Consider the following 144,179-nt stretch of genomic DNA (forward strand, 5'->3'; position numbering starts at 1 on the left):
CATTAACTTTTGGTAGAAAACGGATCAGGGTGGAGAACCACCTTATCTAGATGAAAGATGCAACACTCCTGCCAGAGAGAGAAAGCACCCAGTTCTCCATTGTGAAGCTGGAGCCAATCCAGGTCCAGGTGGAGAATGGGACCTTCTGAGCATGTGGGTCCCAGCCTTGAGCCATGAATTGGTCCAGTTGGGTGTTTGTCAATGACGCAAACAGGTCCATGTATGGGAAACCCCACTTCTGAGTGAGTACCAGGAACACTGTGACGGGCCCACTCTCTCTTATGTACTTGTTCCTGGCTCAGCTAGTCAGCTTGTGTGTTTAGGATCCTCTACTCATGGCTGGCCAGGTGTCTCTTTGCCCACTAGAACAGCAGATTGGTCACCTCTTGAAGGGACCCTGATTTCGTGCCCCCTTCTTCCTGCAGATATGTCTTTGGCTGTTGACATTGTCAGTGCACATCAGAACGTGTCTGGGACAGGACAGGGAGGAATTCCTGGAGCACCAGCTGGATTGCTCTGAGTTCCAGCCAGTTGATTGACTGGCACTGCTCCTGAGCTGTCCACTTCCCCTACATGAAGCTAAAATGACATCTCATTCCTCAGCCATACAAACACACATCCATGGTGACCACTAAAACTGCTGGGGCTCTAAGATGAGGCAGGTGACCCCACCACCTGGGGATGGTGATGGGCCAGTTCTGGCATAGTGCAATCTGATTCTGGTGTGGAAGCATGCCTACAGCACTCAGTCTCTGGCTACTATCATGGACCCCTGTAGCTGTGCAAGTTCCATCAGGGGAACATGACTGCCCGCCAGGCACATGCATAGCTGACATAGAAGCTTGTCCACATGTTCAAAAGATGTGAACAGCTTGCTTTGAGCTGTGTCAATCACCACTCCCAGATGCTGGAGGCGCTGGCTGGGAATCAGTTGGTTTTTGTCCCTGTTGATTATAAAGCCATGACTGTCCAGGCACTGGATGGCTGTGTGCGATGGCCGCCAAGGAAACCCTTACCAACAAGTCATCCAGATAAAGGTATATGTGAACTCCCTGAGTGCAGAGATGTGCCACAAACACAAAAGAAGATGTCTTTAAGACTGATTTGATTTCCTGTGTCTGTGTCTCTTTTTTGTTTCAGTGGGAAATGTTCCCAATAGGAGTCACTCTCACATTAACACATAAGAAACCAGCTTCTACTTCTATTCTTCCCTCTAAATTTTGTAGGTCAGGTGGTGCACACAAACTATTTATTTATTATTTAATTTATATCCCGCTCTTCCAGCAGGAGCCCAGGGTGGCAAACAAAAGCAGTAAAAACACTTTAAAACATCATATAAACAGACCTTAAAATACATTAAAACTAAACTTTAAAAATGTTCTTTAAAAAAATCTTAAATAAAAAGGGTTAAAAACATATTGTTTAGGAAAAAAATGTTTTAAAAAAACATTAAAAGCAATTCCAACCAGTGTGCCTCCAGATGTTGTTGGACCACAATTCCCATCTTTCCTGATCATTGGCAATGGTCTTAAAAGGCTTGTTGAAAGTCACAAACTAATGTGACTTGAACCTACAGTGGAAACTAAACTGCCTTTGGTCAAATAATACGTAGTTTTAACATGTCACAAAAATTGTCTCAGGCAGTCAGTGGTGGGCAGAATGCATATTACATGTTTGCTCACCAGGGGTATATGATTTACAGTCAAAATCCTTGTACTTTAGGCAGGGACCACATTTTTAATGTTTGGAACTAAGGAGTAGGTAAAAAAAAACAGGCATATCGATGATAGGTTTGTATGTCATAATTACATCCAGTGATGATTACAAATTCCCTCATTTGTTCCCCAACAGGTTGCGCTGCTATAATGCTGAAACCACAACAGCCAACTCATATAACTGCTTTTTGCCCTATTCCCTTCTGGGACCCTTTCTAGCTAGGTGGATTTTATCCAGCTATGAAAAAGGATGCAAGAGCAGTCAGGGCGTTTCTCTAGAGGCCATGACTATAGTGAGCCTTCAAGACCACAAACTAATTCTTCATTTTAAGCAAGAATATATTTATCAGAAGAAAATACAATAATTGCAATTGCGGGCTTCCCCCAGGCACCTGGTTGGCCACTGTGAGAACAGGATGCTGGACTAGATGGGTCACTGGCCTGATCCAGCAGGCTCTTCTTATGTTCTTATGCATTAGAAAATATAGATAGTTCCAATGTTAAATGCTATAGAATTTGATCTTTGTGAAACCAGATAAGGTGTTTCAGGTAGGAGTGAAACTCAAAACAATGTCTAGCTGCAAATTAATATGCTTTGCTAACAATGGTATTCCTATTTAATTAGACATTAGTTTCAAGGGTTAGATTGGATAGAAATATACTTCACACATTTCTGGCAACAGATTTCTTTAAAAAAGAAATGTGAGAGGAGTATAAAAACTCAATGCCCTATATTGCTCAAAGACAGCCCAATTGCCGTCTCATAAGGAACATAGGAAGTTTCATTATAGTGAGTCAGACCATTGGTCCATTAGCTCAGTGGTGTCTACACTGACTGGCATGGGCTCTCAAGAGTTTCAGTGCTCCTGGCATTGCGAAGGCCTGAACCTGGGACCTCCTGCATGCAAAGCACCTGCTCTACCACTAAGCTACATCCCTTAATCATTCAGTATCTGTCAACACAAAATCCAGACTCAGACTGTAATCCTATACACCAGTGGAGGCTGGTCCACTAGGCCAAGTGGGTCATTGCCCCACCAGCCTCAGTCTGTTCTTGCCTCCACCTGTCTGCCTTCTACCTTACAACCAGTGCACAGGGGTGGTGTCACTACCTGCCATCTTCCTCCTCCTTAGTCTCAGGGTTGCCCTTGTAAAACTAAACAAGAACGATGACAGGGACAAAAGTAGAATTAGTTGGCACTGTCATTGGCTCTGGCTCCACCTACCGTTTGGGCTACCTGCATCCCCACCACCACCAGTCTAGAGGGGCACCAGCCACCACTGCTGTACACACTTACCTGGGGGGTAAGTCCCCCAGTGAACTCAGTAAGAACTCAGCATAGCTCTGTCTGGGTGATCCTATCTTAGTTTGGCTAAGTTAGTAACACTTAAAGAAAGGTAAAGGTGTCCCTGCACTTATAGTGCGAGTCGTTTCCGACTCTTAGGGTGACATCTTGTGATGTTTACAAGGCAGACCGTATATATGGGGTGGGATTGCCAGTTCCTTCCCCGGCCTTTCTTTACCCCCCAGTATGTGCCAGGTACTCATTTTACCGACCACGGATGGATGGAAGGCTGAGTGGACCTCGACCCCTTTTACCGGAGATTCGACTTCCATTGGAATCGAACTCCGGCCGTGAGCAGAGCTTCGGCTGCGTTACCACCGCTTACCACTCTGCGCCATGGAGGATAATTTAGTAACACTTAGTTCCTATTAAAATCTATAGAACTTAAATAACAATTAGCTTTGCACATTTGATTCATATTTGGTATCTTGGTCTGGATCCACCCCTATGTTTCTAATAAGGGAGTACCAAAAGAAGTCAATGGCCAGATTTGAATGTGCTGTAATAACCAACATGCCATCATGAATAGGCAAAGTAACCTTAAGTGTTCTTCTCTTTAGAAAATGTCTCAGAGAGTTTCCATTGCTGCTCATAATAAGAGCCCTGTTGGATCAGACTAAAGAGCTATCTAGTATGTGGAACCCCCCTTTAGGATGCACACCTTAACGGGGGGTGAGAGTGTTGAAGAAGCTGAGAGCAATGCCGTCAGCAGTCTAGACCAAGAGGCTAGACTTCTAGCAGGGTGACCCAAGGCAGAATGGTCACAGCTGAGACACCAGATGCAGAGGAAGGCAATGGTAAACCACCTCTGAAATACCTCTTACCACAAAAACCCTATGAACAGAGTATAAGAGCCCTATTCCAAAAGATTAGAGAAATGAAAGGGAAATTTAAACCAAGAGTAGGGATGTTGAATAATCAACAGGGGAACACACTGACTGACCGAGATGAAACAAAAAGGAAAATGGAAGCAATACACTGAAGAACTCTATAAAAGAGATGCAAAGATGACAGATTCATTCACGGAGGAACCATATGATGAAGAACCAGAAATTTTAGAATGTGAGGTGAAAGCTGCTCTTAAAATACTTGGAAGGAACAAATCACCAGGAACAGCTGGCATACCAACAGAGTTGCTACAGGCTACTGAGACTGAACCTGTCCAAATTTTGACAAAAATTTGTCAAGAAATATGGAAAACTAAACAATGGCTCACAGACTGGAAGCGTTCAATATACATCCCAATTCCAAAGACAGGGGATCCCAGGGAATGTAGTAATTATCGAACTATTGCCTTAATATCCCATGCAAGTAAAGTAATACTCAAGATTCTACAACAAAGGCTCTTACCATATATGGAGCGAGAAATGCCAGACGTCCCAGATGGATTTAGAAGGGGAAGAGGCACCAGAGATCATATCACACACATACATTGGATAATGGAACGGAGCAAGGAATTTCAGAAGAAAATCACCCTGTGCTTTATAGATTACAGCAAAGCCTTTGACTGTGTAGATCATGAAAAACTATGGAATGCTTTAAAAGAAATGGGGGTGCCACAGCATCTGATTGTCCTGATGTGCAACCTATACTCTGCACAAGAGACTACTGTAATGACAGAACATGGAGAAACCATTGGTTCCCAGTCGGAAAGGGTGTGAGACAGGGGTGTATTTTATCACCCTATTTGTTTAATCTGTATGCAGAACATATTATACGGAAAGCGGGATTGGACCAAGATGAAGGAGGTGTGAAAAGTGGAGGGAGAAATATCAATAATTTAAGATATGCAGACGATACCATACTACTAGCAGAAACCTGTAATGATTTGAAACGAATGCTGATGAAAGTTAAAGAGGAAAGCACAAAAGCAGGACTACAGATCAATGTCAAAAAGACTAAAGTAATGACAACAGAGGATTTATGTAACTTTAAAGTTGACAATGAGGACATTGAACTTGTCAAGGATTATCAGTACCTCGGCACAGTCATTAACCAAAATGGAGACAATAGTCAAAAAATCAGAAGAAGGCTAGGACTGGGGAGGGCAGCTATGAGACAACTAGAAAAAGTCCTCAAATGCAAAGACGTATCACTGAACACCAAAGTCAGGATCATTCAGACCATGGTATTCCCGATCTCTATGTATGGATGTGAAAGTTGGACAGTGAAAAAAGGGGATAAGAGAAAAATCAGCTCATTTGAAATGTGGTGCTGAAGGAGAGCTGATGGACTGCGAAAAAGACAAATAATTGGGTTACAACAAATTAAACTAGAACTGTCACTAAAAGCTAAAATGATGAAAGTGAGGTTATCATACTTTGAATACACAATGAAAAGACAGGATTCACTAGAAAAGACAATAATGCCGGGAAAAACATAAGAGAGTAGAAAAAGAGGAAGACCAAACAAAAGTTCTGACCAGGGTGGTTCATGACAGATGCTATTGGAGGTCGCTGATTCATAGGGTCGCCATAAGTCGTCATCGACTTGAAGGCACATAATAACCAAGTATGTGGAACATTTGGCTCCAAGGCACACCTGAAGGTTTTTAAAAATAAAATTGTTGAACCAATAGTAGATAAGCTTTTCCAGACACATAGATGCTGATGTGTTTTAATCTTTTTAGTTAGTTTTGTTTCAAAAATGTTTTAATTGTTTTATTGATAATGGGTTTTTTTGTAAACAGTGTAGAGGTTTTTTACAATCAAGAAGTATATAAATTTTGTTAAATAAAATAAAGAAGCATCTAGTCCAGCATCCTGTTCCCCACTGCCTCAAGGAGGACTTGCCAGTAATGGCCCTCTCCTGTGTGCGCTCTCTCCCTCTCTCTCTCTGTCACACACTCACACACACTATATATATATATCTTCATCATGACTTGTGACCATTAATAGCCTCATCCTAGATTAATTTGTCCAATCCCCTTTTAAAACCGTCATGACTTTCCAACTATCTCTAGTTCTTGTAGTGAATTCCACAGTTAAGCATGGAGTGTGTGAAAAAGTGATTCCTTCTATCTATCCTAAATCTCCCACCCTTTGCTTTCACTGGATGACTCTAGGTCTGGTATTATGAGAGAGGGAGAAAAACTTCTCTCTATCCACTTTCTCCACACCATATGTAATTGTATACTCCTCTATCACACCCCTCCTTACAGTACTCAATAGAACACAAAAACCAATGGCTGGGATCCAAAGCACACAGGTGCTTTTGACTTTAAAAGCCGTCTGCAAGCAATCAATTCATATATCCGACAAGAGCAATCTGTCCCTCCACCGGCGTATGTTGGGCAAGGACAGACAGAAAAGGCCCCACACACTGCTGGCCCTGCCCACAGCAAGCATGTGGCCCCAACAGATTGTCCACAAGGGAATGCAGCCCTCAAGAGAAAAAGTTGCCTGTCTCTGGCTTCACTCTTCCAGCGGGAAGGGCTGTAGCTCAGTGGGAAAAGTACATGCCTTGCATGCAAAAGCCCCAGATTCAGACCTTGGTGTCTCCAGCTAGGGCTGGGAAAGACTCCTGTCTGAAACACTGGAGAGTGTAGCAGACCACGAATAAGGAATCTGTGGCCTTGTTCTTGGACTACAACTCCCATCAGTCACAGCCAGCATGTGCGCTGGTGAACTCCTACATTCACCAAGATACAACTAAGTCTAGCAACACCTAGTGATGACATTATGCTATGACACTATCCATGCAACTATATATGTCTACTCGGTTCAGTGAGGCTTACTCCCAGGTAAGCGTGAATAGGAATTCACATTTTGACCTATGAGCATTACCTAACTTCTCAATGGAAGGTTGCTTTTTCTTCCTGGAAGGTGGATTCAAAGACATCAAAAAAGCATGTCAGCTCTTTCCCGTTTGTCGTTATTTGAGCTAGTTTGGAAGGAGCATTTCAAGCACAATCTCAGTCAACATCTGAGCAGCCAGCCAGCAACTAAATACCTCTGAAGAAAAACTGGGAGGGGAGGGAGACATGTTCAAGTGTGCCAGGATGAAAATGAGAGCAAAGCATTTCTGAACCAAACATTGTATCCCCCAAACAGGCTCTAACTTCAACTGTGCTTGGTTGAACAAAAAGATGTGCAGGTGTTTGCTCTTCACAAACTGAGAACTGCATTGGATTCTGTTGTATTACTAAAAATTTGGCAGGCATTGCCCATAGGAATAGGGCAACTGTGTATTCTTCTTTATTGAGGATAGCCTTCTGTTCAAAGGGCTGTCAGAGGAAAATACTCTGTTTGAAGGTGTCTTCTGTTTCAGAGATGGGGAACCTTTGGTCCTCCAGATGTTGCTAAACTACAACTCCCATCAGCCCCAGCAAGCATGGCCAATGGCCTGGGATGATGGGAGCTGTAGTTCAGCAACATCTGGAAGAACCAAATGTTCCCGACCCCTGTTCTATTTGAAGGGGTGTCCAGTTCAAGTCTGGTTTGAAGATAAGAACTCTAAGAAGGGAGAGCAGGAGAGGCCTTGAAGTTGTCATGGTTGACACACTCCAAGTCTAGGCAGCAGACTGAGCAAGTACACAGGTCTCCTGGTCACAGGCTTCCTCGGTGTGGTGAGATGTATTATGTTTCCATTTAAGTTATTGTAATTATTTCTAAACAAGCAACTCTACATTAGATTTATATAAAAAGCACATATGTGATGCCCTCCTTCTCCCTCTTTGTTATGACCACCCAACATAGGAATAGCAGCAATCAATTGTATTTAATCCCCACCTTCCCCTAGTGGTGTGCCTTAAAACAGATACCAACGGTTAATTCAGTTTAAAATGCTTGAAAATCCCACTATTCCAAGAAAGCTGCCCCCTCAAAAAAAAAACAACCCTTAATTTACATATTTATTTACTTCATTTAATTTGTTTCCCACTTTATGCTTACGTATCAGACCCCAAGGCTGCTCTCAATAACATACTGAAAATAGCTATTAAAGAATGTGCGAGTCCCAACATTGAGTTTATTTTTCATTTATTTATATTTTAGGCTTTTTTTTTAAAGTGCATGCCTTTATACCTCGCCCTTCAGTGCGTTCCCAGGGCAACAAACAAATAACCAGCATTTCAAGGGTAGAGCAATGCTAAGGTGAATGAATATCTTTATTGCAGAATTAGCCATAGGCCATATGCAAGATACAAACAAGTAAAAATTAAAAAGTATAAAATTAACACATCATGTCAAAGCATTTCGTGTGGGGCTTGGAAGGGCATTTGTCTCTACAACAAAGGACTCTCTCAGTTTTTGAGCTGCAACCGCAAAATTGGCAGTTGCAAAGGTCACTAATCTAAAAACATCGGATAAAAGCGCGTAAACTCTTTCTCTGTCAGAGCAAGGCCCTAAGAGGTTTAAAAAGGGAGAAAGAAATTTTTGTCTGGGGTCCTCAAAAAGTGGGCAGTGGAGTAAATAGTGCACGATGTCCTCGATGGCCTTGCAGCCATAAATGCATTGGCGCTGGTTCACAGGAATACCCCGAAACCGTCCTTCAAGATAGGCCGTAGGCATGACTTGAAAACGGAGAGCCGTAAAGGCTCTTCTAATGGGGGGTCTATCTATGGCTTCTAAGTAGTTTGAGATTTGGTGATTGAGTTTAATGCAGGGGTACCATCTTGAGAAGGGGGCCATCTCTATGGATGCACGGTCCTGTGCAGCGTCATGGTCAAGGATCCAATTGCGAAGGGCGATGTTACTGGGATCCATAATTTTAGCTGGGGAGAGGTCATATTTGGAAAGAATTGTCAGCCATTCTGAGGCTCCCTCGATCAACTGCATTTGTTCTTGCCAACACTGCTTGGCCAAAGATGCATCGTCCATGTTATTGAGTCGAAGCCAGTATCTTAGGAGAGCTAAGTCTATGCGTGCCGTTATTGAAGGCAGTCCGAGTTCGGCTCTGAGATGGGCTGCTGGGGTCCCCTGTGGGAGACCTAACAATTGCCTCATGAATATGTTCTGGATGGACTCAAGTTTAGTTCTGGCTGTATTTCCCCAGAGTTCTACTCCATATAAGATTTTGGGGAGTATTTTTGCTTTAAATATTTTTATCAGCAGGGGAATAAGCTGACCCCCCCGTGTGAAAAAGAACTTTTTGGTTGATCCTAGTGCACGGGAACCGGCTAGGGCCGCTGCCTTGATTTGCGGGGTCCAAGATAAACTATTGGACAGATGTACACCCAGATATTTAAAAGTGGGAACTTGTTCAAGAGTGGCCCCATTTAAAAGCCAGCTGTTTTTGGCTTTCCTAAATTTCCCACAGATCATGACTTTTGATTTGGACTGATTAATTTTGAGATTTTGGGAATCGCAGTACTCTTTCAATTTGTGTATCATACGTCTAAGCCCAATTTTTGTTAGGGAGCATAATACCACGTCGTCAGCATATAAGAGGGTACTGATCTTTTTGTCTCCAATGGGGGGGGGAAAGGCAGGTGATGTAAGTGCTTCAACAAGGTCATTAATAAAGAAAGTGAATAAAAAAGGAGCCAATAGGCAACCTTGTTTAACCCCCCTGAGGACTGGAATTTTGGTTGACAAGGAGCCTGTGTTGCTTTGGCGTACCTGGGCTACATTGGATTGGTAAAGAGCCCTAATCAGCCAGTACAATCTTTTATCTATGTTTGAATTGGCCAGTTTTTGCCATAAAAGCCCCCTATCCACTGAGTCGAAGGCCGTGCTAAAGTCAACAAAGGCTAGATATAAGGAAGGGTGAGCTTTTGATCTTGTTTCCTTCATGAGATGATATAGTGTGAAAACCTGATCGATTGTGCTTTTTTTTGGTCTAAAGCCAGCCTGTTCCTCGTATATTATGTGATTAGACTGGTCCCAGTCTTTTATCTTATTTAAGAGCAGTTGGCTATACAGCTTTGATGGTATATCAAGTAGACTTATGGGGCGGTAGTTTGCTGGTATGGTGGGATCTCCTTTTTTGAAAATGGGGACCACAATGCTGGTTAGCCAGCCATGTGGGATTTTACCTGTACTGTTAATGTGAGTGAAAAGGGCGGCAAGTAAGGGAGCCCACCATGATGAATCTAGTTTTAGGAAATCTGGAGGTAGCATGTCCTCCCCGGGGGCTTTTCCTAATTTCAGGGAGGATATAAGTTCTCCGACTTCTTCAGAAGTAATTGGTGGCCAAGACGGAAGGCCAACCAGCTCTTTTGCTATCTCCACAGGACTCAAGGGGAGTGGGCTGCCAAAGATTGAACTGAAATGGGCAACCCAGTCCTCTTGAATAATTGGAGGAATATATGTATAAGGCGCTGGATCAAGATTTCCCTGCAAAAGTCTCCAAAATTCAGACTCATTAATAGCACAGGCCGCTTTTGCTAGGGCCTTCCAATTTGCCTGCTGAAAGGATTTTTTTTATTTTTGAGTAGAGTTTTATAGGCCCTTCTCTGTGTTAATAATTGATGGAAAGTATCGGAATTGTTATTGACTCAGAATGATTTGATTAATTGGATAAGATGTTTCTTGGAAGCCCTGCATTCTTTGTCAAACCAAGTGCTAGGGTGTGAGGAGGCTGGAAAGACCGTAAGGGCTGTTATCCGTGGACTGAGCTCAGTTATGATGGATTCATATACACTGATGCTGTTCTGAGGGACTGTTATTGCCATGCGGCGTAATGAAGGGAGAGGACTTATTTGCAGCATACTGTGGGCCCTTTTCCCTATGTCTTGTGACCATTTACGACGTATGCAGCCATCCAGAGAATCGGGACGGGAAGTCTTTATAAGGAGCGAGTTGCCAATACAAGGAACCCTAAGAGATAACTTTAGGGGCAGGTGATCGCTTTCTGGTCTCGGTAATACATCCAGTTGCTTAACCCTGTTTATCAAAGTTTGAGAGCCTATAAAGTAGTCCACTACGCTGGCCCCTGTTCTTGCTAAGGAGGTAAAATTGCCTTTGGAAAGATCTAAAGGGGAGCTGTTTAGGCAAACCAGGTGAAATTTTTGTAATAAATGGCTAAGGGCTACTCCATATTTGTTTACTGTGTGATCCTTTGCTGATCTATATGAGAGAGGAAAACCCTCCAGTGAATCACAAAGATTTACATGGCCCGTTGGAAATCTTGGTCCCAACCTTGCATTGAAATCGCCACCAAGGAGAAGCTCATAGGACGGATAACTATCTTGGAGTGTTTCCAAGAAGGATTCCAGCGACTTCCAGGGAGAGACTGGCTGAGAAGAGTTGGACGGAGGAATATAAATATTGATGCAAATAATAGGCGGGAGGCCAGGAAACCTCAAGCCCACAGCTAGGGAGCAAGCCGGGGCCTCTTCTTTAAGCTCTATGACATGACCAGTGAGGTGAGTGGCGACCAATATTGCCAGGCCACCTCTCCCTCGTCCTTTGGGTGCAGATTTAGTGGCAAGTTTCTGCCAAGATTTATAGCCCCGGAGTCCAATTGGCTCATCAGATATGAGCCAGGTTTTCTGGATAAAAATTATATCGAAGGTTTGTAGGAACTGTTTAAAAGCCAGGTCCATCAACTTGTTCTTCCATCCGGCTATGTTCCACGATAGAATAGACAATGGGGGGTCCAAGGCCTGAATGCTCAGTGTATTGGGTCCGTTGTGAGTTTTGGAAATAGAAACAGAGTCATTTAAATTAGTTAGTATATTTTGCTGTTGTCATGGACATGGGGTGATGATGTTCACTAATGGGGTTAGAATGTTAACATTTGAAGTTACTCTGGCTGTGAGTACTGGGTTCCTCGGGATCTCTAATTTAGTCTTCTGAATTTTTTCCGGGTTACCCAATTCTTCCGGTTGTAATAAACGCCTTTCAAGCCAGGTTAAGTTTGGCGCTGGTAAAGGGGAGTCCAGGGCCATTTTATTGTGTTGGATATCTGGAAAACCCGTCTTACTGACAGAAGTTGAAACGCCATTGTTGTTATTTGGTGCTAAGGGTTGCCAAGGAGAATGAGTTTCTAGATTTTTGAATGAGGAGTCGATGAAGTCTTCCAAAGCAGAGGGAGGGCAGTTTGAGAGGTCGACCCCATTTGCCTCAGGGTGTTCCTTTGTTAGTCTTTGAATGAGATGAGATAGTCTACTAACAATTTTTGCCTGTTCAATTTTAGGCAATCGGTCATATGATTCTAGGAGAGAATGTTCTTCAGGTAGGAAATTCTCATTGTTTGTAATCCACTCCTCAGAAGTAGTGTTGGCCTCCAATATTCGATCATGGGCGCATGGGGGAGGAGAAGATGTGTGTCCATGGCGTCTATTGTTGCTGGAAAGTACTTGTAGATGGTTCTCTTTGTGGGCCGGCTGTAGCTGTGAGTGATTGAAAAGCGGGTTTGGTGGAGCCTTGTTGACAAAATAACGATGCACCAGGATGCCCTGGGAACCTAGGTCATCTCTGAGTTTGTAAATCTGGTCTGCAAGGTGAGGTGAATGAAAGGTCAGAATTACGCGTCTTTCTAAGTCGTATGAAAACAAATGGGTCACGTGTTTAATGCAGTTCTTCTGTAAGTCTGGCAAGAAAGGCCGCAGGCAGGTGTCAAAGAGCTGTCTTATTGAAGAAATTGGCCAAAAGTCAGGTGTCTTAAATAAGAAAGTACCCGCTAACTTGTTTCTCATTAATTTTAATTTCCAGTCCGCTGAATTACAAGAAGAAGTATGAGGGGAGAAGTCGTAGTGTACTTTGATGAGGTTTTGAGCAGGGTTGACATTGTCTGACGATTCCATGGCGGATTCAGCTGTAGTATCCTCGCTACCAATAGGGGGGCCCAATTTGCTTGGAGTCGAGAGATTTACTTCAGCCGTTGTTTTTTCCTTTTTCGGTAGAGCATCCAGTATTTTAAATAGAGGTTTGAAATTCATTTTTCTTATCAAAGCAGGCTTAGGATTTTTGATATTCTTCGATTTTTTCAGTTTGTTGTCCCGTTTTTGTGTCAGGCCTGCTTTCTTAGAGCCTCTTTCAGTCGAGCCGGAGACCTGGGAAGACTGGGTCCGAGAATTTTGGGCACCCTCAGTTTTATCTGGAGTGTTAGTTCTCTCTGAACAGAGTTGTGCTATGAACTTAGTTAGAGTGGTTAGTAGGCTGTTCGTTTCCGAGATAAACACCTTGATAAGTGCCAGTTCTGTTATTACCCTTGACCAGCCCAAGGACGGTAGGCTGAGACTTGTGGCGATTGAATGTCTTGGAGATATAAATGTCGGACCTGATCCTGGTGATAGGGCAATGCGAAGGTGGTGAAATTCTGTGGCAGACAAACCAACCCTTTCTAAGCCCTGCCAGCTCTAACAAGTGAGGACAGAAACAGCAGGGACTGATTTTCCAATTTTTATTTTCCCCGTTCAGTTGTTTAAAATCCCCTCCCCCTCATTGATACCATAATGGGAGAGAAAATAAGAAGGCTCTGGATTGGACTGATCCAAGGCCTCCCCTGACACCCCACTGGAACATCCAGTTTTCAGGCCCACCACCTGCGAAATACTACTGGCACTATAGTGACAGCAGCAGACCATTCCACTTGCACAGCAAGGAGGCTTCCACCCATAGATCTCCTCCTCTGCTGGTGTATAGAGAGGCCTGCAGCATCCATTGACCCCTCAGCTATCCTCCACAGGAGCTTAGGATTGCTCCCTAAAAGTTGGCTCAGTCCAAGAGAATTTGCTGTCTCAGGTGAATGACATGTCTCAGGTGAATGACAACGCCTTCCCCACTGCAGAAGCTAAGCAGACTGGAAGTGGAATCTCACTGTCATATTGGTGATGAGACATTATCCTCCACCACACATGAGGGCACCAGGCTGGTTTAGGAGAATGCAGGGCAGGCCATCAGCACATATAGCTCTGTCTTCCAGGACCTTGTCACCTGTCTCTGATCCTGGCATTCGTTGCTTGAGGCTGCCACTTCACTTTGCCCAGTGGTAGGGCTGATGGGCTGGCCCCATCTAAAAGCAAATTAAAACAGCAAAAAGTTAACATCAAATAATGTAAAAGAACAATATAAAAGCAATGAGCAGAGTTAAGACAGATCAGATTAAACAGCCTGGAAGTAATAAAAGGTATTTGGTGCTGAAATGATATCAAAGTAGTCAGCAAGTTGGGGAGAGCATTATACACTCAGGGAACCACCAGTGAGAAGGCCTTTTCCCTGGTCACAACTCACCACACGTTAGGTAGCCAGAGCACCCAAAGAAGTGCTTCTGTTGAAGATCTTAGTGACAGGCAGTTACATGGTGGAATTAGTGGATTATATCCAGTTGTATCCCTCTGCAGACAGATGGTTTAAGGAGTACCTGGACATCAGTTGCTGCCCAGCAGGAGCCATGCCTAAGCCTCTTTGCAAAGTTTTCACATTTTGCATTTGCCATTTGGGAGGGAATTCTTTAGCATCCACCCATGCTTATTCTGTAGTAGTATTTGCAGACAGAAGCAGGACAAGTGCAGAAAAGGGGAGAGGAAAACAGCTGCTCTTTAGGACCCCAGAGATTCCTATTGCCTGGTGTTCAAACAACTCACTAATCAATCACAGCACTGACTTCATTCCTTGGCTATAAACAGTGACAGGGGGAGCAGCCAGGCCGGGTCATTTCATAGAAATCACTTAGAAGGGTATGTATACATTTTGCTTTATATGTTTCTTTCTAGGAGGGCTAGAAACTTACTTTAAAAAAAAAGAGATCAAAGACCGGGGCCAGGTGTTTGCAGGCACTATAGCCCCTGCGAGAGTCAGGTAGACATCCCCCGGACTAGATTAATAATAATAAAAAGGTCCAAAACAATTATGCAGAACAATGTTTAGTATATGACTGCAAACAAGAGTCAGCCAATTACCATTTGGCCTGACCAGACTGTAATGAATTCTATACATCTCTGGTTTCTGTGCAAGTGTGTGGTAAGGGGAAGGAGCAGCAGGAGAAATCACACTGGGGAACCACAAGCTTTCTGTGTGTCACCCAGTGGTTACTACTGGAGCAGAGGGAGCCTGCTTTTAAAACTCTTTGAAATCCACTCCACCTTTCTTGAACTCCATTTGGTTTCATAATGCAAAACCTAACATAGGAAATGGTCCTGTATTTAAGTGTAGCAGCCAGAATTACAACTTCTGTGACTGCAAGATGACATACTAATAGATCATTGGAATTGGAAAGACAATCATATAAAATGTATGAAACACCTGCCCACTCAATGGCATCAACTTTTTGGAATGAAGCATATCTTCTCTTTATGGCAAGAGGGGTCTGTTTGGAGATAAGGTACTTAAAAGAGTGTGAAATTAAAACAGACAAGCTTCTAAAGAAAAATGATAAGAAAAAGGAATTTCTTAAATCAGGGATGAGGAAACTGTGGCTGGACTACAATTCCTATCATCCATGAACATTGTGGTCAGCAAAACACTATTGAGGTTTTTCAGGGCTATTATCCCTTTAGTTAATAGCTTCCTCCTTGACCATTGCTTTCTTCCTTCTTTATACTTAAATGCCACCTGCTTATTTACATAGCTGCATCATCCCTGATTTGGCTCTCAGTTCCTGTTCTTTGCTGGGTGTGGTTTTAATCACTGCTTTCCCCTTTGTAGTCAGAAGAATAGCTCATCATGTTATCCTTTCTGGCTGCATTTGCAAGGGCAAAGCCACTAACTGAGCAGTGGCAGGGAGAAGTGGAACCTCTACTCTAGTGGGATTTAGAGTAGGCTCTTGATCTTTTCGATGGACATTGCCAGATTATTTATGGAGACTACAGAGCTATATTCAGTGCTGTGTGGAAGTACTATTTTAATTACAGCTCAGTAGCGAAAAGCAATGCCACAGCAGCATTAGACCCAAGTGTGGAAGCAACCCTGCTGCCAGTGGGATGTTAGCTTGAGCAGCAATTCTTTGTCCACCTCTGGTGTATTATTCTTCATACTCTGTCCACTGGGGCCATCATTTCTTTGTTTTAGTTTCATTCTGGTATTTCCTGAGCTGCCACTCTTCTACCTTTCTGCAGGAGGCTCCAGAGATATAACCCAACCCCATGGAATGTTCTAGTCTTTGCTAACTCTGATCCAAGTACAAATATATTCAGGTCAGCTTATAGGTAGGTCTTGCCTCAGGAACATGGACTCTGAGTTGTGTTTCTGCATACTTCCTTTCCTGCACATCTAGTTCTAATTCCCTGGCTCTTGTTTTGCACCTGGATCCTGCTTTTATGCTCCCCATTAGCAGCACCTTAATGCATTTGGACTGATTCTACCTCTCTCCCCACCCCACCCCACCCAGTAATGATGCTGTATGTCAGCCTTCACCAATCTGGTGCCCTCAAGATGTTCTGGCCCACAACACCCATCAGCTCCAGCCAGCACTCTTTTGGACTCCCATCAGCTGCAGACACCTTTTTGTTCTGGCCCTCTTCCTGTGTTTTCAACAGCTGCCCAGCACTCTGAAATGTAGCAGCTAAAGCAGAGGTGGTGAACCTGTGGCCCTCAAGATGTAGCTGGACTTCAGCTCTCATGGGACCCTCCCAGCATGGTGAATGGTCAGGGGTGATAATAGGAGTTGGGGTCCAAAACATTTAGAGGGGACCAGGTTGATGAATGCTGCCTTATATCTTTAACTATGCACCAGTCCTTCTGGGTAAACTTTGTAGCCCAGGGGTGAAGAAACTGTTGCCCTTCAGATGTTGCTGGACTCTGACTCTCAACAGCTCCTCCAGTTAGCATGACCAACAGAATGGATGGGACTTGTAATCCAGCAACATGCAGATGGCCATAGGTTCCCTACCCCTGCTGTAACCAGTTTCACTATAGGCCAGGATTATGGTGGTGAAACTTAGGTGTGAGAACTTCCATTATGGCAGTGCTGCTCTTTTCCCCATCCATGACCTTTAATGTGTCCATCTCTTGTAATGCAAGAGAACATTGACCTATAAAGCCTTACACGGCGTGGGACCGCAGTATCTTGTGGAACGCCTCTCCCGCTATGAACCGACCCGGTCACTTCGCTCAGCGTCTAAGGCCCTCCTCCGGGTACCAACCCATCGGGAAGCCCGGAGGACAGTTACTCGATCTAGGGCCTTTTCTGTAGTGGCCCCCGAATTGTGGAATAGCCTCCCTGAAGAAATACGCCTGGCGCCGACGCTTCTATCTTTTCGGCGCCAGGTTAAGACCTGGCTATGCTCCCAGGCATTTTAAAGCGTTTAATGTTACAATTTTAAATCTCTTTGTTTCAGTTTATTTATTGTGATATTTTGTATTTCTGTACTTTTAATCTTTTGTACACCGCCCAGAGAGCTATTCGCTATGGGCGGTTTAAAAATGAAATAAAATAAATAAATAATAAATAAACAAGCATGGGTTTTTTTAAACCTAATTCAATTACTTCTGTGAGTGAAGGTGACAGGAACAAACCCCTGAGGGCCATGAGGCTAACACAGCTACAACAGAAGCATCCTCATCAAGCTGTCCATCCTCCCCCCCCTCTCATAGATTAGATAGATGCTTGAATGACAAAAGGTGTGATTTCGGGGGGGGGGGGAATCATTGTTGCAGGAGATATGCCAGCTTCAGCATTTAATAAGCGGGGGGGGGGGGAATTTACTTCCATGAAATAGGTACCTCTAGAAACCAGAGGGATTTTCTGTTCCTTTGACAGTTTCTTTGTGGGAAGTTACTCGTACCCTGATTTGTGGAGCCCCTGTGGGGGATGAAGAATAGACAGGCATTGTTGATTGAATCTTCCTCTGTCAAGCTACACTCCTGGATGTATATTTTGAATTCCCACAATGCCTGCAAGGCATTCATTTTTAATAAGGGCAAAGAAACCAGTGTTAGAAGAGCTATCTTTCTTATTTGTGTTTATTAGCATTGAGACTTTCATGACAGATGCTGAAATTGCATTCTATTTAATATCAAAAGGAGGAATGTTCTGTAACTTACAGCACCTTGCTTAGAGGTGATCCACAGCAGAGAGAGTTCATTCTTCTACGAAATATGAGCTTCAGTGAGGGCAGCAAGCTTCCATTCTTTTCCTCATGCCTACAAAAGTCATGCCAGCATTTGGTTGCCAACTTTCCAGGTGCCCCTGTGCTTTTAAGAGTGGCTCGTTCTGCAGCAATTAGCAGAAGATAAGGCTTACCTTCACACTCTGCAATGCTTCATTTGCTAATTTCTGCAGATCAAGGAATTGGCAGAGACACAGCTGTGAGGGGAAGGGGCAGTGGTGGCTTCAGCAGCTTGGGCAGCTCTCTGAAAGTTCAGACTAAAACCTGGAGCAGATTTCACTGCCCCATTGATATGGAAGGGGACTGGCTCCACCCACTTGTCAAAGTGCCCCATGTGGTGTGGGAGAGGTCAGGATGTGCACCACCAGCTAGATCCATTTTCCCAACCTGGTTTTAAAAATATATCCTCCCCCTTTACATAGTAGAGCCAGTAGGTCAGTAACTTCATATGTGAGTTCCTTAGAACTATTGGGTGATCTGCTAGACCTGGCACTGTAGCTTTAAGATTACATCACATTGTGAACCAACCTGTTTGCACTTTCTGAAACAATATGCAGATCGAAATGGAGCTATACCCTTTGGATTTTACACTTCTCTAAATTTTGTGATGCAGTCCAATAAGATATACATTAGAGGCAAGTATGCATAAGAATAACATACAAAAATGTATTATATTACAAAATGCAAAAATGTGTAGATTATGTGTATATTAGGCAACACTGCATACAAAAATATGTATATTAGGAGAAATGTGCACTCAAATAGTAATGTACTTTTGTGATAGCTTTAAAAAAAATCACAAACTGATGTGGAAATGTGGCAAACTGAAGATTGGGAAAAAAAGAGAATGTGAAAGAAAACAAAATCGATAGATTTGGATTTGTCGATCCCTAGGCCAGATTAAGGAAGGACAGAAACTCAGTCTTACAGCTGTTTTAGAACTGGCAGATCACCTTTGGGAATCACTGCTCTGTACTCACACAGATAATATGACATGAACCCATACCTTCATCCTTGCACTCTGTTAGATCATATGTACAACCTATGATAATTGCAAAGAGCTAAAATGTTCTTCCTTCTGCTGCTGCTGCACTGCAGTTTACAGTAGGGTTGCCAGGTTTTTACAGCAACTGGTACCTATTCATCTATGGCTTTCATAGAAGTTTGATTAGCAAACATGAGCAGGTGCCAACACTTGAATGGCTTCATCTTATTATTTCTGCAGGACAAATGCTTGTTAGAGGGTGAGGAGCAGACCAAGCTGCTTTCATTCTGGTCACTTGGCAATCCTGGTGGACAATTGATTCTTAATATATCTGAGTACACAGTATATTTCCAAGGAACCATAACTCCCATATGCTTTACTTGCAGAAGGTCAGAGGATTAATGCCTGGCATCTGAAGCTGAAAATGGATTCAGTAGCAGGTGATGGAAAAGACTCTAACTGATACCCTGAAGAGGGCTGCTGGCCAGAGTAGACAATACTGAGCTAGAAGGGGAAATGGTCTGGCTTAATATATGGCAGCTACCTATGTTCCCCTTCAGCAGGGGTGGAGAATCTTTTCTGGGTGGTGGGCCAAATTTGACAGGTGGGTGGTGCCTCCCACTTGTCAATTACCTGCCATCACTATTTATTTATTTATTATTTAATTTATATCCCGCCCTTCCTCCCAGCAGGAGCCCAGGGTGGCAAACAAAAGCAGTAAAAACACTTTAAAACATCATAAAAACAGACCTTAAAATACATTAAAACAAGACAACCTTAAAAACATTCTTTAAAAAAAGCTTTAAAAAATCTTAAATAAAAAGGGTTAAAAAAACATTGTTTAGAAAAAAATGTTTTAAAAAACATATTAAAAGCAATTCCAACACAAACGCAGACTGGGATAGGTCTTAACTTAAAAGGCTTGTTGAAAGAGGAAAGTCTTCAATGAGTGCCGAAAAGATAACAGAGATGACACTATGACTTCAGGTGTTTGAACCTCTGAAGACCAATGGGTTTTTGGAAGTTCAAAGAGCAGTGCAGGAATATTTGCAAAAGAGCTTTCAAACAGCCCCATTCTGCTCTTCAAAGCTTGCTCCAGGAGGAGGAAGCGTTTTCCACTGAAACTGCTGTTAAAATACAGAGGACAAAATTCTCAATTTTAGCAACAGTTTCAGTGGAAATACTTCCCCATCCCAGAGCAAAGTGAGAGTGCCTCTTGCTCCAGCAAAGTAACAACCAGGAACTTACTTTAAGCTCCTGATTGTTCCTTTGAAGCCATGTAAGTACCTGCCCAACAACTGGTTTCAGATGTGGGACAGGTGGATGTGGTTTGGAAAAAACAGCCTTGCAAGCCATACTGGGACCCCCTGGTGGGCCATGTTTGCCCCGTGGGCTGGAGATTCTCCATCTCTGCTCTCCAGTATTAATTCATATGTGGTCAAATGATTGATGAAATACTTAAGACAGAAATACTGATTAGGCATATGAATTAAAACTATTTTTAGTAAAAATAAATGTGAACAGATTATTTAACTGGCTAAAATTGCTGTACAGCCAGCTGTTCCAATATTTTGTTTTTAAATTTAGCTCTTCTAATTTTAGGTCAGGCTAGCTGGTTCCCACAGGCTAGAACTAAATGTAATTGGTTGACTTACTTCTTAAATAGAATGGCACTGAGAATCACAAACTGTTGGATGAGTCCTTCCCTTTTCCACACCAACAGTTCAAAGCAGTACCACCGTTTTAAAGGATGGTCAGTACAATGGCGGAAAAGGCTCCTGCACCTTTAATAGTTGTGTAGAAGAGGGAATTTCAACAGGTGTAGCTTTGCTGTGCATGCTGAAATTCCCTGTTCTACATAACCATTAAAGGTGCAGGAGCCTTGTTCTATTTTGCGTCTGGAAAATACAATCTAACACTACAAATCCTAGAACACATGCTCACTTTTAAACATAAAAAGAGGTTGAGGGGATGCTGTCCTCTTTTGAGTTCATGGAAATTGCTTAATAGGGAAAAAGAATCAGAATCCAAAGAGGTTTATTTATTTTATGCATAGAAAAAAAGAATCCTTAAGTTTGGCTCTCAATTTGTGCAGTCATGGCAGAGCCACCCAATGCATCCTCTGCAACACTGCAAACCATTTGGGGACATACCTCTCAAGTTACTTGTGGTATCTACCTACCCAAAATTGGCAATAATCCAGACAAAACTGCAATCTTTCATCCCCCTTTGATTTTAGTGGAAAGGGCTTAAGCATGATAAAAGGTAAGAGAAACACTTCTGCCTTGAATTTCCTGGTGAACACTAGAGAGTGACTATTTTCTTTTCCCCCTAACTTATGCGCAAAAGCATAACACTGCTCAAACAAATATTTGTATTTCAGCTGTATCCTACCAGGGAAAACACAGAGATTTGCACTTCCAGGCTGTTTTTTTTATTATTTAAAGGAACCTACTGCAGCTGGGAGAACAGACTGAGCATGCTTGGTGACCTAGGATTGCAAGGGGTGTTGTTGTTGTTGTTTAACCAGATCTGGATCATCTCCAGGTCTGTCATAGGAACACAGTAAGCTGCCTTATACTGAGTCAGACTATTGGTCCATCTAGCTCAATGTTGTCTACACAAACATACAGTGGCTCTCCAGGGTTTCAGGCAGGATCCCCTCCTCTCCTTTACTCAACATTCAATCCTAATGGAGAGTTCTGAAGAACTCAAAAGCTTGCCCATAATTTTGTGACACTTTGGCGATCCTAATAGAATATTTTCCCAAGTAGATTTTGAACATTTTCTCACGCATGCGTTCCTATGCTTTTCCAGTGCAAGTGCAAAGACCAACAAGAAAATCATATTCATTGGTCACTAAGATCTTTAATAAAATATACCATATGCATCTCATGCATAAATATAAAATTACTATTGTACATGCTTTTTGATGATCTAGTTGCATAACAGTTTTCTTTAGCATATTTAACTAGCATCTAATATCAAGTACATTTTGCTACCAGAATATATTGAGGAGCAAACAGGTACCCCTATATTCAAGTATCTGTAGCATCCTTCTTCAGCAGTAACTTCTCACAACAATGAGCGAGGTCTGAACCATGAATGGCCCCATCTGTTTCTTAAGAATGGAAGACGATGACCTTAATGTTCATGCTTAAAAATGTCATGTCCATATTTGAGTTTCACTTGGAGCCGGCATGAGGTGTGATCTTATGTATTGCGCTTTAGTCTCTGAGCTTCAAAGGACTGATATGTAACAGATGATTTCAGGACTGTTTCTTCAAAGCCAAGCTGCCAAAAAGGTGGCTAACCACCTACACGCAGACTTTTTCTTTTAAGTGCCCAGTTTCCTGTTTAAATGAGTATCGTGTCTGTGCACACAGGAATAGTAATTTACACATACATTAAGCTAAACATGAATTCAGAAACTTTACACACCATATTATGCACATTTAATAAGACCTGGGGACTAAGTTGACACCTCTATGCTCTGAAAGCTTTCATGGCTGCTTTGGACTATCTGAGCCTTCAGGATCAAAGTAGACGTGGTGTCAGAAGTGTTTTTGCATTTGAGAGCAGGTTTTTTTTTAAAAAAAATCCAAACCGGCTGTAGGGAAGGGGGGTAGAAGTCTAATTCTTTCCTGTGGTCCTGATGAAAATCACTCCTCTGCTTTGGAAGGAAAGCTCCCATTGGTGCCAATGGGAGATTTCTTCCCAGTACCAACTGGGGGAGGGTTAACCAGCATGTTCAATGCAAATATGCATTGACACTGTATCTAGTTTGGCCCCAAGTCACCCTTTGGGGTGAGTACACACACAAACACACACACTGACCTATGTATGGCCATAATATCAAGTAAGGGCTTGCTTGTTTAGAACAGTCATCAAAGATCAAACGCCACACGCACAGCCTTTGTAGCACTGTGCAACCACATCAAGCTCACGGAAAGCTAAAAAGCAGAGGACACAAACAACTGTTTTATTTTCTTTTTTACTGTGTCTTTCATTTCCTCCACGAAGCTCCGAGCACAATGCTTTTCAAAGGAGACAGTTCACATGTTCACCTTCACTTTCTTGGTAAAACACACAAAGAAAAAAAAAGTGAGGCTACGATCCTAACCCTACTTATCTGGGAACAAACCCCACTGAATTGAATGGGGCTTACTTCTCGTAGTCCTGTGGTTAGGACTGTGTTGTTAGCATGTTGTCATAAAGTGAAAGAAACAAGCAACAGAAGCACAATGGAGGGAAGAGGCAATCCCCAAGCAGGTGCTGTGCGAAGGAGGCCGACACATTTTGACTCTGAAAATGCTTCCTCAGGGAGTATTTAATTTTTTTGAGATCTTTCCTCAGCCAGTAAATCAAAAATGCAAATGGCTTCTTGTGATCTTGATGCTATCCAAAATAATGCTTCTCTTTCAGTAATAGCAGATTGAGGCTTGTCTCCTTTTTTTGTCAAACTAACTGAATGCAGCAGTTTTATAAGCGCTAGAATGAGGGATCCAGCCCTCATCCACCGCAGGAGTGGGGAACATCTTGCAGTCAGAGGGCTGCATTCCCTTCTGGGCAACCTTCAGAGGGCCACGTGCGAGTGGTGGGCGAGGCCAGAGGCAAAAGCGAGCAGACTTAATGTGAATTTTACCTTTGTGCAGTAGACTAGTTTCTACACACACCCCTATTCTCCATCTCTCCAGTGAAGCAAGGGTCATTATCAGAATGCAAGGACACATGCCAGCCAGGCAAAAACACTCAATGAGGGTGTAAAGTAAGGCCAGTGAGAGGTGTGGCTGAGGAGTGTGTAAGTGGCCTGAATAGAGTCTCAAGGGCCAAACAGAGAAGCCTGCATTTGACCCCTCAGTCAACAGGAATAATCAGAGCCCCGACACCCAGCTCGCTATCACAAAGGATTGCAGTTATTTCTGATATTAGGGGGTCATGCCCAACAAAAATGATTGGCAGAAAAATGGCTAAAAACCACACAGGAAAACTTCCATTTATTGTTTACTTGCATTGATATCTTGACTCACTTTCTTCCAAGCTCAAAGCAGAGTTTTTAGCTTCACAAACTCTCTTTGAGGCAGGTTGCCATGAGAGACAGTGACTTTCCCAAGGTCACCCACCAAGCTTCATACCTGAACGGGATTTCAACCTGGGTCCACCTTCCCTGCCACTCTAGCTACTACAGCACCATACTAGTCAAAAGAGCTAAAATGGATTCAATAAGGTTGCAGTCTTATGCACTTAATGGGGTATAAGACCCTTAAAATTCATTGAGGCTTACTTCCAAGCCAACATGTGTACAGGCTGGGTTACAAGCCATTTCTGGTTTGGAAAAGCATGCAGATAAGCATTTTAAACAAAAGGGCTTTTGATTTATTCCAGTGCTAAGGCTTCATTTGCTTCTGGGTTTGTTACAGAAGCGCTCTTGATTGTGTGCAGAAAGCAGAGAGATTGAATTCCAGGGACATTCCCAACACATCTCAAGCCCAAATTACCATTCATGCTAAATGCCCCTTTGCACATAGTGTGCAGCTTTCCCCCCAATACAAATAGCACCAACTGTGTGTTGAAAAGATATAATTATCAGTGCCAATAGAGGACCCTCCCCCAAAGAAAGCAAATGCCAGCTCCAGAGGAAGGATTCTCAAGACCACAGCAAGAGGATGAACAGGTTATATTTTCCCCTCCCCACCTGCAGCAATCCATAATTACCAGCCCCCCTCACCCAGTTGATGGTATTTGCATTTTTAAAATCCTGCATGTTAAAATGCATGGTAACTTCACATCTAGGTTGGCCCTCTATTTAGATATTAAGCCCTGTACCGATTCCAGGCTCAAGTATCACAAGGCGAGGCTGCCTTTGAAGATGATTCAAGAAACTGCAGGTAGTCCAGGACAGACACAGCAGTCTTCTAACGGGGGCTGGGCATCTGGAGTGCATCTTGCCAGTGGCTTCTAGTTCACTTCCAGGTCCACATTAAACGACTGGTAATTGCCTTTAAAGCCCTACATGTCTTAGGATGTTTGAGATGCCATCTCCTCCCATATCAAACTGTGCATGCAGCAAGATAGTCCCCAGTGTCCAAGATGAGGTGGGTGGTGACTGCAGAGAGGACCTTCTTGGATATGCTGCCCACCTGTTGCTGATCTTAACATATGACTTGTACCAGAAGGCCAGCATATACGTTCTGAAACTAAATAAAATAAAGTAGGAACACGGGGCATAATCATCTGAATGGCACAGGATACACAATGGCCAGACTGGTAGCTACCTTCAAATGAGACCAGACAAATTAAGAATACAGTTTCTTTCAGGTCCCTAATGATTGTGCTCAAACCAATGAATGTTTGTCGGAATCACTCCAATTCAGTCAATGCTCTCCAGGTGGCCTTTTAGGTTGCATTTCCCATTTTAGCATTAAGAATATTTATAAACATTCCATAGCATCATATAAGCTTAGTTAAAGGCCAGAGATTTGGCATCTTTGATGTTTTAAGCACCCGTACCATCACAGCAACCCAACCAATGATTAGGGAGGGCTCACTCTCCCAATGGACTTAAGCATGCCTAATGTGTGTTCAAATTAGGCCTTAATCATAATAATGTGATTAGAAGTGAATAGCTATTCTACAAACTGAACTTTTACATTCTCTCTATCTCCACTTCTGTTCACCCAACAAACTCCAATAAAGGACATCTGTGGTCATTTTTGTCCAATGATGTCTGCATCACCCTAGGTGTGGCGCGCAGAAGGGCAAGCTGCTTGCATTGGTTCATGAGAAATTCAGTCTTGGAAATCAAAGCTCTCATGCTGAAGGAGAGGAACCAAAATATTGTTCAGCTTTATAAAGAAGAATGGCTACAGCATTCTGAAGTCCAGTGCTTGCCCTGATCACTTCTAATCTTGGACGGGGATGGCTCTGAGATCATTAGATCAGTCCTCAGTTATCAATATTGCAGCTTAATGCAATTTTTGGCAACTCTGGCCAAGGAAGCTTAAATTCCTTTTGACTTTTCTCACCTCTTCCCTCTTCTTAGCACTCACAGTTCCTGGAAACAGATGCATTAGATGCCTGGTTATGATGCCTTCTGGAGTAGGGAGGATGCTGACTGAAACCCCCTGGGTTTTTTCCCCTTGTTTTGTTAAAGCATAGTGGTGTCCTCCAGATGTTTCAGACTAGAACGTCCATTGGTCCCAGCCAGCACAGCTATGCTCGTTGCTGGCTGAGGCGGATGGTAATTCTAGTCCAAAACATCTGGAGGGCACCAGGTTGGGGAAGGATGGGATAGTTGGAAAGTCATGTTCTTGAATACATGCATTTTACTGTCTCACAGTCCCTATGACAGGTGCCACCAATCACACAATATTGTCAATGAATAAGACACTGAGCCTAAGAAGAGCTTTGCTGGGTTAGACCAAATGGTCCAGTTAGTCTAGGGTCCTGTTTGCCACTGCAGCCAACCAAATGCTTTGGGAAGCTTTCTAGTTTGCTAGTTGCCTTTCTGGGCAAAATGGTCCTAAACAAGAACACAGGAAGCTGTTTTATAGCAAGTTCAGATCATTGGTCCATCTAGTTCAGTACTGTCTACACTGACTGGCAGCAGCCCTCCAGGATTTCAGACAAGGTTGTTTCCCAGCCCTACCTGGAGATGCTGGGAATTGAACCTGGCACCTTGGGTATACAAAGCAGATGCCCTACCACTGAGCTATGGCCCTTCCTTCACTGTTGCTGGGCACCAACTGGTATCCAAAGGCATACTTGTTACCATAAGGAAAACTTTTTGTGGTAATACGTGCAGGTCTGAGAAGGGACCCAGAGCTCAAGGCAATCATTTGCTTAGGGAATGAAAGCTTCTTTTGCCCATTTCCAGGATTGACTACAGGTGCAGAGCAATGACACAGCACACGTCACCTTTACTGTTTGCAGACAATCTAGACAACAAATTCACCCCAACACATTTGCTCCTGACTTACAAGAACTAGAAGAAAAAGCAAGAGGTGGGGTACTCTATGCTTGGAGAAAGCAACCTTCTTCTCCCTAAGAGTTGATCAATAACTGTCAGTGATCCAGGCGTCATCTTTCCACATCCAACCCATTACTTGCTTTGCAACTAAGTTCCCAACAGTTACTACCCTGCAAAAAAGTGTTGCTGTCTGTTACCTCCCTGTGTTACTTTCGTTTGTAGCACATCATCAACAGCCACAAAAGGTAAAAGAAAAAGACCAACTCTTTTCCATTTACAAAAGAATCTCTTGTCTGGTTGCCGAGAGACAATTTTTAATTGCTATAGGCAACAAGGCAAGTGGCTGTTTCAAAGATATTTTTGTGCTGGAAAAGGAGGGGACTGATAAGCAGAAGTACTTTTCCTACTACTTCCTCTTTCAACAAGCCTTTTAAGTAGAGACCTTGTCCCAGTCTGCATCTGTGCTGGAATTGCTTCTTAAGACGTTTTTAAAGTTTTTTTTAAAAAAAGTGCTTTTAAGATGGTTTATTTTAATGTTTTTCAAGATATTTTGTTATGTTTCAAAGTCTTTTTAAAAGATGTTTTAATGTGCTTTTTGTGTTTTGTTTATCTCCCTGGGCTCCTTCTGAGAGGAAGGGCAGGATATATATATATATATAAATACATACATACATACATACATACATACATAAATGTGACCTCTGTTGCTGAATCAGGACAATGGCACAACATTCCAGTTAAAACTACCTTAGTTATTCCAAGTCACTGCCATTTACTTTTTGATGTTGAAAGGCAATTGATTGTGGCATACTTGCAAGAACTTGGCTTACATGATTTCAAAAAGTAATCACCAACAGGGAGAGTTCTGGTTGTTCTTAATAGGTTATTGTTATATATATGGTTAAATTGAGGACAGGCAATGTAAAAGCTCTAAACCATTGCACTGATGCAATGAGCGTACAACTAGACATGATGTGGGAGATCTATGATGATGTCCTTCCATTTTTAAATTTAATAGCAGCTCCAGGGCCTCTAAATTGAACCAGGGTTTGATATAAAATCAGCCTTTCCCCAAAGTTATTTTGTGTCCCATGAGGGAAGATACACAAGTATCATGTGGTACCCAAGTTAATAGAGAGAACTGATAGGGGAGGAGATTTGTTATCAGATTCATCAGGGCTGTGTAAATTGGGCAATTACAAAAGGCTTCCACTAGATTGCCTTTTTCAGTATCACTGAAGCACTCTAAAAGACTTTATAGCCATCCTTTGCCTAGTTGCTTTCAGTTGCTTCATGTCAGAAGTGCACTGGGGGGAAAAGCATATCACTGTGACAGCAACTGCTTCTCTGAAACCTTGGAGAATGTCTGAATTGGCCCCAACAGAGGAAGGGGTTTCTGAAAAGAGTGTGCCATTACAAATAGAGACTGAAACTGTGCAGCAATTCCTGCACCTTTCTGAACAAAAACAGCCCAAGGCTTTGACGAGCCCTGATAATATGGATGTAATTCAGCCAGGCTCAGGCAGGTGATTGAGCCAGATGTAATAAAAGGAAAAACCTTTTATCTCTCGGGCTAAGGTGCTTTAAGAAGTTGGCTGCTTTCCTTCCAAGCCTGAGCAAATCAAAGTCAGAAAGAAGCCCAAGGCAAACAAATGCTATGGACTTCTCTGGAGAAAAATGAAGAGGTGTTTCCCCTCCCCTCTCTCTCGCTCACTCCACCTCCTGCCAATGAGTTGGGTTAATTTATAGATCCTTTCCCTAGAAGATTTTGCAGCATTTGTCACAGAGAAAGAGGTTGGCAATAGCAGCACTGTTAAGTGAAAGTACAAGAACAAGACTGTACAGTACAAGAACATTACAGAATGCTGACCCAATGCCTGCTTTGTTTAGTAACAGTGGGGCATGTCTATAGAATAGCCATGAAAGATTTACTCATCCCATAATATAAAGTGGGACTTTTATAGATTATATCAATCTTGCAAATAAGTCTCAAGAGGACAGCTATTTATTTGCCCCATACTCCTGTTGCCTCCCTTGCTTCTCCATCTAATATGTTTCTGGTCTCAATTCAAAGTGTTAGTTTTGACCTTTTAAGGTCTTAATGGCTTGAGACTGGACCATTAAGAATCAGCTTCCCTATCACCGTCATATTAGAAGTACTCTACTTCTAAAGCCCTTCTTTGAGATCCTCCATCATCAGATGTAGGCAACCTGGTGTCCATCATCCCTGACCATTGCATATGCTGGCTGAAGCTGATGAGAACTGTAGTCCATAATATCTGGAGGAGACCACATTGCCTACCTCTGGTGTAAGAGGCAGGGCCTTTTTGGTGGTGGTGCTCATAATTTGAAACAGCCGTCCAAGACTCTTGGCTTTGCTAATTTAACAGGGTGCTTCTCTGGATACTGTTTTTAGTGCTTTCATGTTAGATTTGTCCAATGCTGAGTCTGATGCTGCATTGCTGTTTTCATTGTTTTATGTTGTTTTTGTTATTATATTATTTTATATATATTGCTGTTGTGAGATGCCTTGATTTTTTTTTTCTTCAAAGACAGGATATAAATTTCAGCAATAATAAAGAAATGATTATTACTGTCCATCCTGCATTGGCAAGGCATGGGGGAAACGGATCCCTGTAAACTGACACTTGCCATGGAGGCCTAACGGACAGGATGATTTGGGGATAGGCTGGAGATGTTTTGGGTCCAGCCAAGCAATGTGCCAGAACAGTGTTTTACTTTGTTGGGCAATTTGCTTAGGCAAAAACAAACAAAGAATAAAACAAAAAAACAAAAAACCCCAACAAACAGCAGGGAGGGAGGCATAGAAATCAAATGGTAAGGAAACAAGGAGAAACTCTTAATGTTTTTTATATGTAGCTCAATGTGTTTTGGATCTGAAGTTTCTTCTCCAGGAGCAATCCTAGATTTGCTGAAGTTGCTTACACAAATGTTACTACCTAGCTGGCACAATAAGAACGATCATAGCCAGTACCATTTGTGTAACATTGTTCAGAAAAATCTATGATTGCTCCTAAAGGAGTTGTATTCAGTGCTGCAGTTCTGTGTGTGCAACAGACTTCTGCATATGCGATGGAACTTCCTCTGCCTCTCCTGTTGCCTGCAATCTCCCGTGAACCCTCAAAATCTGTTCCAGAGGATTGGGGACATCCCTGAGTAGATTTTGGGGGCACCTGGGGAGAGGAGAGGAAGCGGCAGTCCTGTTGCATGAGAGGAAATCTGCTTGTCCAGATTTTTAATGCGTTGAGCTATAATAAATATTAAGAGTTGTCACTTTTGAAAACTAGTTTTTCCACTTTTCATTCTTTTTGCAATTTTCTTATGGCCTCTCTCTCTCTCTCTCTCTCTCTCTCTCTCTCACACACACACACACACACACACACACACACGTGTGTCATCACATATACAGTCAACCAGAATCAGCATCCAGTTACAGCACTCTGACATATGTATTTGTATAATGCATGTTTTCAAACACCTTACAACACTTCCATTTTTAGTGTACGTGAATATATAACATGTAAATGCCAGTAAGAATAAAAATAATACATACCACTTCAGAAAGATGTAATGCTCAATAAGAGGGTTTTGGTTGGGGTTTTTTTTGCATATCTAGTGGTGATGTTACAACCCAAGGTTACTTGGGCGTAGAGATATTATAAATAATAGAAGATATTACAGCAGACATTCTTTGTTTTATGCTACATGAAGTGCATCTTAGATGACCTGAGAGCCTGTGTCAGGAAAGTAAATGGAAATTTGCTTGTAATCTTGTAGTGGGTGCTAAAATGATGTTAGCAAATAACTGAAACAGCAATCATGCATACCCCCTCTCTGGAAGAACACTGTAGCGAAATGTGCAAATTAACTGTTTTCATTAAAGTATAATTTGGTAGTATTAACACTAAGGCATTTTTTTTGTGAGACTGGAAAAAACAGCTTTATTCAAATAAGAAACATCCAAGAATGAATGTACTTATACAAGTTTTATGAAATGCTGTCGACCTAATGTGTAGGCATATATAGGTCTTGTGGGTGTAAGAGTTATATGTTTAGGTCCTGTAGGACATTTTGTTACTTGCATTCATTGGAAACACATTCCTGGTTGGACCATTGTTCCATCTAGCTCAGTGTGGGCTCAGTGACGGGCAGTAGCTCTTGAGGGTTTCATGCAGGAGTCTTTCCACGTCCTACTTGGAGATGCCAGGGCTATTTGCATACAAAAAACATGGGCTCTTCTACTGAGCCATGGGACTTTCCCAAAAGTCAGTTCTGGGTTCTCCAAATAGCAGGTTTCAAGATTCTCTTATATACACGACATATTACACGTACATTCCCCTTGAGATTTATACAGAGAAGCCCACAAGGGAGCATTTGGCTTGTCAGCACAATGGCAGTGGCATGTAATAATGGGCCCCCTTCATATTTCATCAGGGTATATTTTGGCAAATGCTTTTTCTGGGGCACAAGCATCTTTACTGGCTGGCCAGTAGTCAAATCCCTTTAGAGAAGGGCCATAGCTTAGGAGCAGAGCATCTGGTTTGTGGTATCCAATGCCCTTGTTCTGTTAGCACAAAGATTTACACTTGCACAGTGCAATGGCCCCCCTCTCCAAATCTGCTCTGGTGGGTTGGGGGAACTCCCAGAACCCTAGATTTAGGGGGTGCACGGGGGGGAGTTCTATTGCACAAGCATAAATCCTTGCACTAATGGAACAAGAGACTAATTTTGATACAAGCCTCAGTCGCTGGCATCTCCACATAAGGCTGGTTAAGCTGTCTGAAACTCTGGAGAGCTGCTGCCAGTCAGTGCGGGTAATACTGAGCTAGATGGACCAATGCTCTAACTCTGCATAAGGCAGCTTCCTATGTTGCCTTTGCCTGCTAGGTCAGAGACTAAGACAGCAGCTTGCTGGTAGAAAGGAACACTGAAAGAAAGCTTCTTTGGCTGCTTTGCATACAGGGAGCCACACTATTTGTCATGCACAGGCTGCTTGGTTGTGTTGAATCAGCATTCCCAGGGATGCTTGTGGAATGTTGTGCTTTTTGTTACCTAGAGTAGGCCCTGAGCCATGCAGTCTGTTCATCCTTGCATATTTCCTCCCCCTCATTACTGTCACATGTTCATTCCACCAGAAGGATTCCCATGTGCTTGGCACAAAGCTCATTGCTGAAGGGAAAATCCACTGAACTGATTTGAATTTATTCAGCAAAATTCACAATTCAGAGCCTGTTGAAGTGAGAAGAAAGGATCCTGGTGCATTTAAATAGGGTTCCACATGAGAAGAAGAACTAGGCATTGACATCCCTACAGCTAGGTTTTGTCACTACTCTTGGTCAGGGATGGAGAACCTGTAGCCCTCCAGATGTTGCTGGACTCCATCATCCCTGACCATGCTTGCTGGGGCTGAGTCCAGCAACATTTGGAGGGCCTCAGGTTCCCCATCCCTGCTCTGAGTGATCAGTGGTGTCTTCCCCACTTCTTAAGCTTAATTGTCAAAGGGAGATGGCTAAAGAGATATTAAAGGCAGGGTGGAAAGATACTGAATAAATAAATAAATACCTTTCAATGTTTTTTTTTAAAATTCTCCATTAAGAAAAAAAGGGGAGGGGGAGCACAGAGACCTGTGGTAGAATCAAGACGTGGCCTCTTGAACAGATAACAAATACAGGCTCATTTATTTGGGCATTACTAGGAACATAAAAGAGATTCACAATAGAGGGTTATGAGACAGATTTTTACTCTTAACTGAAACTCCAGGGGTGCACCCTGATAGCCATTTCCTGGCCTTGTATATGCATTAAACCAGAAGCGAAGGCTCTCTCTGAAAAGTGGGTATCTTTTTAAGGGACTGAAGAATAATCCCTCTCACAGGCTGCAAATCCAATAATAACCCCACAACTGCTTTCACCTGCAACATCAATGGGTCTGGACAAGCAGAAGACCAACGCATGCAGCTGGCATAGCTTGGATCACAGCAAATGTGGACATTCTCCTCTGTCCCTTTTCAAAGGAGGATATATCCCTGTAATTATCCAAATGCGCTGTCTCCCCCCCCCCCATATTGCCCCAATGTTATACTGCATACAGGAAATAAATAATGGGAAAAGTTTTATAACATGCACTTCACCGCATCCAACCACTGGTTCCATTGCCAGTTAATACCATCATGCCACTTACCAATCTTAACACACAAACAGCAAACACACAAGGAAATGCATTGAAATGTGATTAAAGTTGGATGGAAAGCTCACATGGGAAAGGATTCCTCCCACAGGTGTGTGTGTGTATGTGCACTGCACGCATGTGTACATATTAAAGTTAACAGTCTTCTTTGTCTTTCTTTTTTAACAAAAATAATAACCATCATAACCATAACCCGTTTGGGTTGTCCCCTTACACCAGGAATGGATGGCCCTCCAGATGCTGGAGTACACTTCCCATCATCCTTGACCATTGGCCACAATGGCTGGACTGATGGGAGTTGGGAGCCCAACAGCATTTGGAGGGCCACAGTTTCCCCCATCCTGCCTTAGACCACTGAGCAGTTAAGCATACAGAAACAGGGAGGCACAGAGCAAGCTTGAGACATACCAAAGTTTGATGCAACTGGATTAAAATAGAACTTACGTGCCAATGGACTGACTTGCTGAACTACCTTCCCTAGGGCTTAGGCTGCTCAGAGCAGCATCTCTGGTTAAACAGTTTAGCCCAAACATTCGTGCTTGCATAACTATCTTTGGCCTGGTAGCATCTGGTGGAAAATGACATTAGCTGTTGTAATGCAGCCTTGGTGCAGCAAACATAAAGGGTTGGGCTATCAGACTGCAATCCTTGCACCACCCACTCTGAAGTAACCCCCACTGTGAAGCAACAGGATCACTTCAGTGGCTCAAGGATTGGAGCATTAGTTTGTTTTCTGTAGGGTCGCTCACTGGACTCCATCCTGAAATGTGTCTCCTTCTTCCTTAAGATCTCTGAATCTAGAAGAGATTCCCTGACAGAACTTTGCCTGGCATACTGTAATACTAGTTGCACTTGTTTAACTGCTCTCAGCCATGCAACCACTAAAGAGAAAAACAAAACAAAGGGCCATGTCCACAATGAAATCCTGAAACAATCTGTGGACTGCCATGCTAGACAACCCAACCCAATACAGTCTCATGTTAAATCAAGGATCCAATGCCAGCCTAAATAATATTGCCAGATAGAATGGTGACAAATAAGAAAAAAAGGTGCCTGGGTATTACCAAGGTCCATTTCAGAAATCTGAATCTCATGCTGCCCTGGGCTCCTGCCAGGAGGAAAGGCGGGATATAAATTTAAGAAGAAGAAGACGAAGACGAAGACGAAGAAGAAGACGAAGAAGAAGAAGAAGAAGAAGAAGAAGAAAAGGCAAACTTGTATTAAGGCTTCAAAACCCAACTGTTTCTCTAGTGAAAATGTCACACTTCTATAATGTTACACCAAGCCATATGAACTCTCCTCTGGGGAGTGTATGCATAAGCATAGCCAAACACATCAGTAGTGATGCTAACTACTTTTGCACATGTTACAGCACTGGTGTAAAGGGACTGCCTTGTACCATAGCATCAGGATCAAACATAAAGGCAACTATATTTCTTTGTAGTTCTACACTCCTGGAGGTCTGTGCCCCCAGTTATCATTGGCAATACACTATCAGTCTTATGTCTGCCTTACAAGGGATTCCTGTGTTCTGATTAGCTTTAGTAACAGATCTGTTTAACTGCTTATTTATATTTTCAAAAGGAAAAATAAATCACTGCTTCTTCCTTTTGGTAGCCTTTGAATCTGCAACTAGCCCAGTCTAGGCTAATTAAATATCCACAACACCTCTTCCAATCCATTTTAAGATTGTTGTAAATGTGGGGTGTTCTTGCTTTACTTCCACCTTGAAGGAGAGTTCTGTGAACTTGAACACTGGCTCGCTCGCTTGTGACATTTTCGTTGGTCCCAATAAAGGTATTGTGTTACTGCTGCTGTTTGGAGTCTTACTATCATGTGTCAAGTCAGGTGGAGTTATGACATGTCATGACCCATGAGGATAAAATCCACAGCTATTCCCGTGCTACATGCTATATTTGCATGGGGGTATGGAGCCTTAGCTAGAAGTTTTGTTCCTTCTCCTCCTCTGCAACTACACAGTGAGGTAAGGGATTCCCAATATGAGCACACTGGAAGAGAAACTTCAGTAATGAGACCAATGCATCTGCTAAAGCAAAACCACCTTTAAGGTTTATTACTATGACTATGACTATTAGATTTATATCCCACCCTTCCTCCCAGTAGGAGCCCAGGGTGGTTATCTGCTGCTGATTCCAGCTGAGTCTACACAGCAGTATCAGTGTAGAATAGTCATCTCCTTTGCAGCTCGGAGGTGGGGAACTGCAGACCAGGGGCCAAATATGGCCCTCCAGAGCTATTTGGTCCTCAGGACTGCCCCCCCCGGCTAGATTTCCTTTTCAGCCACAAATCCTCTCCCCAGGACACAACCCTCACCAGCTCTACCCCTTGAACACTTCTGCCTGGCTGGATTGTGTCCTTGAACACTGGTGATGCCTCTTGCTTGCCTTGAAGGAGAACAGAGACGGGTGTGAGGGTCTGTGTAGAAAACGCCTACTGTGTAAATCTGCATGCTGTTCTGCTCACTTTTGTCTCTGGCCCCAACCACCACTGGCATGCCGACCTCAGAAGGTTTCAAGAAGAGACGGTGGCCCTTAGCCTTGAAAAGGTTCCCCAGCCCTGTTGTAGCTGGAGTACATGTTGCTATGGCAATGCCATAGAAAACCTAAAGAGATTTTGTGGGAAGGATAGTCACCTTCACCTGGAGACTCTCCAGACTATCAACAGAATCTGACAAGAACATAAAAATATCAAGACACACTCTCTTCACCTGATGGTAACTGTGGAAGAGCCCTGCTGGATCAAGCCAAAAAAGGTTCAACTGGCCCAGCATCCTTTCCCACAGAGGCTAGGCAGATGCTTTCAGGGAGCCCACCAGGAGAGATATAAAGGCAATAACCCTTCCCCACGGTTGCCCCATAGCAACCCATACAGCCATCATGGCTAATGGCCATTGACAGACCTATCCTCCATGAATGTGTCTAATCCTCTTTTAATGCCATTTACTCCAGTGGCTACCACTAGCAGAGAATCCCATGAGTTATTTGTTTTACTACATTTCATCCCATCTTTCAACTTCATTGGGCGGCTTTGACTACTAATGCTGAGAGAGGGTAAGAAAGGACGGGGGTTCTGTATCCAATTTCTCTATGGTATACCATGCATAGTTTTATAAAAGGCATTCATTTCATTCTAATCATTAAGGCGACCCCACCCCACCTCAGAGATCAAAACATGCGCTCCAACCCTTATTCAGCACACTGAGGCATCACAATTCCCCCCATTTTCCTTCATCAGCTTCAGGTCCATTTAATCTTTCTTAGCTACAACAACCAGGTAGCTGGTAACCTCCACTGCCTCTGTCTGACAGACATTTATAAGGTGAGTCAGGAGATTCCTTCTTCTGTAAAGCTCATTATTTATGGAAGCCATTAAACTTTTTATCATAGCAACTCAGGATAGACTTTGCAACCAATATCAAAACTTTTGGGCAACGAAGCTAAATCATAATCCAGACTTCAGAGCATAGAAATGGGCTAGGAGGGAAATAATGTTGCATTATCAAGTGGATGGATGGTGAAGAGTAGTTGTACAGAGGACATGTGGGCCAGAGCGTGGCAGCTAAATGCAAAAAGAGCCATCTTAAAAAAAAAAAAAAGTTGTGCAATTTGCCTATTTGCTTGTCTCCAGTCTTGCATTTCTAGTCCAACTGGGATGCCTTGTTACCTGCCGTAAGTCATACCTGAGGGTTTCTAATAACATTATCCCCACCCCCAGTAAGGACCCAACATCATTAAAAAGTGCTTATAATGGTGAAGCTATCCTCTTCTGCTGCTGTAGAAGAATGAGTTATGGACTGCATCAAGAAGCATAATAATTTGGCAATTTGGCTCCAAGTGTCCCTTGATGGGTAGAAGATTGAGTTAGTCACAGTGTATAGCATCCTGGTGGAATACTTGAAATCCAGATACATAAGGTCAATGGATATTCTGCATTAGCTCAGCAGGAGGTTAGGAACTATGCAAGTGTTGCTGTAGCAGGTCACTGATCACAAATGCGTACACAATGGCAGAGATATTGCCCTTCCTACCATCACACTAGCTCCTTGCCTGGTGTCTGTTGCCAGAATCAAATGGAAGACCCTGATTCCCTATCCATTTAATGGACTGGAAGGATGTTTCTGGTAAGATCATCGTCTCTCTGGTAGGCTTCACTTAAAACCTCTGACTCTTGGCTCGGATAATTCTCAGATTCCTCCAGTTCCTTCTTGTCACTGTTCCGCACAGCAGCCTCGAGGGCCTTCTGCCTGCGGTAGAAGTGGGAGAATTTGTTGAAGATGATTGTGATGGGCAGCGCCACAACCAAAATCCCACCCAGGATGCAGCCGGAGGCAGCCAGCTTGCCAGCGACAGTCACGGGCACAACATCTCCATAGCCCACGGTTGTCATGCTAACTGTCCCCCACCACCAGCAGGCAGGGATAGTGTCAAAGCCAACATCTTCTTCCTTTTCAGCAGTGTAGGCCACTCCAGAGAAAACAGATACCCCAACAGCCAAGTACAGGAGAAGAATTCCCACTTCTCTGTAGCTGTGCTGAAAAAGGAAAACAGAGAAAAGATCATGGACACGGGCATGACAGGGTGCAGGACAAGTAATCATGGGTTTCTTGGTGTGAAGGAAAGTCGTGGCCCCATCCTGGCTGTCCTACTCCATGAGAATCTGGTTGGCTCCCTTCCCCCTCTTACAACAGGGATATTTCTCTTTGTCTCATGTGAAAAGTTACATAGCAAGTGTCATGAATCCATTTAGGGTAGAACTACATGTTGCCTCAATAAACAGACTTCTAATCCTGCATTTGCTAAGGCAGGGGTGGGAATCTGCAGTGTCCCAGAGGTTGTTGGACTCTGCCCACCATTAGCTCCAGTCAGCATGGCCAGGGTTCAGGGATAATGGAAGCTGTAGTTCTACAATATCTGGAGAGCCACAGGTTGACCTTTCCTGCACTATGTTAATAGGGACATAGGAAAATGTTATACCAAATTGGTTATATGGCCACCAACTTGGATGGCTTTAAAAGAGGATTAGATAAATTTCATGGAGGATAAGGCTATCAACAGTTACTAGCCTCAATGGCTATATTTTACTTGTACTGTCAGAGACAGTATGCCCTTGAATACTGACAGGTGGGACTCCCAAGTGGATAGAGTGCTGTTGCACTCAGGTCCTGCTATTGGGCTTCTCATAAGCATCCGGCTAGATGGGCCACTGGCCTGGCCCTACAGCCTTTTTTTATGTTCTTATACTGAGTCAGAGAATTGGTCCATCTATCTCAGTACTGTCTACACTGACTGGCAGCAGCTCTCCAGTATTCCAGACAGGAGCCTTTCCCAGTCCTACCCGGAGATGCCAAAGATTGAACCAGGGACCTTTAGCATGCAACACAGGCGTTGTTGCACTAAGCTGTGGCCTTTCCACCAATGTGGAAACAGAAAGGGGATGCTTCTCAATCCTTTCCTATGTGCTCTAATTTTCTCCAGCAAATTTCCATTCCTGCAGCAGTCTCTCCTCAGCTGCGATTATACACAGTCTCAGAGCCCAGCTGGGAAGAAAAACAAACAGGCTAAAAATGGCTGGGAGGGTATCTAAAGGGGAGAATTAGCAGACTGGAAGGTTTAAGTACCCCTCCCACCAATTCATCCCTGCACTCATCCCCTGCCCTGCATTACAGATGAGGAAAACACAGGCCCAGTTCTTAGGCAGTGTCTCCATTACTACATGAAAAAAAGAATGCTTTCTTTGATGATTTTCAGAGAAAACACAATGTGTAATAAAGCCCCAGCATATCAACATGACCTCCTGTGCCACAGCTCTTCCTTCTGCTTTGAGCCTCAGAGAGCTTGCAATGCAGACACTGAATCCAGTTTAATCTTATTATACAGTTGCAACATTTGCAACAGCTTGTTACAGATTATTTCCCCTTCTTGTCAAATTGTACAGCTCAAAATCATTATAGCAAAATAATAAATTCTCATTTCTCTCCTCTCCCCTCGTTTTTGTAATGGTGGGGGAAAGCCATTATTGTATTGCAGAGAAGCCAACTAAACTGCAAGTGGGTGAACTTTTGCCATCATTCATACTGTTTGTAGAATGCCTCCTGAGGCCAAGGATGACAATCCTATGCCCACTTACTTGGGAACTCAATGTGACTTAGGCCATATCTGCACCATACATTTCAAGCACTATTATGCCACTTTAAACAGTCATGGCTTCCCCAAATAATCCCGCAACCTGTAGTTCATTACATGTGTAATGATACAAAATTGGGAGGGATAGCTAATACCTTGGAAGACAGAAACATAATCCAAAGGGATCTTGATAGGCTGGAGCATTGGGCTGAAAACAACAGAATGAAATTTAACAGTGATACGTGCAAAGTTCTACACCGATGAAAAAGAAACCAAATGCACAGTTATAAGATGGGAGATACTTGGCTCACGAATACTACATGCAAGAAAGATCTTGGGATTGTTGTTGATCACAAGCTGAACATGAGCCAATAGTGTGATGCAGCTGCAAAAAAGGCCAATACTATTTTAGGCTGCATTAACAGAAGTATAGTTTCCAAATCACATGAACCATTGGTTCCCCCCTATTTGGCACTAGTTAGGCCTCATCTTGAGTACTGTGTCCAGTTCTAGACACCACACTTTAAGAAGGATGCAGACAAACTGGAACGGGTTCAGAGAAGGGTAATGAGGATGATCAGGGGACTGGAAACAAAGCCCTATGAGGAGAAACTGAAAGAACTGGGCATGTTTAGCCTTGACAAGAGAAGACTGAGGGGAGATATGATAGCATTGTTCAAGTACTTGCAGTGTTGCTACACAGGGGAGGGCCAGGATCTCTTCTCGATCATCCCAGAGTGCAGGACATGGAATAATGGGCTCAAATTACAGGAAGCCAGATTTCAACTGAACATCAAGAAAAACTTCTTAACTCTTAGAGTGGTACAACAAGAACCAATGACCTAGGGAGGTGGTGGGCTCTCCAACACTGAAGGCGTTCAAGAAGCAGCTGGACGGCCACCTGTTGAGTATGCTGTAACTTGAATTCCTGCATTAAGCAAGGAGTTGGACTTGATGGCCTTATAGGCCCCTTCCAACTCTATGATTCTATGTTGAGAGGAGGCCCCTATTCCCTTCACAGAGCTACAATTCCCAGAGTTCCCTGGGAAGAGGGACTTATTGTTAAAACCCTATGGGAATTATAACAACTCTTAGCACCCTTCACAACCTACACTTCCCAGGATTCTTTGGAGGAACCCATGACTGTTACAGTAATAAAATAGTGCTTTACAAGTATGGTGTGCATGTGGCCTTACTTTTGAATAGTCACACTTATAGGATTGTGCTGCAGCTCTCAATGACTTCAGTGGGAGTCATGACACTAGCTGCATGCAGGATTGCAGCCTTGGAAGAGGTGCTACGAAAACACCCCAGTGCCACCAGCTTGGTATCTGCTCGTCTAGGGTCCAGCCCTTTTGCAGATCAATATGTTTCTTAGAATCTCTCAGAACACAAATCAAGATACTTTGCTGACCTTCACCCTTGTGACTAATGCAAAGACAGCCTCAGGGATCAGGCAGCCTCCTCTGCTCTTGGTGCCTCTCCGACTCCCAACGTAGCTTCTGTGAAGGGCAATACACAGGACCAGCAGTAATCTGCCTGGTGCTGCTGGCCCCTGCCTCTCAGTAGAAAGCCACACGGGACTCCAGATAGGTACCACCACTAGCTACGTCGGGCAAGGCTTTGGTTTGCATTCAGCCAAAACAAACACCCGTCTGGTGTCTGGAATGTTTGGCAAGGAGAAGATTGATTTTCTGATGGCAAATAAATATCTGTCACTCTCCTTCCCTTTCATGGGTTGTAGAACAGGGGTTGACAAGAGATGGGGGAGGCCCACACAATGCCGAGAGCCATATGAAGCGTGGGGGATGCCAACTCAGCCACAGGGAAGATCAAGAAGGTTGCTGACGCAAGGGACTTGCCATTTTACAGAAGGGCAAATGGACCAGGGGCTAAACTTTCCCCCATCCCTGAAGGGCTGTGAAAGGGGAAGCTGGGTCTACCAAAACTTCTGTTCTTAGATTGAATCTGGCAATCCTAGCGGAGAGGCAAATGTCCAGTGCCAGTTCTCAAAAGAAGGGGTCAAAAAGGAGCATTTCCAGTTCCTAAGCCAAGCCAGCGCTGCCAAGTCTCTCTCCCTCTCTCTCTCTCTCTCTCTCTCTCTCTCTCTCTCTCTCACACACACACACACACACACACACACACACACACACACGCTCTTAAATTATGTGTGTTTATATTTTTTGTAGTTGGTTTTTGTACTTGTAAACCACTTGGAAGCCACTCTGGCAATTAAGTGGTATATAAATCATCATCATTAACAATAAGCACTGTCTCTAACCTACAGAAATGTATCAGATGACGTTTTCTATGTAATAGACATGGTCATTGTAGATGAGATTGAAGCCTACCCTTGAGGATAGCAAAAACCATTCAAGGATATACATTCTGTATTTTCCTGATATACACGCGGTCCATCTCCCATCACAAGCAGGCTCACTGCCCCACTGACATCGGAGCCAGCAGTCTCCACTGATAGTCTCACCTATGAGACCTTAAGTAGTAGAATATTAGGGATGTATTCAGCATAATCTGTAGGGCGCTTTAAGTGATCAATGCAATACCTCACTCATCTTTACAAGAGACCTGGAAGGGAAACTGGGGGGGGGGGGAGAATGAGAGTGAAAAGAGGAGTTTGTGACTGAGGTGAGATTTAAATCAGGAACATTCCCCAGTTCACAGCACACACACTGAGCTTCAATGCTACACTGCTTCTCAGTCAAGGAATACAGCTGAGTAATGCATGCAACATGTACAGCCAAGTCCTACTGCAAGTTTGCTCAGAGGCAAGTCCCACCAAGTTCAGGGAAGCTTACTGTCAAGTAAGGGGAAAGGCCATTGCTCAGTGCATGCTGAGCATACAGAAAAGTCCAGGCTCGATCCCCAGCATCAAAGCGTTTGGAAAATACTCCTGCCTGAAACTCTGCAAAACCACTGCCAGTCAGCTGAGGGATGGGATCCATTAGCCGGTGCCATTTCAAAAGCATTCTGTTGATCTAACAGCCGGTATCAGTTCGAGTTCATTCTTTGTCCACTATCCGCTGCTTTTCCCAGTCCATTTTCCCCTCCCCCCAAATATAGATACTAATATCAATATTTTCTTTCCAAATATCAATATTTCCTTTCCAAATATTGATATATTGAAAGGAAATACTGATATTTGGAAAGCAAATATTGATAATTTGAAAGAAAATATTGATAAAGGAAGGAAAAGCCACCGCTTCCTCCTCCTCTGCTGTGACTGAGGCTGGTCAGTTTTCACGTTAGCAGAGACTGGATGTTTCCCTTTCGGAAAGGAAAGGAGAGAAGCAGCTGTCAGTGCCCCCACCTCCTCCTCCTCCTCCTCAGCAAGCCTTGAGTCCTTTACATGAGACTTAGCTTGCTTTCTTCCACTTGGAGCTTGGATTATTTGAGTGGAGGGGGGTGGCAGAGACAGACAGACAGACAGACAGAGAACCTGTACTGCTGTGCTATGAGCAAAATTTTAAAAAGAACAATGTATTCAAGGGAATATTAGAGGAGAAAAAATCCAGTGTTGGGGAAAAGTCACTGAAGTTTGAAGCAAACAGGATCATTCTAAAAAGATGGAGAATATGCAGACCATTGAAAAATCCGGTGTTAAATCTGAATTCAGTGGAATTTTTACCCATCCCTAATCAGTGTAGACAATACAGAGGTAAATGGCCCAATTATTTGACTAGGCAGAAAGCAGCTTCCTACGGTGCTGTAGGTGCATACAATGGCAGCCTTAAAAAGCTTCATGAGGCCTCTGTTCTGGGAAGGATAAAATTCCTCTCATGTCCCCTCTCAGTCCTCAGGCGGAACCTTTGAGAATTCAAAGCCGCTTGTCACAGGCGTTTGCTTGGCAATCCTCCTTTGACACAGCCCTGTTGTGTTTTCAAAAAGGAGCCCAAGAAATGGATGATTTGACTCGCCATTTGCTCGATGGCACAGCAAAGGGTCAAAACTGACTGGCTTCCCACTGCTGGAACTGAATCTCACACAGAATGACCCATGTGCATTGTCAAGAGAGGACAAGTCCATCCATCAGCATCAGGGGGTCACATGTTTTTGCTCAGGCATATCAGGTGGGGGAATGGAAGCCCCTCTTTTCCTCATGCCCAAAGCAGTGGGGAGGACTAATCCAGAGTCACATGACCTGAGTAGAACAAGCTCTGTTGGAGCTGGTTATTTATAGGCAGGGACAGAATTGACAGGCAGGATGGGGCAACAGCCTAATGACAGCCAGGCATAAAATGAAGCTGTCAAAATAGAGATGTAGCTTATCCAAATGCAACCCAACCAGAAATGTAGAACCACCAGAGATGTATCAAAAAAGCAAAGGGGGGGGGAGCAGAAGGCATGATCATGCTGGGTGAGAAAACTAAGTTAGGGAGTAAAAATTCCAGTCCTACCAGCAAGGAGGGTGGTAGTGCATACAAAGGAACAATTAGACAAATCTCAGTGTGCCGTTTACACTTGGAGATAATGGGTCCCAGGCTTCTAGATCAATAACACATTTTCATCTTTTTATAGCAGCCATTACTTTTACTTTCAGCCTCTCACTCCGCTGGCTGCCTGAGCGAGGGGGAAGCAATAAAACAAAACATGCTTACAGCACAAGGCAGTGATGAGAAGTAGACTTCCAAACAGAAGCTTGACTCAGGCTGTGTATTGTGCTTGTCACCCCCACCCCTGCCGCAGCTCCTTAGCCCTCATATGCCAATATAAATTGTTCCCCACTTCCAGTGCTACTACATGAGTTGCAGGAAGGTCTCCCATTTTCTTGAAGAACTAGGGTTGTATGCTGGTTAATTGACTGGGCAAATATTTTACAATTAACCACCTATTCACTGGCCACGAGTCAAATATTCCAGGAATGCCACTACATCAGTGGCAGATTGTTTTTGAAAAATGTCACCATGATGTCATTGTTAGGAAGTGAAAGGGTGAGAGATGCTTTGTCAGGGGCAAACCTCACAGCATAGGGAAGGGCTGGGAATCTGCTAGAATTGTCAGCATCTCCTTAGTGAAACAGGAAGACAAGCAGGGGCAAAGGTCACTGCCTTGGACCGCTCAGGACTCCCATCTTGCTTGCTGCGGGAAGCAGGAGTCCCTCCCCTCTGTCTGATCTATCTGCTTGGGCATCCACAGATGAATCATAACCCCCAAGCGCTCAGCTTTCTTAAAAAAAGAGAGAGTAAGTTTCTAGCATTTCTAGAACCTGAGATATGAGGCAAAATGTACAGGCACTGTTCTTCTCATTTTTGGATGTGAAACTATTCTGCCTCCCCCCAAAAAAAATTCCTGTGGGCACCCATGTTTGCTTGTCTGCTCTGCAAAGGCTCCTGGGAAGGAATGGACTCAGGCCTAGCGGCATTTGGCTAACGCATCCAGTCAGTACAGGGATTACCACTAGCACAAAAGGACTTCCTGCCCTCTTCTTCCCCCCCATACACCCCATACCCTCCCCAAATCTGTTGTGGAAGGGAAACCCCTAGAACATATTTGGGAGTGCTCTGGGGGAAGAGGGGGGAAGTCTTGTTGTTCTAGTGGGCTGCTACACTCTTGTTTTGGATGTTCAGGGGGAGGTCATATGCCCCACACTAATGGAGAGAAATGCAACAGTTTGAGATAAACATTTTCTGGATCCTTTGGAAGGAACGAGAAAGCAAAGGGTTCCCATATAGGACAAATGGCTGATCTGGAATTACCCACTGCAGGCAGTCCCTCTCTGCATGATCATTAGAAAGAGGCTGACTATTCTCATTTCCATTTTAGGATTCAGACACAGCTGAACTGGAGCCCAACCTGCATTAGGTCAATAGGTAGGCTTTGAACAATTTGAGTAGGCTTCTATGGATTAGAGCAGGGTGGAGAACCTGTGGTCTGCCAGATGTTGTTGAACTGCAGCTCTCATCCATTGACCATGCTGGAGTTGGAGTCCAACAACACCTGGAGGACCACAGGTTCCCCACCTCTTGATTAGACAATATCCACAGCATCTCTTGGCGAGAAAGGGTGCACATGTATGAAAGAGAGACCCAAACCTAATCTGTTCCAGGAATCGTTATAACTTGTTTTTCTGAAAATGTGTGTGTTCTCTCTGGTGGGAGGCAAACTATGATGAGCATTACTCTGCAATTGCATGCATGGAATATTACAAGGCCAGATCTGAAGCAGCAGCTGATGTTCTGAAGCCAGATTCTTCCTTCATTGAGATCTCCCAGCTCTGCTGGAAGGATCTAAGATGGGTGGCAGAGAGTCGGCTGGCAGGTGAAGCCACAGGCTGAGAAACTCATGGCTCAGTAAGCTTTTGACCTGTTAGGTCTAACAAAGAAGAGGCCTGTACCAGTTGTTGATCCACCAAGCTGAATGCAACTCACCAGTCAGCCACATGTTATGGCCTATCCAGATGCTTGAAAATTTGATGGGTTTTGCGCAATGGTAGGTAAGAAAAAACAAACAAAGCACAAAACACTTGATGTTCATTGAGCACCTTCCTGGTCACAATACATGACTGGTGTAGTGATTAGAGTGTTAGAGTGTTGGACTACAACCTGGAAGACCAGGGTTTGAATCCCCGCACAGCCATGACGCTCACTGGGTGACCTTAGCCAATCACTGCCTCTCAGCCTCAGAGGATGGCAATGGCAAACCACCTCTGAATACTGCTTACCATGAAAACCCTATTCATAGAGTCGCCATAAGTCAGAATTGACTTGAAGGCAGTCCATTTCCATTTTTTCCCCAAGTTGCGTAGTGGTTAGGGATGGAAGGTTCTGTCCATTTCAGTTCTTCCCATTTTTCATTTTTTTTTCATTCTTAAATTCAGTTCTCTACAGTTCTTCAACTTGCATTTTTTTAAAAAAATCCGCATGCAAATTATTCAGCATTTTAGTGCAAAATTTCTCCTAGTGAAAACATTTTGTATGCAGTTTTCACTAATGTACACATATAGTACATTTTTGTATATTATTTTTACAAATATATTCATTTTTATGCACACTTTCACCCTAATATGTGCATTTTTGTAATCACTGGTTGGAGAACTACATCACAAAATGATGATACATGCGGAATTTGAAGGATGGCTGTGTTTGGATTCTCTCATATTGTTTCAAAAAGTGTGAATTTGAAAAAAATTGGCTTTAAATGTCAATCGAGTCAAATTTCTCCCCCATCCCTAGTAGTGGGTCAGAAAGCCAAATAGAATATCTAATCAGACCATCCTTTGCAAGACAGGACCATCCTTCCTCTAGCACCCTTGCTAATCAACCAACACAGGCTGAACTTTATCCATCTGATAAAACAAATGCCTGCTTCAGCAGGAGGCTTTTGCCACATAGTGATGAAACAATTTAAGAGAGGGGCCAGCTGAGCCTCACAGGCTAAAGAGTTTCACAATTTAGGTTCAACCACAGAAAAGACCCTTAGTTTTCAAGTTCCTGTTCTTGCAAAACCCGTCATTTTCAACTATTCTGTCCAAATGCTGGATACTTACAAATAGATCCTGGCAAACCCGTGGGCAAGAAATCCCTCAGGACCCTTCAGCTCACTATATAAAGCCTTTAACAGCTTGAGACCAGTTTGCCTGAAGAATCATCTTCGACTGCTTCAATCTGCATAACTGGCACAAGTGCCACATAATGTTCACTCTGGACTTGCAAGGGAATTGATCCTTCAGTGTGGCAGCACCCACACTGTGGAATTCCCTGCCCACTGACATTAGGCAGGCATCTTCACTGTATTGCTTTCAGTACCTGCTAAAAACTTTTTTGTTTAAGCAAGCCTGCCCAGACGTGGAGATTTGTTATGTTTTTTAATATGTAATTTTATTTTATGATGCATATTTTTAAAACTTCTGATTTTATTTATATTTTGGAAAAGAGTTATTTTAACTAGTTTTTAACACCTGATTTTATCAGTAATTTTAAGGAAAATTTGTGTAAACAGTTTAGAGGCTTTGATGATTAAGTGGTAAAAACAATCCTGTTAAATACATACATATATATCCCTTGGCCATATGCTTGGTGAAGTCCCTTTTGGGCCATACCCTGCAAGGCTGAACCTGAACAATTCAGTTCAGCTTCTTGAAAATGGAGAGTCTTTCCTGGCTTCATTTCTCATCACAAAATGGGGAGTGGGGGTGGGGTGGGACCCTTTGAGAACAAGAACAAAAAACAAAACTCCTAGCAAAACAGATCTCAGTCCCCCAGAAACCCGCTGGGCTCTAGGAGATCCCTTCACAGCTACTTGCTCAGACAGCTAGTCATGCAGACACATCCAGCTAGTCCTAAAATTCCTTCTGGTGTCAGACAGATGCCAGCGCTCGCAGGTCAGCCTTAGACAAGCAGGGTGGCTGGCAAGAGACTCACTGCTAAAAAGAACTATGCTGAACCAATCTGGGAAAAGACCCTGAGTTCTAGGGACTAGCTTTGATGTTTCAAGGTGCTCATGATTGGGTAGGATAGAGTACACAGTCTTTTCCTCCCTCCTCCCCTCCAAAATCCAAATTTTACACTACGGAAACAAAGTCTGAACATAAGGAATAGATTGTGAAAAAAAGGTACTTGGACATGGATTACATAGGTCACATCCACACCATACATTTAAAGCTAATTTGAAGCACAGTGCTCCCCCCCCAAAAAATCATGGGAACTGTAGTTTACCCCTCCTGGGAACTGTAGTTTACCCCTCACAGAGCTACAATTCCCAGCACACTTAAATTACAGTTCCCAGCATTCTTTGGGGGAAGCCATGTGCTTTAAATATATGGTGTGGATGTGAGCTTAGACAATTCATAGACTCTGGAATCACCTGGCATTCACTTCAGAGATAATTATAGAGATGTAGGCGTCGGTGAAGGGCAAAATTTGTGAAACTTCAGAAGGCTTTGCAGGAAACTGAATTCCAACTTATTTATTTATGTAACAGACTTATTAGCCACATTTTGAAATATATTTTGCCAAGACAGCATATGGTATCTGAGAAAATCAGTTATAAAAACTCATGTATGACATTAAAATAGTAAAAACAACACAACAACAAGCAGAAACAATACAATCTATTCCTAGTTAAAAGATGAGGAAGCTAATTATATTTCTTGAGGGAGGGAGTTCCATAAGTATTGGGTCACCACTGAGAAGGCCCTGCCTCTCTTGTGCCCTCTAATCTAGTCTCTCTTCCTGACAGGCATATAAGCAAAGCTGCTGTGGCTGCTCTTAATGCTCTGGCAGCCATATAAGTGTGGGCAATCTTTTAAGCAACTGGACCCTAAACTGTTACGGTCTTTAAAGACTCTGAATTGGACTCAAAAGCAAACAGATACTCTGTATGGCTCAGGATCCCAATATCTTCTGCTATGAATCTACCCAGACCCTTAGATCTTCATTTGAGACCCTTCTCCAGGTCCCCCCTCTGAGGGGGGCTTGGAGGGTGGTGACAAGGGAGAAGGTCTTTTCAGTTGTGGTTCTCCATCTGTGGAATAAGCTCTCTAGTGAGGTCTGCCTGGCACCTTCATTGACATCTTTTTCAGTGCCAGGTAAAGACGTACCTTTTTTTGAAGGCATTTGACAGACTGAGATGATGTTGTCTGTTATTAATATGCTGCCAAAGCTTCCTGAGGCTGCACAAGAGTGTTGCTGTGTTGTTTTATTGCTTTGATTTTATAGTATGATATATTTGTTTCTGTTTTAATATGAGGGTGATAATTTGTACACTAGGGATGGAGTGATCTGAAAATTTAAGTTCTCTAGTTTCTCATTTTTCTAATCTTAAATTTGGTTATCCACATTTCTGCAGCAATTTGCATTTTTTTAAAAAAAAATCATCATGAGAATTCTTCAGCATTTTAGTTTGAATTTCTCCTAATAGATACAGTTTTGTACGCAGTTCTGACAAAAGTACGCCTTTTCGCAAGCAATTTATCCTAATATAATGTATTTTTGTATGTTCATTTCACAAATATATTCATTTTTATACGCATTGTCCCCTAATATATGCATTTTTGTAAACATTGTTTAATTGGAGAACTGCATCGAAAAATTTGGATAAGTGCAAATTTTGAAGAACAATTGTGTTTCAGTTCTCCTATTTCAGAAAGTGCAAATTTGATAAATTTGGCTTTAAATGTGAACTGAAACCAATTTCTTTCCCGTCCCTAGTGTGTGCATGCACATGTACACACACGTGACTGGGAGGAATTAAATTGTACTACAGAAATATCAGATGGTTGTATTTTCTTAATGCAGGATGATAGATCAACTCAGTTGAGGTTTTAACTGCTCAGCTATCATAATCTAGCTTCAAAAAGGTACAAGAGCTAGAATAAACTTCAGTAGATCCAAATCAGATTAAATATTTCTCACCAGACTGAATCGGTGAAAAGCGTTCCTGGCTGCTGCTCTGACCTGATTTTCTAGCCATCATGAAGAATCCATGAGCACAGCAAGACCGAGGGCCAAACGAGATGTTTGCTTAATACATAGTGTGCACGTACATATCTTGTTTTCATTAAATAATTGGAATGGAGATCACCCCATGCCCATGCAGCTAGGAGCCTTAGAGGGAAAAAAGGTCCCCACTGGCATCAGGAGGCTCCAGCTGTATACAGAGGGATCTCTATTCCAATCATGACGGGGGTGGGGAGAGAGAAGATAAGTCTCTCCCCATGCTACTTGCCCAGTAAAACTGCATATACATTCACTTAAAACACACTGTTTCTCCCAAAGAATACTGGAAACATAGTTTAATCCTCAAAGAGCTACAATTCCCAGCACCCTTAAACTACAGTTCCCAGGATTCTTAGTGGAAGTGATGTGCTTTAAATGTTTGGTGGGTACCTAACAATCCCCCCTCCACTCCCTGCAATTATTCAAGGAAAATGCAAAACAAGACACAAAGCTACGTGCTACGGATTAAAATGCATGTCCAGAGCCAAACTGGACCTATTACACCCTTACCTTCAAGGTGGCTCCTAAAGACCTCAGGCCTGTTGAATGCCTCGCCAGCTTCAGCACCCGGAATATCCTCATGAGTCGAAACACCTGCACCACCTTGCTCAAGTTCTCCAGCTCCGGGTCACTCCCCATGGTCACATCCACCAAAAGGTTGAAGTAGAAAGGCAGCACGGAGATAATGTCAATCAGGTTCAAGGGATGCTTGAAAAACTTCCGCAGGTGTGGAGCCAACAGCAAACGGGCGGTCACTTCAAAAGTGAACCAGGAGATGCAGAAGTACTCCAGGTTTTGCAGCACAGAGTCATCCTTCGAAATGCCATCCTCATCATTCTCTTGGTACTCTGGCATGCTGTGGATGCACATGCTGGCTATAGAGACCAGCACAACGCTGATAGAGACAAAGCTGAAGAGCTTGCTCGGGATGGAGTAGCCTGGGTTCTCCATGGTGAGCCAAAGGCGCTTGCGCAAGTTGCCACAGCGCATTGTGCCGTAGCGAAGCAGGTCGTGGTTGAAATCCGAGATCTCATCCGGAGACGTGTCCACGCTGCTGACCTCACTTTCTTCGTCCCAGTTGTGATGCCGGCTCTCCAGTTTCCGCTCATGGTAGCGGTAGCTGCAGCAGGAGTCCAGGAAGAACTCGTTGATGCCCCAGTACTCTATCTCTTGACAAAAGGAGAAGACACACAGCTCCTCCATGACATGCAGCTTGCCAGTCTGATAGAAATGGAGCACATAAAGGAAGAAGCCGGGGTTCCGGTCAAAGTAGAATTCCTTGGCACTCACATCATAGTCATCGCACAGCTGCAGGATAGACTCCTCAGAGTCACAGGAGAGCAAGCGCCCGAGGCGAGTGTCAGGGAACTTGGAGAGGGCACTCGAGCTAAGCCTCCTTCTCAGGCCCCCAACATTGATGTTGATGACCTCATCCTCAAAATTGGGATCCCAATAGTTTAAGGTCTTGTTGACCATGATCAGCAGAGCTGGGGCTAATTTGGCCTGCAGACAATACACAGAGAGAGAGAGAGAGATTTTTTTATTGAAGATACAAATTTTCCGATGGAACAAATCAGTAATCCAACATGGAAATGGAAATGGACTGCCTTCAAGTCAATCCCAACTTATGGCTACCCTATGAATAGGGTGTTCATGGTAAGCGGTATTCAGAGGGGGGTTACCATTGCCTCCCTCTGGGGCTAGTCCTCCCCAGATGGCTAGGGCCTGCTCAGCTTGCCACAGCTACACAAGGCAGCTCCTTCCTTGTCCGCAACTGCCAGCTGGGGGGCAACTGGGCTCCTTGGGACTATGCAGCTTGCCCATGGCTGCACAGGTGGCAGGGCACGTAACCCCTGAGCCACTCACTGTGTGGGTGATCTTTAGCTGGCCCTTTACACCCAGGAGACTCGAGCGGGGATTTGAACTCACAGACTCTGGACTCCCAGCCAGGCTGTCCTCCCCACTGTGCTATACCAACATACCTAAACATAATATTGGGCTCAAGAGTCACATAGCTACATAGAATACCCTAAGCTTTGTTTGTTAGTGATTTGTCTACGTCAGGAGTGGGGAACATTTTTCAGCCCGGGGGCCACCTTCCCATCCAGGCACCACATGCCAGTGGTGGGCAAGGCTAGAGGCAAAAGTGGTTAGGGCAACTGATGTAAATAATGCCACTGTACAGTAGGGTAGTTTCTATACACATTCACACACCCCTCCCTATCTTCCATCTAAGCAAGCAAAAGGCATTATCAAAGTTCATGCCAGCCTGGCAAAAACTGCCCTGGGAAGGGCAGGATATAAACAAACAAACAAACAAATAAATACTTTGGGCGCAAAGAAGGACCAGTGAGGGGTGTGGCCAGGGGAGAGGGTGTGAGACCTGGGGAAAGTCCCAAGAGCCAGAAAGGGAGGGGATGGGGCCATGTCTCAGTGACAGAGCATCTATTTTGCATGCAGAAGGTCCCAGATTTGATCCCTGGCATCTCTAGTAGGGCTGGGAGAGACCCCTGCCTAAAACTCTCATGAGTCACTGCCAGTCAGTGAAGGCAATACTGAATTAGATGGACCAGTGGTCTGACTCAATATACAGCAGCTTTCTGTTTCCTATGAGAAGCATGCAGCCCCCAGACCTGAAGTTCCCTCCCTTGGTGTAGGTAATCAGTCCTCCAGCTAATGGACATGTGCCACCAGAACAGAGAAAGAACCCCTGGCATGCTTTCTAATTAGTGGTGTTTTAATCAGGGCTGTGGAGTCGGAGTCGTGGAATCAGAGTCGGGAGCAATTTTGGGTGGAGTCGGAGTTGGTAGAAATGTACCGACTCCAACTCCGAAACCTTCATAAATGGCAAATGTATATTAACTAGTAATAACAAATTTACTGCAGTAAAATGGTAGCACAAGGCATTTCATCACCACCACGTGAATCCAGATCTTGGAAAAGTTACTTTTTTGAACTACAACTCCCACGAGCCCAATCCCTGGGGCTGATGGGAGTTGTAGTTTAAAAAAATAACTTTTCCAAGCTCTGGATTCACGTGGTGGTGATGAAATGCCTTGTGCTATCATTTTTACTACAGTAAATTTGTTATTGCTAGTTAATATACATTTGCCATTTATGAAGGAGTCGGAGTCGGACAGTAGAAAAATAGAGGAGTTGGAGTCGGAGTCGAAAGTCTGGCGTACCGACTCCACAGCCCTGGTTTTAATACAGGGCCAAAACGACACCTTAAAAATAACCCAGTTTTCATGCAAGCCACCATAGCTGCTTTTTTTAGGTTTGGGAGGGGGTATTTTCAATGGAGAATTGTGGGAGGGGGCATTTCTTGCCCATTCTGCCTGCCTGCTCATTTTCTGTTACAAGTCCCACATGTTTGTGAGAAAGAGAGCAAACGTGTCTGGAACCCTAGGAGAGGAAGAAGAAAAAAAGGCAGCAGAAATGTGGAATTGCAGCAGAAAAATTGCTGGCTGGGCGAAGGATTATACACACCCTCCCCCTTCTACTGAACAAGTGACTGGCTGGGATCTGAAGAGGTGCTCAGGCGATCAATTGAGGGCTTTGTGCTAAACCAGCACTATTCAATTCATTTTCTTTTCCCAGCTGAAACAACACCCCAGAACAAATCAAACGATTTAATAAAACTTTTCAAAGACAGTTTTCAATTCTCTCTGTGTGTGTCTGTGTTTCTGATGTTGATAATGGCAAACCTAAAATCGTGTTTGGAATCATGGAAAGAAAGACCTTGGCTGGTGTCTGGTCAGAGATGCAAAAAACAGCCACCTTAACCAAAATCCAAATCGTAGAGCATGGGTGGACATACTTGTTGGAACTACTTTGGTTTTTACTATAACCCCAAGATCTACAAACCAAGCTAGGTACAAACATCATATAGCTAGAATTAAAGGACAGGGTGGCCTCTAAGCACAGCCTGCTCCTAAGAATTTGTTTTCAGGACCAGAAATGAATTGACTTCACAATCCTTTCACACAAATGTCCACTTATCGGCTGTAAACACACTACTCATCAGAGCAAAGTGTTTCCATTAGTCACATCTGGAGGGAGAATGGGTTGATCTGCTAATCAAGTGCTAAATGTCTTTGAAGCTGACTTAAAAAAACCCCACTCAAGCTGCTCCCACCAGGTTTTACAGAAAAAGGGGTGGGATTTGATTAGCATCATGTGTCCCCATTTTCAGAAGAGAGAGGTGGAGATGCACTGGTACTGGCAGAACATTGAGTGTGTTTCTACCCCCAGTTAGCTTTCTTCATTTCAGCACCACAATTTAGGTGGTAAAGTTGTTTTGTTGTTGCTATTGTTAAACAACTAGGGGTCAGAAATCCTTGCTGATCTACTGCAAACTGAGCACAAATCCACCAGTAGATCCTAATCTACCTTCTGCTCGCCCCTGACCTAGAGAACATTTGACAACTTTACCCAGAAATGGAAGGCTGCTCAGCTTGCCACAGCTGCACAAGCCAACCCCTTCTTGTCCGCAACTGCCAGCTGGGAGCAACTTGGCTCCTTGGGACTATGCAGCTTGCCTACGTCTGCATAGGTGGCAGGGCATGTAACCCCTGAGCCACTCACTGTGGGAGTGATTTTTAGCTGGCTCTTGATACCCAGGAGACACGAGCGGGGATTTGAACTCACAGACTCTGGACTCCCAGCCAGGCTCTCCTCCCCACTGTGCTATAATGCACTGTTATTGTGCTAAGATCCTTAAGAGATCTGCACAAAAATGTGACAGTCTGGAAGAGTCTCAGGTGCCTCAAGATAAATAATAAGTTGCTATGATATACTTAATTCCTCTGTATGTCCAAAACAGATGACTTTGCCTGAAAAAGGGAAGGCTGAGGAAGCTGGCAACAACTGTGGTCTTGGACAAGGCTGAATTACTGATGGATGGAAACAGGTTCTCACTCATATCATCAAACACATTGTCTTCATCGTCAGGCAGTACTAACTCAAATGGGTTCCAATAAGCAGGTCAAAACTGAGCCTTCACATCACTCAAACTCCAGCTCTGTATTCAAAATAGCAACTCCTAAACTCAGCAAAGTACAAGCAATTTTGTCTGCAAAGTAGGTGGCAAAACCCTCCACAGCAGGAAAAGATGACTCACCCACTAAGTAAGCAGCCAATGGTCACGCAAACAGCTGCAGGATGACATTCTTAGGCAAATAAGCTGGTAAGACAGCTGTGGCCATTTCTGGACTGGAACAGCCTGACCCCTGTTATCCCCGCACTGGTAACCTCCAGCCTGGATTATTGTAATGCGCTCTATGTGGGGCTGCCCTTGAGGTTGGTCTGGAAGTTGCAGCTGGTGCAAAATGCGGTGGCGAGACTGTTAACTGGGGCAGGGTATTGCCAACATGTCACCCCACTGCTGAAAGAATTGCACTGGCTGTCCATTAACTACCGGGCCAAGTTCAAGGTTCTAGTTTTGGTGTACAAAGCCCTATACAGCTTGGGACCAGGATACCTGAAAGACCATCTTTCCCCTTATACACCCAGTCAATCACTGCACTCTGCAGGTGAGGGCCTCCTGCAGATACCATCTTATCAGGAGGTCCGTTCTGCACAACACAGGAAATGGACTTTTAGTGTGGCGGCACCTACCCTGTGGAATTCCCTCCCCTTAAAAATTAGGCAGGCACCATCTCTGTTATCTCTTTGGCGCCTATTGAAGACTTTCCTCTTTCAACAAGCCTACAAGTTGAGACCTACTCCAGTCTGTGTCTGTGTTGGAATTGCTTTTTAATTTTTTTTAAAAAAAACAATGTTTTTAACCCTTTTTTAAAGATTTCTTTAAAGCTTTTTAAAAAATGTTTTTAAAGTTGTTTTGCTTTAATGTATTTTAAGGTCTGTTTTTATGATGTTTTAAAATGTTTTTAGTGCTTTTGTTTGCCGCCCTGGGTTCCTGCTGGGAGGAAGGGCAGGATATAAATAAGAAAGAAAGAAAGAAAGAAAGAAAGAAAGAAAGAAAGAAAGAAAGAAAGAAAGAATAGGAGATATATATCCGATGCCAAATGGACAGTGTAAAGAGATCCTTCTTTGGCATACAAGGAAAGCTCTACAACAAAGGTTGTCCCCTCTGTGGGGAGAGAATTTCACAGCTAAGGGGCTGCCACAGAGAAATCCCTCTCCCAAGCCACCCCCTTCACATTTTTGAGGGTGGCAGATCTTAACACCCAAGAAGGTCTGTAGGGAAGGAGGCGGTCTTTCAGCGATTCTTAAATTCTGGACTGCCAAATGGTATATAAAGTTACTGTATTAGATTCTGTCATGTCTTGGTAAGCTCACCAGTCATATATGTGTCACCAAGCACAATTCCCCAACTCTTGTACCAGAAAAGGAAATTTGGTCTCTATAGAAGCTATTACAAACTCTTCTTCCAACTCCGGAACAAAAGAGTGCCCATGAAAGAACTAAAGGTAAAGCCAAAATACAACAGGGGGAAAAAAATAATATTTACTGTTAATGCCTGAATTAATTACATGAAAGAACTGGCACTAGAATTTTGAGGTTGTCCCAGTTTTATAAAACCCTCTGCTTCTTCCAGGGTTCTGCTTGTTTCAAAATGAAGCATGGAGAATGGAACCACACTCTAAAGATCCAACGTTTACAGGAGGCTTATTATGTTGCCCGGATCATAGTTCAGTGGTAGAACACAAACTTTGCATGTAGAAAGTCCCAAGCTCAGTCTTTGGAACCTCCAGTTAAAAGAGCAGGTGATGTGAAAAACATCCTTCTGAGACCCTACATAGGAAGCCACCTTACACCAAGTCAGGCCATTGTTCCATCTAGCGGAGTGTCTCCCAGACCTACCTGGAGATGCTGGGGATTGAACCTGGGACCTTCTACATACAAAGCAAATGCTCTACCACTGAGCTACAGCCCTTTGTAAAATGAGATCCTGCCACTGAGAGCAGAAAATGCTGGGCTAGATGAAGAGAAGGTCGACTTGGTATAAGGTAGCTTTCTATGTTGTGTTCCTATTATCTCAGAGAACCAACAGCGCTACTTCCAAGAGAGGTGGCCCATGTCCCTTTAATGAAGGAACGGCAGCTGGAATAGCTCAATAGTTCTTCTAGCCTGATAAAAGAAGCTGATCTTTCTGTAGCCACGCAAATGCACTGCATATATACTCCAGATGCCTCTTCAAGGAAGGGCTAGAAAATCCAGCTGGGCCAATGGTGCAGCATTCTTTTGGGCCAAAGGTCTGTTTATTCACACACAGACAGAGGACGTGGAACAAAATGTTGCAGTGTATCTTCCTCCTCACCCTCTAACAGGACTGCTCCCATTCAAAGTGACAGCCAGCCATGCCCTCCTTCACAGAGCTTGGAAGTAACTCATTATTTTTAATGAGTTACTTGTAATTAGTTACAATTTTAAATAACGAGTGGGTAATTCCATTACATTTGGCAAGTAAAGGAACGACTAGTAATTTCCCTACTTTTCAGCTGCAACTTTAACGTTTCCACATTAGGTTGGACGTTACTTGGGGGCGGGAACAAGGGGAAGTCAGCTCCTGGCTGTGATTGGTTAACACAAGACATGTGCCTCACACTGATTGGACCTCTGCGCAGACTCTTCCCTCGTGATTAGGGTTGCCAGGTCGGAACCATTCAAAAACCTGAGAAAATGGGGGCGGGCCCTAGTGACATCATGGGGCGGGCCCTAGTGATGTCATGGGGCGGGTCCTAGTGACATCATGGGGCGGGCCCTAGTGACATCACGGGGCGGGCCCTAGTGACATCATTAAACATGATACATTGTATCAACCACAGTTGCTTGGAGCATACCATTCAAAAAAAATTCTCTGGAGATTAAAATAGAAATCTTACCTAAAATAGGGTGTTCCTAGGTCCATCTGAAGTGACAAAGTCATTCTTTCTCACAAGCTTAGGGTGATGCAAAATGGAAATGGACTGCCTTCAAGTTGATCCCAGATAGGGTCTTCATGGTAAGCAGTATTCAGACGGAGGTGGTTTACTATTGCCTTCCTCTGAGTCTAAGAGGCAGTGACTGGCCCAAGGTCACCCGGTGAGCTTCATGGCTGTGTGGGGATTCCAACCCTGGTCTGCCAGGTCACAGTTCAACGCCTTTAGGGAACATTTAATCTAGCTTACTTGCTTCTGGCAAGAAGGGTTTACGTGCCCTCAGGCCAGGCCATTATTGGAAGAAAGAAGCTCAGTGTTGCAGAGATGTTAGATGGGAGCACAGATGGATGCCCCTGAAGGCAACAACTGTAAACATGCTTATTAAGGAACTAAGCCCCATAGAACTCAATAGGACTTACTTCTGAGTAGATATGGTTGCAGCCATGTTAAGGACAAGGGAGGGCATTCTAGGCAAACAGATGGCAACTGCCTGTCAGCATTGTGCTGTTGCTAAGACTTGACTGGGGATCATCCACAAAGTTATCCATAAGGCACTGCAACTTTATGTGTTGGCTGGCTACTGCAGTGGGTGTCCCCTAATATTTATGGCCATACAAGCAGGGTGAGTGTAGGCAGCAATTGCCTTTCCACTTTACAAGGCCTTATATAGGACCGACAGGCAGCAGGAGAGAGGGGAGGACCAGAAAAAGAACAAAAATAAAAATCAAGGAAGAGAGCGCCTCCTCCTAAGCAATAAGCACGTGCACTGTGCAGAGCGCCTGCCTCCGTTTCCCCCCGAAGCCGCCCCACCCAGCCTCGACGCCAGCGCCTTCTGGGCCAGGCAACCTTGGTGATCTCTGGGCCGCTTCAGCCCCGGCACCTCTCTGCCCCACCCCCCGAGAAAAATCAACTCATTTGAAATGTGGTGTTGGAGGAGAGCTTTGCGGATACCATGGTCTGCAAAACAGACAAATAATTGGGTGTCAGAACAAATTAAACCAGAACTATCACTAGAAGCTAAAATGATGAAACTGAGGTTATCATACTTTGGACACATAATGAGAAGACAGGATTCACTAGAAAAGACAATAATGCTTGGAAAAACAGAAGGGAGTAGAAAAAGAGGAAGGCCAAACAAGAGATGGATTGATTCCATAAAGGAAGCCACAGACCTGAACTTACAGGATCTGGACAGGGTGGTTCATGACAGATGCTCTTGGAGGTCACTGATTCATAGGGTCACCATAAGTTATAATCGACTTGAAGGCACATAACAACAACAACAAACCTCCCTGATAGACTGTGGGAATGCTGTGGACACAATATATTTCAACTTTAGCAAAGCTTTTGACAAAATGCCACATGATATTCTGATTAGCAAGCTAGCTGAATGTGGACTGGATGGAACAGCTATTGGGTGGATCCACAGTTGGCTACACAATCATATTCAGAGTGCTAATCAATGGTTTCTTCTCAACCTGGGGGGGTAACTAGCTGGCTACTATAGGGCTTGGTCTTGGACCCAGTGCTCTTCAACATTTTTATTAATGACTTGGATGAGGAGGGGCAGGGAATGCTTATCAAACATGTAGATGATGCAAAATTGGGAGGAATACCTAATTCCCTGGAAGACAGAAACAACATTCAAAGGGATCTTAATAGGCTGGAGCATTGGGCTAAAAACAGCAGAATGAAATTTAACAGGGATGAGTGCAAAGTTCTACACCTAGGAAAAAGAAACCAAATGCAGTTATTAAGATGGGGGATACTTGGCTCAGCAATACTACATGCAAGAAGGATCTTGGGATTGTTGTTGATCACAAACTGAATATGAGCCAACAGTGTGATGTGGCTGCAAAAAAAGCAAATGCTATTTTAGGCTGCATTAACAAAGTGAGTGAAGTACTAGTTCTCCTTTATTCAGCACCGGTTAGGCTTCATCTTGAGTACTGCATCCAGTTCTTGACACCACACTTTAAGAAAGATACAGCAAACTAGAATGGGTTCAGAGGAGGGTAACGAGGATAGTCAGGAGACAGGAAACAAAGTCCTATGAGGAGAGACTGAAAGAACTGGGCATGTTTAGCCTGGAGAAGAGCAGACTAAGGGAAGATATGATAGCACTCTTCAAATACATGAAAGGTTGTCACACAGAGTAGGGCCGGGGTCTCTTCTTGATCGTCTCAGAGTGCAGGACATGGTATAATGGGCTCAATAATGCTGGAAGCCAGATTTCAACTAAACATCAGTGCATTAAATTGAGAGAGAGACAGTGACTGGCACAAGATCACTAAGAAACTTTTATAGCAGTGTGAAGCTTTGAACAAAAATCATCCTGGTTACTGTCCAAATACTTTCTAGCTGATACAAGTACAGTGGCTATTTATTGTCCTGGTTCTACCCTACAGATCCTCCACCTGCCTTTCATTTCCTCTAACCTCCATAGTCTCTCCAGTCAATCCCCCTTTTTAAAAGGTCTTGTTCCTTCCCACTCTATTGTCTATATTTTGGTACATGCATTTTCTTTACTGCTTGCCTTTTTAAAAAAAACCAGTATCGCTGGTTTGGACTGAGGAAAAGGTGTGTGGCTTTGCTCTAACTCCCGTCTCAATAATAATAAACGGGCAGGCAACCTGTCAATTAGTACAGGCTCCATCTACGCAAAACAGGAACGTGTAATGATTATTTTCTTCCGCCGGCTTTTCTTGCTAGGTTACTCACTGCTCCCCCAAATCGCCCCCGTTCCCATTTCTCCCAGGTAGGGAGGAAAGAGCGCGCTGAGTCTCCTACCCGCCTGCTGGGAAGCCTCAGCTGAGGCGTGGCGTGATCCGAAAGAGCACCGGAAGTGCCCTCTCACTGACGGGAAAAATCGCCAAAATAAAATAACGTTTGATATTGTTTTTAAAATAAATAACTTCGTTTACGCTAGGCAGGATTTCATTTCTTTTTTTAAAAAAAGCAAAACATTAAACATGTAAAAGTGAGCTATTTTACTTTTAAACCATTTAGGATGGCAGGCGAGGGGAGAGAATGGGGGTGGGGGCAGGGAGAGTGAGTGATCTGATCTCTTACTTTTAAACCATTTAGGAGAGCAGGCGGGGGGAGAGAATGGGGGTGGGGGCAGGGAGAGTGAGCGATCTTACTTTTAAACCATTTAGGAGGGCAGGCGGGGGGAGAGAATGGGGGTGGGGGCAGGGAGAGTGAGCGATCTGATCTCTTACTTTTAAACCATTTAGGATGGCAGGCGGGGGGAGAGAATGGGGGTGGGGGCAGGGAGAGTGAGCGATCTGATCTCTTACTTTTAAACCATTTAGGAGGGCAGGCGGGGGGAGAGAATGGGGGTGGGGGCAGGGAGAGTGAGCGATCTGATCTCTTACTTTTAAACCATTTAGGATGGCAGGCAGGGGGAGAGAATGGGGTGGGGGTAGGGAGAGTGAGCGATCTGATCTCTTACTTTTAAACCATTTAGGAGGGCAGGCGGGGGGGAGAGAATGGGGGTGGGGGCAGGGAGAGTGAGCAATCTGATCTCTTACTTTTAAACCATTTAGGAGGGCAGGCAGGGGGAGAGAATGGGGGTGGGGTCAGGGAGAGTGAGCGATCTTACTTTTAAACCATTTAGGATGGCAGGCGGGGGTAGGGAATGGGGGTGGGGGTAGGGAGAGTGAGCGATTTTACTTTTTACTGCTGGGGGGGGTCCCTGCAGGGGTGGCGGCTGCTCAAGTCCTCCTGTCTGTCTGCACTGCAGTCCCTGCTGCCTGACTGAGAAAGAGCGGGAAGGCGGCCAGCTACAGCCCAACAGTATGCGTGTGTCAATCACGCATGCGTGGCTGAGGGGGCCAATGAAAAGCCGGAGATCCTCCAGTTTAAACAAAATATTGCCGGAGGCCGGAGATGGCCCCCTTTTGCTGGAGACTCCGGCAGAAAAACGGAGACCTGGCAACCCTACTCGTGATCTGTGTTAGGAGGCATGAGGGAAGAGGTGAATAGGCAGGGCCTGCTACTGTCTGACTCTGAGAGGAAAAAATGGACGCCGGAGAAAAAAGCCAGAGCAAGGAAGGCAGCAGCAGAAATTGCCGAAGAGCTGTGGAGGTGAGTGACGATGATTTGTGTGTGTGTGTGTGCCCCGGTGTGTGTGTTTCCGGCTGGAGTCTCTGGTTTTGGGGGGGGGGCTCCAGCTCTCTGGCTACCACCCCTTACTCTCCGGACTCTCAGCTTCAATTTTTTTAAAAAAGTAAGTTTCTAGGTGGTCTAATTCCCGAGATATACACCAAAACGTCACCCCCCGCACAACTTTTTTTTAAACAGATCCATGCTCTAACTACAACTCCCATCAGCCCAATCCAGTGGCCATGCTGGCTGGGGCTGATGGGAGTTGTAGTTTTAAAAAGTAACTTTTCAAAGCTCTGGCTGTAACCCCGACCTTTCATGATTATAGCCAGTGACACCAGAGTTGTGACTTGTTGATCCAGGCATGCCTAGGCTGAACGTCAGAATATGGTGGCTTTGAGTTTTTTGCAGTTTGCGTAAGTAATATGGCTTAATGTTTTTTTTCCTCTTCTGTCCAAGAGTCAGACCCTGGGCTATGAAATATGAAAGTATTTAATCCAATATCTGCTTTTCTGGGAGTAAAGCCATTTCTGGGAGTAAAGCATGTACCTGGAGTAAACCCCATTGAACTCCATTAGGACTTGCTTTTGAGTAGACATGGTTAGGATTGTGCTGTAAATTAATGAGACTTGTGAGTAAACATAGTGCAGACTTGTGTTTGTGTTGTAAATCTCTCTCCCTCCAACCCTATTTTTAAAGAAATTAGGCAGGGTTTATCACAGTTTTTATTATGTAGGAAGCTAATACTCATTTTTTTAAAAAATGAATGAAGTTTATTTATTTATTTATTTTTATTATTTGATTTATATCCCACCCTTCCTCCCAGTAGGAGCCCAGGGCAGCAAACAAAAGCACTAAAAACACTTTAAAAATCATAAAAACAGACTTTAAAATATATTAAAACAAAACATCTTTAAAAACATTTTTTTTTCAATAATTTTTATTCAGATTTTCATAAAACATACAAGACAAAATCATAAAACATTCAAAGACAAAAAACAAAATCAAAAATAGTTAAACAAAAAGAAAAAAAGAAAAAAAAAACAAAAATAAAAAATAAAGAGTAAAATATTGACTTCCCATTTGTCAAAGATCAAATCAGTTATAAGTCTATAATATATAACAATCCTGTCTCTTAAGTCATATTATAAAATCACTTTCCTCCAGTAGTTATCTTACTTAATCATCAAATCTCATAAACATTACTTTATTCTTTCCACAAAAAGTCAAAGAGAGGTTTCAATTCTTTAAGAAATATATCTATCAATTTTTTTTTCCAGATAAACATATCGATTAATCCATCTCATTACTAATTATGATAATCTTATTGTCATAACCATAGTCAAAATAAACATTTCAATTAATCCATCACATCAGAATCTGTTAGGTTCAGTAATTTCAGTAGCCATTGTTCTATTATCTCTATTAGTTCCATTTTCCATCTTCCATCTTCAGTAGTCTTGTTAAGTCCAGTAATTTCAATGTCCAATCTTCCATTATCAGTATTCCATAATAATCTTGCTGTCAAAGCCATAGTCATATAGTAAGAGTCTGATGGGAATTACCTCTATCCCAAATATTTTCTTGCCATCCATTCTGAATAGGTTGCTGAAATACTGCTGTAAAATCATATCTCTGTTCTTTTTTTCAAAATACACTGGGTCATCTCTTAAAAGTTTTTCCATTGTCACATGGCTGCAGTTAATTCCATAGATTTTCTCTATATTGGGCTCCATCACATCATTCCAGTCCAGAAGATAATCCATGCCATTGATAACTTTATCTCTAGAATCTTCATTAATTTCTTCAGAGATAACATTGAGTTCCAAACAATAGATTTTATTTCTAAAGTCCATAGACTCCAAACCTTGTTCCTGTTCCACGTTTGTTCCAATCTCCGGGATCTCCTCTCTCACAGGGACCCCTATTCCAGTCTCCAGGGTCTCCTCTCTCACAGGGACCCCTGTTCCAATCTCCGGGGTCTCCTCTCTCACAGGGACCCCTTCCAGGGTCACCTCTCTCACAGGGACCCTTATATCTTTAATCTCCTGCTTCATTTTACTCAATTCAATTTTCGTTATCTCAATCTCATCCATTATTTTCTGAAACATAGTTATTTCCAGATTCTCAGCCACTTTCTTAATTGCCATTTTAAAAGAAAAATATAGGAAAACCACTTCTTATTTCAGCAACAATTGGGTTAATACTCCAAACTTGGTGACATCACAGTATAAACAGAGCAGACAGCCTTATCTCTCCAATAGTTAAGTAAACAAAATGCAGTTCCCAGGATCGAAACAATTAATGGCAATCGTCAAGAAACAGATTCGTCAAAATAAAATAGACCAAAAAGAGAGTAGTCTCAAAACAGTATAATATTTTTCAAAATAAAAATCTGGAATAGAAATCCCTCTTCTGTGTATATCTTTAGAATGCAAATCCAGGACAGCTTTTTGCAACAAAAACAGAGATAAGCTATTAATTAGTGCGTAGCAGAGAGAAGTTACGGCTCCCCAGTGAGATGTCAAAAACCGATCAATCTGGCAAATCTCTTTTAAACAGCAACAATTTAAGTCAAGTAAAAGAAAAATATAGAAAGAAGGGTGCTTGCCTGTTAGTGCGTTCTCTCTTAGAAGATAAGATGAACGTTCGCTTTAACAGATAGAGCTTGCTGTTGAAAATCCGTCCCACCTTCGTCGGCTGGACCTCGTCCCATAAATTAATGAGATCTGGTCGTCCCAACAAAAATAGGCTTTGAGGTTAATCTCTTCGTTTCTCCCTACCCGGGAGAAGTTTAATCAGTCAAAAAAAAAAAGAAAAAACTGACTGATATATCTGAATAAGCTTCTTTTGAGGCAGGAGCCCGTCTCAAAAGCAGGCACAGGCTAAGTCACCCTTCCCGGAAGTCCCTTTAAAAACATTTTTAAAAGCTTTAAAAACATTTTTTTTAAGAAAAAGTTTAAAAACATATTAAAAAGCAATTTCAACACAGACGCAGACTGGGATAAGGTCTCAACTTAAAGGACTTGTTAAAAGAACAAGTTCCTTATCACTTGAGGCTGCAGTTTTCCCTGGTTGAGTAAGCCCCATTGAATACATTGGGACTTGCTTCTGAGTAAACAAACATAGGATTGCACTATAAATATCTTTACAGGTTATATAAATAAACATATTTGATAGTCATGCTTATATAAATATTTTCATAGAATCATAGAATAGTAGAGTTGGAAGGGGCCTATAAGGCCATCAAGTCCAACCCCCTGCTCAATGCAGGAATCCAAATCAAAGCATTCCCGACAGATGGCTGTTCAGCTGCCTCTTGAATGCCTCCAGTGTCGGAGATCCCACTACCTCTCTAGTAATTAGTTCCATTGTTGTATGGCTCTAACAGTTAGGAAGCTTTTCCTGATGTCCAGTCGAAATCTGGCTTCTTGCAACTTGAGCCCATTATTCTGTGTCCTGCACTCTGGGATCATTGAGAAGAGATCCCGGCCCTCCTCTGTGTGGCAACCTTTCAAGTACTTGAAGAGTGCTATTATTTATTTTATTTATTTATTTGTTTCATTTATAGACCGCCCATAGCGAGTGGCTCTCTGGGCGGTGTACAAAAAGGTTAAAATACAAAATATCAACAATAAAATCAGACAACAAACAATAAATACAAGCAGCAACTAAAGAAAAAAAGAAAAAATAAAAAATTTAAATTATAACATAAACGCTTAAAATGCCTGGGAGCATAGCCAGGTCTTAACCTGGCGCCGAAAAGATAGAAGCGTAGGCGCCAGGCGTACTTCTTCAGGGAGGCTGTTCCACAGTTCGGAGGCCACTACAGAAAAGGCCCTAGATCGAGTAACTGTCCTCCGGGCTTCTTGATGGGTTGGTACCCGGAGGAGGGCCTTAGATGCTGAGCGAAGTGACCGGGTAGGTTCATAGCGGGAGAGGCGTTCCACAAGATATTGCGGTCCCACGCCATGTAAGGCTTTATAGGTCAAAACCAGCACCTTGAATCTGTCTCGGAAACAAATAGGTAGCCAGTGCAAACGGGCCAGAACAGGTGTTATATGTGCTGACCGGCTGGTCCTCGTCAGCAGTCTGGCTGCTGCGTTTTGCACTAGCTGAAGCTTCCGAACTGTCTTCAAGGGCAGCCCTACGTAGAGCGCATTACAGTAATCCAGCCTAGAAGTTACCAGAGCATGAACAACTGAGGCGAGGTCATCCCTGTCCAGTTAGGAGCGTAGCTGGGCTACCAACCGAAGGTATCATATCTCCCCTCAGTCTTCTCTTCTCCAGGTTAAATATGCCCAGTTCCTTCAGTCTCTCCTCATAGGGCGTTGTTTCCAGTCCCCTGATCATCCTTGTTGCCCTCTTTTGAACCCATCCTTCTTGAAGTGCAGAGACCAGAACTGGACACAGCACTCAAGATGAGGCCTAACCAGTGCTGAATAGAGGGGAACTAATACTTCACATGATTTGGAAACTATACTTCTGTTAATGCAGTCTGATATAGCATTTGCCTTTTTTGCAGCCACATCACACTGTTGGCTCATATTCAGCTTGTGATCAACAACAATTCCAAGATCCTTCTTGCATGTCGTACTGCTGAGCCAAGTATCCCCCATCTTATAACTGTGCATTTGGTTTCTTTTTCCTAAGTGTAGAACTTTGCATTTATCCCTGTTGAATTTCATTCTGTTGTTTTCAGCCCAATGCTCCAGCCTATCAAGGTCCCTTTGAATTTTCTTTCTGTCTTCCACGGTATTAGCTATGCCCCCCAATTTTGTATCATCTGCAAATTTGATAAGCATGCTCTGTACCTCCTCATCCAAGTAGTTAATAAAAATGTTGAAGAGCACTGGGCCCAGGACTGAGCCCTGTGGTACCCCACTCATTACTTCCACCCAGTTTTGTCATGCTGTGTCCCTATAAGTATCCAATTGCATATTATGGTTGTACAATACTTCCTTTACATTTTAAGTATGCCTTGGGGTAGTCATGGTTCTCCATTGTTTTCATCCTGAGGGGCAGATAGGCTGAGAAATGGTGAGTAGCCCATGGTCACCCACTACACTTTATACCTTATTTCCATTTTGAAAAATTAATTAAAACAATTTACATGCAGGCAAAATTTATTAAGCGGATTCACACAATATGTGTAAAGCACATCCAACTCGCATTTAAAGCGCATGACTTCCCCTAAAGAATTCTGGGAAGTGTCATTTCCCCCTCACAGTTATAGTTCTCACCACTCTTAACAAACTGCAGTTCCCATGATTCTGTGGTGGGATTCATGTGCTTCAAATGGGTGTTGAATGTGCTTTAGGAATGGTGTGGATCTGCCCTAGGTATGATGTTCATTCAAGAGTGAATTGAAAAGAACAATTTTAAAAGATACTTCTTACTCTTACTCATTTCTCAGACCTCTTTCTGAAGTAAAGGGTCAAATCTGTAAAAACATTTGGAGCAGCCACATTAAAAGATAAGGGCAGGGCATTCCAGGCAGGGGGTTGCCAACCCTGCTTGGATATGGATGTCTTTGCAGAAGAACCCTAGTCAAGGTTTACCAACAGCACAGTCCAAACTATATCTACTTAGAAGTCAGTCCTGTTGAGTTCTGTGGGGCTTAATCCCTTAGTAAGTGTGTTTAGAATTGCAGCCTTCAGGAGCCTCCATCTTTACTCCCCAAAGCTCCCATCTAACATCTCCACAACACTAGGCTCCTTTGTCTCTGCTGTGGCCTTCTGGTGACTGCCCTAGCCTGAAGGCACTTAACCCTTCTTGCTGAAAGCAAGTAGGCTAGATTAAATGTTCCCTACCCAGGCTCATATATATAAAAGATAAAAGATAAACGGCATTTTGTCAAAAGTATTTTTGTCTACATTTTATACCTCATCCTTGGTTTTCCAAGCTTGGCATGGAATGCTTCTCATACAGAATTAATTTGAAATGCTGCATATTTATTATCATAATCATCATATTCAAAATAAAAAATATATGTACCGCCTTCAAGTTGATTCCAACTTATGGTGACCCTATGAATAGGGTTTTCATGAGGCTGAGAGGCAGTGACTGGCCCAAGGTCACTCAGTGAGCTTCATGGCTATGTGGGGATTTGAACCCTAGTCTCATTTTGTTCTCACAACAACCCTGTGAGATAGTAGATTAGACTGGCCCAGGCAGGGTTATTTAGTGAGCAAAAATGATGCAAATAGGATCTCTTTTAATTGTGCTATCAACCTGCTTACTTCTACTCTGACTGGGGGATCTTGCAGCATGGGGAAGAGATGGGGCACATCACAGCTGAAGTTCACCCATATAGGAGCATTATCTCTTGTTTATTACAGAGACGCCTGTTGCAGATTTTGCTGCTGAGAGCAGCAGTCAGTTAGTGCGGCCACTTGAGTCACAGCTTGTTGATCCTGAGGAGGCAAAACTAGAAAGTGAGGTTCAGAAAGGAGGCCCTGTGCACGAGGAGGAGGAGGGCATGAAGCAGTGCCAGTTGCCCACAGCCACATCTGCAGAACAGCAAGTACCATGGTTTGGCTTTGAGAAAGCTTGTACATTTGTGAGCCAGAGTGGGAAAAATGTTGTTGTACGATGCAATTACTGCCTTCCAAGGATCAAAAATCTGAGATCAGCTGTTTCCTCCTCATCCAATGTGAAGAAACATTTTGAGGTAAGCCTTTGTCATGCTGGTCCTCCAAGAGTGTCCATTGTCTATTTATGTTTAAATTGTGAAGTTCCTCTTCCATTTTTTCTTGGATTCATGCTTTGTTCTTCTTCCTCAGAGGGCACACCCTGAGAAGCTGAGAGCAATTGAAGAAGCAATAAAGGCAAGGAGACGTGGCCTTCCTGAACCAATGCATGACACCCCTCCTCCCAAAATGCTGAAGCAGCAGCAGACAACCCTTGAGAGGTGGGGATCTGGCAGGGAGCCTGTCACCCAGAGCAATCTCGACAGGAGAATCATTGATTTCATTGTAGAGGAGACATTACCACTTCAGACTGTGGACCAACCATCATTCATTAATCTGGTTCGCATTGGACTCCCCAAAGATCTCACCATCATATGTGCCAAGACTCTGAGAGACAGAATTGAGAAGAGAGCATGCCACATGAGAGAAACTCTTGCAAAACGAATGGGTGCTGTGGCATATATAGCAACCACTGCAGATTGTTGGACCAATGGCAAGAAGAGTTACTTTGGGGTAACAGCCCACTGGATCAACCCAACTACCCTGAAACGTGAGGTCGGGGCCTTGGCTTGTAAGCGTCTGAAGGGGCGCCATACATACGATGTCCTTTCAAAAGCACTACATGATGTACATGTGCAGTACAGGCTCCACAACAAAGTTATGTGCACTACTACAGACAATGGCTCCAACTTTGTGAAAGCGTTCAGAGTTTTCATGGCCAAAGAACCAGTGGAAGCTGCAGGCACCAGTGACGATGATGGTGATAACCAGGAGGAGGAGGAGGCTGAGGTGGAGTTTGTGCCTATCTGTGAGATCCTGGACACAGGACCTGAGGCAGAGGAAGAAGCTGCAGACTCAGGAGAGGATTTTGTTTTACCACCACACCAGAAATGTGCTAGCCACACCCTCAACCTTGTGGCAACACAAGACACAGAGGCCATGCTTTCTGACTCCTCCAAAAGTAGTCTTCTTGGTCCTTTCAAGAAACAGTTTCGTTCCTTGATGGGAAAGTGCAGCAAGTTGTGGTCCAAGCAGAACCAGTCAGCACAGATTGCTGAGTATATCCATGCGCAATGTGGTGTGTATCTGAAGGTACCAAATAAGACCAGGTGGAATTCCACCTTTGATGCGTTGAAGCAACTACATGAGCTTCTGTCAACTGTGCCACTACAAATGCATGCCATAATGGACTGCTGCTCCTTGTCCAGGATCACAGCTGCTGAGATTGAAGTGGTACAGGAATACACAGAGATTATGGAGCCACTAGCCCAGTCCCTAGATATCCTGCAACGGGAGAACCGCATGTTCATGGGGTATTTGCTACCAACGCTCTGCAATCTGGACCGCAAGTTAGAAGGACTGGAAAACAAACCTGAGAGGTACACATACTGTTTTCAGCTGCTGAGAGATGTGCGCGAAACCCTAAGAAAGCGGTTTGCAGCTATCTGGGAGGACAAGAGGCTTCTTCTGGCAGCCTGCCTAGACCCTCGCTTCAAACTAGATTGGCTGGAATCGTGTCAGGCCACCACCCATACCAACAAGTAAGAACATTAGGGAAGCCCTTTGGGTGGATTACTCCAAGGGAAATGTTGTCTCAAGGGAGGCATTAGAGGGCTTAAGGTGGTAGGCAGGGGCTGGGCCTTTTCTTCCTGGGGCTCCTCATCACAACCTTGGGTTGCTGCAGGTAATCCTTAAGGGTCTGCTGTGCTGCCCCATGAGTGTGGTGACTTGGTCACCTTCCTACCTTCCATGTCATCATCCACAGGCTCAGGCTGGACCCTGAACCAGGGGACATGACAAGCATCAGGAAATGAAGAGCAGATGATGGTTTCCTAACATATATGTGTTAACATATCCTCTCTCTTTCTTAGATACACAATGGAAGCCTTGCTGAAAGCTGAAATAAAGATGGGTGTACTTAATGAGGACAGTGATCAGTCTTCAGATAAAGACCAGGAAGGAAATGACTTAGAAGATGACTTCTTTAACTTTCTGCCCCAGGGTAAGAAGTCAGCAGTGGACACTGCTGAGGAGGAACTGGTGAGGTACCTGAGGTCTCCCAGCAGGGAAGTGTCATCACTCCATGGCTTTCCACGTGTGCTGCGGTGTTTTTTGCAGCACAACACAGGCATGCCTTCAAGCGCCGCAGTAGAACGCCTGTTCAGTACTGGTGGCAACGTAATGACTGTAAAAAGACATTCCTTGTCTGACATGCTCTTTGAGCATCTTGTTCTTTTGAGACATAACAGAAACATATTATAAAAGCATTTCAAGTGTAAAATTTGATTTCAAGAGTTGGGGTATCTTCATTGCTTGGGGGGATGTGAGATTCTGTTATGCCATTATGTTAATCTTATGGATAAATTTTTTTATTCTACTACCCCCTGTGTGTGTGTGTTTATTTTTAATATTGTTTTAGGCTTCTTAGATGTGCAGCAGCCAAGGCCAGCACCTTGTAGGAGTTTTTTAAAAAAAGTAACTGAAATGTAATTGTAGTGATTACTTTTGAGAAAAAGTAAAGTAATCAGTTACTTTCAGAGCAATTGTAATTGTAACGGTAATTACTACTTTTTTGGGCCAAGTAATTGTAACTGTAATTTATTACTTTTTAAAAGTAATCTTCCAAGCTCTGCTCCTTCAGGGCTACAAGCTGAAAGGAGATCACACAAGACAACTTTGTATAGGTGTAGAAAGGAGCTAGGTCTGTATTGGGCTGTTTGTGGATTGTTTTTTCACCCCATGATGCTTTTTTCCCTTGCTTTGCTTAAAAAGATTGTACTTATACAAACCTCTGGTTTCTCCAAGCAGAAACACCGCCCTTGCAGTGAGGGAATAAAGGGGCTTTCTTCAGTTATTTGCAAGGCTACTCTAGTATGCACACATCTTTGGAAGTATGGTAAAAAATGATGCATTTGTTTTACACTTCAATGGGTCGTATTTCCAAGAAAGCATCCATAGAACTAAAGCCCAATTTCAATTTTGAAATGTGTGTATATACAAGGAGCTCATATCCTACCCTCAGATATATTCCTTTTTGTGCCCAAATGTTGTTTGGCCCAAACTGAGATGTTTCCAGCGCTAATTCATCAGGAATGAATGTTACCCTTAAAATCCAAAAATCACAGCAGCCCAGGAAGGGCCATATCTCAGTGACAGAGCATCTGTTTTGCATGCAGAAGGTCCCAAACGGAATTCTTGGCATTTCCAGGTAGGGCTGGAAGAGAACTCAGCCTGAAATCCTAGGAAGTCGCTGCCAGTCAGTGTTGACAGTACTTAGCTAGATGGACTAATGGTTTGACTGTTTTAGGCAGCTTCCTATGAGGATATCTAAGAGCTTTCTTGTTATGAAAATATTTTCCGTGCTCTGAAATTCCTTAGCAAACATCCAATTTAATATTGCACAGCTCAGTGGCTTCGAAGCAAAGCTGCGGATACATTTGAGGTTTGTATTTAAGCACTACTGCCCCATCAGCCCTCCAATTCTGTATGAAGTGTATCAACTGAGATCCAATCATCATCCTCATCTGTTAATTATTAAACATCTAAGAGGTGAGCCCCTATCCTTCAACTAGGAAGATAGTAGCTGGATGATGATGATGTTTTCGCTATTGAATTTTAATACACAAACTCTCACTGTGACTTAAGCAGCCTCACTGGTGCTCCTCCCTCCCACGTTGCACAACAGCATTACCAACGGCATGTGCCTTTTAGTGCACTGAAAAAAAGTTCTAGATTTTAACAATTATTGGTCAGTGGCACAACATGACCAAAAGGAGGTTGCTTTTGGATGCTAACATAAAAACATAGGAAGTGTCTGCTGGATCAGGCAGGAGGCCCGTCTAGTCCAACGTCCTGTTCTCACAGTGGCCAACCAGATGCCCATGGGAAGCCCACAAGTGGGATTGAGTGCAGGAGCACTCTCCCACCTGTGGTTTCCAGAAACTGGTTTTCAAAAGCATGCTGCATCTGACTATGGTGGCACAGCACAGCCATCATGGCTAGTAGCCATTGAAAGCCTTATCCTCCATGAATTTGTCTAATCTTCTTTCAAAGCCATCCAAGTTGGTGACCATCACTGCTTTCTGTGGGCTCTGCAAATGTATATAAATATGACCCTGATAAGAGGGCATTCTGCTCTCCTCCTGTATTGCTGAAGCTTTTCTAGGGATGCATGCTTCCCCAGGAATTGTGTGTGTAGACAAATGGGTGGCTTCCATTCATGACCATGTTGAACACATGGCTAAGTAAATATGTTTTGTGAACCTAAGAAGGGCCTTGCTGGATCAGGCCACAGGCCCATCTAGTTCAGCACTCCATTCTCAAAGTGACCAACCAGATGCCTATAGGAAGCCCACAAGCAGTGCCTGAGTGTGATAGCACTCTGCCCACCTGCAATTCTCAGTACCTGATATTCAGAGGCATACTACCTCAGACCGTGGAGGTAGAACACACACATCATGGCTAGTAGCCATTGATAGCCATATCTTCCATGAATTTGTCTATTCCTCTTTTAAACCATCCAAGTTGGTGGCCCTCACTATCTCTTATATAAATTGATGGTGCGACCACACTTGGAATACTGCATGCAGTTCTGGGCACCTCACCTCAAAAAGGATATTATAGAACTGGAAAAGTTTGATCGTTTTGGCTGCCCTGTTCTAAAAGGACTGGAGGAACCCTGCTATATGAAGAAAAGTTACAACATTTGGGGACTTTTTAGTTTAGAGAAAATGTAAGTAACAGGGGACATGATAGAGTGTATAAAATGATGCATGGCATAGAGAAAGTGGGTAGAGAAAAGGTTTTCTCCCTCTCATATCACTAGAACAAAGGTGAATGTTGGAAGATTCAAGCCAGACAGCAGAAAGTACTTCTGCCCTCAAGAGGCAGTAATGGCCACCAACCTGGATGGCTTTAAAAGAGGATTGGACAAATTCATGGAAGATAATGCTTAACAGAGCTTGGAAAAGTTACTTTTTTGAACTACAACTCCCATCAGCCCCAGCCAGTATGGCCACTGGATTGGGCTGATGGGAGTTGTAGTTCAAAAAAGTAACTTTTCCAAGCTCTGGCTTATAATGGCTACTAGCCATGATGGCTATGCTCTGAGTGCACAGTTACTGAATACCAGTTACTGGAAACCAGGTGGTAGGGTGCTCTTGCACTTAGATTCAGGCTTCCCATAGGCATCTGGCTGGCAACCATGTGAACCGGACGCTGGACTAGATAGGCCACTGGCCTGGTCCAGCAGGCTCTTCTTATGTTCTTATCATCATAGCTTACCTGAGAAGGAAAGTTCATGACAGAGGTGAAATTTGAACCTGGGACTTCCTGCTTCCCACGCCACATCCTTAGGGCCAGACTTATAAAGCAGCTGCAGAGCTAGTGTGATGTCATGGTTACACATGTCAGAAAAGGACCAGAGAAACCCATGTTCAAATCCCTGCTCAGCTATGAGACTCACTGATTGACCTTAAGCCAGGCGCTATCTCACTTGGCCTAACCACACAAGGTAGGTGAGGGTAAAAGAGAAGACTCATAGATTATGCTCCAAGTACTTGAAATGGAAGGGCAGGCTAAAGACATAAATAAATGATTGGCTCAGGACAGTGGCGCTGGGCAAAGGGGGAAAAGCCTCTTCCCAACTCACATTTCCCCCAGTCAAAATCCCACCCTGAAGCTTCTAATAACACCTTGTCTACTCAGGAGAAGAGGAGGAGGAAGAAGGAGCACTTGTCTTTTTTCTAATTGGAGCTTGCTGGGGAAGGGAGTTGATCAAGAAAATGGCACAGAGGTAAAAGGGTTGGAAACACCCTCTCCTCAAGACTGAACTCAGTGAAATACACCCCCCCTGCTGCTTTTAAGCCTTAAAGCAGCCTTTCCCAACCAGTGTGCCTCCAGATGTTGTTGGACCACAACTCCCATCAGCCTCAGCCAGCATTGCCAATGGTCAGGAAAGATGGAAGTTGTGGTCCAACAACATCTGGAGGCACACTGGTTGGGAAAGGCTGCCTTAAAGCGACACTGAGGTCCCATCTGTGCTATCCATTTAAAGCAATATCACATCACTTTAAACAATCATGTTAAAGTCAATAGCACTTTAAACAGTACTTCCGCTAAAGTACTGTTCTTTAACCTTGGGTCCCCAGATATTGTTGATCTATTATCGTCCCCAGACAACATGGTCAATGGTCAGGGATGATGGGAGTTGTAGTCCATCAACATCTGAGGACCAAAGGTTGAAGAACAGTGCCCCAAAGAATCCAGGCAAGTGTAGTTTCTGAAGGGTGCTGAGAGTTGTTAGGAGACCCCTATTCCCCTCGCAGATCTACAGTTTTCAAAGTGGTTTAATAATATCTCTTCCCAGGGAACTTTGGGAACTGTAGCTCTGTGAGGAGAATAGGGGACCGTTTACAACCCTTAGCACCCTTAAAAACTACAGTTCCCAGGATTCATTGGGGTAAGCCATGACTGTTTAAAGTGGTATCATAGTGCTTTAAATGTATGGCGCGGATGTGACCTAAATATTAAAATGATGAGATTAAATTATCATAGACTGGTGGAGGCATGAGAAGAACTTGTTGATAGCTGCTAGCAACATCACAGGAACTCTCCATAGGAGATCTGTGTGATGCCCTTCCCTGGCTCTCCCTGTCAGGTTCCTACCTGCTCATGGTTACTGCCTGTCTCTAGGCACCACCAGGGACTCCACCAGTCCGGACTGTCCTTTTTTATGGTTTCTCTCCCCGCTCTAGCACAGATCTCAACAGATCCCCCTGCTAGGCAGCACCACCAGTCATGTCCTATAACCAGTAGTCCCAGAGACTCTGCCTGAGTCTCCCTCAATTAGGTTACCTCTGTGACTGCGTGCTTAAGCTGTCCCAATCCCTTTGATTTACTCAGACTGCTTATAATTCTGGTTTGCTCTGAATACTTGTGGTGTTATATTCTTCCCTTCACCCGCTGCCACCATTTGTCACTGTTTCCCTTCAGCCTTGGTTATTTACCTCACCCTCCCTTCTGGTCTGTGAAACCCCAGCCAAGGATCAGGCCTTTGGTAAACCAAATTAAGTATTTATTAAATAACACAGATAACAAGATTTCTTCATAAGGCACATAAGCATATGGTTTTATCTAATACTAATCCGAACTCCACCCTCTCCTCACATCCACCAACTCTGCACACAATCTCCTCTCAAAACCCACCAAAACAACCCACTAACATTCACCACCAACGTCCACCCAGATTTAACTGTCATTCTTCCTTTTATACTTTCAGCCATCTTAAACATTCAGCCAATCATCCAACATTGTACTGCCCATTCACTCCCCCTTCCTCTTTCATTCCACTTACCATGTATCTCCTGTACAAACAGCACTTACCATATTTACACTAATAGAGGAACATCACAATCTGCAACACCACATTCTTACGTATGAATATCAATAGCAATGTGAGATCCGAGAAAGAACAGCGTTTTCCCAAAAACAACATATTACAGTTTTCAGAGTGTCTGGAAATCAGGCTCTCCCTCCAGAAGATTTCCACTTTGGAAAAAGATATCTGGCTCCCAAGCAAGTAAGCAACATCCATCACTTACGCAGAGCCCACTTGAAAGCTGTTTAGTTGTAGCTAAAGAGGTTTCCTTCCATCGCCTCTTGAATCTCACAATGCCAGAGGGTTGCAGTGTTAATTGGCTGGTAAAAAGGTTGGTTGAATCCTCAGCTGTTCTCCCCGGAAAGAGAACTCTGAGGCTCGCTGCAAAAATCAAGCGCACAATCCTTTACACGTCTACTTAGAAGTAAGTCAAATTCAGTTTAATGGGGCTTCCTGCCAGGTATGAGTAGGCAGCCTTTTTCTGTGGAGGCCACATTTCCTCAGGACTACCCTGTCAGGGGGCGCATTCTGGCTGTGGGTGGAGGCAGAGCCAATGATAGGCAGAGCCACAAACACATTCTGAATGAATTGATATGGACCATCCTGCTTCAATTTCCATCATGGCTACCCTCGATTAGAATTCCCAATGCTATGCAGAAAACCCAACTGGGTTTGATAGGGTTACTCTAAAAAAAGTACAGAGACGATTTATACCTTGTACAGCAGACCAACACAGCTACTGTCTTGGAAAGGAATTGCTCCACATACACCCTCCCCCAGAACCCTATTAATTTGCCTTCAGACAGCTGGTGGTGTGCCCCAAGCTGGAAAAAAGAAAACCATTCATTTATTTTTATCAAACGAAATACTGTTTCTTTCAATTATTCTGAAAAGACATAGATGGGAGTGGAATCACTTAAAAAAAAACAAGAATAAGAATGTGATGAACAATGAAGGACTTCTGATTAGATGGAATAATGGGGCAGCTTCAGGAGGCACCAAGGGTCACATGAAATTAGGCTGGGGCCTACATGTGGCTCCTGGGCCACAGATAGTCCACCTGTGAAATACACGATTGTATTATCAATATCTGGTCCATAAACATGGCTTGATATTCAGTCTGAGTCAGGTAGCAAAACTGTTAAAACAAAATCCAAAATGAAGTCTTAGCCTAAGAAGGCCACTTTAGTCTTAGAGAACATTCCAATTGGGCTCCTTGAATAGAGTGCTTGGGAAGAGGCATCTAATCAGATGCTTGCTGAATTCTTCCCGATCAAACCAGAAAGAATTTGGACTAGTAATTTCAGGAAGGGACTGGTGTTATATCCTGGTCACTCATACAGTTTTGTTGGATGCTTCTGAAGAAATTGATTATCCACTACACTATCCTTGGAGAAAGAACAGAATGTTGAGGACCAAGGAAATTGCTCTCCATTTTGGGGAAAGGTAGCCAAGTGTCCAGGCATCTACAGATTAGGTCCTTCTCTTCCCCATATACAAAAGCGAGGGGAGGGGAGCAGGAAAGACTTCTGATATGGTAGCCACTAGCTTGAAAAATTAAATTGAATGCCTTCAAGTCGATCCCAACTTATGGCTACCCTATGAATAGGGTTTTCATGGTAAGCGGTATTCAGAGGTGGTTTACCATTGCCTTCCTCTGAGGCTGAGAGACAGTGACTGGCCCAAGGTCACCCAGTGAGCTTCATGGCTGTGTGGGGATTCAAACCTTGGCCTCCCAGGTCACAGTCCAACACTCTAATCACTATACCACACTGGCTTAGATGGTTCTAAATGTTCTTCATGAAGCCACTTGTAAATGATATGGATGCCATATCCAGTTTTGCAGATTTTGGTTGGGCAACTTCCAAACCATTTAAGATTACAATTAGGGATTGGGATGAAAGAGAATCTAGCACATGTGCAGATACAATCATTCATTTGCTCAAGATGATCAGTTACAATTATCAGAACTGCAGCACACATGCAATTACATGCCTTGGTTGAAGCAGAGATGCTAGAATCACAACTGCAATGGACACAGCACCAGCAACTACATCATTGAACTCTGCAGCCTCAACTATTTTTAAACAATGTTTGGCATATAAAGACCATGTGACGTCCACCCCGTGCCTCTCCGGGATTCTATTTCCTGATACCCCATGATCGGATCAGGAAATCCCCCATGGGATGTCTGCCTCAGCCTGTGTCAGATATACCCTTTGAACCACAAGCTTAGTTTTGTTTTAATATGTTTTTAAGGAAGTTTTGCTGTAATATATTTTAAAGTCTGTTTTTATTATATTTTAGAGTGTTTTTAGTGCTTTTGTTTGCTGCCCTGGGCTCCTACTAGGAGGAAGGGTGGGATATAAATCTAATAAATAAATAATAAAATAAATAAGCTTCAGCCTCTCCTTTTTCCTCAAAATGTGACCTCTGGCGTACATTGATAGCAGGATTGGTATAGATATAGGTATGGTATTGAATTGGACCCTGTTGTGATAGCATAAGTAACCAAGTTGACACACAGGATTTTGAACAAACAAAATAAATGTTATTAATTACAAGATGTTAAATATTATAAATAAATAGTGTTATAGTCCCTATCCACCCTACCTACTGTACCCCTCTAATCCTAATAAAATCCTCCCTCAACACCCTCCCAATCGTATCCCTCTAAAAACACACCCTAACTCTTCAAGATCTAATCCCTTTCTCCCCCTAACTGACAAAACAAACCACTTTTCTATTCAAAACTTGATGGGAACTCTCACTCACATCCCTTCCCACCTAGCTGTCTTACATATTCTGTACCTCCTAGCATTCCATTAACTATTTCATAACAGAATACATTTTAAAACAAGGTTAAACAGATGGTTTTGTTACAGACCACCATGATCTATGCACGTCTAGCAACATTGCTGATCTATGTGACAAACCTCCCAGCTTAATTGCATCATTCATTTTCCTACTCCAACTCTCTCTGTAAACCATAGCAAGAAAATAATTTCTGCAAGACCAAACAAAATAGCAATATTGCTGTTTGATTAACTTCTGCATGGACCATATTCTCACTGAAGCGAACATTAATAATTGTGGTTTCTTCTGAAGAAGAATGGTAATTTCAAGCTTATAGGCACAGGAATTTCCCTTTGGGACAACAAAGAATCAAACCTGTGTGCCAAAGCCATAATTGTCAAAGGACAATTTCTCTTGATTTCCAAGGGATTTATCTAGCGTCATCATGGAACTTTACTGAGAAGCATATTCAAGAGCCAGACCCTTCCCCAAGAGAAATAGAAATCTTAATTGAGGCATGGGAAGGAAGAGGAAGGCAGCAGAGAAGGGGGAAGAGAGGGGCAAGGAATGAAAGTGAGCAAACATAGTTATTATACTCACTGAGGCCAGGGGTAGCTAATGTGCAGCCCTCCAGATGTTGCTGGGACTACAACTTCCGTCATCCCTGACTACTCACCATGCCAGCTAGGACTTAGGCTGTGTTTCTGTTGAGGAATAAGTAGTTGAGCCAAAAGCTTCACAGAGGAAGTGATACCATGCAGAAGGGAGATCTAGGCATAAAGGGGAGCAAAGGGAAAAGGGCACAGTATTTCATGAGAGTAAACTGATTGGAGAAGTTTCAGCACAGGTATCTTGGCACCCTTTGAAGTCAGCACTTGATGATTTCTCTAGAATAGAAATGGGGAGAATGTTGGACTCTCACCTCGCATCAGCCCCAGGCAGTATGGCTAATGGTTAGAAATTATAGGAGCTAAAGTTCAGCAATATCTGGAGAAGCATGGGTTCCCCATCTCTGGTCTAGAATAAAGAGTGTATCAAGGGCTATTTTGGGATTCACTGTTTTTACCTGGAGTCAGAATGCTGAACAGCACAAAATTCTGGCCTAGCATTAGGATTTTAAAACTGATCAGCAAGACAGACCTAAAGAAGCCCATTGGAGGAAAAAAATATTTGTTGCCCTTCTAAAAGTAGGCAATTGTTGATTTGTGTGCGTTGCGTGAAACAGCATACGTTACGTTGGAGTTAAGTTGCTCAAGAAACTTCTCAGATGCATTAGATCAGGTTAAGAGTCTTTTATTAAGACATTGTGGCTTAAGGCTTTAAGATCCCCCCCTCTAGGAGAGAAGTTCTCAGTTCAAAGACATTGCACAGAAGACTCAGCTCAACACAGATAACTGCTAGAACTCTCCCAGTCTATCTTGATGCTGCCATGACAACGGCCTTGGCTATCCGTTCCCAGACTGGGCAAAGACATAACTTCTCTTAGCTACAGATTTCCACACTTTCAGACTTGATGGAAAAACACTCAGTGACAGTGTGGTTCAATGGTCAACAGCAATGTGGGGACAAGGTGTACCTACAACTTTTAGGAGGCTGTTCTAGAACCTGGGTATCACAACTAAAAAAAAGGTTCTCTCCTATGTCTCCACCTGCTGTATCTTTTGACAGCAGGGAGATGCAACAGAGTGCCTTCTATATAAAGCAAAGTTCTCAAATAGGCTCATATGGTTTCAGATTGAGATTCCAGTCCCAGGCCATTTATAGTTTTAAAGGTGAATGCTAGCCCCTTGAATTGAGTCTTGAAGCAGAATGCATTCAGCAAAGCTGGTAAAGGATTGATGTAATACAATCCGATTGAGCAGCTCCAGTCAGAATCCTGGCAGTTGTGTTCTGAGTCAACTTAAGTTTTCAGACAGTCTTCAAGGGCACTTCCATATACAGCACATTGAAGTAAGCTAGCCTGGAGGTGACAAGAGTATGAATGACTGGGGCCACATGTGTTTTCTCCAGGAAATGGTAAACAGCTGGCCACAGCTGCCAATTCTGCTTCAAGGAGCAGATGTTGATCCAACAGCACTTCTCAAACTGTGAACCTGATTCTGAGTGAGTGGGTGGGTGGGTGAGTGGGTGGGTGAGTGGGTGGGTGAGTGGGCGGGTGGGAAGGATAGGAGAGATGAGAGTTTAATCTTATCCAAAACATATTAATCACTAGAACCCCCCAACAAGTACCTCTGTCTTGTGTGGATTAAGCTTCACTTTGACCTCATCCAATCCAAAGATGCCACCAGACACCAGTCCAGGTCTTCTAGCTGCCTCCCTAGGATCAGAAGATGAAAACAAGAGATGATGCAAACAGATGATGTGCTAGTCCAAATCCCTGAATGACCTCTCCCAGCAGATCCATGGGTTTTAGTCAGCTAAGGCTGCAATCCAATACACACGTATCTGGGAGTAAGTCCCACTGAACCCAAAGGAGCTTACTTCTGAATAGACATGTATTGGATTGCAGCCTAAGTCATACTCAAAGCAGACCCATTGAAATTAATGAACTTAAATTAGTAATTTCTATAAACTTCAGTGGGTCTGCTCTGAGTAGGACTAATATCAAATACCACCCCATAGATATGTTAACCTTGTAGCACAACATATGCTGAAGGCAGTTTCCCACCACCACTTTTTGGGACTGGCCCACCAGGAAGGGCTGGAGTCACTGCAATATTATGCCCCCCCACATCCCACCTAGGTAATTCAGAAGGATACCATGGTTGATGGTATCAAAAGCAGCAGAGTGATACTTCTATCCATCTTGTGTTTGAGGGTTCCCAGCAGCGGTTTCAGTTCCAAAGCCAGGCTGGAAACCAGATTGGAAAGGATCCAAATAGTTTCAAGAAACCTTGGAGCTGCTTCATGACCACACATTCAAGTATGTTGCCCAAGCACAGTAGTTTTGAAATAGGGTGGAAGTGGTTCAAACTGGCAAGGTCCAAAGATGTTTTTTTCAAGAAGACTCATCCCTTTAGTGTCGGAAGGCAGAGCTGGGGTCCCAATCCCGGGGAGCAGGATCCCGGAGAGTTGGGAGAAGAGTATTCGGATGGATGGCAGAGGGAAGGGGGAGGAACTTCCCCCCTTTGGAGCGAAGACGAAACAGAGGAACTGCCAGTGATAAGGTCGCTTAGCGACGGGGAGCCTGAGCCCTCCCTGGACATTCTCACGCCTCCCCCTCTTTCAGGCTCAGAGCAAGAGGGGGAAGAGGGAGGGCTGCTCACAGCCGAAAAGCGGGGAGGCAGTTTACCATCAGCCCCTCCCCTATCCCCCATCCTGGAATCGGAAACTTCAGAAGAGGAGGGGGTGATGCTTCCCCCCTCACTGCGCACACGCAGACAGCTGAAAAGACAGGAGAGAAGGGGGGAAGGCGGGCAGTACCTGAGGGGCAGTTAAGGAGGAGCGAAAGATTGCGCGCCCGTTTGGCCCCTTCTTAAAGAACAGGCGGGAAGAAGTCCCTTGCTCTGTCAACTTTCTCCCAATGCCGCAGGACCTGTATCCCTGTATTGCTTCATGAGAAAACGCAGTCTTTGTTTGGACATTACCCTAATAAAACACGAATTAACTACAGCCGTTGGTCTGGTTCCTGAGTCACATCCTGGGCCTGACAGCTTGACAGAGCCACCTAAATCACCCTCAATGCTCTCTTCACTTGAGTGGGACAAGATGTCAAAGGGAGCAGCGGGGGGGACGAACCCCACTTCTGAGACGGAAGAAGTGGAACTCTTGAGGACTAAGGTAGCTGATTTGCAGATGAATGTTCAAGCCCTGCTAGCAGCAGTCAAGGCGCTGAAGACGGATAATCAAACCTTGAAGGCCACGATAGACCAGATGCGAACAGCCCCTCCAGCTGCCGTAGTAAAGGTTCCCATTGGATTGCCCCCAAAATACGCGGGACAAAGTGATCAGTTGGCAACCTTCGTGGCTCAATGTGAGTTATATCTGGATGTCAGGCACACGGAATTTCCAGACGATGGGGCTAAAGTAGCTTTCATGATTAGCCTCCTGGAGGGAGAAGCTGCAAAATGGGTGACTCCGTATCTCGTGAGAAAGGATACTGTCTTAGGAAGGTACAGAGGATTTATACAGGAGATGACCGAGATGTTTCAAGACCCGCAAAGGGCTGAAACTGTAGCGTGGCAACTAGGCGCTCTGAAGCAAGCTAAAGGGACTGTTTCCGAGTACACTAACGCTTTTTAAATTCTGTCCCAGGAAACTGGTTACAATGACGCCGCCCTGATGTTTATGTACCGGAGTGGATTAAATGCTGAAATCCTGGATGAGTTGGCCAGGACCTCCCCCCCCGCTGACCTACCAGGGCTCATCCGGCTATGCCTACAGACAGATCACCGGATGGAAGGAAGGCGCCTGGAAAGGAAGCAGGAGGTCCCGAGATACTCAGCCTCGGCATCCCGCAACAAGACCCTCCCCAATGCAGGGATGGCAGGTAATGCAACTGAGGGACAGGGAGGGGCTAGGCCAAGACTGTCGGAAGAAGAAAAGGAAAGACGACACCGGGAACATTTATGCTTTTATTGTTCAAAGCCGGGCCATGTGGCCAGAGACTGTGGACTGAAAGGGGGGAAAGCCGAGCTGTCGGGAAACTAGAACACCCAGTCCACGTGCAGGCCGGTGGACTGGGGGCAGCGTTGTATAAAGGCCCCCCAACGATCCAACCTCCCTCAAAGGGGGTGTTGGTCTTGCCTATTCGGATTACAACTTCCAGAGGAGTGGTGTTTAATTCCACTGCCTTAATTGACAGTGGAGCCTCCACAAATTTTATTGATGCAAAGTTAGTCAAGCATCATGGAATTTCCCGGTGGAAACTGGACGCTCCCCTAGCTGTGGAGACTATCGATGGGAGACCCCTGAAGTCAGGAGGGGTGACACAAGCCACGGAGGAAGTGAAACTTCAAATCCCTGGGCACGAAGAGTTCATTTCGCTATACGTGTCAGATCTCTCGAACTTTGAGGTGATTCTGGGAATGCCCTGGCTAGCAAAGCATGAACCCAAAATAAGTTGGAAGGAGGCGGTGGTGTGGTTCACCTCACAGTATTGCCAGGAGAACTGTCAACCTGAAGGAATCAAGAACACCTTAGCGGGGGCAGTGCAAGAGATCGAGCAAGTGACCCTGCTTTGAAGAATTCAAAGATGTGTTTGATGAAAAAGAGGCAGAGACTTTACCCCCCCACCGCCCTTACGACTGTGCAATTGACCTAGTGCCAGGAGCCAGCATCCCATCAGGGAGAATCTACTCTCTCACAGAGAATGAGAGGGAGGTCCTGAAGGAATTCCTGGATAAAAACCTGAGGCGAGGATTCATACGCCCCTCACAATCCCCTGCTGGAGCGCCACTATTGTTTGTGAAAAAGAAGGGGGGGGAACTCAGACCCTGTAACGACTATCGCGCATTGAACCAGATCACCATCCCCAACAGCTACCCGCTGCCCCTGATCTCAGAGTTGCTGGACCGACTGCGCTCTGCAAAAATCTTCACGAAGTTGGATTTGAGAGGAGCGTACAATCTGATCAGAATGAAGGAGGGAGATGAATGGAAAACAGGATTCTTGACCGCTTACGGACAGTATGAATACCTGGTCATGCTGTTCGGGCTTTGTGGAAGTCCAGGAATTTTTCAAAAATTCATGAACGACGTGTTTAGAGACTTGTTGGACACGTATGTAATCTGTTACTTAGATGATATCCTGGTGTTCTCAAAGAACCAGGAAGACCACGACCAGCATGTGAAGACGGTGTTGAAGAGACAGAGAAAATCACCTGTATGCTAAATTAGAGAAATGTGGATTTGACCTCAAGTCTCTAGACTTCCTTGGATATCGAATCTCAGCGGAAGGCGTGGAGATGGACCCAGGGAAAGTAAGCTGCATATTGGACTGGGGCCAACCTGTCACCAAAAAGGATGTACAACCGTTTTTGGGGTTTGCCAATTATTACAGAAAGTTCATTCCAGGGTTTTCCAAATTAACAGCTCCTCTGACTGACTGTTTAAGGGGGAAGAAGAAGTTTCAATGGACAGAGAACGCCACCGAGGCCTTTGAGGAGCTGAAGAGAAGGTTTGCTACTGAGCCCATTCTGCGCTTTGCTGATCCGAACCGCCCTTTCGTAGTGGAAGCAGATGCTTCAGATTTTGCCATCGGGGGGGTCCTGCTACAATTAGACCAAGAAGGGAAGGAGCTGCACCCCTGTGCGTACTTCTCTCGGAAGTTAAAGCCTGCAGAGAAGAACTACACAGTTTGGGAGAAGGAGCTGCTGGCCATCAAGGACTCTTTTGAAAACTGGAGACAATACCTAGAGGGGACCTCTCATCGAATTGAAGTGCGCTCCGACCACAAGAATCTTGAAAGCCTCCAAACAGCCAGAAAGCTGAACCAGAGACAGATAAGATGGTCCCAGTTCTTCACTAGGTTTAACTTCCAGATTACTTACCATGCCCAAGCCAAAAACCAGAGAGCGGATGCCTTATCCAGACAGCCACAATACAAAGAAAGTGAATCCGAGGACCAGCCTCAGTACGTAATCCCGCCAGAGAAATTAACGTTGGGAGTATGCCAGCATTCATGGGAAGAGGAACTCAAAAAGGCACAACAAGAAGATGCAGACATGCTAAAATATTAGCAGGAGACGGGACAAGGTCAAGACTCAGAAGTAACCTTTCACTGGAGAAATGGACTGTTATGGTTCAAAACCGCCAGATATGTGCCAGAAAGGGAATTAAGGCTCAGAATCCTACGCCAGTGTCATGATTCCATCACAGCGGGACACTTTGGGATTTACAAGACCATTCAGAACGTGGCCAAGGACTTCTGGTGGCCTAAAATGCGTCGGGATATTGAGAGTTATGTAAAGTCCTGCTCTGTCTGTCTGCGGACAAAAACACAAACAGGGACACCAGCAGGACTGTTACAACCGTTGCCTGTCCCACACGAACCCTGGAAGGACCTCTCCATGGATTTTATAACTGATCTACCCAAGTCCCAAGGAATGACAGCCATCTTAGTAGTGGTGGATCTACTTACCAAAATGGCACACTTTCTTCCTTGTGCAGGGGCCTTAGAGGCTAAAGAAACGGCCAAGTTATTCATAAAAGAAGTCTACCGGCTGCATGGATTGCCAAACAGCGTAGTCTCAGACCGAGGAACTCAGTTCACAGCCAAATTTTGGAGAGCAATGTGGAAACAGTTGCAGACGGAATTAAAACTCTCCTCATCCCATCACCCCCAGACAGATGGGCAGACGGAACGCTTGAACGCCGTTTTGGAAAGATATTTACGAAGTTATGTGTCCTATCAACAGACTGACTGGGTATCATATTTGCATTTTGCAGAGTTCGCCTACAACAATTCTCTGCACTCCAGCACTCAACAAACCCCGTTCTTCGCTAATTATGGATTCCATCCTAAAGTCTTTCCAAGCAGCTCAGAAGGAATGCTGGTACCGGCAGCTGAGAACTTCCTTAAGGAATTGCAAGCGGTGCAACAGACACTGAAACAGCAGTTAAACGAAGCCAAAACGGAGTACAAGCGAGTTGCTGACCTGCACGGGAAGGAGGGCCCCCCCCTTCAACCGGGAGACCAGGTATGGCTGTCCACCCGCTTCCTCCAGATGCCGGGCAAATGTAGAAAATTACAAGACAAGAGGGTGGGTCCTTTCGAAATAGAAACTCAAATCAATCCCGTGGCGTACCGACCGAAGCTGCCTGACACGTTTAAAATACATCCTGTGTTCCATCGATCCCTCTTAACGAAAGCCGCCCCTCCCAGTGAGTTACAGCCGGAGGAACCTCCCGGAGCTCCACTCCTGGTAAATGAGCAGCTTGAGTTTGAAGTTGAGGAGATCTTAGATTCCAGGATCAGACGCCACAAGCTGCAGTACTTGATTCACTGGAAAGGCTATGGGGTGGCTGACAGATCATGGGAAGATGCAGCTGATGTGCATGCTCCAGAACTGGTAAAACTTTTCCATCAACGTTTTCCCCACCGTCCCAAGCCAGACAAGGGGAGGGGGGCACAGCCTGGGAGGGGGGATGGTGTCGGAAGGCAGAGCTGGGGTCCCAATCCCGGGGAGCAGGATCCCGGAGAGTTGGGAGAAGAATATTCGGATGGATGGCAGAGGGAAGGGGGAGGAACTTCCCCCCTTTGGAGCGAAGACGAAACAGAGGAACTGCCAGTGATAAGGTCGCTTAGCGACGGGGAGCCTGAGCCCTCCCTGGACATTCTCATGCCTCCCCCTCTTTCAGGCTCAGAGCAAGAGGGGAAAGAGGGAGGGCTGCTCACAGCCGAAAAGCGGGGAGGCAGTTTACCATCAGCCCCTCCCCTATCCCCCATCCTGGAATCGGAAACTTCAGAAGAGGAGGGGGTGATGCTTCCCCCCTCACCGCGCACACGCAGACAGCTGAAAAGACAGGAGAGAAGGGGGGGAAGGCAGGCAGTACCTGAGGGGCAGTTAAGGAGGAGCGAAAGATTGCACGCCCGTTTGGCCCCTTCTTAAAGAACAGGCGGGAAGAAGTCCCTTGCTCTGTCAACTTTCTCCCAATGCCGCAGGACCTGTATCCCTGTATTGCTTCATGAGAAAACGCAGTCTTTGTTTGGACATTACCCTAATAAAACACGAATTAACTACAGCCGTTGGTCTGGTTCCTGAGTCACATCCTGGGCCTGACATTTAGTCAGCCTTCTCCAACCTGATGTCTTCCAGATGCTACGGACTGCAACTCCCATCAGCCTCACACAACATGGCTGTGTTGTCTGGGGCTGATGGGAGTTGTAGTCCAATTCCACCAGGTTAGCAAAGGCTGGCTGAAGTCTTGCCAGGAGCTCAACCTTCCCTCACTGAAGCATTTACTAGCTCTGTAACTCAGGTGCCCAGATCCAGCCTGCCCGACTTAAGAAGGATGGGTTCAAGAGCACTGAAGGTGGGTTTTACCTACAAATAACTTATCTACATCCTCATATTGCACAAATAGAAAAGTATCCAACTAAGGCTGACGAGATGGGACAACAGCAACCGCTGGTTCCGATTACTGAATTATGATAACATCCAAGCTGAAACAATGCAAGGAATTTTATTAGAAAAGTGTGTAACAAAATGCAACTATAGAGGTAGAGTCCAAAGAATCTGGAGGTTGGTGAAGACTCATTGAAGTGTTCCCAGGACCTCACTGTCCCACACATTGCCTAGAAAGCTAAGAGTGTCCCTGCTTATAAAACAATACCACCCCTTTCCCCCACATTAATGGGGGAGGGATCACCGCAGAGCCATTAACATCTTCTGACAAAAATGCATCCGATTTGGTTTTTTCCCCATGGAAACCCAAGACCTAGGTGACAAGAGACTTCTTAAAATATTAAGAAATGCTAAAGTGTCTGTCTTTGATAATATAATTTGCAGAAAGTTTGCTTTTTCAAAGCCATCCAGAATTGGGCATGTCGCTAGCTACCTCACAAAGTTGTTGCTATAAAAAGGGAATAACTCTGTTTATACCATCCTAAGCTCTTGGGAGAAACTTAAGTGTGATAAATGACTGGCTGTAGAAAGTCACATTTGAACCACATGTGCACACACTTCCTTAAGTCTTGCAGAAGGGGGAGAGAGGAAGACATAAGAGGCCACATCATGGAAGCCAGGAACACCATGGCTAGTGATAGGCAAGCTTACCTCTGCTCAATTCAGAACCGGATCAGCCATTACCATGTGTAGTGCACTCATCACAAGCTGGACAATTTGCATTCTTAACCATGTAATTGGGAGCTTTAGCAATATCTCTCCAGCCACAAGATCAAAAGAAAAGGGAAAGGAATGCCATCAAAGATGGACTGCAACTGAAGTCTTTAAGAACATAAGAAGAACCGGCTGGATCAGGCCAAAGGCCCATCTTGTCCAGCACTAGCCAACCAGATGCCTATGGGAAGCGTGCAAGCAGGACCTGAGTGCAAGAGCACGCTCCCCGCCTGGGGTTTCCCTAGTGAAGTATGTGATGATCCTGTGCTTGGGAGGACACCCTCATCCCTATATGTCTGGCCAGTTTCAAGGGTTTCCACTTGAAGTTTTCACTTTCGTTTCTTCTTTATTTCTTCATGTTGACAGAGTACAGATGATAAATCATAGTTTTGAAGGGAAGAAGGAGCAGTAACAGGCCCTGTGGGGTGCCTAATTTCTTTTTAAATTTCCCTCAACATGCCACTTTTCTACATCTTGTGTTATTTATTTATTTATTAAATTTATATTCCACCCTTCCTCCCCAAAGGCACCCAGGATGGCAAACAAAAACACTACAAGCACTCTAAAACATCTTACAAACAAAATACTTTAAAACATATTGAAACAAAACATCTTTTAAAACTTATTAAAACAAAATGGCTTTTAAAAAAAACAGCTTTAAAACCATCTTAAAAAGCAATTCCAACACAGTTGGAGACTGGGATAAGGTCTCTACATAAAAGGCTTGTTGAAAGAGGAAGGTCTTCAGGAGGCACCAAAAAGGTGACAGAGATGGTGCCTGTCTAATATTTAAGGGGAGGAAGTTCCAGAGGGTAGGATCCACTAAAGATCCACTTCCTAGGTCATGTGGAATGGACCTCTTGATCTGCAGGAGGCCCTCACCTGCAGAGCACTGTGATTGACTCAGTATATAAGGGATAAGACAATCTTTCAGGTATCCTGGACCCAAGCTGCACAGGGCTTTGCATACCAAAACCAGAATCTTGAACTTGGCTTGATATGTCAATGTCCTTCGCCAGCACTGACCCCCACACATTACCAGCTCCTCCGTCCTCCAAGAACAACAGGCCTGAGCAACCAGCCTGCAGCTCACAACTCCCCATCATCTAAGACGTGTTCCCTATGTGCCCATGCTTTACCAATAGATGTGAAGACTCAGCAGGGAGGGGAAATGGAGGGAACCCCAGGTGTTTTCCTCTGTTTTCCCCAGAGGGGGGGAACAAAGAAAAAAATGGAAAAATTAAAAATAACACATTTCCCCCATTTTTTTCTGTTCCCCCCCCCAGGCCTTCACATCTCTAGCTTTACCTCCAAAATCCTTTTAAATACTAAAAAGTGTGGTTCCCAACCCTGCCAAACTAATGAAAATGGAATTGGACTGCCTTCAAGTCGATTCCGACTTATGGTGATCCTATGAATAGGGTTTTCATGGTAAACGGTATTCAGAGGGGGTTTACCATTGCCTCCCTTTGAGGCTGAGAGGCAGTGACTGGACCAAGGTCACCCAGTGAGCTTCATGGCTGTGTGGGGATTCGAACCCTGGACTCCCAGGTTGTAGTCCAACACTCTAACCACTACACACTGGCTCTCTTACCAAACTAAACATCCCTGTTATCAAAGGATCAAAGGCCACCACCTATTCATAAGAAGAACCCTGCTGATCAGACTAAAAGCCCATCTAGAAGCCCAAACATTTTGTTCTACAGCAGCCAAGCATATGCCTGCCTTGCTGTCCTTCCCTGGCAAATGGTATGCTACACTCTTTCCTGGGGTTATAAACAATGGTAAATTGCCAACTGCATCCTCTCCACATTTCTCAATCCTTGAATTGCTGTTTTAAGTAAGATGCAGGAGAGGATTGGTAGGACACCCCTTTGCCTTACTAAGTGCCTCATTTCCTAGCTGGGAAGATGGTGCAATACAGGGATCTTGAAATACTGTCAATACTGAATTCTGAAGACCAAGAGGCAAAGCCTCTAGTTTATTCCACTACAGAAGTAACAGCTTTTTCAAAAAGACACTGAGAGCATAGGGAATCTGAGTGTGAGAGTATATGAGCATCACGGGTGGACAAGAATGGGTTGCTCTCCCCACATAAAACAAATTCATGCACAGGCGTCTTCCAAGCAAAGACCTTATCTTGGAAGACAATCTTACTCAGTCACAAGTGATTGTCAATGATTGAATGCTACTATAAGCACATGCAAACCACCCACCACTTCCCTTTTAAGCACTCCCCCACACACCCACACTTTTCACTGGCCAGTGGATTCAAGAGGAATGCACTTTAATTTGCCTCTGGGAGGCAGGAAGAAACAGTGTTTGTCTACTAAGCTCAGACACAACATCTGCACCCCAGGTTCAATAATTTGCGTGGATGGATTGCATGGACCACAGTGCGGACCTTAACCCAAGGGCCTGATAAAGAACCCAGACATTACAATCAACTTAGTGTTGAGCAAGAATGATCAGACCACTCTATGAGGCAGCTTGGAGGAGACCTGGAGCGACAACCGTCCAGGAAATATGCTCTGCATTTTAATATCACTCCCAAGGACAGGTAAGGCTGCCACCATCTGATGTCCCAGAGATCTTTACAACAAACACAGCTGCCAGCACAGCTGTGTTCCAAATGTTTAAAGGGTTAGAAGTACATTTCACATATAGTTACACAATTCTTTTTTGGGAGGATGGGGGAGGATTGTTAACACACAAAATGCAGCCACTGGAGATGCAATTTTAAAAGGAAGATCACTGCAGGGGTGGGAAGAAAAGGGTTTTCTTAATTCTTGCATGCTATTTTTTTTGTAAAAGCCCCTTTCATCTGTTTTTACCCCCACAACGTAAAGTGTGGGTCCCAATGTACACAACAGGGTACTGAAGAGATACAGAAGCAACAAGGTGTTCCTTTTGCATGCTTCAAAACAACAAAAAGCAACTGAGTCTCAAGTATAAATTAAAATGCACTCACTACCCCTTCAGTTTCCTCCTCAACACCACAGACGAGCTGCCTACATCTCTCACTTCATTATACTCCTAACCACTCTGGTGTCCATATGATATTAGAGCACAGGTATTCCAACATCTGCAAGACCATAGCTGTAGAAAGGCCATAAGCATTCTGCAGCCATTACCTCCTGTGAGTCTCACAGCAAGCCCCTTGCCATAGGTTGGGCTGGTTGCACAGGATGTTCTCATGGACCTATTTCAGCACATCAGCACAAAACTGGAAAAAAATATGCATGAGATTTTGTCATGCATCTCTCCCTGTGTGGTCTTGTATGCTGATCCTGCAAGACCATAGTCTACTATATAGGCCACCCTTCGTCAATCAGGTGCCTTTCAGATGTTTTGGACTACAGCACTTGCTGGAGCTGATGGGAGTTGTAGTCCAAAACATCTGGAGGGCACCTGATTGGCAAACAGTGGTGTAGATCATAAGGGAATCTGTGTGTGCTGTTCAAGGACAACTGTGGCTCATGAAATGGAAATGGACTGCCTTCAAGTTGGTCCCAACTTATGGCGACCCTGTGAATAGGGTTTTCATGGTAAGCAGTATTCAGGGGGGATTTACCATTGCCTTTCTCTGAGGCTAAGAGGTAGTGACTGGCCCAAGGTCACCCAGTGAGCTTCATGGCTGTGTGGGGATTTGAACCCTGATCTCCCAGGTCGTAGTCCAACACTCTAACCACTACACCACACTGGCTCTCTATGGCTCATGAGGATATCCTAAAAATCCATACATAAGATACCTCAACAGCCACACGTGCTCCACTATCATGACTTGCCCCAAGCCTTCATCTGTGAAGGTCCCGGCCAGTGAAGGACTTGAGCTTTCACTTCCCAGCATTCCATCCATTGTACTGCTTCTCATGAACAGTCTCACGCAGAAAGCCTTTGCAGAGAGGGTCTAGCAAGATGCCGATGCCAACAGAGGTGGGAATGAAAGAATTCTCTTCTACAAGACAAAGCCAGGTTCTTTCACCCGGTGCGTCCAGCCGATCCGAACCCTCAAGACACCAGGATGCTTTCAGAGGCATACGAGTGGAACCGTCTGAAGCCTGGCAGCAAAAAGGTCTTATTATGTGCAGATCCTTTCCTCTTCAGGAGCTCAAGGTTTTCCCTTGACATTTTACCCTCACCACCATCCTGTGAGGTAAGTTACAGGTAAGAGACGGCAACTGGCCCAAGGTCACCCAGCAAGCTCCGTGACCAAGCGGGGAGCTGAACCAGAGTCTCCTGGATCCTTACACCAGCACTCTAACCAGCCATTCTGCATCACATTTGCTGTCCACTGGGAATCCTGCTTTTCCCAGCTGGAACAGCACCAATGCCCTCTAATAACCAGTTAAGGCCCAGAATTGGCCACCATCTTTAGGAGAGGAAGGGGCAGTGCTGAGCTGTATGCCAATGCAAGGCAGAGGCAGGTTTGCCCTTTGCCAACTTGTGCATTCCCTCCAGAGTATCATTTTCTGCCATCGATAGTTGCATGAGGTCTCACATCCTGCCACAGGACCATTCCCTCTCTTACCAGCCTTAAAAGATGCCCTGTTGGATAGATGACTATCCTCCTGGGAAAGTTTGCCAGAGCCCCTTGGAGAAAAAAAGCAGGCAAGCCTGCAATTGGACAGCGTTGTGCGTGTGTGCGCATGCAAGTCTGAGGGAGATGAAGCACATCCACCTCAAGGATAAATCTCCAAAATGAAATCTAAAGAGGAACAAACACGCCTGGACACCAGGTTGTCGGACTTGGAAGCTTTGACCCATAAGGGCAGGTGGTGAGTGGGCAAACTGTGGTGAAACAAAAAACCCTCAAAGAGGCATTCGCTCCGATTAGCATTTCACCTCGCTTTATTACTGCCTGGCTTGCCACTCTGAAAGCTCAAGCACGAACTAGACCCCAATGTAGGCACACACCAACCTGCAAGTCATGCCTTGGAACCTCACATCCGCCTGCACGTGGGAGATGCTTCGCCCCTACCGGTAATGGGGACAAACATTCTGCACACGCTCAGCAACACCCTTTCGTTGAAAAAGTTAAACGTGTGCCAGTCCTGACATTACAAATGAGTTAGGCTCAACTCAAGCACAGGGCCAGGGCGAACTGTGCGCTCGACTAGACGAGCTTCGGGTCCCTTCTGGGTAAGCGAGCTCCACTTGGCCGTCGCGGGCAGGAACCGAGCCTCAGGGGCACCACGCCCAACAAGAAATGGACCCAGGCTGCAATCGTATGCCCATTCCCCTGGAAGGAAAGCCCACTGAACTCAATAGAACTTAATTCCCAGGAGGCACGGAAAGGACTGCGCTGTCATAAGAGCGATCCTTCCATCCTCTCCCTGTTAGCGTAACGGCGGCTAGCGCAGCACTTACCTTTCAGCACAGGTGCCCGCAGGGAGCCGTGTGTGCGTGCCTCTCCCGGGCGCAGCCGTTCAGCCGCTGCGCCCTGGCCAAGGGCTCCGAGCAGAGTTTGGCGCGCACATGCCTGGAGGAGGCGCCGCCGCCGCCAGCAATCTCGCTCCGCATGAACCGCGCTCCGGCTGATCCATGAGCGGCTCAGCTGGGAGTCGCCCAATCCCAGCTCCTTCCCTCCTCTGGATCTGCAGAGGCGAGCGAGCAACTTAACACCACCGAAGCTGCCCAGCGCCCTCTTCTCGGCCCCGGGGGCACCTCCAGCCACTCAACGGCGCCCCTGGCCAGGCGACCAGAACGCACCTCCTCAGCCACGATGACTCTACGACGAAAGTTGCCATTCTCTGCCTTTTTGTTTTTTGAAGCTCAGTTCGCCACGCCACGGACGACCGCCAGGCGAGACACCGCCACCCCGCTCCACTCCACTCCACCCAGGCGAGGCACCGTCTACAAATTCATGCTTTGTTACTCGCAGGAAAAGAGAGAGAAAGAAGCAAGCAAACAAACAACCAATGATAAGGGATCGTGTTGAGCCTGTCCAGGGGGATCCTCCTTGTCCTCTCCCAATCAGAGAGGCCTGCGTGTTAGTGGATTCCCGACGGAACCAAAAGAAGCGATCAGGCGGGCGACGCACAACTCGGGAGCGAGAAGCCTTCTCCGTGTAGTCCCCGAGAGCTCTGTGTCCCTTGGAGCCTCGCCTCCGCTGTCTAGCGCTGGGGCCATTTGGAAGGCAATTCATTAAGAAGCGATGCATGGGCTTTGCGCCAAGGGGGAAGCAGTGGAAGGGGCGCGCGGGAAAGCCTCCGAGCAAATAGTGATTGGATTTGTGTGCTTAACCGTAAATCAGACCGAGAGAGAAGGAGACGATAGCGGTGAGGGAAATTCTGAAGGCAGCAGCAGGCGCGGTTAATTGCAAGGCGGAAGAGAGGTCAGCCGCAGGAACAATGGAGAACAACCGCATTTGGAATCCTGTGTGCAGTTCTGATTGCCCCATCCAGAAAATGATACCACAGAGCCGGAAAAAGTGCAGAAAGGGGCAACCCGAATGATTAGCGAATGGTTCCCTGCCCCGCTACAGATGTTAATCCAATCATCTCAGCAGTGCTAAATAGTCAGCGATCTACTGCTGTCAAAAGCGTGACTATAAGACATACATTTAAGCCGCCCTGGGCTCCTACTGGGAGGAGGGAGGGATATAAATCAAATAAATAAATAAGCGCTAATTGTCACTGGCTGCAGTTTTTGCATTACATTGCCATTCAACTCCCACCTTACAATTCTTTCCCCTTTACCTGCCAACTACGATTTCATTTCATGCATCTGACAAGGTGGACTTGAGTCAATGAAAGCTTATGTCACAATCAATCAATTATTTAAGGTGCCATATGACTTGGTTTTTGCTGCAAGAGACCAGCACAGCTACACCTCTGGAAAAACTCTTACAGTGATTAGAGTTGGATCACCTTTCCAATGAGAAAAGGTGTGTTTGATTTTTTGTTTGTTTAGAGGGGGGAAAAGATATGGCTAAGGATGGGGAGACATGGAAGAAGTTTATGAAATTATGCATGGGTGAAGAAAGTGGATATAATCTTTTCTCCCCCTCTCATAATACTAGTACTGGATCATCCCATGAAATGGATTGGTAAGAGATTCTGAAGAGACCATCGGAAGCACTTCTTCATGTAGCACATCAATAATTCATGAATTTGCCGCCACAGGAAGCAGCGATGACTACTAGCTTAGGGAGCTTTAAAGGGGCATTCAGCAAATTCATGGTGGATAAATCTTGCCCATGACTCTCACCAGGGTGTTTCTGCAACCATGTTCCTCTGAATGCCGCCGGACATGAAATGCAGGCCAACAGCAGGGGAGGCCTATTGCCTTCATGCTCTCCTTGTTAGGGTCCCAGAAGCATATGGCTGAACACGAAGAACAAAAGAGCCATCGGCGCATCTAGTCCAGCATCCTGTTCTCACAGTGGTCAACCAGATGCTTATGGGAAGTCCAATAGCAGGAGCTGAGTACAACAGCACTCTATCCACTTATGATTCCCATCAGTAGGTATTCAAGTGCATACTGTCTCTGACAGTAGAGGCAGACAGAACATAGCCATTGTGGGTAGTACCCAATGATATCCTTACCCTCCATGAATGTGTCTAATCCTCTTTTTCAAGTAATCTAAGTTGGTGGTCAGTCACTACATCTTGTAAGAGCAAATGCCATAGTTTAACTGTGCACTGTGTGAAGAAGTAATTTCTTTCATCGGTTCTGAATCTTCCAACTTTCTCATGTGCATGATCTTTTCATAGCCATTTGAGCCCTGGTCTACTCCAGGTTGTGGCCATGGCAGATATCTCTATCACTCTGCTCTAGTTACATTATGATCTCATGTTTTATCCTCTAAGGTTTATGTCTGTGTATCAGATCTTCCCTGTTTCAGCTTTCCTGTATAGGAGAGAGTGGTAGGTTTGAGATCGTTCATAATTAATGTAATAAGCATATACTCCTATTTCTTTCAACTGTAACATGGTTTCTTTTTTATGTTTGGTGAAGTTTCATAGAACCATAGTAGAGTTTGAAGAGATCAGCAGGTCAAGCCAACCTCCCTTCTCTGAGGTAAGATCATCCTCTAGATTAAAACATACAACCCAGAGTTGTAAACTGTGTTTGGGTGCTCATTTGGATAAAAATAGGAGCCTACCGGCAAACTCCACTCAGTTCCTAAGACCCTTATTACAGTTCAGCCATTGATAGATGTTGATTGATGGCAATAAAAGAGGGTGTTGGAATACTAGAATAGTAGAGTTGGAAGGGGCCTATAAGGCCATCAAGTCCGACCTTCTGCTCAATTCAGGAATCCAAGTTAAAGCATAGCCGACAGATGGGTATCCAATGTGTTTTTTTAATTATGTCCCACTTCCAGATCCTGATTAGATTTGATGACCTCCTTGATTCCTTCCCAACACTATTATTCCTATGGGAAGACTTCTACTGAGAGATGTGTCTAGTCCCCTCATTGCCCACTTCTCAGTGGGCACTTCTAACCTGATAAGGTCTGCACATCAGCCTGATGTGAATGGTAGAGCAACAGAGTTTGGTCCAAAAGCAGAGGCTGATGGCTTAACAGTGCAATCCTAACCATGTCTATTTAAAAGTATATCCTATTGAATACTATGGGGCATACTGCTCCCAGGTAAGTGGGTTTAGGATTGCAGCTTTAGTTGGTGACAGGCTGGCTGGGTGTTAGGCAGCTTTTCTCAGGACAAGTTGCCCAGGTTGAGGAACCAAGCGTGGAGCCAGCAAAGCCCTTTCTGGCTTCTCAGATCACAGTCTGGCTGGGCTAAACAGCAGCAGTACCACTTCTGGCCATTGGATGGTGCTGTAGAGATCAAACTAGTAGCTCACTCTGCATGACAGCTCCCCTAGTGGCACAAGGAGTATAAGGCATCAGAGTGGGTCCTGTTGCCAGATTTCCAGGTTCAAAACTCCTGCAGCCTTACAGCCGCTTTAAAAATTGGCAACATTTTACAGTTTTTTTTAAAAAAGAAGAGCATGTGATAAAAAAGTGTTGCATAATACCCCCAGAATTAATGCCACACTTTCAAATAATTTTCCTGCCTCCAAATTTAATTGGAAATTGCTTTTTTTCTGGAGGAATGCTCAGGAACAGAGTACACCTTTGCTCTGACTACCTTTCCCAGCCAGCCAGCACTGGTGGGCACCTCCTTCACCCCATGACAGCTGTGAATGTGTGTAAATAAACCATATTTCATACAGACATGATAGTCTCCACTGACCTTCATTCTAAGGTAACCAAACCCTAGGCAAGTGCAGGGATGAGGGATGTAGTTGTCCAGAGTCTTGGGGGCTCTTAGACCCCTTACGTTTTTCAGAGCAGAGTCTCAGCAGGGTCCCTATGTCTCCAGTATCCTACAAGACAATCAGCATGAAAGGTGAGTGCATTAGTCACTGAGAAGAGTCTTCTGACATGCTTCCTTGTCCTTTCCTGCTGATTGGAGCCAATCAGAATGAAAGGAATTTAGTCAGCTATGGAGAACACTCTTCTCAGCAGCTAACACACTCCCCTTTCATGCTGATTGGCTCCTAGGTGTTATGGAAATATGTATATATATATATGCAGATACCCAGTGGTCTCAGCTGCCTGTGCCAGTGTGAGTATTTACTTTAGAAGCAGGCTTTTACCCTGCATTTAGATCACTGAGTATATGTATGTATGCATGTGTGTGTGTGTGTATATATATATATATATATATATATATATATATATATATATATATATATATATATATATATATATATATATATATATATATATATATATATACATACATATACATACATATATACACACACACACACACACACACACACACATATATATAAAACAAAGGGTTATGTGCAGAGATGCTCAGACGTCTGAGCTGCATGTGTGCCAGTGTGTGTATTTACCTAAGTAGCAGGCTTTCATTCTGCATTTCGATCACTGAGACTTAAGACTTAGTAAAATAAGAAATGATACTTTATTTATAGAAATACATAGTAGATAGGAAAGGCATACCTAGTTCTAACTAACTAACTAACTAAGTTGGAAGTGCAATGTCCAGATGTGGGTATTGCCCTCATGGCTCAGGAGAGAGAGCAAAGACAAAGATGTCTCCTCTCTCCTCAGACAGTCGAAGAGGAAGACAAAGGTAGGAGGGCAGGTCAGCTTCCCTGAACATATCAGTTTACAAGAGAAGGAAGTTAGGCAGAGAAGAGCACATGTAAAGGTTGGCAAGCCTAGCCAGCTGGAGGACCCCAACTCTGTCTTCCTGCTGGAATACAAACAAAAGAACCCAAGCAGGAGTTGCTGTTGCCCCACTTCCAACACCCCTTCTCAACAAGTGTTTGGTTCAGCCAACAAGGTTCATCTTGTCTCACAGCTTGCAGTATCTGCTCAATGCCTTTGTCAGAGCATCTGCAGTCATTTCTTCAGTTGGACATTACTCCATCTTGAGCAGTCCTCTGCAATAGGTATCTCTAATGAAATGGTGCTTCACGTCTATGTGCTTGGTTTGTGAACTCACCCCTTCTGACTCCATGAGTCTGATGCATTGTTGGTTGTCTTCATGCATCACGACAGGCCCAGGTATAGAGATGCCTAAATCCTTGAACAGTTCAAGTAGCCATGTCAATTGTCTGCTTGCTTCAGAAGCTGACATACTCTGCTTCTGTGGAAGACAGTGCTACAGTCTCTTGTTTCTTACTTGCCCAGCTGATCACTGAATCACCATAGTAAAATATTTTCTACTGGTGGATTTTCAATTTGTAGTGTCTTCAGCCCAATCAGCATCTGCATATCCCACTAGTTTGGGATCTTGGGTAGCCACCAACTTTAGTTTCATGGTTGCAGTGCCCTTCAGATATATCACCACTCTCTTGATTGCTTCCCAGTCTTTCTTGGTTGGCGAGCTGTTTTTTCTGCACAGGTATCCCACTGCTACCGCCACATCTGGCCTGGTAACAGTGCTGATATATAGAAGTTTCCTGATGGCTTGTCTTGTATCTCTCAACGTTTCCTTCAGCATCTGACTTTTTCTTGAATATTCTCTTGCAGCCTACAGCTTTCCTTCCCTGAGGAAGCTTGGTCAGTGTCCAAGTTTTATTCTTGTGTAGAACTTTCAGCTCTTCCTTGGCTGCCTGCCTCCACCTCTCAGCTTCAGCTTTGGGTAAGGCTTCAATCTCTTTCCAGGTCTCTGGCTCTTGAAGTTCATATCTCATGAAGTAAGCAAGTCTTTCTGCTGGTATACCTTTATTGGTGCATTCAGAGCTTCTGGGTGCTGGCGCTTTGGCTGCCCCTTATGGCTCTGATGCCTCCTCTGGCTCAGACTCCTCCTCTTCCTCTGCTGATGTATTACTGTGATCCCTTCTGTTGTGGAAGAATAGCTCAGTTTCTTCTTCTATTTTGCTGTCATCTCTTTGGTATGGTGCTCCTTCTGCTTGGTGTGCACACTGTCCTTCATCAAAGTGGACAGCTCTGTATACTCCAACTTCACCAGTTTTTGGATCTATGACTCAGTATCCCTTCTGCATTGAAGAATATCTGATGAAAATTCCTTACTTGGCAGTTTTGTCAAATTTTGACCTCTTGTTTCGGGATGGGCACAAAGGTCTTTCAGCCGAATACACAAAGGTGAGACAAACTTGGTGTCCGATCATGTCATAGCTCGAAAGGTGTTTTGTTGGTTGCAGCTGCTGGAAGTTGGTTCTGCAGATAGGTGGCAGTAACCACTGCTTTCCCCCAGTATTTCTGTGGTAACTGTGCATCTTCCAACATAGAACGAATCATCTGTCCAAGAGTCCAGTTCATGCATTCTGTGACCCCATTTTGTTCTGTAGTATAAACAAATCTGGTGTTCTATGCCTTCCCCACATAGAAAGTCTTGCATAGCCCTGGACACAAATTCTCCTCCATTGTCGGATCTTATAATCTGTGGCTTTCTGCCAAATTTGTTGGACACAATTCTGATATAGTCCTTCAAGTTTTGAAGTACTTGACTTTTCTCTCTCAGTAGGTACATTGTAATATACCTCGAATAATCATCTATGAAAGTGAGCATGTATAAATTTCTGCCCTGTGATAGCAGTCCACGAAGGTCAGTGTCAATTAATTCTAGAGGTTATTGTAGTTTTCCTTTCACTTTTCTTAAGAAATTTTGGTTTCACACTTTTTGTCTTTATACAACATTCACATTTTTCTGTTAATTTACACTGTCCAACTTTAATGCCTCTAGCCAAATTTTCGCTCTCTAGAGCATTGATTTTGGCTAAGCTGGCATGTCCCATTCTTCTATGCCAAACATGTAAACATCCAGAATCACAGGTTTCTTTGGCTGTATTTGCATGCATAGTTTCAAAATATTCTAAATGCAGAAGTCCATTTTCAATTTTGCAGTACAACATACTTCTCCTTCATCTAAAACTTGGCAAACTTTGTCACTTAAAAAAAGTTCACCTCCAAGCTCCATTATTTTAGTGGCACTTATTAAATTACCTTTAAATGCTGGAACAAATACACAATTTTTCAATTCAAGTTCTCTGGTGCCCTCTGGCATTTTGCAAAGTAACTCCACCATGCCTATTCCTTGAGAACAGAAAATGTCTCCTGATGCTGTCATTACATTCTGTGTATGAGGGCTTAAGTTCTTAAACAAATTTTTATCATTTATTAAATGTGCAGTACAACTGTTGTCAATTAAAAATCTGGTTTTATAATCATCATTCTTTCCATCAGATACATAGTAACTGGAATGCTTCACTTTTGTTTGGCTATTTGTTTTTCTTCCAGCTTGCATTTGTTTAAAATCAACTCTTTGTCCTGTTTCTCTTCTAGGATAATCTCTTTGAAGGTGATTAGGAGATTTGCATTTGAAGCAACTCTTCCTTTATTTGTCTGTACCCTGCTGTGGCTTCGGGACATGACTCAGCTATCCTGCCTTCGTTTACTGTTTGTGCCCACAGTAAAAATTTGCTTTTTCAGACAGAGCTTATTCCTGTCTCTCTTTATAGTCCTGATCTTTCAGATATGACATAATCTGATCCATATTCTGATCTGTCTGGTATGCAAGTCAGAGCTTGGAAAAGTTACTTTTTTGAACTACAACTCCCATCAGCCCAATCCAGTGGCCATGCTGGCTGGGGCTGATGGGAGTTGTAGTTTAAAAAAGTAACTTTTCCAAGCTCTGATGCAAGTCATTATATAAACATTGATTTAGAGAGGCCAGGGGTATGACTTTTTGTAAATTTTCATCTAATGATCTCCCACATTTCTAATTCTCGGACCAGACTTGTAAATCTCTCTAGATGTGTATTCAGATCAGCCTTTCCCAACCAGTGTGCCTCCAGATGTTGTTGGACCACAACTCCCATCAGCCTCAGCCAGCATAGCCAATGGTCAGGAAAGATGGGAGTTGTGATCCAACAACATCTGGAGGCACACTGGTTGGGAAAGGGTGATTCAGATCCTCTCTGTGAGACTGTTTCAGCGTGTAGAATGACTTATAAAGAAACATCACATGATTTTTAGATTTTCTGTGATACACTTTGTCAAGCTTTCCCCATATTTCTTCACATTCCTACAGCCCATGCAAACATTTACTGCCTCATCTGATAAAGCAGAAATAAGAAGAGACTTCACTTTGGCATGTTTACGCTTCCAGGAGGCAGTGGCTCCTTCATCCACTGCTGAGGGTTCAGGATCAGTCAGGACTCCATGCAGATTCTCCCCTTTCAGAAGTGCCATCATTCAGAGACTCCAAATCGCATAATTGTCCTTCGCCAGCCTTGGGATGCTTGTCAAGTGTTGATTCTTCAGCCATGGTTTCCTATATTTTGTTCTGCTTTTCTTTCTCGCACCTAAAGTCTCCTTTAGAAATACTCACTGCCTGTGCCAGTGTGTGTATTTACCTTACAAGCAGGCTTTTACCCTGCATTTAGATCACTGAGTATCTCTGCATATATATGTACATATTTCCGTAACAAAGTGTTATGGAAATATATATGTGTGTGTGTCTGCAGAGATGCTCAGACGTCTGAGCTGCATGTGTGCCAGTGTGTGTATTTACCTAAGTAGCAGGCTTTCATTCTGCATTTCGATCACTGAGACTTAAGACTTAGTAAAATAAGAAATGATACTTTATTTATAGAAATACATAGTAGATAGGAAAGGCATACCTAGTTCTAACTAATTAAGTTGGAGGCGCAATGCCCAGATTTGGGTATTGCCCTCATGGCTCAGGAGAGAGAGCAAAGACAAAGATGTCTCCTCTCTCCTCAGACAGTCAAAGAAGAAGACAAAGGAAGGAGGGGCAGGTCAGCTTCCCTAAGCATATCAGTTTACAATGGAAGGAAGCTAGGTAAAGAGCACAGGTAAAGGTAGGCAACCCTAGCCAGTTGGAGAACCGTAACTCTATCTTCCTGCTGGAATACAAACAAAAGAACCCAAAGAGGAGTTGCTCTTGCTCCACTTCCAACACTAGGGATATCTGTTGTTGTGGGAGAAGGTTCAAACAGGATCTCATTCTTAACCCAGCAGGAAAAGGGGGGAGGCATGCTTGTGACTAACACGATGGGCCCCTGCACGTCTGAATTTGCCACTACACTATTGGCAGGGTTCCTTGGAGATTCTCACCGCTCGAAGATTGGGGTGGCACACAACAGTAGGATCTGTTTGGGGAATCAAAAGTGTCTTTTTAAAAATCAAGGATTAAATATTTTTTTCCTGACTATTATAGCCCTACTGGGCTCTGAGGGTTTTTTCCCCTTAGGATAATGATAACATCAGTTATTTCATCTTTCCTTCCTTTCTTCATAACCAATTATTTATTTTCCACTGCAATGAAATGATTATCTTGCAAAACAAGTCATATTCTTCTCCCCCCTTTTTATTAAAAGTTAATCACAAATTCTATAGAAAAGGGGGAGGGGTGGGGGAGGCATTTTACAATTTATCTGAGATATATCAAGATATGAGTATCGGCACCTCATGTAGTTCCAAAAAAACACACAACACTTGTTGGAAACCAGTTGAAATTACTTTAAATATTGGGTGCATCAAACACAGCGGTGAGCTTTTGAAACCTCGGATGTGGAAGGGAGATTCCATTCTGCTGTCAGATGAAGCAAAAAGTTATTTATTTTTTATGGTAATTAGGAATGGATGGATCAGCAACCTGGAAGACAAGTAGTAAATGCATGTGAATTTACCTGAGTGGTTGTGTTACATGAAACTAATTATGAGCACAGATTTCAGGATTTCTCTGCCCAGGGGGATATGAGAGGAAGGGGCTGCATTTTAAATACATTTTAGTCAATGTCCTTTTCCAAAAGGCTCATGTGGGATTCACTTCATTATCAGATTACTTTTGTCCAGGCAGCCCTGTTATAGGAAAGATTTCTCCTGAGGGGAACTGCTGAATGGCATTTAAAGGAATCATCCCAGATCAGGTGTTACTTTAATTCAGAGGAGGCTTGTGACGCCCTTCCCTGGCTCTCCCTGTCAGGTTCCTACCTGCTCGTGGCTACTGCCTTTCACTAGGCACCACCAGGGACTCCACCAGTCCGGACTGTCCTTTTTTATGGTTTCTCTCTCCGCTCTAGCACAGATCTCAATAGATCCCCCTGCTAGGCAGCACCACCGGATGTCTGGTGCCTCCTCTCTCCTGCAGCAAGACGACTCCCAGCACGAGGTCCGACGCATCCGTAGCCACGATGAATGGTTGCTCATAGTCTGGTGCTATTAATATAGGTCCTTGGCACAACGCTTGCTTCAAAAGATCAAAAGCCTTTTGACATTCATCTGTCCATACCACACGTTCAGCACACTTTTTCTTTGTCAGCTCATGCAAGGGGGTCGCTATTTCCCCAAAAATTTTCACAAACTTTCAGTAGAATCCAGCCACACCTAAAAATGCCCTAACTTGTTTCTTTGTTAAGGGGATAGGCCATGATTGTATTGCCTCAACTTTGCTCCATAAGGGGGTTATTTTCCCACTCCCCACCTTATGTCCTAAATAGATGACCTCATTCAATCCGAACTGGCATTTCTTAGCTTTTATTGTTAGCCCTGCTTTTCTTAATGCCTCTAATACTGTGGTAATTACATACGTCACTGTGTCAAGCTTTTCTCTTATGGTATATGGTCCCTCCCAGTTAGCCTGTAATTTATCATGTTTCCTGGGTATGAATGCCATAACCATATCTCCCACATCATACACACGTTCCCTGGCTGTTCTGTCATACCAGTAACTTTGCTTCTCCTGAGCTTGACTCAAATTCTTTTGTACAGCTTCCATCATCGATGTTAATTTGCTGCGGAAGTCTAATACAAAATCAACTACAGATGTTTTGTACTCTCCCAGGGTTCCTTCCCATGAATTTTTTAACAGTTCGAAGGGTCCCCTCACTTTTCTAGTCAACATGAGTTCAAAGGGTGAGAAGCCTGTTGACTCCTGAGGGACTTCTCTGTACGCGAATAAGAAGCACCCCAAACGTTCATCCCAGTCTTGTGGGTGATCTTGAACATAACTTCTTATCATGCCCAGAGCTTGGAAAAGTTACTTTTTTGAACTACAACTCCCATCAGCCCAATCCAGTGGCCATACTGGCTGGGGCTGATGGGAGTTGTAGTTCAAAAAAGTAACTTTTCCAAGCTCTGACATGCCCTTCAGAACCCCATTAAATCTCTCAGTCAATCCGTTAGTGGCTGGATGGTAAGTGGTGGTCTTTAGATGTTTTAGACCACAACACTTCCACATACATTGCATCACTTCTCCCATGAATACACTGCCTTGATCCGTCAGCACTTCATGAGGGAAACCCAGCCTCATAAAGATTTTTAACAAAGCCTCTGCCACTACAGGGGCTTCTACGGATCTTAATGCTTCCGCGTCTGGGTACCTGGTGGCAAAATCCACCACCACCAATAGATATTTCTTGCCATGCCTTGTGGGTTTGGAAAAAGGGCCCACCAAATCTACTCCCACTCTATAAAAGGGTTGTCCAATTATAGGAAGGGGCTTTAAGGGTGCCTTAGTCTTTACTACACTTTTTCCCACCTTTTGGCATATACCACAAGATAGACAATGTTGTTTTACATCTTTGGAGATATTTGGCCAATAATAGTGTGCAGCCAATCTCCTCTTGGTCTTTTTTATTCCCAGATGTCCTGCACATGGGACATCGTGGGCTACCTCTAGCAATCTGGTTCTGTATTTGCTAGGTACTATCAATTGCTTCACTGGTTCACATTCATCCTTTCTCTCAGCAGGCATCCACAGTCTATATAAAATCCCATTCTCACACACAATTTGATTCCTCAGTTTGTCAGTGAAAGGAATCTGTTGGGTCAGGGCTTGCTCCTTTATTTGCCTCAAACTTGTATCCCTATTCAGTTCTTCCCTGAACTGCTCTGCCTCTTCCCCAGAGACCATTTGATACAGTTTGTCTCCTTCAGCAGGCCTGCCAAGGGTTGCTATGGTGACCTTAGGCTCAATAACAGGTTGCACCCTGTTTTCTTCAGCCTCTGTTAACATGGCTTCTGTCTCTCTGCCAAGCTGTCATCTGGTCACCACATTAATTTTTCCTTGTGCCCCCATTACATCTCTTCCCAGTATCACTGGTTCTTGTTGCTGGGCATTAATACATACTTAACTTAGGGTTGCCATCAATCAAGATGGCGGCCGAGGTTTTCCTAAGGGGCTGAAGCCTCTGCTGCCATCTTGGTTGATGCGTGCATGCCATCAGCCAAGATGGCAGCAGAGGCTTCAGCCCCTTAGGGAACCCTCGGCCGCCATCTTGATTGATGGTAAACCTGCGCACGCAGTGTGCACAGCTGCAAAAAACAGCAGAGCGAAAGGTAGGTGAAGCGGGGGAATGGTGGGCGGTCTGAAGCTCCTGCCCTTCAATCCGTGGCAGCAATCCTGCTGCGGACTGCGGAAGGGGAGTGCCAGGAGCTGGGGCAGGCTGGGGCTGGCCCCGGCCTTGGGTGTCAAAATACCTTGACCAACCTTAGGTACTATGCACCATGATTTTTGGGGAGGAAGGGGTAGGTTCCTGTACCACCTCAGGCAGCAAAATGTGTCCATCAGTTGAGAATAGATGCTCTTCAGTTCTTATATATACTGTCTTCACTGTAAGTTTCGTATCTCATTCTATATCCATATTTGTATCTTCTGGTTTGTGTTTGTGTGCGTGTAGGCCAGATGATAATTAGATATAGTTCTTCTGGAACTTAAGGTTGGAGAGTCTAGCACTTGTGGTATCAACAGTCAGCATGATCTTTCATCTACCCCTCCCTCAGAGCCCTCTTCACATGAAACTGTGCATACTCATGCCCTCTGTGGGAGCAGCCTACAGAGGGGTCAGGAGTGGCTGAACAAATTCAGTAGAACCCGTTGAAGACCCCCTCTGTGTGCCCAGAGTCGCATATGTGCTGAGTTTTATGCACATGGCAGGTGTGCACTGTTTATTGTTAGCTGTTCATGTTAGTTATCTGTTGTGACTGCAGTGTAGCATACTTTAACAGAGCAGTATGGTTGCAGTGCTTATCTTGTATATGCATTGCCACAGGACTCTTTTTGAGTGTGTTTGCTTGCCAGATTAACACAGCTACTCCTCTGGAATTTGACGGGCCTGTACATAATCATTATCTTCTATTGACTGCACGTTAAGCTGCTGTCAAGGCACAGCTATCTGGACTGGTTAATGAGCTGACAAACTTGAACAGTTTCTTGCTGTTTTCAGAAAGTTTTAGAAAATTGTCCCAAATGCCACAGAACTTCTTTCTTCAGTGTGATGTAAATTGCAGTTCGTTTAGATATTGGCAAGGGCTGATTTAGATCTAGGGAATATTTCATAGAGGCACCCCTGTAATAAAATGTAATTTTAGATATAAGCTTTTTTCCCCTTTTTCACATATTGGCTTAATATATCAAAAGAAAATTAGTTAGGGCAAAAGTGTTGCAATTACTGGAAGACAAGGAGCTGAAATACTGAAATGTTTGCATGGGCGGTAGGAACTGGACAATAAGGATAAATGCGTTACAGGTGAGAGAGGATGCTTATGGGCAGGGGTGTAGTAATCCAGGGTCTTGGGGGGGTCTTAGACCCTTTACTTTTTTGGGATCAGGGTCCCAGCAGGGTCCCAGTAGGGTCCCAGTATCTCTAGTGTCTTACGAAGCAATCAGCACGAATGGGGAATATGGTAGCCACGGAGAAGAGTTTACTAACTTGCTTCCTTGTCCTTTCCTGCTGATTGATTGGAGCCAATCAGAGTAAAAGGAGAGGAGCAGCCACTGAGAAGACTCTTTTCAGTAGCTAACACTCTGCCTTTTCATGCTGATTGGTTTGTTGTTGTGTGGGAAGGCATTAACAAGGATTGCATTCTCAACCTGGCAGCAAAATAAAAAAAGGGGAAGGGTGTGTGGCTGTGACTATCATGAAGGGACCTGCACTTCTGAATTAGCCACTACATGATCACAAAGAAAAACAAAAAACCAGGGGTATTGCTGGTACTTAAAAGACCAGGGCACAAATTTGCATATAATTTGCATATGCTAATGTCTGTGTATAGATACACATAGTATAGTATCTTATACATTTGAGCTTTGGATCAAATTCAAATGGTAGGTGTCTGGGGTCTCACTGGCACTGTGCTTTGCAGCATGCCCAGTGGCCCTGCAAGCAATTTTTTAAAAATAATAATTAAGCTTTTTTAAAAAAAGGAGTGGGAGGAACAGGAGGTCTACGGCCCAGAATATAACACCTTGGGCTTGGGAGGGATGGGCAAATCAGTCAATTTTGGATTCTCTCAGTTTCTCATTTTTCCAGTCTTAAGTTCAGTTCTCCACATTTCTACATCACTGTCTTTTTTTTAAAAAAAGTCATGAAAATTCATCAGGATTTTACTGCAAATTTCTCTTATTATGAACATTTTATATGCAATTTTGCTTAATATATACATTGTTATTAAGCAATTTTCTGTAATACAATGCAGTTTTGTGTGTTATTTTTCCCTAATATATGCATTTTAATGCACACTTTACCATAGCCTGTGCATTTTTTCTACACATTGCTTGTCTGGACAAGTGCATTGCAAAATTTGGAGAAGGGCAAATGTTGAAGGATGGCTGTGTTTTGGCTCTCCTATTATTTTGGAAAGTTCAAATTAAGTAGATTCACTTTTAAATGTAAACTGAATCAAATTCCTATTCCATCCCTAGGGTTGGACCACCCCTTAACAATGCCCCTGCCAAAGACTATTGAGGCTACAGTAAAAAGGGAGCAGAATATGTATGCAAATGAGTCGCATTCTCTGTTACTGCAAGAATCTCTGCTCTTTTCTCGTTCGATTACCTCTGATGCCATTTTGCATACCAGAAAGAAGCATGGCTACATGTACTGAACATGACTCCTGAATGAACTCATGAAGACACGGAGATAAAAAAAAAAGTATGAAAGCAGGTCAGCTGAAAATGCCTTGACAGTTCTCCAATCTCAAGCTCCCTCCCCCCAACCTCCAATCTTGTATTCAGGTGTCTCTCTATGCCCCCCCCCACGTTCTTTCGGTGCCCAAGGGAGATTATTTGGGCAAGCCATATTCACAGAAAATTCCATGCATCTGGACAAGAGATGAAAACTCCTGTAGTTTTCTCTCCACATCAACAGCAGAGGCAGAAGCAAGCAGCCATTGCAAAGGACGGAATGAGTCATCCCCATGGTGCATCTTGCTTTTTCCCCGCTCCATTGCCCCTTCATCGCCAGTGATGAGATGGCATTCAATGACCTGGTGTGTGGAAGCCAGCCCTAATCAATGTATTGCGCCTGCACAACTCTTTGCATCACAGAGGACTCCACTTGGAAAAGTTAAAACTGAAACCTATTTTTATATGTTTCATATACAGAACAGTCCCAGGAGGAAGAGCTACAGGAATATAAAGATAAACACAGGAACAGTCACCTTTGTCTTGAGGAGAGGTGAAGGTATTTTAACTGCACACAACTATTACAAACTTACAGCTTGGGAAGAAAATGGATGATCAGCTTTTATTTACAGGAGGCAGGAGACATTGTAAAACTGGGTTTATAGCTCAACTATTTATGTAACTTCAAATTTGACAATGAGGACATTGAACTTGTCAAGGATTATCAATACCTTGGCACAGTCATTAACCAAAATGGAGACAATAGTCAAGAAAGTAGAAGGCTAGGACTGGGGAGGGCAACTATGAGAGAACTAGAAAAAGGCCCTCAAATGCAGATGTATCACGGAACACCAAAGTTAGGATCATTCAGATCATGGTATTCCCGATCTCTACGTATGGATGGGAAAGTTGGACAGTGAAAAACGCGGATAAGAAAAAAATCAACTCATTTGAAATGTGGTGTTGGAAGAGAGCTTTGTGCATATCATGGACTGCAAAAAAGACAAATAATTGGGTGTTAGAACAAATTGAACCAGAACTATCATTAGAAGCTAAAATGATGAGACTGAGGTTATCATACTTTGGACACAGAATGAGAAGACATGATTCACTAGAAAAGACAATAATGCTGGGAAAAACAGCAGGGAGTAGAAAAAGAGGAAGGCCAAACAAGAGATGGATTGATTCCATAAAGGAAGCCACAGACCTGAACTTACAAGATCTGAACAGGGTGGTTTATAACAGATGCTGTTGAAGGTCACTGTTTCATAGGGTCACCATACATTGTAATCAACTTGAAGGCATATGACACACACACACACACACACACACACAGGGTTTAATATATGGGTTCTGAAGTATTACCTTCCAATAAAAGAGCAATTGCCTAAATCACCATTCATTGCCAAGGGTTGAATCCTGTAGTAAAAGAGCCAAGGCCTTTCATTACCTGGAGGCAAAGACCTTATAGCTTGTTTGCTGAGCTGAAAAACAGGGTAAGAGTCGCCTGGCATTTCACTGTCTTTTATAAAATTTCCCAGATCGTGTTTGTCTATGAGATGTGTCTTCTGATGGATCCCTTCAGGTTATTACTAAGCCTCTGTCCTCCACATTCTCTTGGCAACTGGCTAGGCCCATGTCCTTGCTAACATCATGCCCTCTATCTTGTTGCAATTTTGTACACAGGAAGCTGCTTTATCCTGAGCCAGGTCCTTGGTCTTTCTAGCTCAGTCCTGTCAACACTGACTAGCAGTGGCTCTCCAGGGCTACATGCTTTGCTCCTTGCTTACATCCTGTATCAGAGTAGGGATGGGTGAGAAATTTGATTCAGTTCAGATTTAAAGCTGAATTTATCAAATCCGTACTTTCCAAAACAATATGGGAACCGAAACACAGCCATCCTTCGAAATTCGTAATTTGAATTTTGCAACACAGTTCTTCACCTATGTTTACAAAAATGCAAATATATGGTGAAAGTGTGAATAAAAATGAATATATAAGTGAAAATAACAGAGAAAAATACATTACATTATGAGAAATTGCTTGCAAAAATGTGTACGGTCAGAACTGCCCATAAAAATATGTTTATTAGGAGAAATCTGCACTAAAATGGTGGAGAATTTTCATGAGGATTTTTTAATCAAAAATTTGCAAATTGCTGCAGACATGTAGAGAACTTAATTTAAGATTGGAAAAATGAGAAACTGAGAGAACCAAAACTTATCCATCCCTAGTGTGTGTGTGCACTTTAAATGTCTTGTTCAGGCCAACTGAACAGCATGTATGCTGGGAATCCCAGGCAAATAAAGTATTCACAGGTTGAGCAAATGATCCCAGCTGAGCATTCCATAGACTGGGAGCCAAAATGGAGAACAGGGATAAAGAACTTCAGTAGTTCGTATTTATTAAACAGTGATGATTCATTTATGAATCTGTTTTGGCTCTGTAACTAACAGGCACAATAAAAGGAGTACTTTGAACATATTTTCAAGGATGTGACAAAGCATTATCTGCCCAAAAATAAAGGTGCAGAAGAGGAGGTTCTGGCCCAAAAGAAGCAGCCATTTTAATATGGTTTGGGTAATTTCTTTTAAGTATGCAGACTGAGTTCATTCTATATTACATAATTTGTGTATGTGCTGGCCCTGACATTGCTTGTCATTGTAAGTGTTTAACAAATCTAACAGGTCTAATTTCCACTCAGCCATTTTCAAACCACACTTTTATCAGCTTTCCAGTTGCACATTTTTTCCAACTTGACATTTTGTGTCCAGCTGCATACTAAACAACAACTTGCCCAACCTTACCTGGAGATGACTGGAATTGAACCCAGGACCTACATACAAAGTGGATGCTCTGCCACTGAACTATGACTCTTCCCCTTGAACTCATCTTCTCTCTAGATAACCTCTGGAATTTGCCTAATCTTCAACAGATTTCCTTGATGAATCTTATTGTGTTTTGCTAAGCAGCCACCAATAGGGACTCTCTCCTCACTGCTGAAAGGAACCCCCTGTACACGTCTTCTGAGCCCCAGTTCTGCCACCCCCTTCCAAAAAAGATCCTTCAAGCTGGAAGAGCGATTGCCCCTTTGCATTCTTAAAGGAGCGTGTGGAGGCGAGGACTAGATTCAGAGACCACTTGGAGGCCAGTTTCTTCCCTTTCACCTGTGCAGTTTTAGTTGGCCTCAGTCTTGTGTGCTATAACCAGCATCATAAGCTTCATTTCTGCTACATGTGCCACCATACCACTGGTCTGTCCCTGTTCTTTGCTGTAGCTTCTAGCATTGCCTCCTTCCTCTGTGTTCAGTCATAAAGGGACCATAGGAACCACTTGTTCATCTACACTTGCTTACAGTGCCTAGCAGTACATATCTTTATTACGATCAAAGATCAGCAATACAAATACAATACAATCAGCTGGATATCGGAATAGCAGTAAAATGCAAAATAACAGCAAGGGCTGATTAAAAAGTAGTCCAGGAATGTTATAAAAGAATCAGGGTGGAAGGGAGTCAGGCTGGTTCGCAGCGCATAGTTCCTTTCTGCGAACCATAGCGGCTACACAGAATGAGGCGACCTTTGCAGTAATCCGAGGATCCCGATCCGCCAATAAACATCACAGAAACTCAGCCTCAGAACTAGGATAGAGATTAGCTAAAATTGGGAAAATAAACTTGTGGCAAAGGTTAGAATAGAAAGGGCAACAGAGCAATACATGACACACCAACTCTACCTCCTCAGCACCACAGGGGCAGATTCGTTCAGAATGTGGGACACCCTTATATCTGCCCTCCAATAGTGCTGAAGGAAGAACATTGAATCATGCCAGGGTAAATGCTCTCCTAAATTTCGGGGTAGATAGATTCGAAATATAGGAGGCGGGGACAAAGGGTTTCATATTAATGTGGCTTAAGGAGTAGACAGCAGCCAAGCACTGGTTGTTCTGGAGTTCAATGTCTCTAAGGCGTTGATTGATTGTTGTTTTTGCTCTTGTATACCCTAGGGCCCCTATTGCTGGCGGCAAGAAGCCAAGAGATTCTAATTTGTTGGACAGCGTCTGCTTCCATTGAGACTGGAAGGGATCTTCCAGAGTTAAAGGGGCCAATCCTGTGGGTATGAATAGTAACTTCAGCCAATAGCTGAATCTGAGCATCCAAACTCGGGTCTCGATTAAAAGGGCACCCAGTTCCAAACGTAGTGCCACATTAGGGACACAGCACGGGACACCCATTACCGACCTCAGAAAGTTGGATTGAACCACCTCCAGCAATGTATAATTGCCCCCGCTACAAATTTGGGTCCCGTAAAGTAGTTGCGCAAGAGCCTTGGCATTAAACACCTGAACAGCTGCAGGAACATATGAGCCGCCCCTTGTATAGAAAAAGGCAAGCAAAGCCTTTACCGTTTTCTGGGCGGTCTCAACCGACCTTACAAGATGTGCCTTCCAGGATCTCGAGGACTGGAATACTATACCAAGGTAGCTAAAGGCATTAACTTGGACAATAGAATGATTGTCAATTTGCCATCTGTACTTATGCCTCTTCCTGGAGAAAACTAAGACCTTGCATTTTGCATAGTTGATTTTTAAAAGTTCATCAGTACAGAAGGCTGCAAGTTCTCTTAATGAGCGGCGCAATCCAATCGGCGTTTGAGAAAGTAAAACAATATCATCAGCGTACAATAAGCATGAGATATGTCTCCTCATAAGTGCAGGGGGATGAGAATTTACTGTCTCTAGGCATCTAACCAATGGATTAATATAAAAATTAAATAAAGAGGGGGCCAAGACACATCCTTGTTTTACACCCTTAAAAGATGCAATCGGTGCAGACAGATGTCCAGCCCGATTGCATCTTACCTTTATCTGGGTCCTTTCGTGCAAACATCGAATTAAGCAAACGTCTATCGATGTTTGTGTCCCTTAGTTTCACCCACAGCCTCTCGCAAGATATTACATCGAAAGCTGATTTGAGATCTATAAAAGCAGTAAAAAGAGCCCCTCCCTTGCATAAAGAGCATTTTTCGGCCAAATGCTGAAGGACAAGGCCCTGGTCCATGGTGGAGCGCCCAAGTCTGAATCCGGCCTGTTCGTCGGCCAAGATGTTTTCACCATCCATCCAAGATGCTAGCTTCTCTAGAAGATGGCTTGCGTAAAGTTTACTAATGATACTAACAAGGCTTATGGGTCTATAATTTGAAGGATCCATCCTCTTGCCCTTCTTATAGATGGGTATCACAATGGCCATTCTCCAATCTTCTGGGATGGAGATTGATTGATCTATTACAGTAAACAAGGCCGCCAAAATGGGAGCCCACCAGTCCAGGTCCGTTGTAAGAAGTTCCGGGGAAATATTATCTACACCGGGTGCCTTGCCCATTTTCAGTTTGTTAATAAGCGCTGCAGTCTCACAAATGGAGACCGGTGGCCATTGGGGTAACATATTAACGTCTTCCCACTCGGGAGTGCCTAGCAGTGGCTCTCCAGGGTTTCAGGCAGGAATCTCTCCCAACCGTACCTGGACAGGGTGTGGACTGAACCTGGGACATTCTGTGTGCAAGGCGGATGCTCTACAGCCCGGATGCTTCCTTTGCATGCAGAAAGTCCTAGGTCAAGTGTCTGGGATCTTTAGTTTTAAAAGGACAAATGCTGCGGTGTGTTCTCCTGCTCAGTATTCCTGCCAGCTGTGTCCTCTTCCAGATATTCCATTCCATCCTCCCTCCTGATTTTCTGTTCTCTGTCTCACCAACCCCGACCAACCCCCCCCGACACTTAGTGGCCACTGAACATGTTCCGGCCTTTAATGGTCTCTCTCTCTCTCTCTCTCTCCCTCTCTCTGTGTGTCTCATTTCCCTTAGTTTCTCCCCCTAAAATGTGCACTTTTGCAAACCTTTGGGATACCCCATACATGCTGATTTCTCCCTCTTGCTTCTCAGTGTCCCTAATTTTACTAGAATCCCATTGCCACTCACCATCTGAGTTGGCTATTAGAGGGAGGAATCAGGTAGTAGGGGACAAGAAACATCTGTGCCTGAGACCTTCCAGAGCTATTGACAGTCAGAGTGGACAACACCGATGGATGTACAGCCAGCCAGCTTATAAGGCAAACCCAACAGTGCCCAGTTGTGCTTTGTAATGACAGAAAGGCCCTCTCGATAGATGGAAGTGTTCACCTCTTTTCTGGGCCCTACCGACTGCTTTATTACAGGGTCTGTTTCCCACGTGGAGTCACCTGGTCTCTTGACCCAAGGACTTTGGGATTTTTCTTACTGAACCAACATGGCTACCTTTACTCCTAGTCTCTTGGGTTTGCTATTACAGAAGACTCTAATAGCAACCTGCAGTGTACTGGATGCAGGCAAAAGGCTGGCTCAGCTACACACATCAGCCGGTACAAAGATAAAGATATCTGGATAGACGTGTACAGCTCAGAATAAAACTCTGAGTCAGGACCTGATCATGCTTACCATTCCTCCCATTTCCCTCCTAGTAATTGCAGCTACTTTTTTAACTTCTCTGCTAAGAACTTTCTGTTTTTGGTCTCATGTTGTAATTATTCCAAATAACAATTATTTCCCATTTCCATCCGTAGGAATATATAGAATACTCTAAAGAGCCCTGATACCTTCTTTTAGGGTTGGGGAACCTCGGATCCAGGGTTAAATTTGGCCCTCCAGGCCTAAGAACTTTCCCTAGACAACACCCCTCTCCCTAGGCCACATTCCTTACCAACCCAGCTTTCTACCCTTCTTGCTTGCTTTTGCCTCACTGGATTGTGCCCTTAAACTCTGATAATGCTGCTTGCTTGCCTGGATGGAGGACAGAAAAGTGTGTGTAGATGCTGCCCTTCTGTACAAAGGTAAGTTTTACATTCACTTCTTTGCTTGCTTTTGCTCTGGCCCTGCTCACCACTGGCATGTGGCCCCCAGAAGGTTGCCCAGAAGGGAATGTGGCCCCTGGGCTGAAAATGATTCCCCATTCCTGCCCTGTTTTAAAGTAGTTTTAGGATGAAGACACACAGAGATTATAAAGCATGGTGGAAACTACTTTGGAACACATATTTGTTGAATCCCAAGTTGGGATGGAATAATCTGAACATTTCGGTTCTCTCAATTGCTCGTTTTTCTAATCTTAAATTCAGCTCTCCACATTTCTGCAGCAATTTGTGATTTAAAAAAAATCCTCATGAAAATTCTCCAGCATTTTAGTGTGAATTTCTGCTAACAAATACACATTTGTATGCAGTTTTGACTAAAGTACATGTTTTTTGCAAGCAATTTATCCTAATATAATGCATTTTTGTATGCTGTTTTTGCCAATATATTCATTTTTTGCATATAAATATGCATTTTTATACACGTCGCTTGGTTGGAGAACTGCATCACAAGTGCAAATTTCAAAGGATGGCTATGTTTCGGTTCCCATATTATTTTGGAAAGTACAAATTTGATAAATTCAGCTTTAAATATGAACTGAATTGAATCTCCCCTATCCCTAATCCCAAGGCATTTGTTTTTGAGGTGGTTCGACCCGTCATTCAGAGTGTCCCGTGGTGGTCAGGACTAGAGGTAAAAGTGGGTGCAGCAATGAATGTCAATATTACCTTTGTTCAGTAGGCTAGTTTTATACCCACTCATATCCTCCATTCAGGCAGGCAAGCAGCATGATCAAAGATCAAGGTGTGAAGGTAGCAGATATGCCTGAGGTGAAAAATTGCTGAGGAATGTGACATCTCTGTTCCTCCTCCTGTACAAACTACAATAAAATCAGCATGTGCACACGCACACACGCAAACACATTATGCATTCCATGTCTATTGATCTGATAAGCCATTTAGATAACTTCTGACCAGTTGAATTGGATCCTCACATAATAGGCTACACTTTTCTCAAACATTTGAATACACTAGTAGAGCTAATTTTCCCTTCTCTAAATGTTGATACTGTACATTAATTCTAAAAACGCCAATTATTGACCAAGCTTATGGATCCATTAATGTATTGAAGGTGGCGGGTGTTTTAGAGTTCTTTTTTTTAATGCTATAACGTTGCCATTAGTATATTAAAAATCAGCTCATCCTTATTCTTAGTTCCAGTGCCTTCTGTAAGAGTAAGACTAATGGATTCACAGATGAAATTATTTCTGTCGTCTCTAAAATTCAATCAGGGTTGGGAAATCTCCCATCAACTCTAGCTAGCATGGCTGATGGGAGTTTTAGTCCAGCAACACCTGGAGAGTCACAGTTTCCCCATCCTTGAATTACATGCATCACCTATTTTCCAAAATAAATAAATATCTGAGTCTGACCACCATATATGTATAATACTTCCTTTGTCAGCTGCAGAAAATCAACATTTGGCACATGAACTGTAAATAATGTATTTGGTTGTTCATGGATTCTGTACTAAATATATGTACAAGCAAGATTCCTATTCTTATTCTCATTCATATTTCCATATATCAGTTCCTACTTCCTTACCAAAAGATCTGTTCCAAGTTTTACTTGTAGGTGATATCCCTTCAGTTGGAAGCTTCTACCAGAATTATTTATTTATTTATTTATTTATTTAGAATATTTGTATCCTGCCTTTCTACCCAAAAATAGGGCACTCAGGGCAGCTCACAATAAAATCATATAAAATAAAAACACAAAAAACATTAAAATAGATAAAAAGACATAAAATACAGTTAAGAAATCTAGGGGAGTGATATTAAAAGAGGACTAATGAGGTAAAACTAAAAATGGGGGGACATAAAATCAGTTTCAGGCTTAGCCTTCATTTTCTCCCAAAGGCTCTCCGGAACAGAATACTTTTTAAAGTCTCTGGAACACCATCAGGGAGGGAGCAGAGCTGGCTTCTTGGGGTAGGGTATTCCAGAGCTTGGGGCCACAGCTGAAAAGGCTCTCTCCCGCATGCCTGCCAGTCTGATATCTTTCATTCCAGGCATGGAGAGGAGACCAGAGACAGTAGAACTTAAATCACAGGCAGGTACATATGGACATAAGCGGTCCTTCAGGTACACTGGCTGTTTAGGGCTTTAAAGGTCAAAACCAGCACTTTGAACTGGGCCCGGAAACAAACTGGAAGCCAGCAGAGTCAATAAAGTACAGAGATGATATGATCCCCATGCAACAAGCCAGTTAACATTCTGGCTGACGCATTTTTAACTGACTGCAATTTCTGAAATGTTTTCAAAGGCAGCCCCACAGAGAGTGTGTTGCAGTAATCAAGCCTGGATGTCACCAATGCATGTGTCACTGTGGCCAAGTCAACTGCTTCCAGGAACAGGTGCAGCTGGTAGACCAATTTCAGTTGGCCAAAAGCGCTCCTGACTACCGCAGCCACCTGATATTCAAGCAGCAGGGCAGGATCCAGGAGCACTCCCAAACAGCAGACCTGCTCCTTCAAGGGGAGTGTGACCCCATCCAGAACAGGTTGCAGCCCTATTCCTCACACAGCTTTCTGCTTGACTAGCAAAAGTTCAGTCTTGTCTGGATTAAGTTTCAATTTGTTAGCCACATCCAGGGATGTGGATCATTACAGCCTCAAAGCACTGGTTTAGGATGAGCACTCCCTCCCTGCAATCAGGTGGTAGAGAGAGATAGAGTTGTGTGTCATCTGCATATTGATGATATTGTACTCCATATCTCCGGATGACCTCTCCCAGCAGTTTCATATAGATGTTAAAGAGCATGGGAGACAGAATGGAACCCTGCAGGACCCTGTAGGCCAGCTGCCTGAGGGTCAAACAGTATTCTCCCAGTACCACTTTCTGGGACCTGTACACCAGGCAGGGCCAGATCCCCTGCAAAACAGTGCCTCCGAATCCTATCCTAGCTAGATGGCTCAGAAGGATACCATGGTCAATGGTATCAAAAGCTGCCAAGAGGTCCAGCAGCACCAACAGGGATGTACTTCCCCTGTCTGATGCCTGGTGTAGGTCATCAAGCAAGACAACCAAGGCAGTCCCATGCCCAGGCCTGAAATTGATTGGAAAGGGTCTAGATCAGCCTTTCCCAACCGGTGTGCCTCCAGATGTTGTTGGACCACAACTCCCATCAGCCTCAGCCATTGGCAATGCTGGCTGAGGCTGATGGGAGCTGTGGTCCAACAACTTCTGGAGGCACACAGGTTGGGAAAGGCTGGTCTAGATAATTCAATACATCCAGGTATTGCTATAGTCTGGGAGGCTGGCCATTTACGTATCACAAAAAATGGGGGGGGGAAGACAGGACTCCATATTAGTACAATTTCATACATATAGACACAAATTTGGAAATAATTACTATAATTATAAACAGAAATACTATACATCTCACCATAGTGGGGAAGACTGTGTCCAGGTGGGCCACTCCAAAGCCCCCTGCTCTCCTTTCTTACAGATCTTCATCTTGGACCACACAGCCTTTCAGATAGAGGATGTGTAAAGCAGGTCACAAGGCTATTCTGTAGCCTGTAGAGCATGTCCTCATTGTGTTGCTTCATTACTTCCTTCAGATTCTGTTCCTGGATGTAATCTCAAGCATGCCTGCAAGGAAGTAAGTCCCATTCTATTAATGACGTATTTCTGCAAAAACCTTTAGACTGGGCTCTCAGTGTATTATTTCCTAATGCCATATCTACCATCCCCCTTTCTTCCAAAGAGCCCAAGGCAGCATCCCTGGTTCTCTGTCTTCCCATATTATCCTCAAAAGAACCCTGTGAGGCAGGTTAGGGTAAGGGAGGGTGGCTGGCCCAAGGTCACCCTTCAAAACTTTTCTGTTTTTCTCAGCCTTTTACTGATGTGTTATGTGTACTGGTTCTTAGCTGATGCTATGTTAGCTTGTTTAAATTGTATTTAATGTTTTTGTTTTAAAAATTTTGTAAGCTGCCTTGGGAGGGATTTCTTCCAAATAAATAAATGATATTCCTTAGGCTATCGAGGTGTTCTAGTGTTTGTTTTTTTGCAGTTTTTGGAATGAATTGGGTTCAGTGTAAGCTTTGAAAGTATGCATGATAAACACTGGAAAAAAGCAAGTCTTTGTTCTAGATGGCAATAATTGCAAAACATCCTCAAACTATAAAACTCTCAGGTGCTCTCTACATTCTATGGGCACTGTATTACAAATTTTATTGGGCCTTTATTTAAGATCTGCCTATTAAAAGATGTTGTTAAACTCTCCTCCTATGATATTATCTTATTGAAATTCTTGTTAGTAATAGTAGCCTTTGGTAAATTAACCTGACCACTCTTTGTAGCATATACACAACTCAAATGTATACATTTTTTCCACAAATTCTCCCTCTCAAGAAGTAAAATCTGACCATCATTATCTTTTCATCACTGCATAAAATTATTTTTATCACTAAATAAAAAATTGCCACTCTACATGCCTTTTCTCCCCTCCGCAGATGTTAAGGCTTCCCTGATTTTGTATTTATTATGTACTTCCTATTTTTTTTTAGTCAATGTGCATCTTGCATAAATAATATGTCAAACATTCTCTCTCGTCAAATCTTTAATTACTCTAACATGATTACGGAGTCCTTTAATATTCAGCATCTTATAGCCACCTCCCAAATTCCCCAAGCTATTCATCAAAAAAACAGAAGAAAAGATAACAGAGAGGAGAAAAGGGGAACAAATTTACAGCTTGTTCCAGGGGTAGACAACATGGTGCGCTCCAGATGTCATTGGACTACCACTCCATCAGCCCCAGCCAGCATGGCCAATGGGAAGAGGTGGTGGAATTGTAGTCCAGCATCTGGAGGACACCACATTGGCTACCCCTGCCTTACTCTATTTACATTGCATTACATTAACTGGCTCCTCCATTGGCAGTTTTTAAATTGGCTCTTTGAGACATCCACTTTGCTGATCTATGTTCTTAAACTGTAATTTTAACTATTGCTGGGTGCTTTACTGCTGATTTTGGACCAAACTGGTTTTTGTATGGTTATTACTGTGAATTTTTAAGTTTTATCTGGCTTACCACCCTGAGAGTGCTGTTTAACAGTGAAAGGTGGCATAGATCCATTGTATGAATAAACCAAGCTCCATACGTCTCTGCACCTCTTTCCAAATGCATCTAACCACATTTACAGCAGCAATAACAATTCTTGTTTTCTGAATCCAAACTGACAATCCTACAAGCTGGTTGACCCATTATACTGAACTCCCACTTACACAAAAAATATGTCCAACATTTTAAATCCTCTAAAAGTAGAGGGTGGTGGGTGGGATAGAACTGAAGGCATTTCACCCACCTCATCCAATGCCCTGCTCGGCTATCACTAGAGGGCAGAGCAGCACTTGCATTCCTGTGTCCTTTTCCAGGTGTTCCCCCCTCCCTTAAACTGTTTCCCTCCGACTGGAAAAAATGGAAAGGAAATAAATTACAGGAGCTTCTGGGTTGGTGTAGTTGTCACGCTGGTTTTGAAGCATGTTGTGGATTAGAAAGGTGTTGAGTTCTTTAGATTTAAGGCTTCACCTGTAGGGATGGAGCACAAATTCAGTTTGCTTCTCATTTCAATGTGAATCTATGTAATTCTCACTTCAAAATAATAGCCAAACTAACATAGAGCTAGCCATCAAAATCCACACTTCTTCAAATTTTGTAATGCAACCAAAATTGCACAAAATGCATAAATCTGTGAAAATAACATATAAAAATGTATTACATTAGGCACAATTGCTTGCAAATATGTGTATAATAGGAGAAATGTACCCTAAAATGCTGATTAATTTTTGTGAGGACTTTTCAAAAATTGCAAACTGATGGAGAAATGTGGAAAAATGAGAAACGGAGAGAAATTGAAATTGGCAGATTCATTCATCCCTATTCACCTGGCACACTCCATATCTGCCCCTGGCATGCCTCTTTCAGCCCTACTGATGTCTTCAGTAAGGCAAGATCTACAAAGTTTGCAGTGGTGGGGAGGTGGCATCAAACATCCCATCTCCCTTTCTGAGGTAGGAGCTCTCTGCCTGCCCTCAGAAAGGGAGATCTGATACTTTCTAGGCCCTGTGATGCCCTTCTTAGGATGCAGAGTCAGGGTCAGGCTGCAATCCTATCTTCACTTTCTTGGAAGTCAGTCCCATTGAACTCACTGGGATTTACTTCTGTAGCTCCAGATAGGAGTGAGCTTTAATATAATGGCTGGAACAGACTTCTTAAAATTTTATATTTTATATTTATATCCAATTATCTATCTCATACTTAATACATAGTTACCACTTCATCTGTTCTAAACTGAACAAATCAACTATTGATAAGATCTCTGAATCCTCTCTTGTTGCCAAGGATGATGATTCCAGACAGGGACTTAATATTGCATGACAGGTTGTTCAGATATTGCAAATGGGTCATTGGCAACAGGTTCCCCCAAAAGGGAAAATCCAGTTTAAATGGAGGGAAAGTATGGGCTGGCATTTTGATGTCAATGATGTTGTGTGGACACTGCAAAAAACAGGCATGCCTATAAGGCACCAATCCCACAAATAGTCATCTGGAAGCTCACTGGGTTTCCTTCTTTGAAAATGTTTATCACTTCTTCTCTTACTGAGGTACTGTGAAACTTTATCATAATATCTCTGGGTAATTTAGGTTCTTTTGTCTATTTTAAAGGAATCCTAAATGCTATATCTATTTCAATACAACCAGTAAATTTTGCACCAGTCATTCCTGTTAACAATTCCTGTAAATAAAGCAATCAATTTTCCAGCCTCTCCATCATACCAAATATTTTTGTATGATTTATCCTAGCTTTCATTTCTCAATGTTCATCAAGAAACTAATTCTCTTTCCCCAAATCTTAATTAATTTTTTCATGGCAACTATAGATTTTTCTTGCTTTTTTCATTTCCTACTGTGAATAACCTTTTATGCATCTTAATATCCTCTAGCAGATTTTTAATTTCAGTCTCATTTTGAATTGCTCTTATATCAGGCATTATAATCTTTCCTCCAAACCTTCTTTCCAATCTATTCCAATTGCTCTTTTGTTTTCTTTCATATACAAAAACTGTACTGAAAATTATTAAATCTGTTACACTTAGGAAACAGTCTTAATCTCCCAGAGAAGGTCATTGGATGTTTCAAACTACCCACTCCACCAGAAAGGTCCAAAGGGCAGGAAGAGAGGTCTGTAGCCAGAGGCCTCACCAGAGGTGCTCTGATTTTTTAAAACTTATTTTATTAAGGCTATTTCTATACTGTTTAATATCAGGGGTGTAGTCATCCAGAGTCTTGGAGGGTCTTAGGCCCTTTACTTTTTTGGGAGCAGGGTCCCAGCAGGGTCTGTATGTCTCCAGTGTCCTACGAAGCAATCAGCATGAAAGGGGAATATGGTAGCCACTGAGAAGAGTTTTCTAACTTGCTTCCTTATCCTTTCCTGCTGACTGGAGCCAATCTGAGTGAAAGGAGGTGAACAGCCACAGGGAAGACTCTTTTCAGTAGCTAACTCTCTGCCTTTTCATGCTGATTGGCTCCTAGGGACATCTGTTGTTGCGGGGGAAGACATTAACAAGGATCTCATTCTCCACCCAGCAGCAAAATAAAAAAGGGGGGAGGGTGTGTGGCTGTGACTGTCATGAAGAGACCCTGCACTTCTGAATTTGCCACTACATGACTGCTTAATATACATAAAAATATCTCTAAGCAGTGTACAAAAGAGTAAAACAACAACGAACAAATATTATAAAAATATACGTGTTAAGAACTTAAAAAAAATATTCAATAGTATACAACCACAAGGAGTGTCCTGTGCAGCAGCAGCCATGGAGCCTCATCGCCTCCTTTCTGGGCTGACAAACAGGGGGGCTGTGTGAGAATCTCTGGGACACCCCCATGATGAAGAAGCAAATGAGGTCTCATTTTATTCTGCATTCATGTACACATTTCCAAACAACAATGGCATCAGAAAGAAAAATGGTGGGGGGGGGGCAAAGAAGAGGCAAAATATATTTCTAGGTGGGCAAAATATACTGGGGGGGGTGAGCTCCTTTGGGTAGTGCTTGCCCCCTGACCCCTGTGGCACCGCCCCTATTTCCAAAAAGGAAACTTATTTTATCACAAAAAGGATACCTCAAAAAGGATATTGTAGAGTTGGAAAAGGTTCAGAAAGGGATAACCTAAATGAGAGACTCCCCTATGAGGAATGGTTGCAGCATTTGGAGCTTTTTAGTCTAAAGAAAAGACGAGTAAGAGGTGGCATGATAGAAGTGTATACAATTATGCATGGCATAGAGAACTGTTTTTCTCGCAATGGTAGAACTGATGGGAGATTAAAATGGGTTGCGGAGAGAACCATATGCATCACTTTGGATTCCTTGAACTGGGATAGAAAAGCAATATAATTAATAAATCAATAAAAATACATCATAGAACCTGAGGATATGCCTGCAGCAGATCTTTGTGGGCAGCTATGCTCATATAGGGTGTCTGAGGCCAGAGCTTGGAAAAGTTACTTTTTTAAACTACAACTCCCATCAGCCCCAGCCAGCATGGCCACTGGATTGGGCTGATGGGAGTTGTAGTTCAAAAAAGTAACTTTTCCAAGCTCTGAATTCTTTGCAAGCCACAAGTGCCTCACGCCCAGCCTATGCTAGTCTATTGCCTCTTTACATGAAGATGAGGTTGAAAATGGAGCCAGTTGGCCTGCCTTCTTGTTGTTTTGGTGTGAGTTTTCCCCATACGATATTCTGATTTGGATGACTTCCCCCATACTCCTAGTTCGGCACCAGTCTTCAAAACGTCAGTACTCTGGGATTATACAGTGCTTCTGCCCAGACATTAAAAGGCTGTTTCCCCCTCCACACTCCTCCAGGAATTACTAGAGGAAATATTAACAAGAGCTTGACTCCTCGTAGAAGTCCAAGAGTACAAATCTATAAAGATCAGCCCAAAGCAATAACTACTAATTAACTCTCTCTGATATTTGGAAAATGTAAAAAGCCTTGGTGATTTTTACATTTTTCAATAAGCTCCTGTCTCGACTTCCAAGTTTGCCTTCAATTAACTTTGTGCTTGACTATGGGCCCATCCATACCTGATCACAAAATCCATGTTTTCCATATTTGGTTGGTGGCCTCGAGATCCATACATGTCCTGTTTGTGGTCGGATTTATATTTTGGAAACCTGATTTTCAAGCATCCATAATGTGTGCTTTTTTGGGTCTAAATTGCTTTAGCATTGACCACTCCCCTAAAGCCACCCCTTTTCAGTGATTGGTCCATAGCAGTCACTTTTTGCGTGCTTTTTCGGAAGAGTGCAGAAAATTGTTTTTTAAATTCCCAGGCATGTGCAGGTTTGTGGATGTTTGAAAGGACAAAGTTAATGGATCATCCCCTGTGCAAGCAAAATAAACGTCTGGACTGTTACATATAGTGCATACTAAGGATGGGAGCCGCTGGTTACTCTTGATTCCACTGAATTTGTCGAACTGGGAGGCAAATCCCTTTCCATGTTTGTTTCCCACTATCTCCTGCTGTTACTGTTTTGAAAGGGCTTTCCTTCTGCCCAGTGCACTCACCAAATCTCCTCTTCATGCCCCCTCCTTTGCCTGCTGCTGGATCGGGTTCAAGATCAAAGGCACGTTAAAGTACTAGAGCTTGCTCCTCACCCCCCTTTCCCATTATCAGCCCAAGAAGCTCAGTTAAAAAACCTCCTCCTTTAAACTCCATGTTTTCAATGAATTGTTTGCGTAATATCGCAAAATAGCTTTTAAATGGAAATATTATACATTAAACATTTGATTTTATGTTTGATCGTAAAACAGTATTTTTTTTTAAAAAAGTGATACAGTTACAGAAGCCACAAGGAGGAATACCCTGGTTCAGTACCAGAAGCAGGTGAGGGGGAATTTTGTAATTCGTTGGACTGGGGGTCCTTGAGTAAAATCGAAGAACACAGGCTTGCAGCAAAAAGGTAGGCCTTTATTGGATGACAAGTGTACGCTTGGTCAGTCTCCCTCTGAGTGAGTGGAGAACTGCAACCTGGCACTGGTTGCCTGGGGTTTTTATACATTTCAGGACAAAGACTTTGGCATCTACCAATCAGGAGGTTACATAGACATTACAGTATTACATAGGCATTGTACAGGTATTGCATAGGCATTGTATAGGTACTGTACTTTCCGCATCATGTTCTGGTGAATTTGGCAATGTTCAGTATTTCACCTAAAAGTACATTTTCGCCATGAGCTTACTCCAGCAAATGAGCTAAGCAATTTAGGTAAGCATTTTAGCTACTGCAATTTTTCCTACGTTTTGGAGAGTTCAGTTTCTATTCAGTGTTATCATAATTGTTTAGAGTACAAGTTGTTCCAAACAAACCGGCACAGTCAGGGAAGACAGCTCCAAGAAGAAATGGGGTTCTGGCTGGCTACTAAACTTATTAAATGTTAAACTAAACTATTAAAATGTTATAAACCTTTATAGCTTTATAAAAGAATATATTTTGCTTATGTTTGTATATTTAAAAATTTCCCCAACACAGGAATAAACTGTAAGAAAGGAGCAGGAGGCATGGACAGAGGTTGGATCCAACTTTAGTACTGGAAATGCAACTGGCTATTAGAGGGAAAGACAGGGGGCTTGGTATATGATGGAGGAACGCCCATGGACTACCTGTTGCAGAAAAGTCTGCGACATTGCATCTGAGTGCATGGATGTTAATGTGATTTATTATCCATACAGGAAAGCGTATCTGTTTTTCAGTGATATTTCTAATGTGGATTTGTGAATGCGAAAATCCATACTAGCTTGCAAAGTCACATGGACGACTGTGAATTAATGAGGACCCAAAGGAATAATATTGTAGATTATACAGTGGTATGGATGGGCCCTAAATGTTTTGAATACTGAATCAATTACAGTCTGAACATTTATGGCTCTGCAAAGTAGGTCTGTGAAGGAGAAAAGACGTCCCAAGAGAAGCAGCATTTTGTTATGGTTCTGCTGCTCTGCTGTTCAGAGTCTCTGCCAATGGCATCTAACAGCACATGCTAATTAATGGGCAGTCAAGGCCAGGCAGGAACACAACATGTCCTGTACTTATTTATTTAACATAATATCTGTAGGCTGCTTTTAGGGTTAGGCCCTCTCAAGCCAGATTCCTATACATTCACAATATATAACTGGTTATCAGTTTAAAACCATGAAACTCTGTAACAATAAAGTTAATAAATAACAAGAAGTGGCAATAACACTAATAACAAATAACATTCAGACCAGTAAGAACAATTAAATCAGAGAAATAATTAAAGTTAAAGCAGCACCATATATCCAGCAACCCAATAAAATTCTTATTTAAGAGGAGGCAGTTTTGAGCATATGAGTCTTTAGGGAATGAGGTGAGGAATGTCTTCCAGCCTGAAGGCTGCATTCCTTCCTGGGCAACCTTCCAGGGGTTACATACTAGTAGTGGTTGCTGGGGCAGAGGCAAAAGGCAAAACTAGAGCAATGGATAAGACTCTTACCAGGGCCAGTTCTAAAGGGCGGCCAGGTTGGGCACTGGCCCGAGGGCCTTGGAGCTACAGGAGCCCCTGAGGAGCCCTCTGCTCCCCTTCCACAATCCCCGCTCCCCCCACACACCCCACTTACCTGTCAGCCAGCTTTTTAGCATTGCCCGTAATGAAGATGGTGGCCGCAGCTTCCCTAAGGTACTTAAAGCCGCTGCCGCCATCATAGTTGATGGTAGAGATGTGCGCGTAGCATGCAAAGATGGCGGCGGAGGCTTCATTCCCCTTAGGGAAACCGCAGCTGCCATCTTCATTAAGGGCAATGGTAATGACTAGACAGGTAGGGGGGCTGTGGGAGGGCACATGGGGGGCCATGCACGCACGCGTATGCGTGCGCACACCCACCCACCCACCGCGGGTCCAGGGCAAGCTGATGCCTGGAGCTGGCCCTGACTCTTACCTTCAAATATTAGGCCACTTTCCAGCCATGCAACACTCAGAGATTTCTATATACACACCTGTCCTTTCAGACAAGCAAGAGGCATTATCACAGTCCAAGAGCCCATTCCAGCAAGGCAAAACACTTTAAGAGGGCATGGAGCAGGGGCAGTGAGATGTGTGGCCTGGGGAGAGTCCCGAGGGTTTGATAAAGAGGCCTGGAGGGCTGTATTTAGTTCCAGGGCCTGAGGTTCAGCACCCCTGTTTTAGGGCCTGCTTAAAGGACTGTAGTGAGGCCTTACATATTTCAGCTGGAACTGAGTTCCACTGGCATGGGGCCATGACCAAAAAGGCCTTATCCCTTGTGCCCACCAGCCTAATTGTTCTTACAGGTGGGCACGCTAGGGCACAGAAGTGGACAGTTTGATACTCATCTCAGAGTACAGGCATGCTGATATGAGTGAAGGCATAATCTGGTTTCTAACTGCTTAAGGCTTTAAAGGTCTGTTCCAGCCCTTTAAACTGGGCCCAGAAACTCACCAGCCACCAGTTGCAGTACCGGTACAATTGATGTAATTGGTACCTGCACAGGAGTTGAAAAATGTTTGGATTTTGATCTTGGAGAAAACATTGGAGAGTTTTTTTAATGTAGTCAGGGAGAGAGAAAGTATTTGAATGTTTAGAGTCAGCTGGCAAGAAGCCTGGGCAGGGTATGTGTATATGCAGGGCAGTAAAATCAGCAAGGATGACCTGTTGCTTTGGGGAACTGATGGTGCAATAGGAATAGCACTACCTGTGCAGGTGCCTGCTTCCTCTTCCCTTCCATCCCAGTTGGTGAACCCGTATATTTGTAAATAAGTAGATTTTAAAAAAACACCCAACTCTAGCATTTCTCCTTAGGGACAAACACTCTGAACTTCTAAAGTTGACCCTAGGACTTCTTCTTGCATCATGCCAACACCAGAAATTTTAAAAACTCCACATTTCTTTTATTTTTTTACCCCCTGATTATACTAACATCACCAAGATTTAGAGATGCTACTGTCATTTCTTATTATTTCTTATCCCACCCTCTCTAAAATGAGCTCAGGGAGACAACTGAGGAAGATTGTAGTGTTGCTCTGCAGTTGGGCAGGACAATATCTGATGAGGAGTGCTTCCAGACTGTCACTATTTTTGAGGAGGATCAATAACACTACAGCAAATTCAGGTTGTCCAATTAAAGTTGATTTGGAGCCAGTCATATAGTGGCAAATTCAGAAGTGCAGGGTCCCTTCATGATAGTCACAGCCACACACCCTCCCTCCTTTTTTATTTGCTGTTGGGTGGAGAATGAGATCCTTGCTAATGCCTTGCTAATGCCGCAACAACATATGTCCCTAGGAGCCAATCAGCATGAAAAGACAGAGTGTTTGCTACTGAAAAAAGCCTTCTCAGTGGCTGACTCATCTTCTCACTCTGATTGACTCCGATCAGCAGGAAAGGACCTGCTCCTTTCACTCTGATTGGCTCAGATAGGAGGGAGAAATATCAATAATTTAAGATATGCACACAATACCATACTAGTAGCAGAAGCCAGTAATGATTTGAAACGAATGCTGTGGAAAGATAAAGAGGAAAGCAGAAAAGCAGGACTGCAGCTGAACTTGAAGAAGACTGAAGTAATGACAACCGAAGATTTATGTAACTTTAAAGTTGTCAATGAGGACTTTGAACATGTCAAGGATTATCAATGTGAATTTCTCCTAATAAACACATTTTTGTATGCAGTTTTGACTAATGTAAGCATTTTTGCTAGCACCTTATCCTAATATAATGCTATTTTGTATGTTATTTTCACCAATATATTCATTTTGTGCACATGTTCCCCAATATATGCATTTTTGTAAACATTGCTTGGTTGCAGAACTACATCACAAAATTTGGATAATTGCAAATTTTGAAGGATGGCTGTGTTTTGGTTCTCATATTATTTCAGAAAGTGCAAATTTGATAAATTTAGCTTTAAATGTGAACTGAATCGAATTTCTCCCCCGTCCCTAGTGTAGACAAACAGTTTTGGGTGGGTGTGCATGTAATGCCAGCACTGATGTCTAGCATTCAGGGTTGTTTGCAAAGAGAGTTTGCCAGCTGCTGCCACCATCCTATAGCAAAGGCTGTGCACTCACTAATCTTAGTCCATGTTCCATGATTGTTTAGATGGCTTCACCTCAGCCAGTGGCTTCACTTTTACAGACCCCAAAGAAGTTGTGATGACAGTACCATAAAAGGGCCTGTGTGCCAGCAGGAATCAGCTTTATTATATGTAGCTTGCAGCCACAGAAGCTCCTTTAGAGACAGAGAGAAAGTGGAGTTTCTATCCTAGATTGTGATTCAGTCTCCTACAGACAGAGCAGACCCTGTCCTTTCCACACTATGTTCATGACAGTCACAGCCACGCACCCTCCCCCCTTTTTTATTTTGCTGCTGAGTGGAGAATGAGATCCTTGTTAATGCCTTCCCCCACAACAACAGATGTCCCTAGGAGCCAATTGGCATGAAAAGGCAGAGTGTTGGCTACTGAAAAGAGTCTTCTCAGTGGCTGCTCACCTCCTTTCACTCAGATTGGCTCCAGTCAGCAGGAAAGGACAAGAAGCAAGTTAGAAAACTCTTCTCAGTGGCTACCATATTCCTCTTTCGCGCTGATTGCTTTGTGGGACACTGGAGACATAGGGATGCTGCTGGGACCCTGCACCCAAAAAGCAAAGGCTCTAAGACCCCCTGAGACCCTGGATGGCTACACCCCTGTCTGGCAAGCTCTAGCATGGTTCAAAGCATGGTTAGCATTTTTCAGTGAATTTCATTAATTACTATTCTGTTCTGTGGATTTTGCCATTGTTACCTGTCTTGAGCCTTTAAGATAGGGGGGCTAAAAAGCCAAATGATAAATAAATGAATGAAAAATATCACTCTGTCTAGCCTTTCTAGGGATATAAGGTTGACATGATAGAAGTGTATAAAATTATGCATGGCATTGAGAAAGTGGATAGAGAAAAGTTCTTCTCCCTCTCTCATAATACTAGAACTCGTGGACATTCAAAGAAGCTGAATGTTGGAAGATTCAGGACAGACAAAAGGAAGTACTTCTTTACTCAGCGCATAGTTAAACTATGGAATTTGCTCCCACAAGATGCAGTAATGGCCACCAGCTTGGATGGCTTTAAAAGAAGATTAGACAAATTCATGGAGGACAGGGCTATCAATGGCTACTAGCTGTGATGGCTGTGCTCTGCCACCCTAGTCAGAGGCAGCATGCTTCTGAAAACCAGTTGCTGGAAGCCTCAGGAGGGGAGAGTGTTCTTGCACTCGGGTCCTGCTTGCAGGCTTCCCCCAGGCACCTGGTTGGCCACTGTGAGAACAGGATGCTGGACTAGATGGGCCACTGGCCTGATCCAGCAGGCTCTTCTTATGTTCTTATGTTCTTAATCTAAGAGAGAAGGATTTAGTTCAAAGGAGATAGAAAGAAAAACTGAAAGTGTCCTTAATCTGTTCCTGAGCTCCAACAGGGAATACTGTATTTGCATTTAGTCTTTCAGCTATGTCGCTCAAACATTTATTTGTGAAGGGGGAGCTAACCTGAAAGCACCACTAATTGCATTTTCTTTTCTTTGCATTTCTCACATTACTCAGTTAAATTTGTCATCGCTGCTTTTCAAAGCTGTGCGCTTCAAGTCATGTCTTTTTCCCCTGGGTGAGCTAGTTAGTTGCTTTGAATGTATACTGTTTTCAATTTGTGTGAGTTATCTAGTTACTTTTCAGCTGCATGCTTTACGCCATATTCATTAGTGCATGTCAATGCACTAGGCTTGTTAGTCTGTCAGGGCTAGGCTTGTTAGTCTGTCAGGCAGTAAAACTATTTCATTGTCAGTCTGATCTTGTGCTCTGCTAGATGCTGTGTTGCTAAACTTCAGGAAGATGGTGTATGGACATGCTCCCTTAGGCATTGCTCCACAGTTGAGGAAAGCAAACACATCTAAGCTCAAGCTTGAGAATCTTCCAGAAATTTCATAGGACTTCCCTATTTTGGCATTTGCATTGGTAGAAAAAATGCTAAATAAATAGATCTATGTGCTCATTCTACCCCAATGCTCCACACTAAGAATTTCTAGGAGTTCCAGCACGAATTGGATTTGGTTTCCTTTGGAAGGATGTCACAGGAGGCTTACAGCATTTTAAAGTATTTGTAATGTATTTATAAATATACAGGTTGAGCATAGATGGAGGTTCACACCTTAACAGGCCAAAGTTCACTGCCTCCCCATCAGATTTCTAGGGGGATATTTTGCACATTCAGAAATCCCCAGCTCCTAACATTTTTTTAATACTGACTCCAACTGCAACTGCCACCTGCTTGGATGTATGGAGACATTAAAGCCCTCTTCAGATGTTCTTCCAATCCAGGAATTCCACACGAGAAGCGGCTGCAGGAACAAGTGCCTTAGCTCTGCCCTCCATCTCCATCGCCTTCCATAAGTTGAAGGACAACTGAAGCAGGGAGCCTGCTTCTACTCATGTAGTCTCTCTGCATGATGTAGAACCCTGACTTTTCAGGGTTGTATATTACACAGGGAGTACAGGAGGCTCCCTACATCAGATAATTGCCCACTGTGATGCCCCTGTAAATGTTGTACCGTGTTTATGGCAAGTGTCAGTTTTGTTGGGTAAATGTGGTAAGTAGAGAGAGTGAGAGGGGGGAGTACATGGGTTGGGATGTTGAGGAATGCTGAGTTGTGACTGGCTGAGAGTCTGGGTGATTGAAGGTATAAATGAGGGAAATGACAGTTGGAGAGGGTTGGTTTTGTTGGTTGTTGGTTCTGGGTTTTGGAGGAGTGGATTTGTGTTTAGGCAGGTAGTGAGGCAGGTTTTAGGACTAAGAGATATAAAGAGAAAACTATTATATGTAACCGCACACATGTTGACCGAACTTAAAGTAATCTTGTTTATTCCTTGTGTTGTTAAATAAATAGTTTTGGTTTAACAGCACGCCTGATCCTTGGCTGGGATATTACAGACCAGGAGGGTGGGCAGAGCAAATACCAAAGCTGGGAACAGTATCTATGGTGGCAGCAGTGAAAGGATAGTGTAACAGCAGCAGGTATCCAAAGCAACCCAGAGCTGTAATCTTTAAAGGCAGAAAGATACAGGGGGGTTGTGGCCTATAAGTGCACCCAGACACTACATAGCAATATGTGGAAGAGACTAAAGCACAGGGCAGTATTGCATTACAGAGTGTCAGGTGGTGGTGCCTAGTAGTAGGATCATGAGAGACCTGTGCTGGGGCCAGTGGGAGAGATCCATTAGGAGACCAAACCACAGGTGGGGGTCTGACACCCACCAACTCATGGAAGGTGATGGGGATGGAGCTAGTGTGCTTGCCCCCACAACCCCTATCATGTGTGGAGTAGCCATGTTAGAATAATGCCTGAAAAGGGCTTGAATTAGCACATTTGTTTAGGGAGAAGGTAGAAGAAGAAAGGCACACACTCTCTGTCAGAACAGTTACTGGTCATTGTTAAGAACATCCACCACCTAATCTCTGCTACAGGAGGGAATTTCCTAAGCTAAACATGTCCAACTGTTTTGACTCTTCTTAATCACAGAAACACGGGATAGGAAAGGACCCCAAGAGATCACATGGTCGAAACCCAATTTCATAACAATGCTCCCATCTTAAACAGTCATGGCTTCCCCCAGAGAATCCTGGGAACTATAGTTTGTTAAGGGTGTTGAGAGTTAGGAGATCCCCTATTCCTCTTACAGAGCTACAATTTCAAGAGTGGTTTAGCAATTGATCACTCTTCTCAGGGAACTCTGAGAACTGTAGGTCCATTAGATGAAAAGGAGGTCTCCTAACAACTCTCAGCACCCTTAATAAGCTACAGTTCCCAGGATTCTTTGGAGGAAGCCATGACTTTTTAAAGTTATGTAATACTGCTTTAAATGTATTGTGCAGATGGGGCCAATCTAGAGTTTAGCAGCTGAAACACAAGGCCAGGGAGATAAAGCTTTGAGGTGACTGTGAGAAGTCAATCCCACAATGCATTGCTGATATCCAGGATCAGCATCCTGTGATGGTCCAATATCATAGCATTCTCCCAGTGACACTGTCTGATGTCACATCATCTTCCCAGTGACAGCAGGTTTACTCTGTAGCCCTGCACTCCCATCTACTCCAAGAAGCTAGTAGAAAGGTGCAGCCCTGTGGCACAGTATCTGCATTTGAATGGTCTGACATTTCAATTAGGTTTGTTTTGAGGGTTTTCTTGTGCTGAAACTCAGGGCTGTGTTTCAACTGTTGCCAATTTTAAATAAAATGTCAGTTTTAATCCATCCCAGGATCTTTTCCACTTCAGCTGCTTCCTATTGAAAAAAAAGTGAATTTCAGTTCTTTTTTTTTAACAAGGACAATAAAAACCAGTAAAGGAACTATTTTGGTCATAAAGCTGCAGCACTTGCTATCTAGCCCAGATATAAATTTATTTATTTATTTATTTATTGCACTTGTATACTGCCCCATAGCCGAAGCTCTCTGGACGGTTTACAGCAATCGAAAACATTAAGACAAATATACGATTTAAAAACATATTTTAAAAACAATTTAAAACACAACTTTAAAATTCAAAACAATATAAAAACAATTTAAAAACACATGCTAAAATGCCTGGGAGAAGAGGAAAGTCTTGACCTGGCGCCAAAAAGATAACAGTGTTGGCGCCAGGCGCACCTCGTCAGAAACATCATTCCATAATTTGGGGGCCACCACTGAGAAGGCCCTCTCCCTTGTTGCCACCCTCCTAGCTTCCCTTGGAATAGGCACCCGGAGGAGGGCCTTTGATCTTGAACGTAGTGTACGGGTGGGTTCGTATCAGGAGAGGCATTCCATCAAGTATTGTGGTCCCAAGCCGTGTAAGGCTTTATAGGTCAAAACCAGCACCTTGAATCGAGCTCGGAAACATACAGGCAGCCAATGCAATTCACAGCATTTGTATCTTCTGGGGCCTTTTTTTGTCTGCTTGTAACAATCTTTGATTGTACACTTTCCCCCCTTCCCTTTAATTATTATTACTTTTCTCCACTTGAAGGAAAAATGTCCTTTCCTTGATTCATACTCATAGAGAGAGATGACCCTCGCATTTTTTGGTGAATGTTTTCAACCCAGATCATTGTGGGTGACTTTATGGGGGGGGCATTTCTAGTGAGAACATTCATGAACAGTGAAATCCAAACCCAAGATCTGCCACAATGAGAGAAGTTTTGATTCAGTGGATGTTAGACTTTCCTGACTGAGCTGGGACCTAGCTGGAGCTGAGCTGATGCAAGAACCTCACCTTGGCTGAGCTGAAGGTACGCTGGTATAAGTTCCTCAAGCTGTTCAGCCAGGGCTCAGCTAAAGTGCAGCTGGTAGAAGTTAAGCCGGCATAATTTACACTGGTGTAAGTCCCCAAAAAGGGGTGTTCTGCAGTTGTGAGGGGGGGGGATGGGGCAAGGAGAAACTTGTACCTATTCCAAACCCCTTTCAGCTCAGTCACGTGGCCTAGCAACCTAAAAAAAAAAGGCTGGCAAAAAGGGTTATGTAAGTCAAATTCCTCCTAAGCAGACTTTGGAACGGGGTGACTTGCACCAGTGTAATTTACATTGGTGAAAGTTACACTGGCTTTGTATAGTTAGGATTTGCTCTGTTATTCATATCAGTTGTTTTCAATTGTCCTCATTTGCTCTCAGTAACATATTGCATTGAAAATCAGATTGCTTGTATTGACCCAAATGATTTTATTTACAGATGTCTGTCATCATCATGACAGCCACAATGTTGCTGCATCACCCATGATTAGAGGGGATCACCATGTGACTAATTCAGGAAAGATTTCAGGAAGTGGACCAGGGAAAAGAATGGCTTTGTCTGTAGTGGGAGGGGGGAGTGACTATTTGAACAAAATTGGTTTTTTTGGGGGGGGGAATATACTCTTCTGAAATCACTAGTTTTCACTTAAAAGTGAAAACTGGTGATTATTTGGTATAGCTCTAAACACGAGTCGGAAAGAAACCATGTGATATTATATAGAAACAGTGTTCTCATATGATAAAGGAATCATCAGTATGCCTAGAATCATAATGTAGAGTGTGGGAATACTTTGGATATTTCAGCTGATCATTATGATCTCTTATAAAAGTAATGTGCATGAATATATACAGACACATTTTTGCAAGCCCTTTTGGAAAATTTTATCTGGATTTTTCTCATACAGCAAGATGGGTAAGATCATGGGGGGGGCAGCTTCCTCACCACCCCCTGCCTTTGGAAGCCTTATAAGAATTTGCTGCAGGACTGGGACTTTGAGTAACATCATGGGAGGGATGTTTCTAGCAGCAAAGTGAAACTGTCAATTCCCTTCTTAATTTTGCTATTGCCAGAAAATGTGATGTTGCCTGCCAAGAGATGCAATGTTGCTATGCTCATGGTATTGAAAAGTTGCTTTTGTTTGCAGTTATATTTGCTGTTATGTTACTGTTTTATTATTTTGTTATTACAAAATTGTTTTATGCAAGTGTTGATTTTGAGATTATTTCTATTCAGCTTGTAAGCCACTTTGAGCACATATTTTTTGTAGAAAGGCAGCATACAAATAAAAAGATGGTTTGAATGATGGATGCATCAGCTAAGACTACATATTTAAAGCACATGACTTCCTCCAAAGAATCCTGGGAACTGTAATTTGTTAAGGGTGTTGGGAATTGAAGCTCTGTGAGGGTAAACTACAGTTTCTAGGATGCTTTGGGGGGAAGCTATGTGCTTGAAATGAATGGGATGTACACTGCCTAAGTCAGAAACTTATTTTAAACAGTTTTGTTAGAGAAGAGTATATTAGACCATTTCATCCCCTGACAAAGGCCGAACTAATAAGTGGCTGAAATGCGTTGGGCTTTTGTAAAAATAAATACATATTTTTTTAGCATTTTGGGGTTCCCCCCCTTCTTTTCTTTTCTTTTGCTTTTCGGTGCTTGCCACCTTTGCCGTTAGCTACTCAGAGTAGACCCATTGAAATTAATGGATATGACTAACTTAGATCCATTGATTTCATTGTATCTATTTTGAGTAAGACTAACATTGGATACAATCCACAATAAATAAATTGGGTTGAACAAAGATGTCATTTATCCAAAACCTTTATTTCAATTATTATTTTATCATTTATTTTTTGTATAGGGTATCTTTCAGGGTTTTCCCTATCAAAGTGGCTCCCAACACATTAAAAACAATATACAAAATTCCAAAATAAAGCTCAACCTTATATAGTTTTTTGCTTATGTAATCTGATCTTTCCTTTGTAAGTCATAATAATAACCAATACCTAATATCATATTCATGCTCCCTAAACTTTGCTATATGTTTTTGTATTCATTAATTTTATATTTTATATGTATAGATGAAATCATTTTTGCATAATGAAATTATATTTAGCAATAAAAACATACACAATCTACAACACTGTAAATAACAGAATAAAATCATCATCTAAAACACAATAATGTAACTAAAAATCACAGCAGCAGATAAAATTAATATCAGCTTATTATAACTTTTCCATGTTTTTCCCCTGTACAGACTTAGTATAAACATTACTATGGATTGTTTTCAGCTATTGTATTGTATCAGGATTGTATTCATGGACTGTATAGTGCTAAGGCAATTGTTCCATCATCACAAGTATTTGTCCTTGCACAATGGAACAATCTCTCCCTCCCCTCCCCCCATTCACCCCCTAAATCTGTTCTGGCAGATCTGTGGGCAGTAGCGGGTGTGTGCAGGGGAAGGGCAGGAAGGAAGACCCTGTTGTGTTAGTGCTAATGCAAAAAGTTAGTTGATTGTCAACAAAGGACACCAGGAGCTATACACAAAGTTTTGTGGAAGGACTAATGCTCATTATCATGAGGAGTAAATTTTTATGGAACTTTTAATGATAGGCATTTTGAAAATATTGGATGTGTTTCTTCTCCTAATACTCCTAAGAGGGAGGTTGCTAGTTACTCTTAGATGGGGAACTGGTGAGCGGGAGGCTACAAATTGTCCTGAGCTGACTGTGCTCAGGTAAAGGGCCCATTATGCTAGGGTTCAGACTCACAGATAGGGCCGTGTGTATGTTGCAATTCTGTGAGAGGGCAGAACATAAGAGCCCTGCTGGATCAGACCAAAGAGCTATCTAGGCTAGCATCCTTTTTACCAGAATGTGCACTTCTACAAGTGACACACATTGTCCATTCTGTGCTTGTAAGGTGTCATGCCCTTAATATGGCAGCACCTGTACTTTGGAACTCCCTATTGACATTAGGCAGGCACCTTCAATGATAGTTTGAACTGCTGAAAGTGCCTATTCAGACACATAACTGGCTACATGTTTTATTGTGTTTAATTGTTTTTAGGGTTTTTAATTTTTAAATATGTTTTTATTTTATTTTTAATTGTGTTTTTGTCACAGATGTGTTTGCTGCCCTGGGCTCCTTTGGGAAGAAGGTTATAAGTTTAATAAATAATAATAATAATAAAAATAATGTGGCTTGAAAGATCTATAGGTTTCAGCACCTTGGACAGCTCCTGGACAAACCTGGAGTGGATTCCGCTGCCCCACTGACATGGAGCCACCAGCCTCTCTTGCCCTGTATGGGCATGTAAGATCACTTAGCTCATCTGGGAGAAATTCTATGCTTGGCATTACACCCTACAGAATATCGTAGGGTGGTGACACAAAACCAGGCATTTTCTGCTAATGCCCCTACACTGCAGAATGCCCTTCCCTCTGCCACATATGAAGCAGCAACAATCTGTTACTTCACACATCTTGTAAAGGTTTATTCTTTTGCCCAGGCTTTCCCTGACCCATAAGACTGGACTCTGTTTTGTGAACTTGAATCCCCAGTATTTGGGGTTTTATGTGATTTTTAGTTTAGGCTGTATTTTTGTTTGAATTTTTATTGTTTTGGGGTGTTTTTTTTTTTACCTTGTATAGCACTTACAGATTTTTTTTTAAAAAAGTTAAGCAGCTTAAAAAGGCTGTTGAATAAATAAATAAATAATCCAGACGCCAACGAGAAGCCCATAAACAGGACATAAAGGGAATAACCTCTCCTGCTGTTGTTCCCCAGCAACTGGTACTCAGAGGCAACCTCTGATCCTGGAGATAGCATACAGCCACTACACCTAGTAGTCAGTGTTTTTTTGTGTGATGATACTCACCAATACAGAGTACCGACACCTCTTCATTTTGCTGCCTATAGCAGCCATTTTGTGTTGGTTCCCATCACACTTTTATTAAGATATGAGTAGTGACACCTCATTTTTTACATTTATAATCATTGATAGCCTTATGCAACCCTTGGTTCAGCATTTAGAGAATATTTTCTTTTTGTATTAGGTTCTGGCTCAAGCCCGACCCAGAGCCCCCAATTTGTCTGGGTAATCATCACTAGTGGGTAGCGGCAGTAAAATCAGTATGATGCAAGTATGCAAGCAGAGCCAAACCAGCACTCCTGCCTGAGCATTTGCACAGCACCAGCCTTGCTGCTGCCACCCCCCCCACTCTCCATCCCATATGTTGCAGTGACTCAGCTGGGGGGGGTTCAGGTGAATGGTACAGCCCCACCACACCATCTGCTGCTGGTAATAATCTCCCTATACACACACACGAAGTAAAGCTAAACAACAGTACTTACTCAGGGTTAACAAAGCAATAGCAGCATTGCCCAGAGTCTGTTATCTCCAAGTTTAAAACAGTCTACTTTGCCCCATTATCTAGATGTGTCAATGAAAAGTCTATGTCCTTTGACCTTACTCATTATTAATACAAGGATGCCGTCTTTGCATGATCCATGAGGATGCAAAAGCTTTAAAGTGTTGCCACATAAAATCTCCAGCAGGTGACAATAAAGAATTTGGGTGCATTGCAAATACTGGTGACAGCAGCAAATCTGCATTCCAACCAGCAGGAAGTAGCAAAGTGGCTCCTATAACTTCTTGTAGTCTCCGCATCATCAGCCAATTAGAAGTGCACGCAAGATTCCCACTGTTTAAGTGGCTCACAAACTGCATAGTGATTTCAGCCAGTAGTGATTTCAGACAGAAAGGATGAGCCCATTTATTAGTGATTTTGGCCAATAGAAATTGCACCATAGGATCTTTACTGCAGAGGTTAGCAAACTGCAGGGCAATAATTCAGCTCTTACAGACATAGCTGCAATTAGGTCTAATGGTAATCAGTCAGCTCTTCATCCCACAAATATTCCTGGTGCAGAATTTGGATTACCTGAGTGCAGAACGTCCTTCTTTAAAATTTAAGTGTGGCACACACATGTTGCTGCTTACAGGGTGCCTTGTTGGAAAGATGGCTGGGAGCATACACAGCCTAGCCAGAAAACCTCACAAGGCAAAGATTAGGTGGAAGACAGCTGACCAGAATTGCCATAAAATTTCAGCTAAAGTGAACATTTTAGGCAAATTTGGATGTCCCACTTGGCCAAAACAATAAATAATTTTGGGAGAAGCATAATGAATTTGTCAGATGAGTAAAATTTCCCATGGCGAGATTGGTCAATGCATCCTAAAATCATCAATAAGTTTCTCCTAAACTTCCAAGGCAAACATAGGAAGTTGCCTTATACTGAATCAGACCATTGTCTACACCAGCCTTTCCCAACTAGTGGGCCACCAGCAGCTGTTGGACCACAACTCCCATCTTTCCTGACCATTGGCAATGCTGGCTGAGGCTGATGGGAGTTGTGGTCCAACAACATCTGGTGGCCCACTAGTTGGGAAAGGCTGGTCTACACTGACAGGCAGTGGCTCCCCCGAGTTTCAGACAGGACACGTTCCCTTCCTCTTTTATATCTTATATATCTTTCTTATGATGACGCCACCTAAAATCTACTTCAAACTTCACTTGAAGTTTTTGGGAGCAGCCCTTGGAATAGAAATGGTCAAGGCAGGTGTCCTGCCTGTGCTCTGAGGTAGGATGAGATCTCCACAGTTAAACTTCAAAAGTGGTTTCAGGTAAACTAGCCCCAGAACATAGATAGAAATGCAAACCCAATAGTTATAAGCAAAAATAAGGATCCTTGCCCAATTATCTGTGTAGTGAAATACATATAGCAGGGGTGGACGTAGGAAAGCAATGGTGAAACATATAGCTGCATACTAGTTCCTAATGTGAATCAATTATTAACTATTTTATTGTCAAACTAAATATTGAAATTATTTGTACCCATTTTATTCTATTGACATATGTCTTTGTATCTTGTCTGTCTGAAATGGTCAAATGACTGTAACAATAAATTTCATTTCATAGCAGGGGTGGGGAACCTCAGGCCTGTATGCTGAATGTGGCACTCATAAGAACATAAACATAAGAAGAGCCTGCTGGATCAGACCAGTGGCCCATCTAGTCCAGCATCCTGTTCTCACAGTGGCCAACCAGGTGCCTGGGGGAAGCCCGCAAGCAGGATCTGAGTGCAAGAACACTCTCCCCTCCTGAGGCTTCCGGCAACTGGTTTTCAGAAGCATGCTGCCTCTGACTAGGGTGGCAGAGCACAGCCATCATGGCTAGTAGCCATTGATAGCCCTGTCCGCCATGAATTTGTCTAATCTTCTTTTAAAGCCATCCAAGCTGGTGGCCATTACTGCGTCTTGTGGGAACAAATTCTGTAGTTTAACTATGCGCTGAGTAAAGGGGCACTTCAGGCCTCTCTATAAGGCTCTTGGAACTCTTCCCCAGGCCACACCCCTCCTGGCTTTGCTTTGTACCTTGAGTGTTGTTGCATAACTGGAATGTGTTCTTGAACTTTTGGTTGTCTGAATGGTGGATAGAGAAGGGCGTGTGAACGTGTGTAGAAAATAGCCTACTATACAAAAGTAAATTTTACTTTCCTTGTTCCATCCACCTTTGCCTCTCACGCCCTTGCCCACCACTGCAATGTGGCCCTCAGAAGGTTGCCCAGAAGGGAATTTGGCCCTTAGGCTAAAAATCATTCCCTACCCTTTCATTATAGAGGATGCTCCTGTATTTTCTTCAGTGAGTTCACAAAGGACAGAAGGCTTGTCAGCATGTGCCACGCTGAGACTTGCTTAGCATTAACACTTTTAAAAGCAGCTTCAAATGGCATCAGACTATTTCCTGGGGAGGGAGGGATCCTACCCTTAAGTTCACAAAACTGATTGTCAGTGATTTTGCTGTTGTTGTGCCCTAGTGCATTAATCCAACGAGCTCCCTGACTACGGGGACAGTGCAATAAGCAAGCAGTAATATATTTCTGAGTTGATTCATTAGGATGACACAAACTGCCCATTCCTTATTAATGGTAATGGCTTTGAGTCACTGGTACTATTGAATTGGAAAGACATTTGGATGATGGAGCATGCCCCATACAGGGCTGAATCAGTCTGGCTCTGATTGCAATTGCTGCTTTTCTCTCTCTGTATATTTGCCCAGTGACTTTAAAAGGCTGTAATCCTACCCCACTTAACTGGGAGGAAACCCTGCTGAATTCAGTAGGACTTACATCTGTGCAGACATGGTGAGGACTGTGCTGTTAGGCAGTAAGTTCCCCATAAGAATGTGAGAGTTAGCAAAATTATAATGATGAATACTAAAATCTCCTTCTAATTATGTCTCCAATTAACCTCTCTCCCGCATAGCTAACATCCAACATGTTTGAGCTTTTAAATGATTAAATATCACATAGTCCTCCCTTTCTTCTGCATCTTCCTCCTGCACTCCTGATTTTCTTTTCATAGGTGTCTGAAGAATAATAATTGCCAGGTCAGGTATGGCACTTTGGGTGGCAGTAGTTAAATCGAGACTTCGACGCTGTGGGTGGTATTCAAAGAAGTCGTCCCATTAGTGCATGGACTTCTGCCTGCACAACAGGACTTCCTCCCCTCCTCTTTCTGTTTCCCCCACAATCTGTGACTCTGAGTTGGGGGAGGGCAGAACAGATGGGAGGAGCATGTGAAGAGGAGAAGAGGAAGTCCTGTGCACAGGCAGAAGTCTTTGTGTTAATGGGATGACTTCATTGGATACAACCTTGTGTTCCTGTGCTCAAGGTCTTGGTCATCACTGGTTGGAGCTAGGGCATGTTGGAAGTGCTGGGAGGCAACTCAGTGGCCAGCAAGCTTCATTCAGGTGGTCCACAGGGTGTCTGTAGATTTGTGGCTGAAGATGGGAAACAACACATCCGTTGCATTAAATATTCATGTTGATTTTTATTGCTTCCTTTATTTCTTATATTGTATTTTATTGTCAAACCATTTGAATTCTATGGAATTACAATTGCTATTTTCAAGTGGTCCGTGGGGGAAAATGTTTGGAAACCACTGGGCTGGGGAGCCTTTCCTCCCCCCCACCCCAATATAGTTTTTAGAGAAGGAATGCTGAATAAGGTCTCCAAAGGCTGTGGGGGAGAATAAGGGACTCTGTTCACCCCATAGCTCCTTGCTCCTTTCCTGACAAAATAAGACTACATTGTGCAAAACAATACTAATCAAAAAAGCAAAGTCAGTTAGGCCCGTCATTTCTTTTCTGTTGTTGAGGCTCTGGGTGCTGTTGCTTATGTAGCAAAACAGAAATAACCCACCCATAAGACGGAAGTGTTAGCAGGCTTGGGAAACCCCAAGGCTTGCAGGAATACCACGAGTATTTTGGGTAGGGAAAGATGTAAAATGGGTGGGAACCTCCCAATACAGCACAATGAGAAATGAACATGCACAGTGGCCGCTAAGGATGGAAAGATCTATCAATTTCCCTTCTCTCAGTTTATCACTTTTCCAGTCTTAAATTCAGTTCTGAAGCAATTTGCAATTTTTTTTAAAAAAAATCCGCATGCAAATTTTTTGGCATTTCAATACACATTTCTCTTACTAAACACATTTTGTATGCAGTTTAGGCTAATGTATACATTTCTGCAAGCAAGTTATAATGCATTTTTATGTTATTTTCACCAATGTATTCATTTGTATGCACATTTTCCCCTAACAGATGAATTTTTGTAAACATTTATTGGTTGAAGAACTGCATCGCAAAATTCAGATAAGTGCAAATTTTGAAGGACGTGTTTCGGTTTTCATATTGCTTCAGAAAGTGCAAATTTGATACATTCGGCTTTAAATGAAAACTGAATCAAATTTCCCTCTCATCCTTCATGACCACAGATTGCTGACTGTTGGGGGGTAAGAATGGAATGAAGTATCCTGAAGGAGGGCATGGCTAAGTGATTAGAACAGTGAACAGGGGCACTCTATACTGTAACATTTTGTTGCAAGTCCCACTTGTACTAAAATAATATTCAGATCTACTCAATTTGCATAATTTACACACATAATTTTTTTAAAAAACACACACACTTGTGTGGGAGCACACACACATGGTGCTTTCACACTGCACTTTATTCCATTATTCTGACGATTTGTTACCTGGTAATTTGGGCATTATAT

The 144,179-nt window shown here is 43.5% G+C and overlaps 2 protein-coding genes across 5 annotated transcripts; both read right to left on the reverse strand.

Moving 5' to 3' along the window:
- Nucleotides 1–8,246: 8,246 nt before the first annotated feature.
- LOC133387186 (uncharacterized) lies at nt 8,247–20,752 on the reverse strand. Its single transcript, XM_061631431.1, has 3 exons — nt 20,637–20,752; nt 17,932–18,030; nt 8,247–13,963 (listed from the first exon to the last, which is right to left on the reverse strand). Exon 3 carries the CDS (start codon nt 12,885–12,887, stop codon nt 11,694–11,696), a length of 1,194 nt encoding a protein of 397 aa, XP_061487415.1. The 5' UTR covers nt 12,888–13,963; nt 17,932–18,030; nt 20,637–20,752; the 3' UTR covers nt 8,247–11,693.
- Nucleotides 20,753–21,842: 1,090 nt separating this feature from the next.
- KCNS1 (potassium voltage-gated channel modifier subfamily S member 1) lies at nt 21,843–94,515 on the reverse strand. 4 transcript variants are annotated; one of them, XM_061631441.1, is made up of 4 exons: nt 93,765–94,515; nt 80,843–80,930; nt 50,265–51,257; nt 21,843–37,708 (listed from the first exon to the last, which is right to left on the reverse strand). In XM_061631441.1, the coding sequence occupies exons 3-4, from the start codon at nt 51,228–51,230 to the stop codon at nt 37,274–37,276; spliced, it is 1,401 nt and encodes a 466-aa protein (XP_061487425.1). In that variant the 5' UTR covers nt 51,231–51,257; nt 80,843–80,930; nt 93,765–94,515; the 3' UTR covers nt 21,843–37,273. The 4 variants fall into 4 exon arrangements, with proteins under 4 accessions (XP_061487425.1, XP_061487426.1, XP_061487424.1 ...); XM_061631442.1 differs by lacking the exon at nt 80,843–80,930; XM_061631440.1 differs by lacking the exons at nt 80,843–80,930; nt 93,765–94,515 and adding an exon at nt 79,290–79,396.
- Nucleotides 94,516–144,179: the final 49,664 nt, after the last annotated feature.

This window comes from Rhineura floridana, chromosome 6, assembly GCF_030035675.1.
Source record: "Rhineura floridana isolate rRhiFlo1 chromosome 6, rRhiFlo1.hap2, whole genome shotgun sequence".
NCBI classification, from domain to species: Eukaryota; Metazoa; Chordata; class Lepidosauria; order Squamata; family Rhineuridae; genus Rhineura; species Rhineura floridana.

Coding starts and splice junctions, on each gene's coding strand:
- LOC133387186 (XM_061631431.1), bottom strand. CDS start 12,887: ATGAATTTCAAACCTCTATTTAAAATACTGGATGCTCTACCGAAAAAG.
- KCNS1 (XM_061631440.1), bottom strand. Junction 37,709..50,264: donor CTTTAGGAGCCACCTTGAAG/GTAAGGGTGTAA, acceptor TTCCTTTTTCAG/CACAGCTACAGAGAAGTGGG.